The sequence below is a fragment of the Alligator mississippiensis genome, chromosome 10 (assembly GCF_030867095.1).
Source record: "Alligator mississippiensis isolate rAllMis1 chromosome 10, rAllMis1, whole genome shotgun sequence".
NCBI lineage: Eukaryota > Metazoa > Chordata > Crocodylia > Alligatoridae > Alligator > Alligator mississippiensis.
Window position 1 is genome coordinate 14,452,967 of NC_081833.1, and position 121,896 is coordinate 14,574,862.

The 121,896-nt window shown below is 48.2% G+C and overlaps 2 protein-coding genes across 5 annotated transcripts; both read right to left on the bottom strand.

The window, feature by feature from the left end:
• Window positions 1-58,789: 58,789 nt before the first annotated feature.
• Window positions 58,790-59,317, bottom strand: GP1BB (glycoprotein Ib platelet subunit beta). Its single transcript, XM_006270927.4, has one exon. The coding sequence runs from the start codon at window positions 59,315-59,317 to the stop codon at window positions 58,790-58,792; it is 528 nt and encodes a 175-aa protein (XP_006270989.2).
• A 3,697-nt stretch (window positions 59,318-63,014) lies between these two features.
• SEPTIN5 (septin 5) lies at window positions 63,015-121,167 on the bottom strand. 4 transcript variants are annotated; one of them, XM_059713475.1, is made up of 11 exons: window positions 121,070-121,167; window positions 78,018-78,114; window positions 77,019-77,105; window positions 75,325-75,448; window positions 74,755-74,889; window positions 73,856-73,973; window positions 73,086-73,187; window positions 72,662-72,758; window positions 70,185-70,320; window positions 67,795-67,897; window positions 63,015-66,853 (listed from the first exon to the last, which is right to left on the bottom strand). In XM_059713475.1, exons 2-11 carry the CDS (start codon window positions 78,025-78,027, stop codon window positions 66,797-66,799), a joined length of 969 nt encoding a protein of 322 aa, XP_059569458.1. In that variant the 5' UTR covers window positions 78,028-78,114; window positions 121,070-121,167; the 3' UTR covers window positions 63,015-66,796. The 4 variants fall into 4 exon arrangements, with proteins under 4 accessions (XP_059569458.1, XP_059569456.1, XP_059569457.1 ...); XM_059713473.1 differs by lacking the exon at window positions 121,070-121,167 and adding an exon at window positions 85,382-85,620; XM_059713474.1 differs by lacking the exon at window positions 121,070-121,167 and adding an exon at window positions 85,252-85,335.
• Between the last annotated feature and the right edge of the window lie 729 nt (window positions 121,168-121,896).

The window sequence follows — 121,896 nt, forward strand, 5'->3', positions numbered from 1 at the left end:
GCTAGGCTAAATCACTCTGTAACTGCAGAGACATCCCAGACATGCAGTGGCTTAGGCTAGAAGCCAGGGGGTGCTACAGCAGCCTTCCCTTCCCTTCCTCAGGGCTGAGCTGAGTGGGGCATGGCCAGGCCCCAGCAGGATTAGGGAGGGATTCCCCCACTCCTTGATAACAGAGCATTTATCAGCTCTGTTATCAGCATTTATCACCCCATCGGAAAACAAACAGCCTCTCTCATTAGTTCAAGCTCTTCTTAAACAAAGAAGGAACAGAGGGACATTACCAGCTGAGCTATTGATTAGCTCCAAAAAGCCCTAAGCAGATGCTGCTGTCTGCCACAGAGTGGACCATAGCCAGCATGTGGTCTGCTAGCTAATGCTGAGTTGTCTGTGTAAGGCAGAGGGGACAGGGGATCCCTGCTTAGCATGGAGCGGGGAGGGAAGGGGAGGGGGAGAGCAGGAGGAAGCCAGGGAGATGCTGTGCTTGCAAGTCTCTGCCAGAGCTGCAGCCAAGGAGCAGAGGAGAGGGAGCAGAGAGCCCCGTTCAGCCCAAAGAACATGCCGCGATGCTGGGGGAGTTGTATTTAACTTAAACCAGCAAGGGGTCTGGGACAGACATTGCATAAACTGGTTTGACCCAAATCAGTTCAGACTGATACTACATTCAACCAGGTTTATCTCAAACCAGTTTCATCCACTTTCAAACCCATTTATGTGCACTGAACATCTGTTCTGTTACAGGTTTAAACCAGTTTCTGATCACTTAAACTGGTTTATGTGTAGTGTCTATCCCTAAAAGTTTGCAAACTGAAATCTGTCTTGTTAACAAGTGGTTTTCCTTTAATGAATCTATAAGCGGGCTGATTGTTTTAGAGCTGTGTGTTAACGCTCAGTTCAGTGTTTTGTTACTGAGTGCTTGGCTAGCCAGAGAGATGTTTTAAAGTTGGGGGGGGCATGAACTAGATTTTGTTTAGATTGTTCATTCAAAGGACATACAGAGTTACTCAGGCTCTTCTAACCTTAAAGCTACTTTTTACCGTTCTGGCACTTAAAAGGAGCTGTTGACTGTGTGTGAATATAGTACTTGAGGCGTACAAAAGTTCCACCATGCAAATGAGAATCAGGCCCATAAAACCAGAGGGCTTTGAAAATTTGATAGTGCCAGTTAAATCCTTTTCTATGAAGACATCTGGGCTTTGTTCCCATAATATATCACTTTAAAAACTGTTCACCGCCTGTTTTTACAGTTACTGTAAAGTGAGAAAACTTCCAAACTCACCCTTCCCAATGCATTAGTCTTCCACTCCAGAAAAAAAGAGGAAAGCCACAGAGAATCACCCTGCAATTAGTCTGGTTTGTAATGGAAAACAGATGAAAGCAGAAATTAAATCAAATCCTTACCACGTATCTAAAGGTTTTCATGCCATGCATCTCAGGAAGGTTTCTCAAAAATAATAAAGTAAAATTAAAAGCTTAAATATTTCAAGCAGGCCCAACAAATGCAGATTAAGCTTGAATTTAAAGGGGAAGTGAAAAGATTTTTTTCCTTCTCCTCACCTGCCAGGCCTCTGTGTTTCTCTTTCAACACTTGACAGCAGAAACACCTATGGCTGAGTGGAGAGATTTCCTCCTTCATGTTATTCATTATTTGTGAACTGTTGACAAATGCATTCAGCGGTACACAATGAACCCAAACACGCAGTCTGTGCCCCAAAGAGATCCCAGTCTAGGGCCCTGATGCCTTCTAGCTTTTGTGCAAAGATAGATCTGCAGTGACTACAGTGGGGTTCTGCATGGACCCAATCCAGTGCCCATTGCAGGTTTTTCCATTGACTTTAATATTCAGTTTTTTCCTTTGGTTTTACTAGGCGTTGGATCAGTGCCAGTCCTATTAAGATGTATGATTAATTATTGCAGGAGAAAAGCTGAGTCTTGGCATGTCTGCTAAGTGGCAGAGGAAATGATTCTTAACTATTTTGTTTCTAAATGAACGTACATATTTAATGTTTTCACATATAATATGTTTTGAGGATTTCAAAACAGGTCCCTTTCACTTTGCCTTTCAACTGCAGCAGTGCTATGGATCAGCTAGCAAGAGGTGAGCTCTGTTCCAAGGAGGACTACAGACAAAGCTATGGCTGGTGGAAGCTGGTGAATTTTTTTTCTTCCTAGGATTTCACATTAAGTGTTTCACCAGGATATTTCCTATACTCAAAATTTCCACTTTATGTGACATTTGGAAGGCCCAGCATAGTCCCACAAACAGTCTGAGAAGCCTTCATGATATTCAAAGGGCTGCAATTTCTACACCTTGCACTAACTTTCTGTTACTGCCAGTTGTAGCTTGAGGAGAGTTACAGGACACTGTCTGCATTTCAGTACAAGAAAGCCTCACAAGAGATGTGCTTAGGAGACATGGGGACATCAGCATTAGCCAGGGATAGAGTTCCTCTAGTTCCAGTTTCAGACATGGCACAGGCCTGCCTAAGCTAATCAAAGGTGTTTGTAGGCAGCTGCCCAGGGTTCCAGCATGTTGATTGGCCATGGGTGCTCACCCGTTGCAGAGCATTAAAATTAGAGTCCTAATTTTAAACCTGGACAACAGCTAAGCATTGGTATTAAGCCAGAATCTGGGGTATTCAGGGCAAAGGAAGCAAGTTTTGGCCAAGAGCACAATGCCTTTGGTGGTGGTGGTGGTGGTGGTGGTTGGGCAACAGGTAAACCATTCTGCTTCCCACCAGAATCTCAGGCTGTGTTTGAAGTATGCCCGGTTCACACAAACTATGCAGTCTGGCTGTAAGGGAAACAACTTAAATCATGCAATCCCCAGCATTAGCATGTTCAAGCTACATGTAAAAAACACACATATGCACTGGCCTGGCCACAGAGTAGCCAGGACACAGGGAAAAGCATTGTGCAAACCACCTTCTGCATAAGCAAATCCTGTGCCTGGTGACCGAGACATCTTCAAAAGTTCAGGAGTGTGATACTAATTACAACTGGACAGGGTACTGCCGGGCCATGGGTCCTCCCATTCCAGCATGATACCTCTCCCACTTTCAGGACTACCTGGTGCTGTCTTGTGAAGAAGCAGCAGTAGCCTCATGCCCACATCATGCCTATTTGGTAGGTGGTACTATCTCCCTTCTGGGGGACTCAGCGGAGCTGCCAAGAAGTATCCTCTCCTGTTACTCACTCAGTGGTGTTCAATACCAAGGGTGCAAAACCCTCTTGCATGCCCTGCCCTAGAGCCACTTCCTGCTGCTACCACACCCAGTGCTCCTGCCAGGCTCATGCTGCACCGCTTCCTCCAAGAGGGATCCTCAGAATGGCTTCTGTGGCTAAGTACAGACAGTCAAAAAGCCTGAGGCTGAATTGATTCAGTCTTCTCAGGTTAGTCTAAGCTGCAAAGGTTGAACCAGTAAGTAAATGAACAGACATTCACTTTTAATTCAGGAAATGCAGCCACGTGCCTGCAGTGGCTGAAGCCAGGAGTTGGGGGGTGCTAGAGCTCGGCTCTTTGGCACATAGCCAGCATGGGCTGTGTGTTCTTTTCTTCTTCCTGCTGCCTCTGGGAACTCTGGGATTTGCAGTTCACAATCACAACAGCAAGACTCTGCAGGGGTTGCTCATCACTTCCTCTTCCTCCTTCCAGGTGCCTCTGGAGGGGACACCAGCGCTCTGCCTGCCCCCCCCTCCCCGCCCATGACCTAAGCTGAGAGTGCTCGCTCTCGGGGGGGTGCCAGTGCTCTCAGGGGGTGCACGTGCACCCCCTACGCATTGCCTATGTAGCCCAGAGCTGCAAAGCATGCTGGGGGACTCTGATTTAACTTGAACAAGGAAGGGGTCTGGGACAGAAGTTTCATAAACTGGTTTGACCTAAATCAGTTAAGTCTGATTCTACATTCAACCAGATATATCTTAAACCAGTTTCAGCCATTTTGAAACTGGTTTATGTGCACTGGGCTTCTGTTCTGTTACAGGTTTAAACCAGTTTCTGATCACTTAAACCAGTTTACGTGTAACTTCTGTCCGTAGCTTGTGAACGCACTTCAGCCATCCCCAAGGGCAGAACCAATGCTCTGCGACTGGTGAGCACCAGCTATCAATCAACGTGCTAGAACCCCGGCACCTGCCTACGAGCGTTTCTCTGGCCAGTTTTCACCTGTTTTAATCCATTTTGCTGAGAAAAGGCTGTCTGAGTGGGCCTAAAACAAATCAACTGGAAAAAATGATCATCGTTGCCCCCTCTCTCCTGAAACAGAATTTGAGTTTTGGGTGAGGCTGCTGCTCCGTACTACACAATACAGACAAAAATATATACTCTTTTGGCTAAACTAGGTTTATACTATTTAACTGAATCTATGCTAGGTTTGTTTAAGGGAAGGCCCATCCGTTTGTTTTGAACACCGAGGGATTTGCAATGCAACTACTATTGTGAAAGAATGAAATTTGAAATAGTCACGTCAAGGCCTTTTAAAATGACGAATACAGACACGGGTGAACCGGGCAGTCTCCCAGGGCACGGACAGAATAGTAATTTGTTGATTATTATCATCATTATCTCTGGTGCAGGGGGGCACAATACTAAAAGTTTGCCCAGGGCTGCCAGAAGTCTAGGTCCGGTGCTGCTCCAGTCCCAACACTTCCTCAGAAGTTTGAAACTTTTAATGTGTTTCTTCCCTTCTGAACTGTCCTGCATGCATATCGAAACAAGTATGTTCTCAGTAACATAGCTCATAAGTTCCCTTCCTCAAAAAATAAAAAATAAAAAGGATGCTCTGAAGTGTTTGTTTTGTAGAACAATGATATAAATATTTTACAAACACTAGAAAGTGAAAAAGCAGGTCAGATTTATTGTCTGACAAATTTATCAACATACATGCATTTGTGTGGAATGGTTGTCAACCCCTTAAGAGACTTTGCTGCTTTTAAACAGCAACTACTTCTATCTGTTGCTATTGTGTACAAGGTTTATGTAATGCAATAACAGCGATTTCTGTACAGGTGTCTCTACCAGTGCAGACATGGTGCACTGGTGTAAAGCAAGATTTGCAGAAAGATGACTTATCCTTGCTTGAAAAAGAGATAGGTAACCCTGGTACAAGCCCTGCTGTATCCTGATACAGAGCATCTGCATTGGGGGTTGTATTGTTGTAGCTAAGGCAGCATAGAAATCTTCCTTGCAGACGCTATGGCAGGCCCCAGCATCCAAGTTTTGTATCAGGCAAAAGGCTTTACCACCCTGTTCAGTAGTCAGAGGAGTTTGTGATGCTCCACTTCTCTCTCCCAGTCTTAGGGACTCAGTATCTGCACCTCACATGCTAATTTGTTTCCCTCCACAGCAGCTTTGAAAGGCAGGGCAGTTGGAGAGAGGAGACACGGAAAGATGGAGAGACTGGCCCAAGATCACACAGGAGGTCTGCGACAGAGCCGAAAATTGAACCAGGCCTTCTGTGTTAAGACAAACGCCCTAACGGCTAAACCTTCCTTCCTCTCTATTTCAGCTTGTTATTCTGAAAATCAGAACTTTTAAAAAATCCCAGTATCAGTCTTTTCCTGAGAAACCAAAAAAAAAAGGGGGGGGAGAGGGAATGCCAAATCTTTTTCCTCCTGTCTTTCCACCAGCTCTTCTTAAAAACACTTTTAAAAAGAAAAAAAAATCTGTAAACAAATTCTCGTGTGCACAATTGCCTGCAACCAGCTTCCAAAATCAAAAGGCCTAGGTCTCTTCTTGCTCACATTGTATTTAGCAAGTCTAAATGAAAACAGAATCAGACTCTGATTCCTTACTGGTTTAATCTACAGGGAAGATCTCTCTTTCTCCTGACCCTCTCCATGTGCTTGTCTGCTGAACCCGCTTTGAGGTACAAGGCCAAGATCAGACTGGTTATTTGGAACAATGGTAGTCTTAAGCCAGGCACGTCAGTTCGGGCTGGAGCACTCCAAAGCTCACTGGTTTGGGTTCGTCCCATAATAAGTATGAAGGCCTTTTGCAAAATTCAGATCTAGCATGAGATTTTGGACATACCAAAGCTTGTAGAGGCAGGTCCATCTAGATTTCGTGCGTACAATAAAGACAGAGACTGGAAGAACCATGGAGTTGCTACTTTCCTTCATAAGCCCTGAAAACTCCATGGGGAGAAGAGATTTCCAGGGTTGACATTTTTGCCATCTAGAAAAAGTCGCCCCCTTTAGTTTCTTCTCTCTCTTCCCATTCATCCATGCTCCCTATGAGGGTTTCCTCGAGACAAAATTGATTTGAAACCTTGGATTATTCTGCTAAAATTGCAGATTTTGGTTTTGGGACCACAAGCTGGTTTGGGACAATCCCCCTAGGTCCTTTCTCCTGCTAATTTATAGCAACTTTTGTTGAGACAAGGAGTTATGGTCTGTAAAAGGCTTGTTTTTGGCCTCTCATAAAACCCCAGCACCCTGTCAAAAAAGACCAGGGCCTGGGAAGAAAGCTTCAGCAGTGATCAGCTGGTTTCCAGATGGGTGGCCTTCTACACAGTGTCCAATCCCTTGGGTCCAATAAGCCAGTCCTGATTTTGCACTTTAAGAAAACAGTGATTCAAACCCTCCTCTACTCTCTGTTAGAGCTTTATAAACATGCTCCCAGTCTGCGTGTCAAATTTATTAAGGAGAAATTTATTCTGCTTGCTCTCTCTCTGCCTGCATGCATCAGCTCTTTTTGCCCAACCTAGAAAGGCTAGGGAGACTCATATCATGATTTACATCCTGCTGGCTTGTTTTCCCATCAGAAACAAAGAGGGTGGCAAGCCAGTCAGTAAGCTGAGGTATTGGCCCCCAAGGCATAAAACCACCCACACGAGGCAATGTTTGTTCTCAGTCTGGTACAAGCTCTGCTATCGCTCCAATCCCTGGATCCTCCCATACAAAAAGGATACAGAATTAAATAGGAAAGAGGATTACATTGATTAATGCGCATGCTACAACATAGTGCATTTTGCCTCAAACAAGATGTATTGCGATGCTAATAAAAGGATTGCAGGTTTGGGAAAATGCATAGAAATCATAGAAAAGTAGGGCTAGAAGGGACCTCAGGAGGTCATCATTTGGTCCAGGCCCCTGCTCAAGGCAGAATCGTTCCCGTTTGAACCATTTCAGAAAAGCGCTTGTCAAACCTAGCCTTAAAAATTGCCATCAATGGAAATTCTCCAGCCTCTGTAGTAATATATTCCACCCTCATAGTGAGAAAAAGTTCTTTCTAATATTGAACCTAAATTTTCCTGTTGCATTTTTTTTTCTCCTTGTCTTGTCCCCCGCAGTCATAGAAAGTAGTCTAACACCATCTTCTTTAGAACCACTGCTTAGGTATTTGAAGACTTATCAAATCCCCTTCAGTAGTCTCTATTACTGAAATTATTTAATCTGGAAGATAAGAACAGATGAAAAAGTAAAGTACTACATAAAAGAGCCAAGTGCTGTTATTAGTGCCTGTAATTCCTGCCTGTGCCAGCACAGTGTGTTTCTCTACAGCGTGAATCAGAAGCAGTTTATTTAAACCTGCTTTACCTATCTTGGAAATGAGACTTCTCTCCTTTTCCTCTGCATAATTAAATTTGCCTATTGATTTTTTTAGTCATGCCCATTGCTGCGGTAAACGCAATCCAGCATTTTCCTTCCTTCAGCTCAGATTGTCCCTTCTAATTCCATCCCATTACTCTGTATCTATAAAAATTGTTTCAAATTCCATTTCATTTCTAGAATACTGAAGCATTTCATTTCAACTATTTTAACGTTTTGACATTATCAAAACCCAGTATTTTTGTTGTATCAGAATGAAAACTGTTCAAGGTTTCTGGATGTTTTTCCAAGTTTTGCTCCAAGGTGATTTTTGACTTTTTTCCCCAAAATTTGTAACACCTTAATAATAAATAGAGCTAGTTGAAAAATGTGTTAGTTGAACTTTTGCATTTTTTTAAGCTGGTCAAAAAAGACTGAAATAGCCTCCTTTTTTTTTTTTTTTTTTTTTTTAACTAGAAAGGCTTTGACCAGCTGTAATAATAACTGCATCTCAGCTACCAGAACAACAGATGGGGAGAAATGGTCTCTCAAACAAATATCCTCAAGCACTTATTTGTATAAAACATCATAGCACTTTATAGATCACTACTGAGAAGGCAGACAAAAAAAAAATCAAGCTAAATACTGCCCTCTCTAAAAGTCATTATTATACGAGAATTACACCATCATCTGAGCTGTCAATGGGGCATAGATTGCCTCGGCTTGAATTTGCAAACACTTATACACACGCTTAACTTTACAGGTGAGCAATCTCTATGAAGTCAGTGGGGCTCCTCTTGTGTTTATGTGCTTTGCTCAGTCAGGGCCACAGTCCTCAGCATCTTGTTGGACCGAGTCCCTGGCACCGGACAATGAAAATAAATGAATTGTTTTCATGTTCTGATTCTTTTGCACTGGCGGTTCAGCGATGCAATGTCTGGGTTGCCATTGCTGGTTGAGATTGTTGTTTCTATGGATCAGAACAATCAAGTTGTAAAATAAACACTTTTACAACAATGTTAGCATGTAGCTATTTTCACAGTGAAAACTGATCTGTGAAAATATTTACTTGCGAATGGTTTTGAAAAACCATTTATTTTACAACTTGATTGTTGATGTAAACTACCTGACACTATCCCTCTAAAATAGTGTATGGGTCTGCCCAACGTGTTGCGGGGGGAGGATTAGGGAGGAGATTATGCTACTACGTAAAACTTTATTTAACACATTTTGTGCCAGCACATTTTATAGACTATCCTAAGAACTGTCCTGGGAGCTGCACTCTCTTCCTAGTAGACCCATTTTGGTTTCAAGGCATTATTCCACTAGTACTTGTTTGCAGCATCAGGCACCTTTGGGTGTTGTAGTTCTTGTTTAGGCCAAACTCGCTTGGTGTCAATGATATTCTGTTCTCACTCAAGTAAAAGTAAGGCCTTGAGAAGTGGCCATAGATTGCATCTCTGAAATGCATACAGCCAACAAAGAAAAAGCCAGCTGAAAAAAAGGTTTGTAAGACTAAAACTAAAACCAGCCTCAAGTTTTGCCCATCTCTGTTAATACCTCATTCAGTCTTAGCTAAACATTTAGTACAGGGATATATGGCATTCCCATATCATATATATGAACTTCATCTTTTTTAGTAGGTATGTGAAGAATCCCCTGTAGTTAATAAAAATCCAGGCACTTCAGAGTTGCTCAGGGTGAAATCGTCACCACACCAAAGTCAATAGAAAAAACTCCCGTGGACTTCAATGGGGCTGTGATTTCACCCTCAATCTCTAGCCGAAAGGATTTGGATCAATTTTTTGAGAGCTCCACAAAGCTTTCAAAATTACACAATTTTCCATCAACACAATATCCATCAGCATCAGCAGGAACAGCCGCCTTTGGTACAGCGGTGAATTCTCAGTGGACGCCTATTGGAACTTAGCAGTGTAGGATCAGTGTTATTACTACATTTTTTATAGGCATAACAGTCCCTCATTAGATGTGTTGAGAACTAGAGCTCCTTTGCAGAGGATTAATGCTTCACAGCCATCATTAATAAGCTTTCATTGCCTAGGCTCAGAATTGCCACGCCACACCAGTATCAATCTTTCCCATGCAGCCTTGCCCGTCTGCCATATTTGGCACAGACATTAAAGTACAGTAGACTAAAGTTTTCCGGCGTACAGCCATCTCTCCTGTGCTCTCTCAGGAGTGACTATTGGAAGCCAAATGCATTTAAGCAAAGTTAGATAAAATCTACAGGGCCCAGCGTTGTTTCTCTCTGGTTTCCTGCAAGTAAACAGACATGTTTACAAGGGGCTGTACATTCGCATCAATCATAAGGCGATTTTGTTTACAGTAGAGGAATTTCCTGTAGGCGTTTGCTCTCCTGGTTTCTTTCTTTTTGTATTTACTCTTGTTCAAATGCAATTTTTAAAAAAGCCACAGGTATTCCAGACTGAATGCAAAACGCTACACACAGAAATCCGAGACTGGCTATAATTCATTACCAAGTTTATTTGGGCTTTTTTTTTTTTATGAACACACTTTTACCTTCCAAAAAATGCAGCCATCTTGATCAAACCCCTCTACACTAGATAAGAAAGACAGAGAGATTTGTTTCTATGAAATTGTTGTCACTGTCAGATCAACAGATCATCACGAACCCAGGAGCAGCCCGTGGGTTTTAAATGGATGTCTATGAAGGTCTACCTGGAAAAAAAACTGGCAGAGCTTCCGATAAGGACTTCAAGCCAGATCCAAAAAGGAGATGAGGTGCCTGATGTGGGATTTGAGCAGAATTTAGGCTTAAATCCAGAATGATACTCTTGAAAACCCCCATTCAGCCACCAGTTAACTTTGGAGGCTCTTAAACTCCATGGGCACCTTACTTCTTTGACTTTCAAGTTCCCAGCTACCTTGGGTTTTGCCTCCACATGCCCAAACCTGCCCGGTCGCATGCCAAGCTTACATCTAATTCTAGTCTGGATCCACAACCTAGGATTTTCTCCACCTAAATTGCCCAGGTGGTTCAATCCAGTAGATGCGCTCTGAGGACGCTTCACACATGCTCTCACTCCCTGGACTGGGCTCTGTACAAAATGCAGTCAGGCTGTCATTTCTTTTTAAAGCCCAGGCTTGGGTCCTTGTGTAAGAGCCTGTTTCAGTATTTATCCAATGACTGTTTAATATAAAATACAAGGAGAGGCAAGTGCCCTAACTAGGAAGCTGCCGCATCACGCTCCCTCTTCCACCATGAACTCTTTCCAGTCCAGTGGCAGGGCTCCCACATGGACTTGTCTCTAGCCTGGCATTTGGGGCACTCTCCTGGGAGGAAGAAGTTGGTTTGAATCTCCTCCAGCAGAGAAGGAGACTGAACATGACTATGCCAGCTCCCAGGGGTACACCCTAGCCAGGAGGCTTGCATAGAAAAAGGTGCACACCATAACCACCATGTTTTACAGGAAAAAAAGCAAGCCCTGCTCAATTTTTTTAAAGGAAGGGTTGTAGATGCCTTGCTTTAAGAGAGGGCTCAGGGTCTTACGGACGAAATGACTCACTGTTAGCACCGATGTGTTGTGTGACCAGGCATGCTGGTCTGAGTGTTTCTGCTATTTTAGGACCATTTACTTGATCATAAACAGGTGCCAACATTTCCATTAGGTGCAGCTACAGGACCAGGCATTCATTTCCAAACACAGCTTGAGAAAGGAACGATAGTCTCCCATCTCTTAGAAGGGCTAGTACAACGAAGCCGTGATGGGAGAGGCAAATGCATGAAGTGTCTGAAGAGGAAATTAGAGCAATAATCCTGAAGAGGGGAGTCACCATGTGCAGGGGGCTCAGCTGTAGCAAGTCAGAGCGTTGCCAACACAGGCACGGTAGTTTGTCAGGAAGGAGAATAAAAATAGTGAAGCCTTGGAAAATTGAGGAGACCTACTGGGTCAGGCTCCAGGCCAACTTCCGTGCCCAAAACGCAATCCAGCATAAAGTTCAGTCTAGAATTTCTTTGTTGCCAGCATTTGTAGCAAAAATGCCAACTAATCAACACAACACTATTGCCAAGTACCTGCTGGGCTGCAAAAGATGCCGTCTTCACCACTCCTAGGACTCTCATTTCCAAACAGCCTTCCCTTTACCTTGTGTGGAATGGTCACTCATCTTCATGGATCTTACCTGTCTTCATAAATCCGCTCTTCCACAAACCCAGTACATCCGTGCACACACCGCCCACCAAACTCATAGAGCAGAATCTCCCTTCCAGTCATCGTGCTCAGCTAGGTCCGGGTTCAGCACTGCAGGTGCCAAGCTAAGCTTCCGTTCCAGCTTGTTCTTTCTCCACAGACCAGGTTCCCTGCTCCGAGCCAGCGGAAGGAAAAGCTGGGAACTTGGCAACAGAGCAAGAGCAGAACTTCCTGCTTTTTCAGTTTTCGCAAAGAGTCGTCTTGCTCCGCATTCAGGCAGTACAGGTGAATAGAGCCATGAGCCATATCTGTTAGCAGCCCCTTCAATGTGCACACTCCTACATGGATACTTGGCACTTTGGGGAAGCCTTGATATGTTAACAAGTCCAGAGCTGCCTCCTGGCAGGCTCCCAGCCATTTCCTCTGCTTCTGCACTCAGCAGTAGCTGGCCTGCTCCTCTACAGTAATTCCTTCCCTCCCCTGCCACAAGAGCCCTGGCTCCCCCATTCACTGGGGCAATTCCAGTTTCATGCACAGACTGCCAGATAGCAAGCCAGCATTGCTGTCAGCCCAATATTGAACACCAATGCATATTCTACTTGGGGAAAGACTGTGCATAGCCCACTGCCTCCCACATTAGAAGGCCATCAGGAAACCTCTATTCTGTTACTAGCCTTGTCACTGGGTTGGCATGTGATTTTGGGCATGTCATTTTTTTCTTTCTCCATCCTGTCTTGCCTCTTTTCTGTGCAGGCAGTCTGCTGAGGCAGCAGCATGCTCCAGTGGCAAAGGATTCAGGAGATGGTGTGTGATGCTGAGCAAGTCTGTCTCCCTGAGCCTCAGCTCCTCTTGAATAGTCCCTCCTGTCTGCATAGCCTGTTTCCAAAAGCACAGTGCTGTCCTAATTCACTTCCTACTGGAGTCACTCCTATTAGCTGCAACAAGAGCAGAACAAGGACAGTGCTTGAATACTTTCCAAAAAATCTCCTTTCTGACTTGCTGGGGGCGGAGTGGTCTCTTTTCTATGTTTGCAGAGTCCAGCAGCCTTGGCCTAGGTCTCTATTTAGTAATGTGATGCACAGAGTAATTTATTGGCATGAGTGGAGGGACAGAGAAAGCGAGATGAGCACTTGAGCCATAATTCAACCACCCTGACTCCAGACTTGTACAATATGCTCCACAGAATAAGATCAAGCTTGGGTGATATGCTCTGTCCAATATTCTGCCTCAAGGGAATACAGCTAAAGGAAGATTCAGTTAATCCCGTTTCTTTCTCAGCTGAATAAAGCAATGCCCATAACAAAGAGACAGACGTAGCCAGCCAACACATTGCTGCATCCACTCTGGGAACCATCAATATCGACAATATCTTGGAAGAACATAATTAACAGAATGTATTTTATTCTTAATACCATCTTGCCTCAGGACCCATTACTATTTGTCCCAGGACATGTTAAAACAACAACAAGGACACTTTCTCACCAATCTTTCTGCAAAAATGTCTCTTAAGAGCTTTAAAAATTGGCAAAGAGGGTTTTAAAGAATTGGCAAAAAGCCTTGGCCTGTGAAAATGAAATCCCTCCATTCCCCCAAATACCAAGCTGCTTTGAGAAGTACATTTTAAGATTGGGGTGGGGGGGCAGGGGGGAGAAGCCTTACCACATAGGGCTTGATCTCTTTCTCAAGAAAAAGCCATTAACTTCAGTTACAAAATGAGTGCCTCTCAGCAGTGAGAGATCAGAGGTTTCCCCAAATAATTACAAAAGACATATCAAGGTCATTAGAAATAACAAATTTAGTTTGTGCAGCCCCTAGGATACTAGGGATCTGGATCATGACAGAGCTTCTGGGTGCTAACCCAATGCAAATTATCAGACTTCCAAAATGGCTAATTGTTAAGAAGACATCACTAATAAATATTCAAACATCCAGTAACTATCAGGAGTTTCAATAATGTTCATTTGCTTTTTAAACTGGAAGAGCACTTTTCTGGACATTTGCAAATGATAAGATTGAAAAACAGTGGCCTTGCTTCAAATGGAGTTCTTCAGGTGGTTATTTTCTGCTAGGATGGAGACCTTTGGGGACAGGGGGAGGGTGAAGAGGGGAAGCTGTAATCTCTGAGTAAAACTAGCCAACTGGGAGCAAGGGATACAGAGTTTTATTCTTGGCTCTGCCACTGACTAATGGAAAGACCTCAGAAGTTGCCTAGCCCCACATTTTCCAAACTGGGCAGTTGGGTGGTCTGTGTGCTGCTGTCAATCAAATAAAAACTCAGGACTGGCAATGATAACGCTCAGCTACATGACTGTAATGTCACAAAGCTTCATTAAGTCACATTAACAAAGAGCTTTGGGCTGCTCCAATGAATATGTAAAGCAAAAAAAAAAAAGGAAAATCTGAGTTTTATGAGCAAAGACTTGTTCCCTTACCGAGCCTTTTATGGAGCAGTGTCTGCGACCCGAAATAACCCAAGTGGGGTGGGAGGCAAAGAAGGGAAAGTTTCTTGTGTGCAGTGTTCCCTGCCACTCTGTGATGAATCTTTGGGCATGATATGAAATTTTATCATGCTTCAGAAGAAACAAACACGACATTTCTCTTAAGCTAGCACTTCTCCCATCACACAGTGGGAGTGGTCCTATCTCAGGTAAAATGTGGCAACTTTTTACCAATATATAGGACCATGATGCAACAATTCAGGAAAGAATAGATTGAATTTTTCAAAAGGACAGAGAGATGTAAAATTTCTGCCACAACTAGCTTTAACTGATGATCAGGGATCCTGGTTTTCTGTTTCCCATGGAAAAAAAACAGAAAACCATGGATTTCCCCTTTTTATCAGAGAAAACATGGATTTCTCCTTTTAGAAGAGAAACCCACGGATTCCCTGCTTTTGCAAAGAGCTCTGCAGGCTGGTTGAGCTCCAGCCTGCAAAAGCTGTTTGCAAACAGGGTGGGAAACCCCCAGCCCTGCCCAGAGGGGCTTGCAGGGGGCTGGGGACCCCTCTGGCAGGGCTGGGGGGGAGCCAGGAGCCAGCCCCGGCTCTGCCCGAGCAGGCAGCAGCAGCGGGGGAGCTGGCTCCGTGCTGTTTCTGCTGCAGCTACCTGCTGTTGGGGGCAGGGAGCTACAGACTTGGGTCCCTGGCCCCATAGCCCTGGCAGCTGGGGGCCCCCTCCAGCAGTGCTAGGGGGTAGGGGCTGTGGGTGGGGACAAGAGGCATGAGTAGGGTGGGGGGGGGGACTAGCAGAGCTAGAGGGGGCTACAGGAGACTTTTAATTTTAATAATGGATTTTGGGGTTTTTATCAGAGAACTTGCGATTTTTTTTTTTTATCAGAGAAAACCAGGATCCCTGCTGCTGATGAAGAGGAAAGCGTGGTGCTTTAAACAGCACATTAACATTGCCACAGTAAGAACTCCACTGTCATTCCCTACCACAGCAGCATCATCACTGTTTGTTTTACAATAGCATCTAGAGGCTGTAAGTGTAAGGATGGCAAAGAGAAGCACAGAGAAATTAAGCGTCTTGCCTAGGGTCACCCAGCAAGTCAGTGGCATAACACAGCAAGTACAATGTTATAGATCTGAGGGGTGCTACATTCTCTCTCCCTGCCTTTAAAGGGAGCACACTGACTCTTAGGGCTGCCATGCATGCAGACAGAGTGCAGCTGCATGAGTATGTCCAGCATGCACTGCTCTGTGCAGTTTGCCAGTGCAAAGGGGAATAGGAGCAGCTAGCTAGACACAATGTGTAGGAGAGAAAAAGGGCTATCACAGTTCTCCATGCCCCACCCCACCCCCTCACAAGCTTGGGTTACTTGCATCGTGAGAAAAGGCTCTGTCTCGGCCAGGAAGATAAATGATTTACAACTGGGGGAGTTATTCACGTTTAATGCACAGTGGGAAGCAATTCGATAGCAAGAAGATACCGTACATCCTCATTCTTTTCTGCTGTTCAGAATCGTCACCATAACATTGCAAGGAAGGCAGAATCACAAGTGCCTTGGTCTTCTCCATACACTTGGCTTCATTCACAGGTAGTATTTATTTAGTAAATGCTCAGCATCAAGGCCCGATTTATGTAGGGTATGTTTGTGCTTAAGCCTGACCACTTGTGCCAAGGCAGTGCCGGCGCAGAAGCTGTTTGGGCAGATGCTGGAGATGCAACAGTGAGCCCAGCTATTATACCACAAGGGTTTTGGTTAATTCACATTGGTTTACAGTCTTTTAAATGAGTAACAATAACACTTCAAATGCTCACTTCCCCCTTTACTATTAAATTCCTATCATATTATAATGCACTTTGTGGCCATGCATTAGGCAGGTGGATTTATGTTCTGACTTTTTGAACCACTTGCAATGTCATAATAGAGTCCCCATTTGAGCCTCGGTTCAGGTCACCATTTAAAAAAATCATGTGGTGAATTACCACTGAAGTCAATGTTAAAGCAAAAAGGACATACTCTCATGCTGTGCTCAGTAGGGATGGGCTCCAACATCAGGACCTGATGGTCAAGACTTCCATTAACCCTACTAGGCTTTAGATGGGTTCCTCAGCCCCTTTGGCAACGAGCAAAACCTTATTCCCTGCACCCAGGCACAGGGCTCATAGAGGGCACCTTGCAGTGAGGAGTTCCTGATCATCCTTGGAATTCACAGCAAGCTTATTATCTTGATCGACATGGCTAATTTATGCCAGGGCGTGATGAACTGTGTGTTAGCACCACTGGCAGGAAAGAAAATTTTAACTCCTTGGAACGAACACAGTCACTTGTTCCTTCTATAGCTTAAGGCACCTGAAAGTTCATTTCCCTTTTCATTGACTTGTCATCAGTCACTGCATCAACACAACGTAACCTGGTGGTTTTGACTCTAGGAGCGGAGCCAGCAGTGTTGAAAGAGCCCATCCTTCTGAGTGGGGTGAATTGCTCTTAGTGGTTACAACAGCTCTTTAGATAATTTTCAATTGCTAGAGATATGATGGCAATGTAGCTTTGATCTTTCCAAGCAGGGTGTTCAATTAACTTGGTCTGAGCGGTCCCACAACTGTTTCACAGAGGGCTGTGCCCTTTCATAGCAACACTACAGCCATGTGGGAGGTCTGTGTTCATGCCCATGCCCTTCTTAAGGAGAGCCTTAAGCCCCACTGGGCACATAAATACAGCATCCAACAAGACAGTCTCTTTTTGTTATTCTCCATGAACCTACTGAGCTTCCCACCTAGAGTTCAGATCAGCCTGTAACGCTCCATTGCCAAACTCTCACAACCCACCTTCCCTCTCACCTTCTTTAGAAAACCTCAGCACAGCTCTCCTTGGCCTTTTGTCACTCTCCCAGTAAGACACAAACTTCTGGAGTCTTTGCAAGTCTTTGTACCCAGATCAACCTTGTAACCTGCACCTTGCTTCATCATTGCCCTGCTGGCACTGTGGGAAGGGTGACACTGCTCCAGTTGGCAAGTGGTGACTATTTTTTATTTTTTTTTGGAAAGAGCAGTTAACACCATGGCACTGGTGGCTTATAGCCAGTCCATGTGATAAGGCATTTAATGCTTCTGAGATCCACTCGCAAAGCTCCCACTGTCCCTCGAGTCCTAGCCCAGCTTTTCCCAGGAGCTTGAGGTGTGCTGCCTTAAGAGTAAAAAAGCCAAGTGTGAAATTCCAACAGACATTGTTCGGGTGGCAGCACGTTTCAATTCGCTCTGGGCCCAGTGGCATGTCATACACAGCGTATGCATCTGCCGTGATTAATTCTTGAGAATGCAAGCAAGATGTGAAAACAGCCCCCCTGATGCAAAGCAGAGGCCTTTGGAGTTCAAGCTATAACTGTACCAAAGCAAAATTCCCTTTGTGCAAAGCAATGCGCCATTCAAAACCAACCCAACTGAACTTGGTTTTGATCTTTACTAGGAATTATTAACACCCCTCTGAGAGAAAAATCCACCCACTGTATTTTGTTTCCAGTGGGCTCCGATTCACTCCTGTGAGAAGAACCCCACTGGGGCATTAAGAACATTTTGTAAAGGTGGCAATTTAAACCGCAGTAATCCATGACACCAACTATTGATATTAGACTATATTATGAAAAAGTATTTGGGGACAATCCAGACAAAATGTTTAAAACTGGTCTCTGAATTATGCCTGCAACTTGTGCTCAGTCTTATTATGCCCCTCTGACTGTCCAAAGACTTGACTGTGTTGCAAGCTGGGTCACTTATTAAAATTAGATATCTAACTACACACTTTGTTTGTGCAAAATCCACCTGCATAAAGTGGTCGGTGCAAATTTAGGTGCTGGCTTGAACATACCTCAGACCGGACAAAATAAAAATGGAATGCTCTACTATTTCTGACATCCTATTAGAGTAGCCAATTGTGAGAAGCAGCACAATAGAAATGTTAATCCTCTTCTTTTGCCAAGGGAGATCATGGATTCTCTGTCACTTGAGTTCTTAAATTAAGATTGGATTTCTCTAATAGATACAGGTCATCTTGACATTATGGGAATGATGCAGCAATCACTGGGTGAAATCCCTGGGTTATGCAGGAAGTAAGCCAAGATGATCTTCTGGCTTTAAGAACTATAAATCCTTTCCCTAGGGATTTTGAAAAGCCAGCTCTTAAAGACTTCTAGCTGGTAGTAAGAGATGGCCAAACTATCATAGATCATGGATCTTGTCACCTCAAAGGTTTTTTGGGAAATTTAAAATCGGAAGCAGGAACTAAATTTGGCAAACCACACCTGCAATACTATACTAATAATAATTTAGTAAATTAACCTACCAATACCTCAGTACCAACACATTGTTTTACAGCAGTCTTCCAATACATAAAACCCACTTGTAGGAGCTCTTTCAGCACGTGGTATTTTGATTTCTTCACACACTATCATTTTGGATAACCACCTCTCAGACCATCTTGCCCAATAGCAGCCACAATTGGAAAGTCAAAGCCATCAAACATTGCAGTGAACATAATAGCTCTGAACACCATCTGATATTTCACAGAGATCATTATCTGTAAAGGGATCCTTTACAACTTCCAGCTGCAGGCATGCCCAAAACCTTTATGTTTTCAGTGATCTAACAGCATAAATATTCTCTGGCCATTTAGGGGAGGTGTGAAGATGCCTCTGAGATCAGATCCCCAAGATATCCTGGGGACACTGATGCATTCAGGATTGTAATCCAAGTCAAAGCAATCCTAGACCTGAATCCCATGTAGTATCTGAACTGGTGGTAAACAGTGGAGAAAACAAACCCCACCCTGCATATTTAGCAGGGAATTCTGTCTTTACAGAGATCAGCCCTTGACACAGACTCTAACAACAGAGATAACCTGCGATTAGACAAAACACAGTGGAGATTTCTAGAATGGCCTGACATAGGCATCATGTAAGATGAAGCTGACACACTGAATTTCTGAAGAGGAGTAACATGATACCGTGATCTTAATGGAAACATGGGTCTCTTGGGTGCACCTTCATAATTTGTGTCCACATCTACTTTGCATACACAGTGTACATGCAACCATATCCATTTTGACTGGGCAAGAACCTACACTTGCTCTATTTTGGGGCATGGCTGAGAAAGCCAATTGAAAAATCTGTCCCTAGCAAATGAACTTACTGACAATAGAAAGAGCATCATTTGCTACAATATACCACCTCCCAACCACTCACCTTGATTGAAGGGGCTGGTAGAATTTAAATAAGAAAGTCCATTTTTCCTGGGCTAATATTTCCATTGCTTCATTTCCCATTCAGTTGACACAAGTGATCAGGAAACTAAGGAAGGACACACAAATATTTTAAGATTATTTCAGGATGTCTTACCTCTAGAGATTGACCTAGAATGGCAACAATTTCTGAAACTCTTTCTGGATTTCTTCCTCTCTTGCCCTAAATCTATTGTGTTTATACCACCATTTATTTCAACAGATTATTTTTATATTATGTAGTCCAGTTGCCTCAGAGGGTACTAGGCCTCCATTCCTTGCCCCAGAAAACTTTGGAAAATATTAGATCTTAAGTAGTTAATCTCTGAAGTGGACTTAACTAAGTTTAGGGCCCAGTTCCAGTCCTGTTGCATTCAGTGGAAAGCTGATTTCAGCAAGAGTTTAATCCTAGCATTTTGTAACCCAGATCTGGATTAGCAGTTGCTTACCTGCCTTTACTAACTACTGTTACTCAGTGACCACTTTCCAGATTACTCTGAATACTGTCTGACTTGAGCCAGCAAAGTTTTCCCTAGAAATTTTAATTCCCAAATTAAATCTATAGATAAATACCCCACATATCCATTGCATCTGTTTCCTATAGATGAACAACTGACAACTGCTGCAATGCAGTATTGATATTCTCACATATTTATGTCTTTCATACATCAGCAGTAAACAATTAAGCAAAAAAGAGTCCTAACAGCATAAAGACCTCACCAGCTGAACTGTATGTGTGGGACGATCAGCTGCCCATCTGAATCTGCATGGATTTTGTTACCTGTTACCCCTGTGCAACACAGTAATCAATATTAAGGGATTACACTGTAAGAACATGAGTGGGGTTCAGCTTTCTCTAAGTGACCCAAGCACATGCCCAACATGTTTGGACGAGAAGATCAAGTGAAAGATCCATTAGACAGCAAAGCAGCACAGGCCCACGTTCCTGTCGGCTGAAATCAAGGACACATTTTCAAGCTGTGAGTAGGTTAAGGAAACCTGATGCCGTCTGAAATGGCCTTCAGGCTGAGTGTGCCAATGGGAGAGAAAATTGGCATTCTAGTATCCTTCAGACCCACTTTGTGCACTGCTGGGTGTCTGCAATAACTTGTGAACAAAATGCGTACCAGGGGCCACAAAAAGAGACAAGTCAGAGCTTCACGGAGCATATCCAATTATGCTCTAGGTCACATATTTCTTTCATAGGAGCTAACAGAATTGCCATGTAAAGTTTGTCTTTGCTTCTTAAAGAATTTACTTTTGCTGCTCGCCCTCAGCTGAAGTCATTTTAGCCTGCGTCCGTACCCCCTCCCCACCTTTCTAACCTACTGATGACTAGCAAGCATGAGGCCTGACCCAAAGCCAATGAATTCAATACAAGTTTCTCATTCTCTCTGGCCTCACTTGTTTTCAGAACAGGCGCTTTGCCCACAACAAGTTACACTGCCAATAACAGAGCACTGAGTAGGGATAAAAAGCAGCAGAACCAGGTGAACGCTTAAGAAATTAAGACCCTGTTTCAATCCAAGTGCATGTGAGACTGTAACCACCTTGCGCTCCATAGAGGACCTTCTGCCTTAGGGATTCAAAGGGCTTTAAAAATGTGCATGAATGAAGCTGCACCATATTCCAGGGAGCAGGGAAGAAGTCTGTGTCTCGTGTTTTGTATAGCACATAAAGACACAAGGCTTATTCCTGCTTTCTGTGGTGTCAGTGGGAGTCTTCCCATGGACTCCAGTCAAAGCAGGACTGGAAGAAGATCATTCAGAAATCTCTGGCAGAGCCAAGACTAGACCCCAACCCCCCTAGGTCCTTCAACACAAGGCCATCCTTCCTTAGAGAGCCAGGCAGAAAGTACATGGAGAAAAGCCTCAAGAGAGAAATTTTTTGCAAAATAAAACAAAAAAGAAGAATCCTCTGAATACTTATTATTATTATTAAGCTATAATATTTCATGCATGTACACATTAAGGTCAACCCCACATTCAGTATCATAGTCAGGCTCCCCAAAATCATAAGACAGACATAAAATAAGTGTTGCATTGACTCTTCCTTTGGGTTTTTCAGCCTTTAGGGGTCTTGTTTTCCAGCATTTTTTCTGCAGCTGGGAGGGCTACAAACTTTTATTTTATTTTGTTTTCTTTTCTTTTCTTTTATTTTCTAGAAAACTGAGTTTCTCTCAATTACAAACATGATTTTAGGAGAAACACCAGATGGGATCACAACACTTGGCATCGCCATATTGCTTGGTATTCAAAGAATTTTGCAAGCCTCAGCCCACCAGTCCTCCCAACAAGGCAAAAATAAAGTAGTACTGTCTGGGGCAGAACTTTAAATGTAGGCAAGAACCCAGTGCAGGATCTGGGGCTAAGCAAGTTCTCTCAGGACCACAGTGGGAATGAGAACTGAGCATAAAATCCAGGGATTCCTGGTGCCTGGTCTGTACTCCAATCAGACTTTTCTTAGGCTAACCAAAAGAAGGGTGATTTCAATGATCATACATCAAGTTCTATTCTTGCCAGAAGGGGGTTTAAAAGACATAGACTTCCCTGGCCACTAGGGCTGTGCGAAACGGCACCGTTCCATTTTGCCTTGAGTTTCGACGGTTCGACAGAACAGTGTTTGGCCTCGAATTTCATTTTGAGTCGAAACAGCTGTTCCGTTTCATTCTGTCGAAACAGAAAGGCTGTTTCACCACTGTTTCAAGTTTCACTGGGGATGGGGAGTCAGACCAGCTGGGCTGACTTCCTATCTCCAGCACTAGGTCGCCCAGCTGGGCTGCTTTCCCGACCCCCATCCTTCATTGTGCCAGGGGCGGGAGGCAGCCCAACAGCTCCCTCCCGCCCCCGGCAAAATCAAGTGCAGGGGTCGGGGAAGCAGCTCCACTGGGCTGCTTCCTGCCCCGGCACGATGAAGCACAGGGCTCGGGGAAGCAGCCCCGTTGGGCTGCCTCCTGCCCCGTGCCGGATCCTGAGCTGGGGATGGGAAGTCAGGCCAGCTGGCCTGACTTCCCATCCCCAGCCTATGGTCAAAACGTTTCGACTCTTGAAATGTTTCTATCAGCCTCGTTTTGTTTCGAGGCTATTTCGATGGCCTTTGTTTCATTCAGATTTTGCTGTTTCAACCTCGAAATTGGTCAAAACAGTGTCAGAATGAAACGGCTGGTGAAATTTCGTACAGCCCCACTGGCCACATCCCTTAATGTGACAGCTTGCACCTCTCTGCAGGTCCTGGGGAGTAACAGTACAAAGACGGCAGCTCATATTTCCACACCTGATGCCCCCTGGAGAAGAGTTTAACAAAAGTATTTGTTTGGAGAAAGAAAAATTAAAAGCTAATGGATAAGAGATGCACGCTGAGGATTCAGACAGCTCCTGGCATGGGGCTAGGGAAAGGTCTCCTTACACATAGGCATCCCTCTTTCCTTCCACTGCTAAATCCTAGTCTTGGACCGCTCTTCCTCCAAGGCTTTGTAGGGGCTGGAGGTGTTTGGATTGCTTTGAAATGTAAGTCTTCCCTCTGTTTGTTTTTGAAATGGTTAGAAAGGGAGGAGCAGGCAACCTCAGCTACCAAAGCTGAGCTTTCCCAAAACACAAGCTGCTGTTCTTTGTTTGCTTCTGCTTAATTAGCTGTGTAGCTAATTAGCGGTGGGTTCCCTTTGGCTTTCCTGAAACCAAAGCCACCATCTCAGTGGAAGTCCATTAGAGAAGTTATCAGAGCTCCGAATGGATCCCAGCTGGCCAGCTGCCCTTTCCCCCTGCCCTCCCTCCCAATGCAAGCACTAGCAACACTAATGTGGCCATGAAGATGTGTGGATCTCTTGATCTGCATTATACATCTGATTGCTTAGTCCAGACTGGTTCTGTCTTTGGTATGGGAGCACCCTTATTTACTTTAGTGACAGAACTCATGGGTTCTCATCTAACATCAGTCTGACTTCCTGGGAGCATTTCCCATTGGTGGGAAAGTGAGGAAAATGCAAGAGAAAACATCAGCTGGCTGCAGCAAGATTATATCAACTTGGGGCTGCTCCATAGTATGCTGCTGTTGTGGTTTGCTTTTTATCAAGGGTGAGCCAAGCTCATCTTGTTTTCTTGAGAAAGCCCCAGTCTCACACCTTGGGAAGCTGTCACTGTCAAAGGTGTTGCAGCCAAAATTAGGGTCTGGGTCTACATATAAGGATGACGTAAGACCCCTAAAAGAGGTGTCGTGTGAAGATTTTGGGGCTGACGGCAGAGCCACCTAGGTACCGTGTGCACATAGCCTACAAAGGGTGTGTTGGTGGAGCCCGGTGTGTGTGGTTTTGTGTGGGACTGCAGGCGTGTGTCTAAGGGTGTGTCTGTGGGTGGTTGGGTGGCTGTGAGGTTTGGGGTCTGCGTGTCCGAGGGCACGCGTGTGCGAGTAGTGTGGTCCAGGGAATGAAATTGATTGAGGCCCGTGTTGGAAATCGACTGGGGTGCGAGAGCGTAGGGAGAGATGGACTGAAGAAGGAGATCGGCACCCCGTGGAGGCTGTGCTGTGTATACTCCAGAGGCTCAAAGGTCTCCCTGTGGTTGTTCCCCTCCAGATCTACTTCTACACCAGAGTAAATAGAGTCGACTTCCCAGACTTTTCCTCCCTGGGTGTATGCATCTTTGACATAGAGTGGCCCTTTTACTTTATTAGTATCGCCTCAATCCCTCCCTTCCTTCTTCTGTCCTTTTATTCATTAAGCATGCTTGTTAGAAAGGCAGCGAGGTGGGAGGTAAGCTGTACTGGAGGACGGATGGCTGGTGACCGATCAGACGGCGGCGGAGATAAATAAAATTACTCTTGCCCCTCTGCAATATGTTCCACTCCTTCCTCCCTGCTGTAGTTAATTGATTAATGTCCGTTGATTAGTTGTGGTTAGTATTTAAGAGCGTAAACCTGTGATTACCTGCTGATGTTTTTACTTGTTAAATGTTGTTAGTTGTTGTTGTTTATTAATAAACTGTGTTATTGGTTTCATTGCCAATTGAGTGTGTGTGGTAGTTAACGTAACTTCATCTAACTGCCTGGTAAATTGGGTAGTGATAGATATACCCGGGTTACCCAGCTAATTGTCTCAGGGCCAAGAAACACCTCCCTTTATGTGAGTGGACAGTATAAGGTAGAGCCCATTGAGCGACATCATTTAATTAGGCACTTAATTAAGTCCCTGCATAACAAAGGAAGCACTTTAACCCTGCATCCTATGCTGTTCGGCAGTGCTGAGATAGAGGAAGGACGCAGGCTGTGCCGAGCCCAGGGGGCCACTAAGATTGTTTTTCTCCTTTCCTGCTCCTCTCTGCCCTCCTCCCTGACATGTTTCTATCAGCAGGTCCCTAAAGAGAGGGGAGTTTATTTAATTCCCTACTGATGCCAGATCCTGTTGGTGCCAGAATGACTGATGGGCAGAACCTGTGACTGACAGGAGGAGGGATGTTCTTTCCATTAGAGACACAGGGAGACCGAGCCCACACAGCTATCCCGGCTTCCACGGGTTCCTCTGGCTGCAGCTCTCTCTCCTTCCCCTCTCCCCGCCACTCAACCACCGGTCATGGCACATGGTAGGGCAGCACTCTCGTCCAAGGAATGCAGGGCCCCTCATTGGCATCCCAGGATCCCACAGCAATTTGCCATCTGTTATGGCATTGTGAGGGTTTTTGGTGGTGTGAGGCTGGGCAAACAGCTGGAGCCAGGCCAGAAGCTGAGAAAGGCGCTGGAGACAGTTTGACAGGCCTCACCTTCCAGAGCAAGTCCCAAAGTGCCAAACCAAGCCTCTAGGAGCACTGTGACCAGGACATTTCCAAAGGCAAAAGCTCCACCGGGCTCTACATGGATTTCAATCACTGGTACCAAGCCTCATCTTGAAGCTGCACATCCTCCTCTGGTAGAGATGTGAGCAAGCGAGAACCCAGGGCCCCGCTCCCCCAGGACAGGCCCATCTTACACACACTCAGATGCTGTGGCAGAGCCACCAGCTAGCACACCAGTTAAAGCCACGATTATGTTTACCAGCCTTCCCTTCACACCCAGCCGTCAGGCCACTCTTCCTTCTTATCTTGCTCTTTGGGCCTCCTGGGGCCAACCAGAAGCAGAAGTTTCCAAGCATGCCAGCAAGCCTGTTCCTTGCTACAGCACCCTAGAGCAGTGGTCTCCAACCTTTTTAAGTAGGGGATCACCCTTGGCATTTAAAAGCAACCCAAGATCTACCATGCACCACCGCCATCACCACCCCCCCCTCCACTTTCCCCCCGCCCAGCAGGTAAGTCTGTAGGGAGGGAAGCGGGGTACAGATCAAGGCAGAGGGAGAAAAAATTATTTGGGGTGCGCCTCCCCAGCAGGTAAGTCCCACCCAGCCAGGCCCCACTCAACTTAACCCAGCTCCTGCCTCTACGGCATTGTCCCTCACCGCAGGGGCCTCCATCTAGCCTCCACCCCATCCCTCCCCCATGGATTGACCTTCTGGGCTGGAGCACATGCATGCATGCACGCGGGCACTCAGCCCCCACCCCAGCCTCGGATCACCTCCAAGAGGCTCTGAGATCTACCGCAAGAGGCTCCGAGTTCTACCAGTTGATCAAGATCCACTGGTTGATGACCACTGCCCTAGAGGAACCCAAAATGCATCCTCCAGAGACACTGCCAAGGGGTAGACAAACCCCCAAACTGAACCATAACTCCAGACCCTTTGAGCCTCTACCAGAACAGCCAGGGATTTAACATGCAGGGAGAACTGCACTGTCCAAACTTTAAGGGCAGCTCCCTGCACCAGTCCTTTGCTTGGCCCCACAAGCCACACCTTTCTGCCTGTTCCCATTGATCCATGTGTACTACTGACATGCTCTTGCCACACTGCAACCTTCTCCAACAGCCAGACCCCCTCTCTGCCCACAGCTCCTGCCCCAGGTGCAGCTTTGAAACAGGTGCATGTACCTTACACTCGCTCTGTACCTTAGCATCAGTAATTGGAGTCCATGCGGAGAAGCAGACCTGTGGGACCCCGGCAAGTACACCCTGGACAACAGCTTACAACTGTCCCAGGTGATAGCAGCCATCAGCCACAAAGTATCCCAAGCCTAAGATCTTTACCTGCCCCCGAGAGCAGCGTGGACCAAAGGGACAAGTACCACGCCTGCCACACACTCCATTTTCTATGCTTCCCCTCAAGTCTGTCCAGCAGGGAAGCTCAGGGATGTTCAGGCAACTAAACCCATGATACTGAAAGGGAAATTCATACAATTTGGATCAAGGATCTAGGCTCTGAACCTCCCAAAAAGTTTACAGATATTTGAATCCCAGATTTTACTTCAGGCTGATCTGTCCAAAAAGACTTAGGTATGTTCCTTAAATTTTGTTTTAAAAAAAATTATCTGTCCATTAAGGCAAACACCTGGAGATTACAAACAGCTACACCAACACATCTAAAAAGACAGGAATATTTAAAAATGTCTTAGTTTGTGTCTGCATGTGTATGCAAGTTTCAGAAAGAATGAGCATATAACAGGCATGAATGTACATAGCTCTGTTTCCACACAATAAAAAGCCACAGGAAGGAGAAAGTCAAAAAGGTCCTCGGGAAGAATTGTATTAAGAATCACACCATTACATCCAAAACTTCTCTTTTGCCTTGGTCTGTTGAAATACAAAGAAGACAGCACTAGAGCAGAGGATTCACTCCCAGACAAGAGAAAGAAAAGTCCTTACAAAGGTTATGAGCTTCCCCAAACTGAACACCGGATTTCAACTCAGAGGTGCTACTCTCCACTACATTTTACACAAGGAAGAAACATCATATGATGCCCACTAACTTGGGATTTGCTGTTCTTCTTTTCTAGTTTCTGCATACTGTACAACATCCTAATTCTTGCCGTTACTCCCTTTTAGGGAGTTTGCTGACTTTTAGTCACCTGTGAAAGTGGCATAATACTAGGCATTAGAAAGACCTTCCTAACTGCATTCCCTAGGCACTCCTCAAGGCTTGCCAAGTTAAAATGCTAAAACACCCCATGCTTTTGCTACTATAATGAGATCAAGATAACCTTTGGCATCTCAAACGACGGAGGTCAAGTCAAAGTGTCCTTTGACCTCTCTCTATAACCTTGAGTCACACTGTGAGATTACACAGAAAGTAGGGATCATTCGGCTTGAACCTGATGCAGGGGAAGACTCTGAGCTTTAATTACCCTTCAGCTGACATGTTAGGTCTATTCCACTATGGGCGTTCCAAACAGACCGTCTGTGACAGCTCCGTGTCTTGAAGAAGTTTCTCTTCAAGGATACAGCCCCTTGTAGAACAGATCTCCACTTCAGTATCATTAAAGTAAAGCAAGCATATCACCAGACTGACTCATTAACGTTCACATCACTGAATCTTTCTGGGATACAATTAAGGAAATAGTTTCTTGGAACTTTTCCCCTACATAGACTAAGATTTTCCATGAAGAAGAAAAGAGCAGGATCTGAGCACTGACTCCCACCCAGCAAACAAACTACTACACTCCGTAACAGTCCCAGCAAGAGGCCTGATGTTGATGAATAGCAGGTGCCAGCAAGGAAAGGCAGCGCTGAGCTCACCTGCTCTTCTGTCAGCCATACCCAGAGCACAGAACGTAAGCCAAGTCATTAGTAAGCTTTCCACAATGAAGAGGATTCATTTGGAGACTTTTTGTGGAAGCCAAAAGAAATCGAAGTAGCAATAAAGGCTCAATGCTTATCTGGAAAAAGCTGATAAATGGAGAGGTGCATTCAAAGAGGTTTCAGGCACCTTGCAGAAGGTCTGGGATGCTGGAAGCTATAGGGGGAAAGAGGCAGGGAATGGATCAGGCTGGATATGCCCTGCTGGATAACCCCCCTCAACATAAAACAAAATGTTGGAATTAAAAAATAAGCAAGCTGCCGATTAAGCTTGACCTTAGTTTCAGTTATGCTGAGCGAATCTGGAATAATTTTACTACAAATCAGTGGATTTATTCTGGAATCAGGCTGATGAAGTGGAGATTAGGGATGTATTGTCAAGGTCCCATCCCAGTTTATCAAAATTAGGCTCATCAGCCATGGCACAGGAGTTCAGGGCTGCTTTGGCACAAGAATTAAAGTATTTTTTTAGTAGTAGCACATCACTGGTGTGTCTGGTGCTTCACAGAAAAGTAAGATGGCAAGATCCGCTCCCCAATGAGGTTATAATCTAAATTAAAGATCTTACACAACAAGTGGAGAGAACAGGTCAGGACGTGGGAGAAGGTGCAACAAACCAAAAACAAGGGCAAGGAAAGACTCCTCTTTGGATGGCACAAGCTTTCAGAGAAAGTACGTCATGCCATATGTTTAGCTATCTATTTGGGGCCAAAACAGCAGTAAGCAGCACTGAAGAAGAAAGGAGTGGTGGGGAGAAAATCAACTGCTAGAGCTAACATTTGTTGTGCAATTTAAAGGAGGCATGAAGGTGCCAGTAACGTTAGGTAGAAAAAAATATTTAGCTGCTTAGTCCAATTCTGAAAAACTTGGAGGGGATCATGCGGAATAAATTGTTGTACTCTTTACAGACAGAGAGACAAGGTCAGGGACAGTATCGCCTTCTCAATAGCAGCCCTAGTCAGCTACAAGTCAGAGGCACAATGACAGGAATAAGAGGTTCATTGCATTGCCACGCAGATGCCTGCTACAGCTGTAGTAGAGATGCTCGACGGACAGCCAAGATCCAAACTCCTCACACACAGGAGTCAGTGAATGCCCTTCACATCCAGTCATCATAACCTTGCTGGGATTTGAGTGGGTAACCTGGAGATTAAAGATTCAGCTTGGAGAAGATTCATTATCAGGTGTCTCAGATTAGAATGGCTGAGTGCGAGACACTGGCTTTTTTTTTTTTTTCCTTCACCATGAAAACAGCAAAGCAGAGCAAACATGTGTCAGCACACTTTCTTTTTAAGCAAATGGTGCCCTCTCCTGGGCAGCGGAGCGGGGCTAGCCAAGCAAAATTCTGGGAGGTGAGATACATGACCAGGCAGCAAAAATCAGAGATGGGTGAGCTCAGGCTACTCTTCCCAGACTCGGTGTGTATTTGGATCGGATTCATCCAAAGTAGGGTCCAGTGTTCGGGTCCAAACATATGGCGCATCTTTTGAGACAGGAACAGCAGATCCAATAAACCTACTTTGCCATGACAGGAACTCCCCAGGCATTAAGATGGACAGTTCAGTAGAGAACGGGGACGTGTCCCCATTTCATTAAATCCCTCTTTCATCCTCTCTGTCTGAGACATTTCCAAGGTACCTACTACTTTGGACCAGACATAGGTAAGAAGTATCTCTTGACCATCAGATGAAGTGAGCTTCAGCTCACAAAAGCTTGTGATCTATACATGAGGGGAAGAGGGACCAAAGCGTGTGTATACTCTCCCCCTCTCTCGTTACTCTATAAGGTGCACGTCTACGCCGACTTTTACTTGACTTCAAACTAACATGGCTAACTATGTCTCTAAGTAGTATCTAAGCCAACAACGTGGTCCAAACATGCCTAAGTCACTGATTATCAGGACAACATTGAATTTCAGTCCTGAGAAAATAAATACTGAACGACATGCTACACCCCAGGTGAAGGGGAGCGGTGAGGAAGAGTCTTCGGGCAGAAGATCCCTGGCTCCTACACACCCATCTAGTGACAACAAAGGGCACGAGGTAGACAGGGCCCAGCCGGAGGCACCTCACCAACAATCAGCCTCTGTGTATTTGTTTGCAGAGAACAGGCCCCTTCAGCACATGCTGAAGTGTATCAGCCTCTCTTTATTACTGATCTAGGATGGCTTAGAGCCTGAGGGGGAAGCATCACAAGCACGGACCTTTCTATTTGTTCAGAGTGGAAGAGAAGGGATTATCTGATTAGGGGACAAAGCAAGTGTTCCATAAGTTCAAGCCGTGTTCAGGCCCAAAGTGAAAACAAGCCAGGCTACTGGTGCAGTGATGGGGCAAGATAAAGGGAAGGGAGGCTCATTTCAGAAAAGAAATGAAGGGTAAATTGTTCTTTTCTTTCCTGTTCGTGTCAGCCGATGATAAATTAGGAATCCTTATTCCAACTGCACACCGATTGCTGGAAAGCATCTCTCCAACAAGCCCGTATGCTGGATGTTTGGCTCCATCGAGGGCCAGCGGGCTGTCTTACCTAGCAGGAGCTCAATGCAACCCCCGGTTCCTTTTACTTTTAGTTACAGAGGAAGCCAAGAGGGGCGCAGGCCATCAGCTGCCAGATGGGTTGGGAAAGTTCCCCACCACCATCAGGGCAGACAAACTAAAAGAGAAGGAAGAGGCAAGCACTCTTTGCAAGAGATAATTCAGCTTGTAACAAATGGACCTTTCCATGATGGAGGAGCAGAGACCAGCAAAGATTCAATTCTTGCTTACAGCAAGTCCCCTTCACACAATTTTGGGAGTTTAAAGAGGCCTGAGAGTGGCTGGAAAAATAATTTATGACCCCAGTGTAATGGGGCTTTAGTGTAAATGCAGCTAAGACCCTGAAAGCACAAAGCACAAACACAGCATGGCAGATTCAGCAGACAGGGATTCCACCTAAGCAGATGGGACACCCAGGCAGGATGAGGTAAATCAGCCAGCAGCTACTCCTCACGTGGATTAGCAGTGTGATCATGCATCCTATGGACTATCTAACTTCCTATTTATTCTGGTCAACAGGACGTGGGCTCATATAATCCATTGTGAGGGCAGGTCTCGCAAGACTTAAAAGGCCTGGGTACAAAAACTTTCATCGCTGAAAGGAAGTCTCCATTCAACTCACTCACCTCTTTTTACCCTCCATGCCTGGGATGTATTGCTGCCATTTCTGAACTGCACATAGCCCCGCCAGGCTCTAAGCATCCTCAAAGCCCCTCCCATGTTCACTAGGAATAAAGGATAGGCAGTGTTGCATGAAGTCAGGCTCTTCCTTGCCTGCTGATGCCTTTTGGAAAAAGCTGGAGCATATTTTCATTAGGTGTGCCTATCTTGTAGACTGCTTGTGTGTCCTATATTTTCTTGGCTCCTTGTCCAGGGTCTCTCTGTATCCTGTCTACATGGGACGGAGACAGGCAAGACAATGGTTCTGTCTTCCATTCCCTCTCTCTGCCAATGGAGAACTGCTTCCTACAGATGGTGCCAAGCCCTTCATCTACCCAAGGCTGAATTCAGGGAAAAGCATTCTTCAACTCCCCTTGCCAGCCTCCTCCACACTCTAAATTGCCCTGCTATCAAGTCTTTTCTTCATCCCTCATGCTATTCTGCTCTGAACCAGAAAGCAATTCTCCCCACTCAGTGCTCACATGGGTAAGTGTGGGACCAAGAGAGACTTGTACCAGCTACAGAGAACATACAACTCAACATGCATTATATGTTACTGATCCTCTGCAGCAGGACACAGATGCACTAGTTCTTCCCAAAACAGAGTCAAGCAGAGGGCTGAGGTAGGGGGCTGAGGAGGTTGTCTGTGGTGGGCATGTTCTCCTCAGTGCTGCCACGGTCTCTCCACTTTTACTGGCTTGCTTGGAACGCTCAAGGAGCAAATATTCATCTCACCCCCCAGCCATGTATAGGGAAGGCAAAGTGCAGGATCTGGGCTGCTGCCAATACAGCAATGTGCATGGAAGTAAGGAAAAAGGGGAAGGCTTCCTACCTTTCTACCAGCAAAGGAGCTGGTTCCCTGGCTCTGTAACCCTCAGGGAGGCATTTTGCGAAAGCACAACACTAACCCTTAGATATTCAAAGGCCAAGTTATTTCCTCCCTGTTCATTAGAGAGAAGAGCTTCCTGCTGAAAGACCTTTTCTCAAAGCTGGTTGCAGTGATGGCTGGTGAAAGAGGCCTCTTACCCTGAACTAATCCCTGGATGCAAATGAGCATTAGTCCAGTACTTCCCAGGACTCTTGGCAGCTGGGAAATAGGGGAGACATTGGCTTTTGCCTGGCTGATACTCATGCTGAAAGGCGAGTGGTTTCCAGTCTATGGGAGCCATTCTGGCAAGCCTACATTAGAGAGGGTGATGACACTAAGTTATACAGGTGACTAAATTTCACCTGTAAGAAAAGGAGCAGAAGATGTTTTAAAGTTGGGTATGCCAAGGAAAAGCACCTTCTCTTGATTAACCCCTGACCCACACACGGGGACCTATGGCCTTTCCTCTAGGTAGAGTAGCCACCCCATGGTCTCCCTGGCAAGTCACCTAAGCTTTCAATCTGCTGGGTGCTGCTAAGCAGGGCTGTGCATTGTAAGTAATTGACCTTTATACAAGTGCATTTTGAAGATGTGTTTTCCCTCTGGTGGCATTATCAGCACCTCCCCTTCCCAGGTGCCCCCTTCTTGACGAGGCCTCAATTAACTTATGGCCTCAGGCTATAAATCAAGTCAATAAAAGAGTCTGTAAAATAAACACAAACGGGCCTTCCCCTTTCCATTCAGATGTAGCGAAGTGGCAAAGCCCCTTTTTCTAGGCATCGTTTAGAGACCTCGTGCTTCACTGGCCTCACAAGAGGGAATTCAAGGTGCTCAGATATGAATACCAGTGACCAGGTCACTGGGATGCTGGTGGCATGGAGGAGTGTGCCCCATGGCCCAGAGGTCATTCCAAGGTCACTCTTCTGTCTGCGTAGAGAAAGCAGCTCTGATTTACAGTTCACAGGAGATTGCAAAAAACTCCAAAAATGAAGCCGCATACAGGATTTTAGAGATGAGTATTAAATAGGCAATACCATTTTATTATTAACCCCAGCCTTCCAGCCTATGCAAGCATGAATGCAACCCAAGCATCACATTGCATTTTTTCTTAAATGAGAAAAGCAGTTCTCTAGTTAGAGCCCAGTTTTGCTCTCAGGGATGCCTTCCAGGCCAGCCAGGTGTCAGTGATGCTAGAAAGCTTAGTTTCACGCGCACGCGCGCACACACACACACACACACTCACACTCTTGGGAGGAAGAATAAGGTTATAAAAACCCCTCGTTTATTTTAAAATAGTACCTCAAAACACTTGCGGAAATTAGGCAGCCATTATACCAAGCCCCATACAGCCACAGACAGACCCTGCCATGAAAACCTTAGTCTAAACAGGAAAGGCAACTGGCAGAACAGAGGCACAGAGAGATGGAGCAGTTTGTCCGAGAGTAGCGATAAAGACCTGGCTCCAAACCCAGTTGTCCATCCCAGCAAACAATTGTGCCAAACTCCAGTGTCTCCACCCAGCACCTCTGCTCCAAGCAGCCGCTCTGGGGACGCAATGAAGATGGTTTTCCTATTAAGTGGAAATTCTGGCTTGTTTGCTGCACAATACATCTTGAGCAGTACACAATAAAATGTAAGGCTGGTATTAGAGAAGGGGCTTTAGAACTACCTGATGCTCTTGAATGAAGCTGCTGTTATGCGGTCTTTAACTGAAGATGTGTTAAACAAATCTGGAGACCATGAGGATCCGATTCATCTGCAGGTTATACTGGTCTTATGGCCTTGTAATTCTTTTGAGTGGCTTCTAATTTACACACCAGTTTGACAAGAGGAACAGACTTCATGAGACTAACTGGCTGAGTCTATACGTTGCCTCGTGACGACGTAGCAATGCACTACATTGCCGTACAGTGCACTAAGGCGACATAGCAATCACATGTGTCTACATGTGATCACCAGCTATGTCACTGTAGCAACACGCTCCCTAGGTATTGCGTGCCGCTACAGTGATAGCGGTGAAATCTACCTGTGCACCCTGCGCACAGTGCAGTAACCACCTGTACTGCACCATGCAAAAAGAAGTACTAAAGCATGACACCATAGCAATGTCACCATACAGCAATGTGTAGATGCACCCACTGAGTACAAATAAATGACTTCTCTCTCCTAGATGCCACACTAGAGAAGATCAATGTTGCTGTGGTTGCATTGGCCTCATGATTAAGCCAAGATTAAGAGAAGTATTCTCCAAATTCAAACTTGGTACCTGTAGTGCTTTCTCTTAGGTTCTCCTCTGTTTGCCAAGTCTCTTGAACGTCCTTATGTCAAATATTTTCTTACTTAGCAATGACCAGCTAGTTCCCTTCCAGACAGAGATCATGTATCCTGTTAAAATGCCCATTGCAAAGGCAGGCAGGGGTTATTTCAGGTCCCACCTGATGGGAAATACAAAGCACTTCACTGATATAGACAAAGCCATCACAGCAAGACCACCACGAGCAGCAGCCAGCTAGCGAGCTGAGGCAAGAACTATGGACTCCTTTACTCTTCAGCTGTTGCAAGTGGCTATAGGCAACTTCCCCCACATCCCCCACTGCCTTGGTCATGGATCAAGGGGAAAGGACAGAAAACGAAGGAGCACAGTTATCCAGGAATGGACATATTCCCTTATCCCATTCCAAATGGGAAAACAAGATTCCCTGAGGAGCATCCAACAAGTTAAAATGCTCTCTGGCCTCTTGTGCCTGTTTGGAGCATCCCCAAGACCTAGAAATGCCAATAGGCTGGAATCTAAGATCCCAGAATGCTTATGGCCCACAATCTGGCACCCGTTAATGCCAAAATACCTGGCAGTTCTTAGTACTGTAGTAAAACTGCAATTTGTCTGCTCCATCTTTCCCCATCACCTCATTCACCTTTGCGTCCAAGCGCCAGGGATTTGCTGGTTTCTTTCATAACATAGCAACCGCCGTCTGCAACAGTATTACCAAAAAACATTTTCTTCTGTGCCAGTTCTGCCACCTCCCATCATGAGAATCTAATTATTCTCATTTCCCTCCGCACCCCTGCCCTTTTCTGAAACCTTTGTAAATCCTATGTGGGCAATTAATTTGAATCCATAGACTCCGGCACATCTTGCCCCGAAGTTCGTTACTCCCAGGCACACTGTTTGAACGTGCACCCAGGACCACAGCACACTGAGCCAGGTCAGAGCAGCCCCAGCTGGCAGTGGACTCATGGGGTCAGCCTGCCAGCCCAGGGTTGCTCCAACCCAGCTGAACATGCTGCGGAGGGGCTGGCTGGGGCACAAGTGTGCTTTAGTGTGGGGCTAGCCAGCAGGCAGCCCCCATGCTAAAGCACCCTCATGCCCCAGCCAGCCAGGTTGGTGTCTATACATGTGCTGCTGTGAACGAAAAAGCTCTGCAGTAGGGTAACACTTGTATTTACAAGCACTATCTTGCTGCAGAGTTTATTCATTCCCTGCAGTCGAATAGTATGAAGCATGTGTAGATGCCGAGACATTACTGTGGAGCTACTCCACAGTAAATGTCTTGCGTAGACACACCCTGCTTCCAAACTATGTCTTGTGCTTCAGCCCTGTTCCCCTCCTGCCTTACTGCAGATGACTTTCCACTCCTTATCTCCCCCTGGCCCCACCATCTCTCCAGCCGTTCCTTGGAAATTAAGTAAGGAAAAAGTCATGAGGAAGAAAAGGGTCTTCTGAACTTCAAAACTGCAAACAAAGCTCCAGCCCCATGAAAGACCCTCCAGCTGCAACAATTAAATGGCTTCTTTTTTGCTGTCAGGTGAAAAATAGTTATTCTGCTCTCACCAGCCCCTGTTGTTCTCAGTGACTCCAAAAATTCCTCTGTGGTCCCCTTTTCTTTATATTTCTGCCGCATCTATGAACTTATTAATTATAGTGCCACTATTATAAAGATGATAAACAAGTCTGCATACCCTACATTGGTTTGCCTCTATGGCCAATAATTAAGGAACCAGTTTTTTTCCTCTCCATCAACCTTAAATCAATATTTTAAACTGTCCAGGGAGGGGTGTCAGGTCAACTGATCATGCCCAGAATGACTACAGACATGGACTCACCACCTTCATACTCAAAAATCATTGTGGGCCCCTTGTACTTCTAGAAACCAGCGCACAACTCACAGTCTCCACAGACCTTGACATATCCCTCATCGTCCTGGAACAACTGCATCAAGACATTAGTAAAGCCTTACTAGTCTCAACAATGTCCATGTAATAGTTCAGCTTTTAGAAAGATCTATGCAGCTTTCTTTTTAGGGGAGAAAAAACCTATAGATAGCCAACCTGCTTAGAACCAGACCCTCAGGCACTGTAGAGCAGCATAGTCCCATTGAGAAGTTGGGTCTCTTAACTCTCAGGGGACTTGACACGTCAAATATCTATCTATCTATCTATCTATCTATCTATCTATCTATCTATCTATCTATCTATCTATCTATCTATCTATCTATCTATCTAAAATGAGAGGACATCTTAAGATTATTCCTACAGCAAGCATAGGTAGGTAAGGTTGACAGCAGGGCATCTTTTCAGCATGCATCCTTTTGAGACTATCCTTCTGGCATTGCTTGTAGGCTTGGAAGTAAGCAATAAGTTTTGAGGTTCAAGCAAAACATCCTTAGAATTACTAGAGTCTAAAATAAACCCCCCTAAAATAGTCTTTTTCCACTATCGACAGGCATCTGAACTAACCACAAAAGCATTGTTACAGTTAATTATGGAACAATACGAGGCCCAACTGACTGTGATGGATTGTTGATTTACAAGATAGGCTGTGCAATAGCCAAAGAATAGTAATTACATGAGTGCTTCCACACTGCCTATACAGCCAAATGTTTGACTAAGGAAGGGAATCCTTCATATCTGCCTTCCCCCGGCAGATAAGAGCATAATGCCACACAGTCCTGGGTAAACAGCGCAGCTCAGCCTCGCTCCTCTTGAGTGGATGCCAGTCCTTCCCCCACCGCAGTGCAGGGAATCTTCTATGGAGAAGGTACAATGGACTGGATGTAATGGGCTCTTCGCCAATGAGCACCTTTGCTAAACAGAATGAAGATCCAAGGCAGAGATAAGGATCGCTGAAGTGAGGGCCACAGGCCAATTGGACAATGGCAGGGTTTGGGCCACAAAGCCATTCATCATGTGGGAACAAAGCAGTTGTCAGCCTGGACGGCTGCATCCTCCAGGCATGTCAGCTGCCGAGTGAGTTTGATGACAAGCCAGTCAAGGGCTGAGGAGGCCTCAAGGAAGATACATTTTCAAGACGAGAAGAAAGGAGAAGCCATGGCAGACTGAGCCCTGCATTTCTAAAACCACCCCAAAGGAGGGCCGACCTGCTTCTCAAATTCCCCAAGAAGAAGAAACTGAAATGTCTCTTTATATCAGAAGAGGGTTTTTTGCTGGGGGGATCGACACGGGGGGAGGTAGGGCGATTATTTTGTTTTTAAATGATGACTTGCCGCCTCTGCCTAGGAGAGATGCTGAAATTCACCTTGGCCCAAGAGTTTGCCACTGCTCAAATTGCTAATAAAATGCTTTACAGAGCATGACTAAAAATCCAGAGTCAAAATATTTGAGGAAGATCAAAGTTGTATTCACTTCTCTTATTTTTACAAGATGTGAGGCTTTCACCACTCATGGCGGGGAGCATCTGTACAGCAGGCAGCTGTAGGCTACCCCAGCTTTCATGACGCGCACACCAGGCAACTTCAGTCCCCACGAGGCAGCTGGAGAAAGTGAACTAGCCAATCGCTGCGATTCATTCCAGGTACTAACTCCTTCCCAACAGCAGAGCTTGGGGCTGGGACCTGGTTATGGCACAGAAATGATTCAAAGAGGAGAAGGAAATACAGTCGGACACACAAGCCAGAATCTCCCACTTCTCCCACCATCTTGCAAGCCATCTCTTAGGACTTGGCTACACAGGCTGTTACACCAAAATAACTATGTCCAATTGACTCCCTGGGTGAATGCTCTTATTCTGGAATAAAAACACTTTAGTAGCTCAGCTATTCTGATTTAATTTGTACCTTAACTTTAATCCAGGTTAGCATCTCTATAAAGGCTTGCCAACGTATCAGTAGCTTCCCCCCCACCACCAAGTGTAGTCCTACTCCAGTCCATCTGGATGGATCGTCTGGTGGATCTGGCCTCTCCAGGACCAGGATTTCTAAGTCCAATACTGGCCAGAAGCAATCAGCTCTGTAGGTTCTCATGTCAGAAACTCCCAGTGAAGTTTGATTCAGAGGATAAAAACTTCGGGATGAAAGGTGAGTTGTCAGCATGTCCTGTTTGCATTATCAGTTCTTCATTTATTGGGCCTCCTGCCACTGTGGGCATTGGGTGATACTGAGAGAGGGGCTGGAGGGGAAGAATTTAGATCTGGACCAGGGTTGTAGATACCAAGCCCTTCCCAAACCACTGTGGTCTGAGGTTTCTGGCCTATGCTTATGATAAAGCAAGGAATCAGCCACTGAAGGAAGATGGAAGTTCACATCCAGCCTGGTGAGCTCCCAGGAAGTCAGCGAGGTTGGGGTCTGTGGCTTTTCTGGAGCTGATCTCCAGCGGTAAGCTACTCTCTCTTCTTTCTTCTCCCTGTAGCTCCTGGGATGGTTTTTTTTTTTTCCTCCGCGTCATGTTTGGTGACTTTTTGCTTATTTTTCTGCAGTCGGGAGAGATGCCACGAAGCTGGAGCTGGGCCCTTCCACCCATTAATCAAAAGCTACAAGTGCTCTGCAGGGAGACAAAACCTCTGTGTGTTTTCTCTGATATTCCTGGAGCAAGGCATGGAGGGCAGCAGAGGAGGGGGGCCAAAGAACCCCAGTTAGATTAACATTTTATTCAGAGGCCTATTAATCAAAGTCAGAAGTGGCGTGAAGCGGCACCAGGGGAGAAAAAACGGCTGGACAGCCATGGCCATTTTTTTTCAGCTCAGCTTGTCCTGATTTACTGCAACTCAGTCATGGGCACTGGATGACTGAGGCTGCAAACTCTCGCCCTTCCCCCTTCCAACCAACTTTTGACCATCAAGGTAAACTCTGACTTTTATCATGTCAAGCAAACACGAGAGGTGGGAGGTGGAGGGTTGTAAGTCAGAAAATAAAAAGAAAATTGTCTCTATCTGTCCATCTCTCTCTCTCTCCCTCTGCTCTCCCACCCCTCACCCCTCATTTTCATATAAATTCAGATTTTTTTTATTTATTATTTTTGGAACTATTGGTTTCTTCCTTTTTTTTAGCAAGAGATGAGCTCAGTTAACAGTAATGGCCCTGGCCCATGTTTTGCCCAATTAGAGCCTTTCAAGGGGGGAGTGACTTGCCCCCCAGAGGAGATAAATGGTTCTATGCAGAAGAAGAGAAACCCACCTGGCACCAAAAACAAGGCATGGATGCACATGTCTGCCACAGAGCAATTCTGCACTTGTTCCCTCATAGACTGAGGAGCTTCAACCCCCGAGAGCCAACAAAAGTGCCCAGACATGACAAGCACAGGAACTCCTGTTTTGTTCATCTAAGAAGGTGTTGATGCAACATGAAAGATTTTTCATTTGAATGATGCCTGGTGGAAGAACAGGAAGACTCGGTCCATCCTTTGGGCTGAGGCATTTTGGGACAGTCTGAAATCTCAAGTCTAGAAGCTCTGCCTAGGTTATCTGAGTACAAGAGTAGAGCCCCTAGTCTCTTAGTCATTGCCCAGATGGGTTGGGAGGAGCAATTTGTAAGGAGACCTCCAATACCTCAAGGAATGGAAGGGAATTGGGCATCCTGTCAAAGAAGGGCAATGACATTGCTAAAGACCTCATGCAAAACCTCATGCAATCTCACCTGGTGGCCTAGAACATGCCTCATCTTGCAAGACAACTCCCTACAAAACTAAAGGTGGTTGGCAATTCAGAGACCTTGCAAAGACTTTCACCCCCCCAAACTCTGACAGCCTAGATTCCTAGGAAGTCATGCTGCTATAGCATCTTTATCCTCCCAAACAGAGCTCTCCTGTGAAGAGAGATGAGCCACGCCATAAGGAAGTCAGATGGCAGCTAGAGAGATTTCAGCCACAGGTGGTAGTTGCCTTTACTAAAGGGCAGCGAGGCCTCCGCTGCATTGCCCCTAACACTGTCACCATGCAGAATTAGTTACGCATCTTGTTCACACAAACAAGGATAAGCTGATCCAATGACAGTGGGAAGCAACGTGCCTCCAGGTTCGCTCATGCAGGTCCCTGGGAGCACACAGCCAGCAGATCTCTGCAGAAGAGGGTATGTCCTCCCACCGTGAGCTGCCTGTGGTTGGGAAGAGGCGGGGGCACTGGTGGAACTCAATCCTTCCTATCCTCCCCCCCACCGACCCTGGCCCCCTGCCCCTTCTGATCCCATAATACAAATACATGGAGGAAGAGATGGATTTTTCCTGTACAGATATGTGAGACGCCAGAAAAACAAAGTGGCCTGTGGAATGCATGGCCCAATGGATCTGGTTTCCCAGAAAGAACGGCTGAGCCCTAGCAGGAGGTTAATTAACTCTGGCAGCTGAGGGCTGGAAAGGTCTCAGCTTCATGCATTGCAGTCCCTGTCCATGGGTGAGGAGGGGGGCTGGCAGACCACAGGAGCCAAGGTTCATCTGCAAACACATGTGAAAGGCTCGGCTGGCCTTGTGCCCAGGTCCTGAGGGGGGAACGCGAGAATGATTCAGTGGATTGTTCAAGCCGGGGCAGCGCCCCTTGGGAAGGAATGACAGCCTCAGAGCAGCTAGAAAAATGCAGCTGCGCAAGGGAACCTGTTCTTCCCACACTGGACAGCGAGCAAGGAGGTGCTACCGCAGCCAAACAACCTGTCCTCCGCCCTTCCCTTCTCCCAGCACTAGGTGCGCCCTTCTCTCCTGGCTTCCTGTGTGGAGAGCAGAGGCCACAGAGAAAGAAGAGGCACTAGATGAGCAGAGAAGGGCTAAAGGGAAGCAGCGCAGAAAGGAACAAGTGGAGGAATAAAAAAGATACAGCAAGTGTCCAGCACAAAGGAGTCAACAGGATACTGTGGGGTATCTGACAGCAAGGCACTGACACTGCAGAGAGGTTACCCAGGCATCAAAGAGCAGGACCCAGCATCCTTGACGGGGGGCAGCCTCTTCTCTTTTCACTGACCTGAATGAAGCATTTCAGGGCCTGGAAACTTTCCTCTAGTTTTGCACCCCTTTGAGGAGCATGAAACTCTCATATCCTGTATCTTGGGGTAATGCTGCTCCACTCGTAAGGGTGGAGCCCTGTTCCTCGCATGCAGCACACTGAGTACTGAAGCCTCCAGTTCTGGCAAGCAGCAGCCAGAGGAGACTCTCACGTGTTCTGCAAAGAATCCACAATAAATTTCAACCTTCATATGGCAAAAGTTGGGACTGGAGAGGGATTGACCCAGTAGGCAGCTCAGCTCTGTGCCCTGTACTTCAGCCACTGGGAGTATGTGACCTTGTGTTACATGCCCCACATTAACATTCAGCGTACAAGCTTCTGCAAGAACCAACCCACCTGGTAATGTCTGTTGCAAAGATGACAGCCCAAGAGGCTGCAGCCGGACCACTCCTCTGGCACCATGTCACCCTGACAGCAACTCACCTGCATCCAAAACAGCTTTGAAACAGAGTGCCCATGTATACTACATTACGTGGGGCTGAGCACAGATACAGAAGAAGGGCAAGAAAAGCATGCTGAGGGGTGGGAACCAAAGGCACAGCTTCTAGTGAAGCCAAGAGTCCTGGTGAAGCACAGAGCCTGGCATCAACAGCTTACAGAACAGACAAGCAGCAAGCTCTATAAAAGGCAGAGAAGAGAGGGAATATTTTATCCAAACAGCTGAGCACAGGGGTCTCCCAGGATCTTTTCCCCTTTAAGCCACATGGCTTTCATGGAGAAAGTCCTGAACTAGAATCCAGGATGCCAGCACTCAACTTCCAGCTTGGCATGTTGTGACCCTGAGCACCTCATGTTACTGCTCTGTGCCTCAGTTTCCCCATCTCTAATAGGAATCATTTCACTGACCTCCTTGAGCATCTGTAGATGAAGAGCACTCTCTCAGCTAGATATCTGTTATAGGCTATCCTCATGACTCCCCAGAATAATAGATTCATTGCAGGCTACATAAACAGTGCATGACCGCACACCAAGTCAGATCAGCTAAGTGCACATTCCTCAGCGATAAATATTCAGTCCCAGAAACAGGCTATGAAGGTATTCAACAATACCAGAGAGAAATTAGACAAAAATACATCTCTGGGATTGTTAGGTAGTGATAAATAAAGCAGGCAGATGATCTGAATCCGACACAAGACTCCTTTGTGTAATGAGAAGACAAAACAATAATGTAAAAGGATTAGATTTCACCAATTAAGATACATTTTTCAGTGTGCCAAGTATCTGAAGCTATGTCAACATGCTATGGCCAGGGTTTGACCTGAGGAATCTGCAAAAAACAGGGAGGGTGGAAAGCCCAAGGTGCTGGTCCAAGTGTGATATTTGAAAAAGCAGGCCATTTAGTGCAATCAGTTGTCTTTAGGAAAGGCAAGAAACTGCTTTTCAGAAGCAACTCTGTAAGCAGCTGCCATCCCCCACCTTGTTTTTAACTCTCCACACTCCTACAATCATCATCATGCACTGGTCATCACCCCCAGACCTCAAACCACTTTATCCAAACTTAGTGTACCCCAGAGACCATTGTTTTGAGCTCCCCAACCAAAAAGGCCAGTCTTCCAACTCAGCTATCCAATTCTCTTTCACAATTTTAGGACTCCCGTACAGGACCTCCTCTGGCCTAGTCCATGGCTCCCTCTGACTCCAGAACTCCAACATCTCATCATCTCAAAGTATGAATACTAAGTCCCTAAGTATTTTTACTTCACTCTCTGCCTTGCTGCAACTCTGCTTCAGGAGCTAAACTTTCATTTAAAGAGCTATGCTTCAAGTGCCTGGTTGTGATGGTAAGCTTAATAATGTGAACCCACCTTAAACCAGAAGAGCAGTGCCTGCTTGAGTTGGCAAACAGTCTGACAGAGCAGTCCTGAGAAGCCTGAACTGCCTCCATTCATCTCTGTTGGGTTGTCAACACCGAAACCTAGAGACAGCATAAATGTAACATCATCAACTGTTTCTATAAACGGGTGCAGATATAAAGTTGCAAATCCACCCTGCCTTCTGACTGACTTAGACTAATGCAGCTAAATACCTCTCTCTGTATAAACAGGAACATCCAACAAATGGACTCATCTCAATCCTAAACAGACTTCCCTTCCAGCTCTCCTCAACCAAGCTATCTAAACCTTCAGCTAACCACTGGCAAGGTTGTTTTGTACAGTTAAAAAAATCCAATAATCTGGATATAATGTAAAAGAAAGGGAAGTTATTATTGACACCCTGATGCTCTGGAGTTCTTTTTTTTTTTTTTTTACTTAGAACTGAAAAGCAGTATTTGAGTTTAAAATTAAAAATACTGCATATTTCCAACTTGCTGAATCTGATTACAAAATTAGGTTCACTTTTTTTGCTGCTAACCCTAGGGAGCCCAGCTTTATACTCTGTCTCTGAATGGAGCTAGCAACATCCACCTGCAAGCAAGAGACCACAACTGACTCCACACCCTCACCTGGAATAATTACAGCAATTAATTTGCAAGCGAGTCTTTACAACAGCCTTGCAGTCCTATACAAGGAACAGACTTCAGGATGATTCAGCATTGGTAGAGACAAAACTATCCTGGAATTCCTCCTTCCAGGCTGTATCTAAATCCTTTCCTGCAATGTACTTCTTGCTGTTCCTTTCTTTTCTCTAGGAGCTGTTCACTATATAGCAAAAACTTCCACATTGATATAAACTACTTCTGTATTAGTAATGGATCAGCATCAAGATGAACAAATTCATCATCACCGGATAATTTATCCATCAAATAAATTTGCTTTTCTGCTCACCACTGATACTGCTACCTGCAAATTCATCTATCATCCATAAGTGTTTGTTCAATAACTTATGGACACAGACTTTAGCCTACGGGGTGCTTGTGGTTGATTTGGTGATCTGGGACTGAATGCCTGAGTTCCAAGGTATTGTTCCATCTGCCCAGCTAGAAAGCAGAAATTTTCCAAAAATGGTGGCACAACTAATAACTGATGAACAGCAGACAGATAATGCTCTTGTTGATGCCCCCTTGGGTCATTGTACAGCCATCCTGCAAGCACCATTGCCTTGTGAACAGACAAGAACATGATCAAGCCCAGCCAAAGTCCAGACTTCAAACTAATACTTGGTCAGTATTAGTCTTGGTGGACTTTTTTTCTATAGCAGGCCCTCTCCCACCCCTCAACCATGGGAGAAAAAGCTCTCCGGATAGAATAACTAAACACTTGCTCCTGCTTTAGCCTAGATATTTAAATAACTAACCACTATGGTTTCCTGGCCGTTGCACACCTTAAAACACACTCTGCGGTCACTGCCCAAACCCAGCAGCAGTACAATGCAGTAATTTGGAGAATACCCTGGTGCCTCATCCACTAAGGAGGACTCTGATGAATGACTCAGGACTCAGCACAAGTGCAGCCAGCAGGAGAATGGGATGTCAAGACTATGGTGACCACCAAAGCCCCATTTCACAGCCCTCATTTAAAATGGGAAGGCTCACAGATCTCTTGGTAAATTTAACCCCTGAAAACCAAGAGCTGGCTAGTGACAAGGATGAGGGCAATTCATGACAACCACCCGGCTTCAGAGGTCTCTTGGTATGAGCAGTGCTTTGCCCTGTCTGAGTGGATTCCCATTCAAACACCCCAGTAAAGGTGCCAGGGATCTTCCTATCAGCAAAGGAAAACCCATCAGCCACTCAGGACCTCAGCTCTAGATCACATTTGGCTAACATGCTTCAAAAGCTGGGGGTTCAGTGACAATTCACCCTCATCCAACTGGGCACCACCCCACTCCCCACTCTCATGAAGGCATGGAGTACCTGGGCCCCAAACCTGCACCCACCAGGGGCTCTCCTCTTTATCTGACATGTTTGGTCCCTCTGTCTCGGACTGTCCTCCCCACCCTGGGGTGGAGAAAAGGAAGAGATCCTTGCCCACCCACTCAAACCGCAGGGGGAGGAGGAGTGTCTGCCTCCACCTCCATCCCAGAGGGATGCTCCTGTTTGATGTGCACTCAAGCTGTTTCCTGGCGGGGGAGAGGCTCCCTCCATAACTGACATTTCCTTTGAAATGAGAGAGATGCAGCTGGGCATCGGGCACCCAATGTGTCGACATGTGCAACTCAACACCTCCAGGAGTGCCGGGAGTTCTTCCAAGGGAGCTGCTGGATGTCCCTGCGGTAAACAAGCCCCCAGCAGCTGAGTGACAAGATGCCTTTGCCTTCTAGGGGAGCAGCCCAGGTTATCCCTGCTGCTGCATAGCTCTGGCCAGGTGCACTTTTTTCTCCCAAGGAAGAGGGGCTACACTTGCACAACAAAATAAATAGTCCTGACTTAGGCCAAACAGAGAGCTTCCTTGAGGGACTCTCACAGAGACAGCTCCAGATGAGACTACTGTGCACCTCTTCCACATTGCCTACAAACCACCAGGCAGGGATGGTGTCAATGATTTGGGTTGTGTGCAAAAGAAGGATCATTTCAGTGTGCATTTCTCTCTCGTTACATGCAGAAAGTCTCTTCATTTCAGTGTGCTGAGCTGGTAGGAATTTGTCAACAGAATATTTTTGGTGAAAAATGCCCATGTGTCAAAATTAAACTATGGGGGAAAGCTTGTTTAAGGTAATTTTGCCATTTAGAAATTATTTTTGAAAAAAAAAGAAACTTTTAGCATGTCCTACTGATACTGTAAGAATCAAAGAATGGCCATTAGTTGGAGCTTCTTGGGTAGGTAGTTTGTGTTGATTTTGAAATGCAAGTCAATGTATATTTTAAAAAGGTCAAACTGAGACGTTTTGCAGCTATCCATATTGTCTCTGGTTTGTTCAGATGAATTACTTTTGCAATGGACATTTTTGTCCCTGTTTGAGGTGGGAAAAGTTCAAGATCATGAAAACCATCATGGGATGAGAAAACCATGTCTCAACCAGTTTGAGTGGCAGCTGTGTGTGGTGCCTCAAACACCGGGGCCCCGAAGACATCTGACAGGAGTAAATGGAAGTATAACAATACAAGAAATAGGATTTTTTTCAGTGAGGATAATTAACAATTGGATAATCCATGTCATTGTGGATGTGGTGGAATCTCCCAAATTTAATCTTTAAATCTAGAATGGATCACACTGAAACGTGAGTGCTGGTCAGCCAGAAGTCATGGGCTACAAGGCCATCAATCATAAGGACTCCTCTTTCAAGCTTAGCACCTGTCATTTTTCAAGTGTTACTGCCTTACAAATAATAAATGCCAACAAACACAAATAAATGGCATAAAACTTCACTGTATCAGATCCAACTGAAAATAGTCCAAGAATCTCAAGATTCTGGGAGACTCAAACCCAGATCCAATGTCTGGGCCATGAACTTTCATTCAGACCTAACATTATATAATCTGCATTTCCAATGTGATGACATTGGGTAGTTTCAATGCTTATTTTGATGTCCATGGATGGGCTTGGATGTCTCTGGAACACCTCTTAAAATCCAGGCCAGATGGGTGTATGAAGGCAACCGGCTGAAATCGATTCAGTGGTCTCAGTGCAGTCCTTGATGGACAGGCCGAAAAGGCCGATCCTCACCATCAATTAGAACCATTAGTAGTCTCCACAGACTGAAGCAAGCATTAGACAGGCTGGGCGGATACTTATGGTCTCTCCTCTGGTCTCCAAGGAAGTGGGTTTCTTTGGAGTCAGTAAGAACAAAACCTATAGGAAACTTATTTAAAACCCAGGCTCAGATTTCTCAAAGCTGCCAAGGGGGTCCAGCTACATGTTCTAGTGGGATCCAGATGCTTTGGAAACCCTCAACTCATTGTATACAAACACCACTAAGCAACTTAGATACAAGTAACTGCGCGTTCTTGTTGATGTATTCCTAGCCCTTAGCATTGCCCTCACACCTTGGCTCTTGTCTTGTGTTTAGAGTGTAAACTCAGGCGGGCGATTTATCTAAAGGGCCTATCTCCAAAATAAAATCATTTGGACAAAACCCTGGCCCCACAAAAGTCAACAGCACAACTCCCACGGACTCCACAGAAGCAGAATCCATGTCCTTCTATTGCTAGTGCTATCGGGTTGCTCACAGTCTTATGGGTGGCAGGTCTGCACCCTTTGCCCATAGGGTTGCAGGAACATCAAACACTCTGCCCCTCTGTCACAGTGTGGAACACCAGGATGAGCATCCTCTGATGGAGACTTCACCAGGCATTTCAAATCCCACGTGGGGGCCATGATATTGGGATGCAGATCTGAATTTGACCTTTCTTGGAGATGCAGTGTCCCATCCTCACGTGCCCTTTACTTATTCCTCCCCAGATCTTCCATCCTATTAGCGTTATACCACATATAGGGCAAAAAAACAGTGAGTAGCCATCTAGTTTTTGGGTTTTCGTTCAGATCCAAGAGGAAATACATATGCTGCCTATACACCTGCTCAGGGGTGGGGCGAGGGGTGTTTTAATTAGACCAGTCCCTGCAGAGCCACTCTAATTAAAACACCTCAACGCCATGTGTATTAAGCTCCTACATGTTTAAAAATGGCTGAGGGGTGTTTTATCTAAGCCTCATTCACCAAGGTTAAATAAAGTGCCCTGCACCCATTTTAAAATGTGCAGGGGCTTATAAACGTGATGGTGAGGCCACACCAGAGCACTGTAATTAAAACGTGGAGCAGATTTGATTAGTCGAGTCTTCTCTGACATGTTCTAATTAGAACGCGTGCCAGCATGTGTATAGGCTGCCGTAAAGCCCCGTCGGACAGCGCCTCTGCCTGTGAATTACAACATGTTATTGCAGCTACCCTGCAGTTGACAGGAAGCTTCCTCTACATTTAAAGGTGCAGCATACAGCGAGGAGAATGGCACCTCTTACATTTTGGAAAGCTTTATGCTGAAGGGAAAAAGGAAGAGCTCATGAAGGACATGCTTGATAAATGACTGCAAGGGGACAAGGACTTGCCTTCAAAGTGGACTCTGGCAAAAATGCAATGAAGTCAGTGTAGTTGGTTTGGCCAGGGCCTGAACTCAGGAGAAGCCCAGGACTGAATAGCAGGCTATATTTTAATAAGCCTGAGGAAGCACTGGCAGCCCTTGCGGGGGCATGGCTGGAACATGGTGCAAAGCCAGAGGGAGATGACCATAGCAGGGGGCAAGGTGTGAAATGTGCTGGCAAACCAGCACAGAGAAGCCAGGACTGGAACAGCAGGGGTGGTACAGAGCAGGAAAAGCATGTGGAGTAGCACTGGGAAGCTACCTGCTTTATGCCAGGTTTTAATCAAGGCTGTCAGTGTCTGATATTTGGGAGAAGGGGGGAAGGAAGGGAGGTTAGGTGTAGTTTTAATGCCCAGATCCCGAGCGCTGTCCGTTTGTCTCATGCCTCAGTGGAATGTAAAGATTTTGTGATTTGTCTCCTCTCCCTCTCTCCCCTGCAGGAATCCAGACAGCTGATAAAATATAAAGATTATCATGAGAAAGGTACAAAACAGCCTAGGGAAGCGCCTTCATTTCTCTGGCAGGTTCATACAAAGGGATCATGACAGGGCACATAAGGGGGCCATTGTCTTTGGAATAAAATCTCCATTTCAGCTTTCTTCTTTGGCCATGATCAATAGGAGGAAATTAAAGTCTCATCCTGGGAAAAAAATTAGTTTGCTAACATGGTGTTGAAAGATCAGGTAATGGAGAGGCCTCCCTGGTCTCGGGTCACTTGCGCCATCTCTTGGCCATTGTGCAGACATACAAATACAGAGGTTTGGAAACCCTCACCCTCCTGCCAGAGCATGAGACACAGCTTCAGTGGGGCAGCCAGGCCCCAAAATTTACATCTTCACAACTCCTGTCTAGCCCTGCAGGCGGCTGAATTCCCTATGTACGTTCCTGGGGTCCTGCGTGCAAAGGATTGCCAGACTCTCAGCAGCACTATGCATGGAAAATTTCCATATCTGCCAGGGAAGAGGACTATCAATAAGATAAGGTCTTTGGCACGCATATGCCCTCTTCTAGGCAAGCTCAGATTACATTTCAAATAAGGACAAAATACCTTTTGAAATACAAACCTTGAGCAAGCGATCATTAAGACCCCTTTGCAATAAAGAGATTATAATATTCCACATCTAACTGTATGGTGCTCTTCAAAAAGTGCAGCAAAAGCAATGACCAGACACTCTGGATTGGTGACTGAATAAGAGAGGTCAAATTGCTATACAGTTCAAATTATAACAGTTTTAAATGATAGACAGTTCAAATTATTAATTCTCTGCAATGCCATTCTTAATACTGCTGTGTCCTGACACTCCTTTTTAATAAATTACCTGGCAGATTCCATTCGGTGTACTGGCTTGAACCAGGGATATATGTGAGCAAAGCCAAGTCATAAGGAAGAAGTAGTGAACAAAATCTGACTCCATATGTTTGTGCATATTGTTTCTTTTGGCTAAGGCCAGCTTAAAACTTTCATGTCCTCTAGCCAGGCGTGCATCCTGCTTTTGCAGGGAATGCCTATCTTTACCTGTACATATTCACACACACAGTATCTAGGATACACACAAACCATCACCACATGCCAGTTCAATGAAGAACCAGAGGAGGTAATTTAACAGGTTTCTGTAAGTGATTAGGTTAAAGTCTGCTTTCTCTTTCTGAGTCCTGTACGACTGGCCTCACAAACTGATGGGGTCACAGTTTTGCAGGCGCCGGCACAAAATTTGAAGCAGTCAGTTTCAAACCACAGTAAAATATTCCTAAAATAGCCTTCCTATAAAATGGACAAACAAAACACCTTATGGAATGAGATAAAGGCTTTATTTTTCCTGGCACACGTGGGATGCCCTGCACAAGCTAAATCACAGCTATGCAGTTTGTGAGCCATGCAGCATACACAAACTCAAAGTAGACAAAGGCTTTACACCACAGCAGCCTATCGTATGTCTTCATTCAGTTATGTATGTGGCATGTAACTGTAGATCTTGAAAACCTATTTGAATGATCACCAAGCGACCAATATGTACCAAGCTTCCTGCTTCTATTCCACTTTCCTTCTGCAGATCCAAATGTTGTGCAGCATTCAAAGATTAAGCCACAGAAAGCTGCTGCCAGAAAGGAAAATGTTGTTGCCATTTTTCAGATAGGGAAAGAGAAGCAGGGAGCAGTTAAGCACCTCCCTGAGGTCCGCCAGAAAATTCTCAGCACAGAAATAGCATCCCAAACTCCTAGTTCCTTATCCTGAGGGTTGAGCACAAAACCAGCCTCCCCTTATGCTTACATAATGTGTTCGGTTGAGCCTGATCACCACAGTACACTTAATTCAAAGACGAAGTTTTACATATTAAATTAGTTTAGAAGATAGTGATCACGAGGCATCCCACACTCAGCACGGTAGTAAAAGCAGGGGTTGCAGATTGTATCCAGCCACCAGCAGTCCCCGGGTTCAGACTCTCCACATTAGTTAGCCGTTTGTTCCCAAGGGGCTTTCCCCAGCTCAGAGTGACAAAAGACCTACATGTGAATGTAAAAGACATGCCCCTTGCAAGCACAATTTGTCAGCCATAACGGGCTTCACCTGCTCCTTGGTCTCACCTCAGGACAAACTTTGCAAGCTTTAGGAGCCTAAGAGCAGAGCAGAGATTGTTCATCTCCAGATCCCCCTGGATGGAGTCCATGTCCAGAGCTCTCCCTGAGCCAGTCTTACAGGCTGTGGGAATCTCAGCTCCAACAAAGGGAGGAGGACATGGTGGGGGAAGGCACCAGGCCATGAGTTTGACTTCCTGCTCCAGATACCTTCCGTCTTTCTTCCAGAGGGGATGGAGGCTTGGGCCACAATATAGGGATTTGGCATTGGGTGTGGGGCCCAACGAGGCCATTTATTTGGTTCATAAAGCTGGCACTGGCCAAATTTTCAGACATACAGAGCTGCAGCCTAGTACCTACAGCTACAATGGAGTTTGGCTTTGTGGAGTTTCTGAACTTAGACAGCCCACATGATCAGAGGCAAAAATGCTGCTCAGAAGCTTTGACAGCAAAACTCTGGCAGAGGGGCTCCGCCAAGCACATCCAGCTGTCTGGCCCATGCAGATGCTTATTCTTCAACAGCCTTGATAATGGGAACTGGTTTGGAGAGGAGTCTCCATTGCATGCCTTTGTTGCATTTGAGCTGTGCATCTATCTTCATGAGCCCTCAACACCAACACTTCCTCTCTCAGCTCACCACAGAGCCCTGGATAAATTCTCCCACCAGACTGAAGCTCAGTCCTCCTGTCCAGAGCAGCAGCCCCCGACACAGGCCAGCTGAGCTGAAAAGCATCTGTGACATGAGAATTCACAAGCCTGGCGGAGCCAAGCAGCACAGACTCTAGATTTATGGCTCAGGCATGCTGTCATGGCACACATCACCCTGGGCTCAGCATGATTCCTTATCATGTCCCTGTGGCTGCCTGCACTTGTCACAGGAACAAGAGGTGCCAAGTCTCAGCAAAGCAGGACTGGGCCTCTCCTGCCTCCCCGGAAAAGCAAAACCTAGCTCAGCAGTTGTTCCAAGTCTGTCTGGACACACAAAGTACCAAAGCTTTTTTGGCACTCTGGGCCAGTGCTGATAGGAAGGCATCTAAGCAGAGACCAAAGCTATGGGAACAATCCTGCAAAGTCACAGGGGTGCTTCCCAACCAGCCTCTCTCAGCAAGAAACTCCAAGTCTGCTGCCCTGCTGTTGTAGAGTAGAGCACTTCACTGACATGACTTGGGCCCATTGAGGCAGCTGCTTTGGCACCTTGCAGATGTCGGAGATGTTTGTATGAGAATCTCCCCAAAGGATTTCACCACTGTATAAGCTCACTGCTCTGGGATGGCATGCGGAGAGAGCGTTTCCATTTTTACCCTGAATCCCCATTCCAGAAAGAGGCATCAGCAAGGCACCTATCCAGCTCCTGGCTGGGAACAGGACTCTTAAGAAGAGTTGGGATCCTCCTCAACCCCTGGAAAGTGTAATCTTGTCAGCAAAAGGACTCAAAATCCAAATTATTTTCATTTGGAAATGTTGCTCCTGTAACCCATTACAAGTCTGAGGTGGGAGTGCCTCATACCCTCATTCTTCTGTATCAACTGCATGTTTTAGTTGAGCTTAAGCTCCCATGTTATCAGTAAAGAAGATCATGATAGAAAGGGATACAGTGGTGTAATAGGGCATCGCAGGATGGGTTTTATTTTTTTTTACAAAAAAGAAAAGTCCCTTGTAGAAGGCAGGCATGCTTTCTAAAGGAAAATTGTTTATTACAACAGCTTTCTGTTGAAAATACTCACACATTTTGATAGAAATTTAATCTAAATGAAAGCTGGTCAAAAAACCATCGACCTCCACACCTCAGCTTCTCCACCAGTGAGGTACCTTCAACACTTACCCACTTCCAAGCATGAGCTTTGGATACAGCAGGAGCAAGGCTTTGAAAGACTCAGAGCAAGCTAAATTATTCCTTCTTCTCCCTCGCCCAAACTATTCTTCATTATGAATATTGCCCTTTCTACCTGCCACTTGCTACCTAAGCTCAGCTCCAGAGAACATATTCAGTGTGAGCACTCAGATATGTTCATTTAGTTTTCACCCCTGTTTTAATTACTTAGCTTCTCTAGCTTCCTCCTGTAAATTGGTCACTTCAATGATACACTTTTTACATGAATACAGCTGTTAAAAATAAAACAAATGATGAACTTCTCACTTGAATTTGAGACAAACCTCTGTGATAACATAAGAGACAGAGACAAATCTGCAAGCCCTCTACAGCTATTCAAGCACTCTGGATAAGCAAACAAGTAGCCCATATTTTCTAGTGAAGAGAATTTAGACCTGTTCTTCACCAGTCTCTCAGACTGACTATCAGCATTGCCAACACTTGCCTTTCAAGTATTTGACCAGAGCTGAAGCCATTGCTGGGTTAAGCCAAAAAGCTCCAATTGCAGCCCTCCCTGGCATGTAGGGAAAGAAAAAAACCCGCCAATAAGCAAAGAGTAGGCAGCCAACCTCTAGAGAAGTCTATCGGAGCCACTCCTACAGGAAAGCAGCGCTCTCTTCCCCCTTCCTTCTCTTCTCCCAGAGGAAATGGAGGGAGTGGGGAAGGGACACAGAAACAGTGCAGCAGCTCAGGGCTGGGCTATGTGCAAAATTAGTGCAAAATAAAATGGGGTGTGAACTGAACAATATGCAATACCCTTTCCACACTAGCTCGCCCTGCAGACATGTATTTCACACTGAGATACTGTCCTGTGGTTTAGCTTAACCTAGTTTCAAAACAGATTAAAGCAAACCATGCTGGAGCACTCATCACAGAGTGAGATCATCTGCACAGGCAGCTTGAGCAATAGCCATTCAGCGTTATTCCTCTGCATAGACAAGCCCCCAGAGCAGCCCTATTCCCTTCAAGCCTCGCCCTTCCTGTGAACAACTAGACGGCTCCTCTCTGCCTCAAGTGTCCCTCCTCCCTCCCACCCCGGCTCAAGGGGTAGCATGGGGAGCCTGAAGGTCTCAGGAGGTGCAGGATGAAAGGGGCAGGGAAGGTAGCAGGGGTGTGGTGTGTGCTGGGGAAGATGTGGGCTTTAGGGGTAGAATTAGGGGGGATACAGGGACAGGCAGAGGGCTTGAAAGCACCTGTAGCAATCAGAGAGACTTACCTGTTGAGAACACCACTTCCCATGTACCCTGGGGGTGGCAGAGGGAGTGCTACACACACACACACCCTTTAAAAATAAAGCCTTCATGGTGTTGAGAGGATTCCTGCTTTTTTAGCACTTGAGGCTGCCCTCCGGCTTGCCTTAGCCTTTATATGAGTATACGTAAAGAGCTCAAGGTGAAGTGCACTGTATGCAATCGACCCCTTGCTGTGCCATCCCCCGTCCCCTGCAAAAAACCCTGCTCCCTGCCCACCCCATAGCACAGGTTCCCTGCATAGCAGGTGGCTTTCACCATGACCCATGGGTGCAGAGGCCCTTCTGTCCCCAGCTGTCACGTACCGGTAGCTGCTGTCGTGCTCTTGGCCTCTGGAGAGCTCTGTTCAGGGCAGGATTCATGCAGGGCGTGGGCAGCCTAAGCAGTTGGGCATGCTACCTAGAAAGGAGGGGAAAAGCATCCCCCACACCCAGGCCAGGCAGAGTGGAGGGAGAAATCAGATCCCTAGGGGCAGGGGCAGGCTCTGCAGCACCCTACAACAGCCCCTGGGGCACTACGCACCTGGCCCCAACTCCTGTAGGTCTTCAGGGATCAGCAGCCACCTCCAACAGGTTGCAGGACTGAGGTGGCCTTGCCTTCTAGTCAAGATGCAGCTTTCCAGGGTCAGAGCTGCAAAGCAAACGGCATAAACACCAAAGGATGGATGGACAGATGGACAGCCTAGTCCGTGACCAAACCCAGCTCTTCTACTCAGGCTCTTGTACAACAAATCTGAGCTCCATGTCTCAGGCCTGCTGTCCCCTCAAGGAGGCTCTTGCCAGGCGGCAATGTCTCCACACAGACACAAGCCAGGCATCGCGAAGGAACTCAGCTGCCAGCTTGGCTCCTGGAGAGCTCTGGCAGGCCACGGGCTGACCCAGCTCCCTGCTAGCCAGGCTTCAAGTAGGAAACAAGAAAACTCCCCCCTTTCCCAGTTAACCCCAGGTTGACCCGGGGTCTCTCCTTTCAGCGTTACCATTCACCTAGGCAGGTGAAGCAAGGGAGCGCTGATTGAGCCCCACAGGCTCTCATTAACCCCTTCTTATTCAGGATGGGCTTTACACACATTTCCTTTCAGTCACTGGCAGGCAGGACTAAAACCCAAGAGTCCTGAGGGAGGAATCCTGTGCCCTCACCACTCCTGGGCCCTTCCCTTATTGCTCACTGCTATGAGAAGGGGAGCCAATTCATATTCATATTAATCAGCACTCACTGCTCCTCTGCCTGCTTGTTGGCCATGGTGATTCCTGGACATTGCCAAAAGCTGGTCTGGGGACAGCCATGGCTTTGCAGAGCAGTGCAATGTAGCTGCCTCCTAGGTTTCCCATAACCCAGACTGTTCTCTCCTTCACTCACCCATTCCTATTTTTACTGGCTTCCCGGATGAAGCCAGCAAAGCATGAAATACAAAAAGAAATGTCTGGGGCGGTGGGCGTCATCCCGGAGAGAAATCTTCTCCAGCTGCTGTTGATTCTACTGGAGAGATCGTTTCAGTTATCGAGCCATGAAGAGCGGGGTTTGTGCTTCCAGAAGGTGTGGAAGGCGGCCCTGAGCTGGCCGCCAGCTCTCACAAGAGCTGCATTGTGCAGGTTTTATTTTTACACTGGCTGAATCAACTCAAGAGCCAACAGGCCCCTAGCTGTTTGAGGCTGGCAACATAGCACTGCTTGCTAATGTCTGTCGCTAAGGGTTTATTTCCATGGTTAATGCCATTTTTATTCAACCCAAGGGCTTTAGAAAGGGCCTGTCACCTGTGCTCTGCATTGAAATTGGGCTTGACACAGGTTCGACCCAAGACGCCAGTACTCTGACAACGTCCTAGAACCCCCTCCACTTGGCCATTTAAAAATAGCCATTTAAATGCTGCCTGGACAGTGAAGGACAGGGACCGTTTCTGTTTACCCACAGAACAAGGCATGAAGAGCAATAGAGCCAGCTGCCTCTGCCTTGTGCCCACTGCCAACACACCTCAGCTGGTGAGAGACCTGAGTTGGCAGGGTCCTTTCAGCCAAGGCCTTTGGGCCAACGCTGGAATAATGGGGCTACAATTCGTGTATCCATTTACTGCCACTCTGCCAAGCCAACACACACCCCCCAACTCACACATGCACACAGCTACCATCAGTCATCCACTGCTTCCGAACAGAAGTATACCTCGCTCTTCCTAGATCTATTGCTCCCGGCTCCTACATGACCAGTCCTCCCCTAGGTCCTGAGCCAAAGCCCATTGAAATCAGTAGGAATCTTGTCACTAGCTACTCAATGGTACATACTAGGCCCTCCAAAGCCCAAGGAAACAGGTGGTCTTTGAATGTAAACTGCAAGACAGGCTGGAGACTGAATCAACAGGAAAATGTGACGGCCCGCGGGATCATGTCATCAAAGGATAAAATCACTGGGGAGGCCGTAATGCCCTTGGGCTTGCCACAGAACCAACTGTGATTGGAAAACTAGATCCCCCGCTACCCCCATACCAATCTCCTGAGATAGTAAGGGGTTGTTGGGCCTCCTTTTTCATTATAAAATCTCATTCCTTCTCTCCATTTCCCCTCCTGCCTCTCTCCTGCTCCCCTCATAAGTCATGAGGCCTTCAGCCACATGCTATGTTTTAAAAACATGAGAAACAACAAAAAAAATCCTGCATTTAAAAATGGAGTGGAAAGAAAGTCCTTGTTGAGAACAAATTGTGGCAGAGTCAAGAGGTGTATTTTTTCCCAGAGGTTTGAACACATTCCCTAATTCCAAGACATCATTTTAACAGGAACATCCCACCCAATTCCCTTATTGGGAGTTTGTTCTCATACTGGGTGGTGAGAGTTTAAAGTGGATACATTGTTCAGTCTGGAAACAGCCATTTGCATCTTCATTATTATTTCAATTTGGTTTTTTACAACAATTCCAGGGGCATCCAAAATAACTAAAGACATTGTTCTTGCTGCTGCTGGAGGTCCTGACTCAAGTCAGGCCCCCGGTGTGCTAGGTGCTGTACAAACCAGTATAAGAGACAGTCCCTGCCCCAGACAACTTGCACTCTCAGGGGACAGACAAACAAGCAAAGTGCAGTGAGTTAGCAGGGAATGGGGACTTATCAGGGAGCAACAGATGTCGGGCAATTGTCCATCTGCCTGTTCGTACCCCTCCTCAAGTGCAAGCTATACCAGGACAGCTTACCTCTGAATGAAACAGGTTAAATTGCCCTGGGTTAACTTTCACTTGTCTCTGGTTAAGAGCAGACAAAGAAAGAGTCACTGCATGTCAGCTGCTCCACCTTGCCTTTTAACTTGTTACAATTTCAACACCCTTTCATTGTCAGAAGAGATTTTCAGAACTCCCACTACTGTGGCCTGGCTCTGCTTGCCCTGAAGTCATTTAAATGGGAACAGATTTGGAGGACTTTAGAAAATCTCCCCCATCCCAGCTCTGCCCTGATCCCCACAGCCAGGTAACTCCAAGGGTGTCTATTTTAGCCCCAGTTCCAAGATAGGGAAACGGAAGCACAGAGTCATTCATTGATTTCTTCAAGGTCACACTGGAAGCCAGGGCAGAGATGTGGACTTGCACCCATGCACCCTATGTCCAAGCCCAGCGGCTTAGCCTTCCTCTCTGCCACAGCTCTCACCAGACAGAACCGGAGCGCTGTGAGCCACGGCTCTCATTCAGCTCCAATATTCTAGCACAGAAAGGACCCACTGCAGCCGCCCCAAGCAACAAAGGAGTGTGAAGCCCACAGTCGCAACAGTAGCTCAGACTTTCCTAGCTCTTACCAGTTTTCAGTCAGTTCCTTACAGCTCCTGGGGTTTCTCTTCAGCCTCATGAAAGGAACAGACTAGTAACAGTCTCCAATTCAGAAAAGCAACTGTGTTTGCATAAGTTTGGTAAAAGTATAGGGCATGTACAGAAATTTATTTTTTTTTCACCGTTCAAAGTACTTTATTGCTGTGACTTAACAGACGTGCAGGGCTTTACAGCACTTTAAAAATGGACACATAATTTTACATTAACTCTTCTATTAGTACTTTAAATAACTTCTGTAAACTGGTCAAATTTCTGACCAGTGGAGACTGTGGACCACCCCCTGCCTCCTAGCCTGGAAAGTACAGGGAGGCTCAGAGACTGCCCGTCCTCCCCCAAACATTGCATATCTGTCATGTTTAAGAGCGCTGTAACTTTGCAGCGCTATAAAAAGTGCTCTAAATTACAGCGCTGTAAAACATGCATGGAGCACATGTAGCAGGGGTTTAGGTTGTAGCCGTGTTGGTCTAAGGACATAAGCAGACAAGGTTCCTTGGGTGAATTTGATATCTTTTATTAGACCAACCCAAATGGTTGGAGAATAGTTATTAAGCAAGCTTTCGGGTTCAAAAACCCTTCATCAAAAACCCTTCGTCAAAAACTCTTGAGCACACACCAACTACTGAAGCTTCCTTAGCCTGACGAAGGGTTTTTGAACCCGAAAGCTTGCTTAATAACTATTCTACAACCATTTGGGTTGGTCTAATAAAAGATGTCGAATTCACCCAAGGAACCTTGTCTGCCTGGAGCACATGTATGCACCCACATTTCTCTGGTCCTGATCCTGAGTTATCTATTTGGAAAAGTTCAAGATATGAACCATGTGCTGCACTGGAACAAGGCAATGTTCAATATGGTCCCAAGTCCTGCTTTAGACAAGGTCCAGGGCCAGATGCTCAGAAAATGGGTGCCTTTCAGCATCATATGCCAGATGATTTCACTGATGCTTCTCCCCAGATGCATGTGGACTGAAGCCCCTTGTGATGTCAATCAGTGCTCAGGTATTCTAGGAAGAGTGTGCCTATGTGTCTCCATGCTGGTGCATCTCAGTGGCTACCCTTTTGGCTTCTTTGGCAAATTTCCGGAACCTTTGCAGGTAAACTATAACGAGGAGGGCCAGGACAACCTGGATGAGGATGAGGACAAAGAGGCAGAGCTGGAAAACGAAGGCCAAGCTGCAATACCAGTACTGGCAGGTGGTGATGATCTCCTCCTCTGACAGGTATGCAATGATCCTGCCCTGCAGGTGAGCTGGGGATGCACATATCACTTTTCTATAGTGGGCCCGGTTCTGCTGCCACTGAAGCCATGAACGCAGGTAGAGGATGTCGCAGTCGCACTCCCACGGGTTCTGCCACAGGTGGACCACTTTAAGGCTCTTCAGGTTGTCAAAGAGCCCATTGGGAATAAAGGAGAGCCTGTTGTCGTTGAGGAAGATAACACTAGTTGAGGGACTGAAGGAAGTAGGGAGGGATTCCTCAGTCAGTTCCTGTGAGGTGCAGTCAGTGATATTGTATGTGCAACGGCATGGCTTGGGACAGAAGGACATGCCAAGGGGGAGAAAGCCAAGGAGGGAAAGGAAGAGAATCCAGCGGCTCATTTCCAGCTCTGAAACACAAACGCACAGTCACCATGTGGACAGACTTCCACAAGACCTCATGAGCAAACCTTAGCTGCTTGCCACAAGAGAGCAGCAAATGGGCAAGCAGGCTCCTGAAATCTTGTGACCAACCAGAACAAGCCATGGGGTTTTGTTTCCTCTGAGGATTTATATTTAAGCGTGGGGGTGAATTTGATTCCCATGGAGATAAGGAACTGACACCACTGGGGAGGACATCATTTAAAGAGATGCACTGAGCAAGTAGGTGCTCTCTCCCTTCCTTCTCCACCTCCCCCACCCCAAACAACACTAGGCAGGTAATTGTTTTGGCCTTGGGTTTGTGGAGGGACACTAGAAACTAGACTGAAATCGTCTAGGTCTTTTGCATCTACTGCCATGGCTAATATAAGATTCATGATTATTATTTCTCTATTACTGGTATAATATCATGACTAAGGAAAATCATTATAGACAGTCAAGAACTGGTGCGTGGAGTTGTTTTTGCCCAACTCCTAACTCTCACATTCAGACACTGCAAACCACTACAGGGGCAAATAGCTGCAAGAAATTAAAAAAGAACTAGGCATTTGCGCAGCTAAAAGCCTCTCTGGTTTCGACAATAGACTGAAACGAACAGACAAGCAACCCTCATGTGTCGGGGCACATAGCGATTCCCTGCTACGATCAGGCACCAGTGGATGCATCATGGAAAGGGATACACTTTTTCTGAAGTACCTAGCATTGGTCACGGTTGGAGACAGGACACCAGGAGGAAAAAGGCTACTGGACTGTGCCAAAACTGCAGCTACCCTATTCCACTGCAGAAAACTCTAAGAACCATCAATTTCCAGAAACTGTACAGAGATAGGAGAATGCAGTGGCAAGACAATGCTTTCCTGAACAAAAAAGCAATCAAAGGCAAGAAAGAAGGGCACATGGCACTGTGCATCTACTTACTTTTCCAGAACGGTTCCCAGCTGGCCTTGCAGCATGAGAGAAGACCGTTCTAGGCTGCCAGTCAGTCCAGGAGTGTTTGCAACCAAGCAGCTGAGCTACCAGATATTTCCCCACATGCGTGTACAAGATAATGGGACGGCAAACTGCCAGGACACCTCCCACTGATCTCTTCCTGCAAACTCAATCCTCGTCATCGGAAGGGGGAAGGCTCAGTTGAGGAGCTGTTCTGAGAAATGGAAATGGTGCTGGCTGCAGTAACGCTTCAGCAGTGCCAGCACTTAGTGGCCCTGATGTCAGTGATGAAGACTGGCCTAGTGGCAGGGGAGGGAAAGGACATTAGGGAATGAAGGATGCAAGGGTTGTCTTCATTATATTTCTTGCAGGCTTGCCCCATGCTGAGTAATGGAACTGTAATGGAGAGGTGTGGACTGTAAGCAGGGCAAGGCAGAGACTGTTACTAGTGGCACATCTGTGCAGCAGCTACCACTGTGGGGCTCTACCCTCTCAGAAGCTGCCCCCGTGCTACCACAAGAGCAAGGTTTAATAGTAGTGAGCTTCAAAGAGAAAGATGGGCACTAAATGCAAACACACCTCAGCTGGGGAGTATGGGGATAAGCTATTCAGCAGCCTTAGGAAAGCTACTATTTCTTAGGGCCATCCAGTGCTAAGTGGCACCTGTCCTTGCCTCCCATCTGACATGATTGCTATTTCTGTGTCTGTCACTGGTGCAGCTACTTTCCTCTGCTGAGGCTGGAGAAGATTTGGCAATAGCAGCCAACTAGATCTCTCTCCACACAGAGATCAAGCAATGATCATACTAATTAGGCAAGAGGTCTGCAAGAAAGCTGGGGGAGCCTCATGTGGATCAGCAATACCTTCAGTACAGTAACCCAGCACCCTAGTTTGATGATGATGATAATGTCATCCTAGGTCATTCCCATAATCCTCTCTATGACTTTCATCCTGAAGGAATGTAAACCCTGTACCAACTATATGCACACAGCTCCGAGTATCCCTTCCCACCTGCGTATGTTCCAGCAGTGGGACAGGAAGTAAAAGAGGCAAAACAGAAAATCTCATGTGGGGGCAGAAGTACCTGTTTTGTTTTGTTTTTTTCCCCATTTGTTGTCTCCCACCATCTGTTGATTTTGCCATTCCGCCTCCACTTCCCCCCAACCCTTCCCATTTTTATTGGTATTTCTTCATTGAAGGTAAGGTCCTTACTGGTTATGGATAGATCCATCTTTGGGAGAATTGGACTAGCACATGTGGACCACGTAGGTTGGGACAGGAAGTGAAGGAGAATACTGTATCCCACTGCAGGCAAAACTTAAATAGAGAGAAAGTTCTGACTTAAGAAGCAACTAGAAAGTTCAATTTAACACAACTAACATTGTGAAAAGCACCACAAGATTCACGATTACCATTAGCGACCTTGCCTTCACATTTCATCACAAAGCCACTCTCTGGCACTCCAGTAAACCCTAAGATTGTATTGCAACATATGGATAGTATCAGCACCTCCCACAGGACCTCAGGTTTTCTTTGAAGGTCTCTCATCCAAGTACTGACTCCAGTGTAGCCTTGCTTGGCAGGTTGGGAGGTCTAACACAGTGGTCTGGGATTCTAGTGACTTAATTGTAGTGAAAAGCTGAGCAGAGAAGAAATGAGATTTTGCATGGCCTCGCATGACTGAGAGTTACAGTCAAACCTAAGACATTCTGGTAGCTGCACCAAAATGAAGGCGAGATCCAAGGAAAGGAAGAAAACTGCAGGCTGCCTCAGCTGGACAGTGCCTGGAAAGATAATGCTGACAGGGACATCATGATCTGGTGGGCTTTTCTCGATAGTCAGATGACTCAGCAGCCTCAAAGGCATGTGCAATGCACAGTTAGCAAGGGAGGCTTACCACATCCTGTATTTGTGGCAGAGAAGAGATGCTCCAACTGGATCGGCTGGATAAAAATACACTAAGGCCATCTGGATGCTCTCAGGATGCTGAGGTCATATCACCATTGTACCCATTAAAGGCCAAATTCTGCCTTAGGTTTCTCACTATAGTTAGAAGCTGCAGAGCTGGAAGTATCTGGTCCTTTGATTCAGCAGGGCTGTAACCATAGGCAGGATTTGGCCCAAGGGGAAATTAAAGTTTTGTTTCTCTCTTCTAAAACCATTGAGCCTTGAGTTTCCAGTAAGCCAATAAAGACCTCCCCAACCATTACACCAAAGTAGGCAGGTAAGATGGAAAAGGAACGAATAGCTCAGGCCAGAGGTGTAACAAGCGGGTTCTGTGCCCTGGATGGCAGTGGTGGCAGGAGTGGTGGCAACAGGTGTTGTTGCACCTCATTTAAATGATGCCTGGGGCTAGTGCCTCTGTCACCCACCCTTGGTCATGCTACTGGCTCAGGCTCTTGCAAGCATGCTTTTTTTTCGGTTGGGAAGGGCTTAGTGACAACAGTGATGACCCAGATGCATTTTCCCCATAGATTTTAAGGCTGGAAGGAAACCAGAGAAACATCCAGGCCAACTTTTGGCATAACATCGCCCCACAGATCCTGCACTGAGCTGCATCTGATTGCACAAGATATATGGACAGAGAGCACCAAGGTGAATTTTCCAGGCCTCTTCCACCTTATGATGAATGCCATTTTGATAGAGAGAACAATTAAATCAGAAGAAGGCCACTTGGTGTTTTTAATGCATTTATTTCACTGATCAGTTCAGGTAGTAAACATTATTAATAATAATAATAATAATTATAATAACAATAATCATTTTAATAAAATGGATATGTTTTAAAAGGTTCCATTTTCTGTGTTCACAACAAACATTTCAACAAAAATTTACAAAAAAAAAAAGTAATCAAACAGACCAACGAAGTGCCTTGGAAGGGAGCGTGGGGAGGTGGGGTCACATGGTCACGAGTAAGCCAGAGTTACCACATGGCTGTGGCTGGGATGAGTGAGCAGAAAAGCTGTCGCACAGCACAAATGAGTCCCCCCAAAAGGACATGGGGCAAGGACAAGGCATGCAGACAGGGCAGCAAAGTGATCACAAAGCCAGTACCGCACAACAGGTACCTCCTCAGTCAGGCACAAAGTTAAAGGGGTTGTACCGACTGTCCTCTTCCCCAGCTACAGCTACAGAGCAGGACAAGACCCCTGGAGAGAGCTGCTAAGAAGTGCTATCATTGGCAATGTTTGCCTTTGGTTACACACAGGTGCGTGGGCAGGTGGGTGGTGAGGTTAGGTGGATTAGCACCCTACTTACACCCTTTACTTTCTTCTGTCAGTGGGAGCTACAGCCCCCAAGGGCCACACAGACACCCGTGTTTATCCAGGAATGAGATTTTGCTACAGAGCGGGGCCAGTAATAGACACCCATCCTTTGAACATGCAAGTGCCACTTCCACAGACAGACCCTAGTGCGTGCAAGAGGACAGCTCAGTTTCTGGTCCCTTTCCCGGCAGCCATCATACCTCACCTCATGGGGTAGGAAGCTGGCTGGGATTTTTTTTGCTGGTGGGTCTCTGTGGTCCCACTTCACCTCTGCAAAAGTTGCACCTCCAGCTGAGGAGCTGCCATTCTAATCACCTCACTGGCAGGTACTTCTCTGCCTGACCCCAAACTACAACCCACTCTTTTGCCCATGACTGGAATGGATCAGCGATTCATTTCTTGATTTAGCAGCAGTTTGCACTGAGGTGATGGAGACTCCTTCACTAGGACGAGGAGCAGATGTCTTAGTCAGCAATACTTCTGTAGGGGCCTTGAGCTCCCAACTACCTCAAGTCCACAGCAGCACCCTGTCTGAACACCTTGCTCACTGCTGCAGCCATCAGTACAGCTGCATGTTCCACTTTGCCACGTCATCACCTGAGGCTAAAGGGAAGATGATCTCCTTGTCCTCTTAGATCAGAACCTGCTTAAAACAGGGGCACCCTTGGCTGGTCAAGGGATGTTACTGCAGTAGGTCACTCTCTTGTGGGATGCATTGCCCAGAAAATACAGAAACAAGGAACTTTGCAAGCTAAAAAAAAGGGGAGGAGCAGGAGAGTACAGCCATGTCAATGCTTTTGCAGTTACAGTAGTGTCAATAACACTGGTGAGAGTTAGTGTGTTGGCAGCTGATTTCCAATAGAGGCCTGGAAGAATCTGCCCCATAATAATCGCATAAAAAGGAGCACTGCAGGGAGGCTTGGTCCCCCCAAGCATCTGACACTGTGGGGGCAGGGAGCGGGGCAGGATCCAGATTAGATGGATCCCTAGTCTATCCTGGCCTGGCATTGCCCCAATTGCATGTGCTTCACATGAGAAGAGAAAAAGGAGCCACCTAGGTAATAGCCTTGCTCTTCTGCCAGATGGAAGCACATCCCTCATGCTCCTGCACTTCTCTGGGGCAGTAAAATGCATCTTAAACAAGCCAGGCTCAAAGCTCAGAGCTTCAGTCTGGTGCTCACTCATGCCTCCCCTACGCGTTGGGTGAGAGCCCTCTTAGGCACCAAGCCCCTCATCACTGCCTAGATACAAGTGGCTTGGCCTGGTGAACAAGAGCCACCCAACCTACTGACCAAGTGGGGCAAGGGCACTGTGGAGAAAAGCCAGCCTGACATGCTGCCAGGAGCAGCCCTAGGATCTAAAACCAGTATTTAGCATGCCATCTATGCATAGCCAAAACAGTAACAGAGACTGGGGACCACCAGGAAGCCAGGGATGGAGCCCAAAACTGCAGGTACATGTGAACAAAGAGGAATCAGAGCAGAAGCTAGGGGCTGGGCACAATGGCCTCACCCAATGTGCATCAGAGTGAAACCAGCCTGTTGCCTGAGCTCCATGGAGTCAAGGTAGAAAAGAGCCAAATGAGCAGTTCACTTAGAGGTCCCTGCAAGATGCCATTCCCATCAGCCTTCCCAGCACATCCTGTGCTATCAGACACACCACACTTCTGGTGACCTCCTCTCACTGGGCCTGATGGTAAAAATAAAGCAGGAAACAGCAGTGGGACAGAAAGGCTAAAGACAGAGCACTCTTATCTCTGCCTACCAGATCCTGCCTGCCTTCCCAGCACTAGAGCTGGAAAAGACTGCCATGCCTGGGGACAGGAGGAAAAGGGAAGCCTAAAGCTACTGTAAGAAAGGGCAGTGCAGGAAGGGCAAGGCCTGCCAGGCTGCATTTGGTCCCTGGCATAACACCTGCACACCTGTTGTGCTGGCTGAAGACTCTGCAAGCCATTCATCACCCCCCGTTCCCATTGCAGCCTGCCCTCCCAGCTTTGCCCCTCCAGAAAGCTCTCGGCTCTCCCACACGCTCATTAAGCAAGTACAGAGGAAATGGCAGAATGGGCTAATGGGCCAGCAGTGTGTCTGAGGGGCTTCACATGCTTGGAAGGAAAAGAGGGCCCTGCTCTGAGAAGTTGTTCCTTACCCTGTAGCTTCTACCATTCAGCTCTAAACAGTGGGTATGGCTTAAGCCCTTCACACCTCCAACTGAGCACTGGGGTTACACTTGGGTTGGATAGCAAGGGCTGAACCATGGGACCTCCACACCTCCCACCCTAGACAGGGAAGGGAGTGAAGAAAAAGCTACCATGTCGCCTGCTAACTCCTCAGTTTTGCTGGCTGCAGTGGGCTGAGGAGATGCTAGCACCCAGGGGATTGGCCCAGTAGCAATCACCTCTCCAAAGGCTGATGCGGCCTGGCCTTCAATGGCACACCTGCGAAACTAGGAAGGCCTAAATAAGGGCAGTGGAAAGCTGGTATTTACTGACCTAGGGAGCAAGGCTCCTTCCTCTCAGTGCAAATGATCCTGGAACTTCTCAATGGGAAAATCAAGCAGGAATGTTCAGGCACCCTAAGAATATCCCGATGAGCCAGTTTCAGTGAAAAACCCCTGCTGTGCCTTGCAATGAAGCAGTGGCTGGGAAATGCCCAGGCAGAGAGGTACAGCTGGCTTAGTCTAATCCATGAAAGGTCAGAGGTAACATTTGCCTTTTGAGGTACCTGCGCTGGCCCTAAGGGGTGGTGAGGGGGATGGGGTCACCGCACCTTGGCTGGGAGTAAACATTTACGTGCATTTACACAGAGAGTCTTCAAGTTTGGACGCCACAGACACCGTGACTTGAAATCCCAGAACATTCCCAAACGAGCAGTTAGTACACCTGGAAGGGGGGGAGGTTTTAAAAATGCCTCAGACACTTCCCAGACTTTTATATATATATACATATATTAAAAAAAATAGGAAAAGAGGGAAAAAAAGAAAACCCACATCAGTAAACAGTGAAGTGACCAGCCTCCTCCACGATCCGGCTGACTGCAGGGCCAGTGTCGCTGCTAATAAATTAGAGGGTGGAGTGCAGCTCTTGCCCGCAAGTCTCTACGCGATGGGGAACTTCTCTCGAAAACGTCCACGTCTCAAGCTGGGCCCCAGCAAGTCACCAGGGGGGATTCCTTTTGCCCCCCTGTCCTCCTAGCGCTCACTGGTCCTGCATCTGTTGCTGCATCTTCTGCAGCATCTCTTGCATCCTCCGCAACTGTACAAAACAGGGGAAGGGAAGATCAGAGGGTGGGTGGATCCACCACAGGGAGCAGCCAGGTTGCTGCTGAGAGAGGGACTATGCCACCCCACCTTTTGTGCTGGGGCCCAGGTCTGCACAGCTTCTCATTCTGCTGGGTGCCTGGGCTACCTTGGACTGGCTCACAGGATACATGGGACCAGGATACATAGGGCTTGGGAGAGGCCCTGCCCCAAGGGGAAGGTTGCACCTCAACCTAAACATGACTCAGAGCTGTGGGCTGGTTCCAGTAACAGCTGGCCCATGTGGGCCCTGCTGTCCTGGGAAGAAGGGAGCTGAGGGAAGGGTGCCAGGCACTGCTGAGGCAAGGACAGCCACCACTTATCCACAGGATAGAGAGGCAGGACAACCATCCCATGCTGCCCTACAATGTGGCTCACCCTAGTGAAGGCAGCCCCCAGGGCCTGTTCACTCCTTCCCCTCACCCCAGTAATACACCAGAACATCAGGCCCAGCAAGAAGCTGGTGCTACATACTGACACGACAGACACACAGCTCGGCTGTCTAGGGGAACCAGGGGTGGTCTCAGGTTGCATTTCGGCCACTCCTGGCTCTTGCCACCACTTGCTGGACATCAGGGCCCTTCTAATCACAGCGACTGAACAGGGCAGAAGGAGACAGACCTGGCAGAGAGGATGGGGCACTTGCGTTGGGTGGTGCTGGCAGGGTGAAAGAGGGTCTCGGAGAAAACTCTAGTCACCTGAACACAGCAGTTGCTGACAGGGCATTAGTGTCCACTTCTCAGCATGGCATTGCCACTGCCTGAGAAGGACACAGCCTCTGCAGAAGAAAAGGAATGGGGAGGTGGGGAGAGGGACACTGCAGTGGAAAGCTCCAGGAGAAACTCCTGTGATCCTAGCACTTATCCCCATGGACCCTGAAGTGCAGTGGGGACTTACCTCTTCATCCTTCATCTTGATCAGCTTCTCTGTTTCCGTATCAGGTGTTGGAAGGGGCAGGATGGGAATTGGGCTTTCTATCCTGTTGTCCTGAGTCAGCTTGCTAGTAAAAAAGAGAGAGGACAAAATCAGTCCAGTCCACTTCCACCCTGGCTGGATCTGGCGCAGAGGAAAGGAGCACCGTGTGGACATGCACATATCCAGCCACCTACACTCAGCACTGACGCAGGCCCGTGGGGTGCAGCGAGGTGGTGCGGAGCAAGGGCTGGAATCCCCTCACATGCAGGCCAAGATCACTGAGGAGCATCCTGGAGGGAGGCTCTTGTAGGTATGAAAGCCACACACCCAACTGGATGGACAGCCCACTGACAACAAGCCTCAAGTCACTAATCGTGATGGGGCTCAATACAGCAGAGATGCTTACAGGCCAGAGTCTTGCATTCTTACCCTCTGTCTCTATCTGTCTAGGACATGGGGACCTAAGACTGCCAGCAGCCTCCTGGGCTGTTGAATGCAGGCCCCTGTGCTCATAAGCTATTTTTAACAAAAAGGTTCCCAAAATCACTACTTTGAGCCCTCATCTACAAGTGGCAATACCTGACACACCAAGTGCACCCAGCAGCACACTACAGGGGAGATGAGGGTGCTGTCACTGCACTGCAACTACAGGGAAGTAGATCGAACACAGAAAAAGACCCGTGCCCTGTACTACAGAGGAAGGCAAAATCCCCCTCAGCCTGTGCCAGTCTCATCTAAGGGGAAAACTCCTCCCTGATTGGCGAACAGGGTGATTGGTGTGCCCCTGAGCAGAAGAGCAAAAGTTTCTAGCTGAAACCTCTCCATTTTTATCACCAGCAAGAGCAGCATACCCTACACAGAAGCCCATAGCTTTAGCTGTGGCCACCATTGCCTGCTCCCCTCCCCTCCCCTCTCCCCCCACCTTTTTCTATACAGATCAAAACATGAAAGCAACTGAATTGATGCGAGTCCTAACAATAATGCGAGTCACAATCTGCAGGGAGTGAAACATGCTTGGGAAAGAGCAGAAACTGCAGAATGCCAGGGTGCCATTGTATGCTCTCACCACCTGGTGGCAACATTAGCTCATTAGTCAGCCACCTCCCCAGTAGTCTGGGCTATTGCACTACAGAAGGCTTTATATAAACTGACTTTCATCTTAAAAGTTCAGCTGAATATTGGAAACTATTACATCATCACCCCCTGGTTCTCACAGCTTTGCATGAGAATCTGAAATCCTGGAAATGTGTTGGATATAGAAAAAAGATGGCATTTAAAAAGTGCATTTTTTAAACTACTTCCATTAAGGAATTTCTTCTTAGCTATTCCTCAATTTATTTAGTGGTTACTACATTCTGTACATAAACAGTATTTAGGGAAATGCACCATTTCTCTCAGATCTCTATAGTTACTTCTGTTGGGTCTCCGGCATGTCCTTCATTAAAAATAAAAACAGATTGTCTGCCACATAAAGTTAATTATAGGGGTCTGTGCATGAACACAGGCACATTCACAGACATTTACACACACAGCCTACTTATAGATGTTAGATGTTAGGGTCGGAAGGGACCTCAGTAGATCATTGAGTCCGACCCCCATCTTGCGCATCACTGAAATGCAGCCACTTCTGGGGTGGAAAGTGGCAGCACAGAACACTGTACACAGTGCTTTTGAGTAGGAAGTGAAGGTTTTTAACTCACAACAGAGTTTTCAAAGGTAACACTTTCAATAAAATTTCAATTTTTGGACGAGAGAAATGGAGGGTTGTTGGGGTTTGTTTGTTTTTTTCTGCATGAAACTTCTGAGATCATTCTCTCCTACCTTCTGACCTGTTTGAGCCTGCAACAAAAATGCCAGGGAACAAAATGCAATGAGCTATGACAGGGTAACACTCTGGGGACACATGAAAATGCAGTAATTGGCCCCTGCTTGGGCAGAGGCATTGTCAAAGAAATGGCAGCATCTCGAGGGTGATGTTGTCACTGAGACAGGGCCACAGCTGGGGAGGATACAGGCACTGCAACCCACGTGGGGCCTCCCTACCAGACTACGCTTTGGCAACGCAGGCAGATAAGCCTTTAGGGAGATGCTTCACTGGGCCAAGCCTATTTTAACTGACAGGAGTTCCTCCAAGAGGCATATTTCTCTATGGACCTTCCCCCACGGCTGAGGATGGGAGCATGGGGCAGTGGCCTGGGCTCAGAGGAGTCCCTTGGGGTGATTTACACTGTGGATGTGCTATGACTGACCTGTGTCAGCTTCTAATTTTGCCTCTTGTGCACCTGCATGTCGAGCACATGCGTCTCAGGTGCGTTCCAGGGGCTGGACACCTCACTACCACCCCATGACATGCAGCACATCTGGGGCCCTACCTGGTCATCTGCTGGATGCACTGTGCCCGGTAGTTCTCATAGTGAACATCACAGGTGACATCTTTCAGGTCATGCATGTGCGTCCGGATCAACATGTTCCTCAGCTTCACAAAGTCACAGTGTGCTTGGTTCTCCACTAGAGAAATAGCAACAAACAGTACTTGGACGTCACATACAGCAAGCCCCAAAGGGAAGCCATGATCTCTTCCGCCCTTCCCAACATCCAGGTCTTAGCTAATACTCTAGCTCTTGCAAGGTCCCTTCCACTTGACCCATCACTCAGACCTTCCCCTCCCCCTCTTGCTCCTTTGTACCCTCCATGCCAAAGATTTTGGGGCCATAAACCCAAGAGGCTGCTTCCCATTGGTGAGATATTGGGGCACTTGGGCTTCAGCCAACAGTGCCCTGGTGGACGTAGTGTCTGGACATTTAAAAGCAGGGTCCCTTGCCCTACAGCTTGCTTCCTTCCTTGAGTCACAAGAGCCTGAACTCACTGGCCTTCAGGCCGGGCTGCTGAAACCAGGCACTACTGGAGCTTTGTTGAAGAAGGAACTGGATGTATGCAGCCTGTGAGGCAGCCACACTGAGACAAGATGTTGGTTCTGAGGTGTGTGCAGTGCACCCATGATGGGTTTGCTGTCTGCAGCTCACAATGGAGCATGGGAAACAAACTGCCCTGTGGAAGCCCAGTCCATGTGTTTCCCTTTAGCCTGACTTTGGGGCCTGATGCAAAACTCTTGGACACCAATTGTTGTCTTTCCATTGGCTTCCATGGGCTTAGAATCAGCCCCTAGTGTCACTTGCTTCCCCAGAGAGGAAAGGCACTGCAGGGGGGGAAATCCACAGACAGGCAGGGAGGCCAGCGCTGTGCACCATACAGGCACAGTCTCTGCAGGCTGAGCGTGTTCAGAGTCACCACTGACAGTAATCACCACTGAGATCACTTTCACAGCTCCCTTCCGCGCAGCTGGCAGTTTTACTTCTCCTTCATCTGTGATTTTATCATAGATTCATAGATGTTAGGGTCGGAAGGGACCTCAATAGATCATCAAGTCCGACCCCCTGCATAAGCAGGAAAAAGTGCTGGGTCTAGATGACCCCAGCTAGATACTCGTCTAACCTCCTCTTGAAGACCCCCAGGGTAGGGGAGAGCACTACCTCCCTTGGGAGCCCGTTCCAGACCTTGGCCACTCGAACTGTGAAGAAGTTCTTCCTAATGTCCAGTCTAAATCTGGACATTAGTCCAGGTTTTCCAGTGAATTGGTATGCTCCCCTTCTTTGCAATTTAAACCAGTGCTTGCTTTATTTCAAAGGACCAGTCCGAGGGGAGGTTAGGTCTTTACGAGACCCATTGCTTTGCTTTTATCTGTTAGCTGACCTCTCTGCAAAGTCTGGGGGCAGCCAGGCTGTGCCACACCAAGGGTTTTGCAGACCGGATTTCCTTTCACATACAAATGCTTCAATGCTTCTCCCAGCTCATCAGACAGCCAGTGCTGTTCACTAAGTGCTCCTGAGCTGCCATACCACAGCAAGGTAGCTACATATGCAACCTGAAAAAACACCATCATCTGATGGTGACAAAGCAAGTAAACAGGCAGATCTGAGGAGGAACACTGAATCAGGAGCAAAAGCCAGCTCACAGTCACACTGCTCAGGGGCTTTCCACAAGCAGGGGAGAATAGGAAATCGTAGGCAGACTTGCAGTGAGTCAGCACAGCCCTCTCCCTGTTTACTCCCTGGCACTGGAGACATGGCAGAAACGTATCCTTAATGCCTGGGAGCTGCCTTTGCCAGAAATTGGCATTGCAGTTTGAAAAAGTGGTTTCCTCCAATTCAAACCACTAATTTTGTGCACTGGGGATGTATTTTGGCGACACATCAGCTCACAAGCCCTTGCTGCTAGCATCAGCCTTACCTAAAAGCAGAACAGTGGGGAGATAATACGGCAGGTCAACATATAATCACTGCAGCCAGCCTTTGGGGAGGGTTGCAGTCACACATCTCCCATATCCCCTTCCCAGCTTGGTGCTATGTGTTTAGGTCTCACCACATCCATTGCAAAGACAGCAGTAGCAGCAGCAGCGAAGTCCTTTACTGGAGTAGAGTGCTGAAGGGTACAAAGCTTAGCTCCTTTAGCAGCAATGGTGCCTGTGGGCAATGCCTTCCTGAGCAGTGAGCAGCTGCTTCCTCACACACTAACTCCTGAGTCAAGAATCTCTCTCCTTTGCCCAGAGTGTTTCCATGATTGATATCCGTCAGGGAGAGCCATGTGGCATCAGTCCCACCAGTCTCAGTGCCCTCACCCATAAGCTACAGACATACACAGGCCATCAGTGGGCTCCAGAGCTGAACAGTCCATCAATCACAACACAGCACTGAACAGCATCCACCTCACCTGCAAGAGGACAAATTCTGCCCTGGAGCTGGCACTAAGCAAATCCAGCTTCTACTGCAGGGCTACTGGGATCAGAGCATACCTTCCACGATGCCCCAGGGATACAGCCGCCCACGGACTCTCTGGCCTTTGGCCTCCACCACTGTGTTACTGCCAATGACAGCGAAGGGAGCGCTTTCCTGAAACAAGAGACAACAAGGAATTTTGAAGCCTAGAACAGCCCAAATGGGCTTTATAGTTCAGGTTCAGATACAGAGATATACACACTGAGATGGGAGCTGAGAGGACTGGCAAAGCCCCAGGTGCTGCCCCTGGTAGTGTTTCCAGCAGTGGATCAAACAAGCACATTAGCTGATATGGGGCTGTCCTTCCTGGAGGGACCATCTCAGTGGGATGTGGGCTCATGTCTGGTATATTAGGAAATCCCAGCCTTAGTGACTCACTGCACTCAACAGCTGGATGATGTCACTATATTGCTCAATGAACTCATCGTGTGCCTTCCTTACCTTCAGCTCTCTGTCTTGCTGTTTGAATTCCTCATCTTCATCTGAGTCGCACTCTGGAAACTGGTAAACTTTAATCCCAAACTTGTCAATCTCTTCCCGGATCTATTTCCATGCAGGACAATGGCAAAGGAAAGACAGCACCACATGGCTCATCAGCATGACAGAAGAGAACACCCCAGCAGAGTGTATCTACAACTATACAGCTCTTTGGCTTTTATAGGAAAGGGAGGGGGCCTCACAAGGTCAGGAAAACAAGCGAGAAGCACACTGTTGTGGACCCTCTAGAGCATCCTTGGAGGAGCAAGCTCTCTCTCCTGAGATTTCCAGTGTTCCTGGAGGGGCAGGCAGAGGATGGGAAGTGCGGAATAAGGCAGGACATTGTAGAAGCCAAACTCTTTGACTTTTTTGTAAACAGGCCAGCCAGGGTTGGCTCCTAAAATAAGATACTTGTGAATGGATGGGAAAGGGGGATTCCTGGATCATTTTACCCACTGTCCATGGCTGCTTTGGGGCCACTACATTTACAGCCCCAAAACCTCTGGATATGGACCCCTCTGCCCTGACAATGAGGGGGGTGAAGGACTTGTTTGGGCCTGGCTGGCTATTACAGTGAAAAGCCATGGGGAGGGGCTCCATTGGCCTCCTTGGACCCCTTTCCCCTCTGAAGCAGCCCATTCAGCTGGCTGGAGAAGCCACAATGACCCCTCTCCTCTCAATGTGCTACCATTTAAGGATCATCCTACTTCAAGAAGGGATGCAGTGTGCCTCACCCTCTCCTTTAGCTTTCGGATCTCCGAGGGGATCAGGCAGTCCGCTTTGGCGATCAGGGGCACAATGTTGACCTTCTCGTGCAAAGCCTTCATGAATTCGACATCTACTGGCCTCAGCCTGCAGTGGACATGGGGAGTTGCAGCAATCAGCAAGGAGACACAGGAGCTCACTTCCCTCTCTAAGTGAGCTGTTCCAGGTCACTCCTTGGGCTATGTACCCTCACACAAGGAAGCATGGAGCTAGACAAACCCAGCCCAGGATCTAAGGCACTGGAGTCTCAAATTCTATGAGCCACTAGGGCGAGTTCTCAGACGGTTCAGCTACAGCTGTTCTGAACGTGCCATTTTAGAGCCCAGTTACTACAGCAGCTCAGCCTGTTGAGCCAGACAGCGTGCAGTACAATTCACTCCCTACAAAACATATGCTGTGGCCCTGAACCTGGGTCCCACTTCAACTGCCTTTTGTAGCACAAAGATAACAAATCCAGCAATCTGAGTATCCCAGCTATGCAAGTCCTCTGGGCGGGGCTGCTCCAGTTCAAGCCACTGTATAAAAGTAGCATCTGAACAGTGTAGAGGCAATAGTCAGCTACTACTGCCATCACCTAGTCATGTGCTGAGTCTCCTTAGCCAGACTAGGTTTGTGCGCTGCTTTAATCCTCCCTCTCCAGGAAAAGCAGCAACAAGGTATAGGCTTTGGGGCCCTCCAGCATCAGTGCCCTCAACAACAGCCTCCGCCCCTCAGCTACATAGACTGTGGACAGATTCTGCACAAGAAAAAAAAATATCATGGGACGGAGAGTCTGTCCCACCACCAAGTAACATTAGCAGAAGTCTCTGAGATCCCGCACAGGGATGCCCCTGCCCTGTAAAAGGAGGAGAGAGAAGGGCAGCCTCACCCATGCCCAAAGGGCGAAATGAAGTAGAGGCAGCAGTGCACACGGTTGTCCTGGATGTTCTTCCGGTTCAAGCCACTCTCATCACGGAAATACTGTTCAAATTGCTGGTCGATGTAGTCAGTGATGGGCTTCCAGCTGGGGGGGGGGGGGGGGGGGGGGGGGGGGGGGACGACATTGCAAGCACACAATCAACCCATGTTTAACAAGAGTTTCTCAGCTGATGTAGATCAGGAGGGCTCTACTGACTTTAATGGGGCTACATAGACCTGCCTGGTACAAAGATATGGTTCATGCTTTTATTCACTACATTTTTTGCATGCATATCCCAAGTTTGTAGGACCTCTGGGACAGAAGCCTCAAGGATAGGAAAGGCTGGCTCTTCTCCGCTCCCTTCCTCCCTCAGCCTGGCCCCCAAGTCCTGGGCAGTGCTCACAGCTGAATCTGTCCACATCCCTCCAACATGGGAGAGAAGCATTCCTCACCCTTACACTGCTCCCACTGCCCAGAGGAAACCATTAAGACCCAGAAACAGCAGCAGGACCAAAAGCACAGCATCTCAGCCCCTCTCACCACTCTGTGTTGTTAACAGCATCTCCAAAACCCGGAGTGTCAACAATGGTCAGCTTCAGCTTGACTCCCTTCTCCTCGATGTCCACGGTGTGTTTCAAGATCTCCACGGTCTGGTTGATTCGCTCTTGGAACATGAATAGGGGAATTAGGTGCAGAGTTTCGCACTGGGCATCCCCCACACTAATCCTGCACTTGGACCACTCCCCCAGTGCAAGGCCCGGTCCCACAGCACTACACTACCCAAGATGATCTGAGGGGATTTGGCAAAGAGCCCATAAAACCAAAGTGTTTTATCCAGAGTGGCTGCTCCAGTGCTAATGGAAGTTGTACTCTGGGAGCTTCATTCTCCCATTCTCATTGTTGTGCATGGGAGAGGAAATCTGGTTAAGGCTATAAAGGAGAGCAGGGGACACAAGGCACCATAGCAGCATTTCAAAAACATGCATATTTGGGTTTTCCACTTTTCCAGGGAAATGCTATGTACAAAGCAGATGGCTTCCATTAAAATCTGTGCTTAATCAAACCCACTTTCCTGTCAAAAAGCAGCTTCAGTGTAACAAAGTCTGCACAAAGCTCTTGTGCACATTTGCTGGGAATTCCCTGTTGGCTTCATCAACGTGCCCCTGATTCTGAACAGGCCAGAAAGGGGCCTGAGGAAGAGACAACTCTGAACCAGTGAGAAAGATCAGTATCATGCTCATTTTACCACAGCAGTTGGGAGAACGCAGGCATGGAGAGGTTAGGTGGCTTTTCAAGCAAGACTGTGGCATTGTCCTGACTTTGAGTCCTCAGCTCTAACCATCTGCAACGGCACCTCTCAAAACTGTCTAGTGTCCCTCAAAACATGTGCATCCACAGTCCCTGGGTGACCTTATTTATACCACAGGAATTGCTGTGCAATATCATATCATATCAGCCAGCCACAAAGGCCTATCAGCAGGCAATACCTGATGCTTTCAGGAGAAAGCAAACCCCCCCATAATGCACTTTTCTAATGGATCTAAATGGTCAACCTCTGAAAAAGAACCCACAGTGTTCTTTTTCATTAGGAAGCAGGCACTCCTGTGCCCCAGAGACTCTCCACTATGGGGCTTCTGCACAGCGACCCCTGAAAAGCTGTGGGGATGGAGGCCCTTAGAGAAGACGGATGAAAGGCATTGTCTGCTGGCCGACCCATCCCACTTCCTGGCTGACAGAAGTGAAGCAGGCAGATGCCCTCTCCTGTCATCATAGCTGCATCCAGGCCAGGCAGCTTTGCTGGCATGACTATGTCGGCTACAGGGTATAACTTTTTTTCACAGCCCTAGCTAACATACCTATGCCAAAAATACCACTACAGTGTATATAGGTCAGATGCTGTCTCTCTCTCTCACCCCACCCATCCATGAGTGAGACACCAAGCTCAAGAGCTAAACTCAAAGACCCTCGTAGTATGGCAACAGACAACTCTTCAGCCTACTCAGCAACTGTACTTTGTAAGGAAGGAAAACCCTAAAGCTGAACCACAGCCTCAAACTCTTCTTGCCCTAATACTAGAAGCTGTACAGCTGGTCAAGGAAAATGGGTCAGGAAAGCATGGATCAGTCTGCAACCATTGCTGACATAAAGCAGGAGTGTTGGATGTTCAAAGACAGCCAGTTTAGTGCCTGTGGAAGCAGCCAGCCCCGGTGGTCCCTCCCTTGGGCTTCACTTACCCTCAGCATTGAGAAGCTTCCTGTCTTTGTACAAGTCTGTCAAGAACAGGCTATTCACCAGGGTGGACTTGCCCAGGCCCGACTCTCCTATTGGACACATGAAAAAGAAAAAACCATAATGTATAAAGTGGGTTAAAAAAAACACCTTAAGGCATCTCAAAACACTGGATCCTGCACCAAGGGAAGCCAGAGATGGGAACCTGTTGGGGTTGTATGCAGCTGTTACATTTCTCCAGCTGCAGGAGGACCTTCCCAGCGTGATCCCTCTGTCCTTGAACACATGTTATCCCAGCTCCTTCCCATGGTCCCTACCTATCCAGGGCCTGCTGCTCTCAGGGACACTTTCTGGCAGAGAAGGGGCAGTTACATCCCATACTCAAACAGGCTGATTGCAGCCAAAAAAAAGCAGAGCGCTTCCTCTAGGGGAAGCGTCTGACTGGGACACAGGGCAAGGGAGGGAGGGCTGAGGAGTCAGACAGGAGGAAACCAGACAGGAGAAAGGGGTCTTTCGGCAAAGTGGGGAGTGCAAGACAGCAGGTGTGCGCAGAACTCCTCGCCATCCATCTGCTAGCCCGCTCACAGCCGGGGCTCTAGGGCTGAGGAGGCAGCAGGTTTATTCTGGTTAAGCAGAAGGCAAACAGAAGCCAGGGTTAGACACAAGGTGAAATCCTGTCCCCTTTTTAGATCAGTGGCTGAACTTCCCTTGACTGGACAGACCTGAGCCAACAGAACCGTCTCAGTACCTTGGGGGCAGGACACAAGCCTGGGACCTGATTCAGCCCCCCTTGCTGGTGCGGAGCAGTGCCTCCCTTCCCAAGGAGTCTTGCTCCTTTTAATGGGATGCTTGCAGCCCAGGGTGTTCAGCTGTGTGAGCATCAGTGGCAGAGGCAGGTCCCAGGGACACAGAAGATGCTCTCCCAACTCTCAGCCCAGGTGTGACTGGTTCTCCTCTGAGAAGATGGGCTGCTGAGCAAAGGCAGAGTGGCAAGGAAGTCTCACCAGCAACCATCAAGGTGAAGTCAAAGCCCTTCTTCACGGATTTCCGGTGCACCTGGTTGGGCAGGGTGGCGAACCCCACATATTGCTTCTCATGGTCCTGTAGGAAGAGGGCAGAAAGGAACAGGTCATGGAGGTGCAGGAAGCCCAAGGGGTCCTGATCTTGTCCCACACACCAAATCGGGGGAGGGAATCAGGTGCTCTAGCATTTTGGAACTGAATGTGGGAAATCGACCCCCACCATCTGCAGCTACACAGGGAATGGGAAAGTGCTTACTTTAGGGTGGCAGGCTCCTGAGCCCCCAGAGGTCTGAGGTGCCCAAAAGAGGCTTGGGGAATGGTGCTGCATGCCTCACAAACACAGTGTTTTACTGGCTGCTATTTGCCAGGTCCTTGGAAGGGCTGTTACTCCACCTTATTCTGCACTAGACAACCTCTCCTTCCCCAACTGCGAAAACACAGTGGCATCTACCTACCCCAACTTTCCATGAGTTTCCCTGAGTCCCTTTCCTCTTCCCGCTCCTGCCAACAAACCTACATGCCTGGTACAAAGCCCTCATGCACATACAGTCCTTGTCACATATGGCCCCGAGGGCCACCAGGCTGGTACTTTTATGGTATTTTTCCCTACAAAAAGAGGCCAGCATCCTGTGATGGACAAGCCACAGCTCCAATGTATTATGCTCCCCAGGGCTGCCCAGGCTCTGAGGCTGTGTATAAAAGGCCATGACAAAACAGAGATCAATGGTCTCAAATGGCAGCACAGGAAGTTTAGGTTGGATATTAGCAACCTTAGAAGGGTGGTGAAGCACTGGAACAGGTTACCTAGAGAGGTGGTGAAATCTCCATCCCTGGAGATTTTTAAGGCCTGGCTCGACAAAGCCTTGGCTGGAATGATCTAGTTCGGGATGGTCCTGCTTTGAGCAGGGGGTTGGATTAGATGGCCTCTTGAGATCCCTTCCAACCTTAATTTTCTATAATTCTATGATGAATTGGTCTCCATGCCCTTTATCAGGCTTTTATTTCTTGCACTGTCACCTCCACTCCTGACTAAGTAATGGGAAACACCAACCAGCTCTAATAGTTATTTCAAAAGACAATCAAGTATAAAGAGCCCAGAGTGTGACATAAAGTCAGAGAGCCAGAGAACATGTCCAAGACTGTTGGGGCTCCAGATGTTTGATCCAAGAAGAGGCAGATCCAGCTGGACCTCCCAGCTCTTTCCCATCACAGATCCTCAACACGTGTCTGCATCACACATGTATTTTCCAGCAGAGACCTCCCCCATATGGGAATACCAGCATGCAGCATCCATCAGCAGGTATCTCCCCTGGCCAGCAGTAAATGTATATGCCCATGGAGTTTGCAGTTCATAAGCCAGCTGTATGTGTTCAGACTTGCATGTGAAGAGCTGCACACCCAAAAAGCCACTGGCCATGCACAGTAGCATGAAGCTTTATTGGGCCTACAAGCTCAGGAGCAATGCCACACATTCTGAGTGCCACTGGCTGGCACCTTATCTAACTGTGCCTTCTCCTGAGTGCTCTTATCATAGCCTGTGAGCTCTACAGGCATACTGCAAGTGTGTAGCATGCACTGAATGGCTGCATCATGTGTCAGATAAGCCCAGTCCATGTGAAAGGACACTGCCAGTTACTGCACATGGAAAGAGGAAACTTCATAAATTCATACCAGGGTAAAAGCTGCAGGCATGACAGATGCTGCAGGCAAACAGGTACTGTGTGTAGCCTGCCGCCTTTATGAGTCACTTTCAAAGATATTCTGCACGCATGGAAGAGGCCTGTGGCATAAACGTATTTTCAGAATGGGCTAACATCCCAGGCAGATGAAACTCAAGGGTGCACTCGCATCAGCAGATTCATTTCCAGGCCTAGCCCAGCCCTCCTTGGCTAGGAAGAACCACCCACACACTCACTGTTAACATTGGCTTTCAGATGTGGCAGACGTTCCCTGGGGAACAGCAGACTCATTTACCTGCTTGTGCCCCTAAAATTCAAGCTCAGCTCGGCAAAGCCCCATGAATGCAGTATTCATAGCTCTCGCAGTCAGGGAGGAACTGCTGGCTGCGCACAGCTCCGGGTATACAGAGGCATCATTCTCTCAGCCAAGTCTGCTCCATCCTCACTTAGTAACAGTTTCCTACAGCCTGACTGCAAGAACAGCCCAGCGCACAAACTGGGCTACAGTGATTGCTCCAGTGCTATACACATACCCTTCTCCCCTCCTCCAGCCCCAGCCAGAGACTGCGTGAGGACCTTGGCAAAACTCACTCCTTTCTTACATATTTTCCAAGTCCCAACCAAGAGGAAGCAACAATTCACAGAACACCCAAGCTGGAGACATCACAGATTCTGCATTTCAAAACCGCGTCCTGAGAACAAACAAGCAGCAGGGATTCTCGCCACGCAGACAGAATCAGCACAGCCAAGAGCCTCTCGCAGCTCGGTCCCAGCACTGACACAGAGGTTTCTGCTCATACACGATGTTTCCCCCCTTCCTGGCCATCAAGCACAGCTTGCCAGAGAGTCTGACAGGACCCGCATGCAGGAGGTAACTTGGCCTCGCCAGCTCCATCATATCCGATGCGCTGTAAAAGACACAAAGCTGGAACCATGCAGACCTTTGGTCTGTCTCGCTTGCCAGCATCTTGTCCTGTAGCCTGGTATAAATCAGCATAACACCCCTACTTCAAGCAGGTTTACACGCTCTAAGGATCAGTCCTGTTCCTATTTTTTTACTTTCAGCCCAACTATGCGGTGCCTGGGACAACTGCTTGCAACAAAACCAAACCCTGGTGGGGATAGGCCCAATCTTGAGTGCTTTGCAAGCTGGGGGAGTTTATAGGACACGTTGACATGCTGACCACTAAACCCTGACAGAGTGGCTCAGACCTCTCCCTTCATGTGCTCAACACCACCACAGTGAGACCACTGAGTACATTTCAGCCATGGCCTGAAATGCCTCTTTGTCACCACATAGTTAATAGAGACACAAAGGGCTTGTTGACACCGTTCCTGCACAAAGCCCCGGAGTGCCGCCCTATGGGCATTCCCCTCCCACTCCCGCACATGTTGAAAATGAGGCCACGGGGCCACCTTTGAGCAGCCCTGGGAGCATGCTTGGTGCTGCCCTTTGGCCTGCTTAATGATGCATGCTTGGGGTTGCTTGAAAGCAGCCACGCTGTCTCACTTCTGGGATCTGGCACATGTGGGATCAGGTGCAGCCATGATTCATGGACAAAGAGATAGTGAAGACAGGCACCGAGAGGGACCGACAAACAAAATAAGAGAGAAGCCCCAGGCCCCCAGCATTCTTCCCAAACAAGGGTTTCATTAAGAGTGCTAAAAGGCTTTGATACCCCACATTACAGGGGTCGGCAAAACGCGGCCCGCAGGCCAGATGCAGCCCACCAGGTCATTCTATCCGGCCCGCTGGGCCCCTAAAAAAAAATTTAGAAAATTAATATTTATCAGCTCCTGGCTGCCTGTCATGTGGCCCTCAATGGCTTGCCAAAACTCAGTAAGCAGCCCTCCACCCGAAATAATTGCCCACCCCTGCCACATGACAACCCTAGGAACCAGAAGCAACAGAGGAGCAAAGGGAAGGGACATGGAGGAAGGGGGTGTGCAGTGCAGAAAGGAGCAAGGCAGTGGAAGGAGTATGGGAGAAGGAACATGCAGAGTGACAGGGGGCCTGGGAAAAGGATGCATGGAGCAGGTGGAGCATGGGGAAAAGGACACACAAAGCAGGGGGAAACGGGGGGGGGAATGGTTGTGGCTCTGACTCTGGCCCTGACCCCAACCCCAACCCTGACCCTGAATCCAGGCTGAAGCAAGAGCCACCTGCTGCCTGTGCCAGGTGCTCCATGCTCCCAGAAAAGATGGAGCCAGAGCCAGAGTAACTCCAAAGGTAAGTGGACAAGGGCAGGGGTCAAAGGGGATAGGCACCAGTGGAGGACAAGTAGCAGAGTGGGAAAGCATTGGGAGAGGGAGAGGCAGCAGGGAGACGGGCGGGGGGAGGAGTGCAAGTGGCAAAGAGGAAACAAGAGGAGCGGGGCAGGCTGCCTGTCCCTAGCTACTGCTTTCTGTGTGGCAGTGGTGGGAGGATATGAATTTAGGAGGAATCTCCAATAACTAGATTTTAGACATGGAAAGGTAAAACAAATGTATAATTTTCCAAGGATCTCAAATTCAAAGACAGGTAAACATGGTCCCAGGTGATTTCCATTGGACTCCATTGGACTATGAAGGGTGACCACCTATGAATAAATGCTGATGGTGCTCCTACAACGTGTTGCAAAAGTCCAATACAAAGCAGGCGAAGAAAGGCAGGAAACGTGGACATGACAGTGTCAGCTTGCACGAGGGAACTGGCCGACTTGATCAAAAGAATCCCATCTCTTCAACGTCCACAGCACACCAAAGCTGTTCCACTTTGTGGCTGCTTGACTTGCGATTAAAATGTAAGTCAGTAAAAGACGAGTCTTCAGAGAACAAACCACATCCTAACAAATGAGCAGCAGCGTTGGTCAGTAATACACCAATGTTGGGTTCAATATGCAGACATCTCCCTTAAACTCTTCGGAGGTGCTCAAGCTTTGGATGTGTTGCAGGACTGAGGTCTGAGTGGATACCTAACAGTGTCTAGAAAGTGTAATCACCAGCTCCTGCCCCAAGGGACTGTAAGAGTGGGACAATTGCAGTAATAATACTTGGCCAGAAGAGCTGATTCAGTAGATGACTTGATATCAGGCAAATGGATCCCTGGTGTAACTCTGCAAACTACAAGGTATGTAAACTGGTGTGATTCTGGCCCATTTTTATTGTGGCTACTCAGGCCAAGCTGGAGACCGTAGACAAATTACAGCCCTGGTTACATCACTATATCTTAACAGAGACTGGTCCCTTCAGTTCATATGGGGAAAGCCTATCTGGCCCAAGGTGTCATCTTTAATCAGCAGCTCATTCACCTAACAACACATGTTCCCTTCAGCATTTTTCAAGTGAACATGAGGCTGCTCCATCCATAATCAGGATTGAGAACAAGGGGCGATGGGTGAGGAGGAGGGTGAGGTCAGAAGAGCTCTTCTTCCTCCTGCCTGGTGCTGCTCCACTACAAAAAAACATCCTGCCTCCCTGGCTGATGTGGCGAGAGCTCCCCTGCCAGTTTAATTTCACTTCAACCCTTGTCTGTGATAGTTAATGAAAAGGAAACAGGCTGCTTCTGCAAGAAAGACAGCACTTTTCATTGCCAGCTGACTCCTTTAGGAGCATCCCTGGCAGGTTTCAAGAGGCCTTCCTGGGTGTAACACAGCCTTCAGTGTAGTTCTGAACTCACTAGAGGCCAAATATGCCTCGACAGCGACTTTTCCGCCCCATACATGTGCCTTGCAAAAAGAAGTTAAGAAATTCAGCAGAGAAAACCTGTGAGGCCAAGAAGGGGCCTGCGCCCTGAACATACGAGATCAGCATGTCTGATCAATTGTGTGTTCTGTTTTAAGCCATTTTGCCTTCCAGGCTCCTAAGCTGCACTAATACCTGTATTCCTTAACACCTGGTATAAATGGGATCAGGAAGCCACCTGAGGAGAGCACTCATATCCGAGCTGGTGGAGGAAGGCTGGGTGCCTCTGAACTGCAGTAAAGCAGAATCCCTCTGCCCTGCAGACTTAGGCATTGATCCTAGGGCACCTGAAACATTACCAAAACTCCCTGTCACCCAACAGAGCCCAGCATTTACAGGAACCTAAAGCAACCCCATTCACCAGGGAGAAACTAGCAGCAGGAGGAAGGCAGCCCAGCACAGAGCCATGTCAGAGAGGTCCTTCCTGACAGGATCCACTGCCATATCCTTTGCATACACTGTCTGTGCATCTCTTCCACCTCGCACACATACCAAGGCAACCAGACAGAGACCCACCAGCTGCAGCTGATGCCACCAAGAAAACAAGTGGAGGCTTCACAGACCTTCAGGACCCATCTAAAAACACAAGCGTCTCCAGAGCAACAAAACTGTTTGGTCTAATCCCTAGCTCGGTATGTACTGTGCACCTCAATGAAGGTCACAACAATGCGTTCTACCCAGGTGAGATCCTTGTTCTCTTCGTAATGAGCTGTGTCAGCCACGTACAGATGGGACAGGCAGTAAATCAAATGTTCTCTTGGGAATGACCCCCAGGCACTTTGATCCAAGATGTTCAAATTGAATCTGGGTTGCTGGCATTTGAGGACCAGAGCTACCATGAGAGAAATCTCTTTCCCAGCCATGGCACTCAGTCATGCTGCCTCTCTGTATATGTGATAAAATTCAAGGTGTGACTGTGCCCTGCTCCCCTTACCTCTGCAATCTTCCCATCATGTCCCCCAGCCAACGTGTAATAGGACTGCCAAGCTAATGGGCCTAATCCATCCTGGTATGATTCCACGGGCCGGACCACTGGGTTTGGTTAGATCTAACCCTCAGTCGGAGGCCAAATGATGACTGAAGCCTGCATAAGCCCTGCAAAAGGCAGATAACAGGAAAGGAGCTATTTTATGCCCAAAGGTCACAGCAAATGCAGCCCCCTGCATGTTTCCCTGGACTGTGACTAGTGTCAACATGAGCGTGTTCCTGTCACTGCTGGCATCCCCTTTGACCAGTAACATTCACAGGACTGGAAAGCCCCAGCTTCTTGCAGCTGCTTCCACGTGGAAAAGCGGAGCCAGATCTGCCTGGGGATGCAACGACAGACCTTCAGACCACGGTCATTTCCTGCAGCCTAAACAGGCTTGAGACAGAAACAACTGCCTAAATCGGAAACCGCAGGTCCTGCAGCCCCTCCCCATCACAGAGCACAGCATGTAGGGGTTGCTGAAAAGAGGTCACCAACCCAGAGTTCAATACCCCCATGGCAGCAGAGAGAAATGCTAGTTAAAATGCAGTGCAAAACAGGTAGTGTGCATGTACACACACACACACACACACACACACACACACACACACACACACACACAGAGTGCAATGCAGATTAGCTTGTACCCCATGTTCCCCCTTCCCCTGACTTGGACTGAATCAGCAAGGAGTCAGTAGATAAAATATGCCACCAAAGCACTGTCATGTGTCCCCAGCTGTCCCACTTCCCCTCTGGCTTTCCTGTTCCCTTTGCTCCAGTCCCTCTCTAGCCCCCACGAGTGCCCAACCTAATCCTGATTCCACCCCCGGCCAAATCTTCCCCTTACCAGCTTCTTTCCGCTCCTCTGCTCTCCAGAGGTCTCTTCCTCTGCTACACATTCCTCCTCAGGCAGCATTCTCCCCCCTCCTGTCCCTGCTGCTCCCGGGATCACACATTGCTATAAATATGCCCTGTACCTTCAGCTTGGCTGAGTGGCTTCTCTGTGCCCGAGTCCGGGGAGAAAGCAGCTTCTCCACTAATCGCTCCTGAATAATGATTGTATCCATAACCACGGCGGGCGAGACACAGAGCCACCATGGGCCAAAAAATTTAAAAACAAAAAAACACCCAACCCATGTGTTCTCTCCCAGCCTTGACTAATTCCATAAGGCAGCCACCCCCGCCTACGCGCGCGCACACACATACATATACAGAGAGCTCGGCCCTTCTGCAAGGGAGAGAGCTCCCACAACAGCCAGCTGGCTGGAATTTCCTGCGCTGCTGCTGTCTTAGCCTGGCTTGAGGGTGGGGCCTGTGAACAGGAACAGCAAGACAGGGACTAAGTGTAGCTCTGACAATAGCCCAGGCCAATTCCTCTGACGTGAGAATGGCTCCACAGCATGCCTTAAACAAACAGGATGCTGCCCCATCCCAGAAGCTGAAGCCAGTTATCAGTTGGACTCCCGGTTTACTGTACTCCTTAGAAATTCTGACTGATGGAACTGAGTAACATTTTGGTCCCGTGACGCCTGCTCTGTACCCCACCCCAAGCAGCCTCATAGCTTCATAGATGTTAGGCTTGGAAGGAACCTCAGTAAGTCATCGAGTCCAACCCCCTGCCCTGGGCAGGAAAGACTGCTGGGGTTCAAATGACCCCAGGTAAGAGCTTGTCCAGTCTCCTCTTGAAGACCCCCAAGGTAGGGGAGAGCACCATCTCCCTTAGGAGTCCATTCCAGATTCTGGCAACCCTTACTGCGAAGAAGTTCTTCCTGATGTCCATCCTAAATCTGCTATCAGTTTCTGGCCATCGTTCCTAGTTACTCCAGGGGGTGCCCTAGTAAATAGAGCATCTCCTATTCCCTGCTGCCCTCCCTTGATGAATTTATAGGCAGTCACAAGATCACCTCTCATCCGTCTCATGAAGGTGGAGAGATCCAGGTCCCTTAGTCTCTCCTCACAGGGCCTTGCCTGCGGGCCTCTGACCGTATGAGCGGCCTCCTCTGAACCCTCTCAAGATTCTCCGTGTCCCTCTTGAAGTGCGGCACCCAAAACGGGATGCAGTACTACAACTGTGGCCTGACCAGTGCTGCATAGAGGGGAAGCATCACCTCCCTGGACCTGTTTGTCACGCATCTGCTAATGCATGATGAAGTGCGGTTAGCTTTGTCGATTACTTTGTCACATTGACGACTCATGTTCATCTTGGAGTCAACTATGACTCCAAGATCCCTTTCTGCTGCTGTGCTGCCGAGAAGGTCATCCCCCAGCCTGGGACTGTGTTGGTGGTTCTTTTTGCCCAGGTGCAGCACTTTGCACTTGTCTTTGTTGAACTGCATCCTATTTCATTCTGCCCATTTTTCTAACCTTGTGTCTGAAACTGTTAAGGCTCCGCAAAGTTTCCTGAAGACTCAGAAACCCAGATCCAAACCTCTCTGGATCTGGTCATTTGTGCTGTTAACCCATCTCTGCTTTCTACAGTGGTTCTCTTTGATCTTAAGTTAAGGCCCCACCAGTAGGCAACTGACTTTTGCTGACCCTACCTTTTCACCAATCCACTTTTTACCCTCCATGTTTTGAACCTTTGGGGTTCAGTCAAATTCACAGCCTTCCATTTTTGCAACCAAGACAAGTAGAAGTTTCTTTCAGAATCATAGGTTCATCTAACCCATCCCCCTGTATGAACACAGGATGTGCTATTCTGTTTTAATACTATAAGCCAATAAACCCAAGACATCATATGACTCCAGGAGCTGGGGATTTAAGAAATGCACCAGATGTGATGGAGCTTTTGATAAAATTGAAAGAGATGGCAACATCAATGGTTCAGGAGTGGCATGAACCTCTGTCTTTTTATACCTTGGGCAACCCCATGAGCATGGCTCTCCTGAGAATATGCATGAGTCAACCTCCACATCACACCTCATCCTCCCGTTCTGGGTTATACCTCTTCAACTGCTGCAACTCAAGACATCTCTCCTGAAAGGAAAGGCTCATCCTTACTATCTGAGCACCTGAAACCAAGGTCTCATCCATACACAGCTGTTAGTAAGGGAACCTGGGTGCTATGAGTTCTTGTGCACGGAGTTTTTGATGGTCCCCCATGGAGCCAATGGCTTTAAGCCTAGGGAGGGGTTAGAAAACAGTCTTTTTATATGTCCTGTGGGATACAGGAACTCCGGAAGAGGAAGAAAACAAAAGACCCAAACTTAATCAATGCCCACACCCTGTGGCTACAGGGGAGTCACGTCCCCCAGATCTTAGGGGAGGGGCCCCAAAAAAGGCTGGAAGAAAAGGTATGGGCAACTTTGCTCTGTAACTGTCCAAAATGGCATCCACCTACCTACACCACCCTCTGATGAGGTATTATTTCTGCAGAAACAGTCCAAAGCCCTGGTGGTCATATGGTAGCTCAAGCAAACACCTGGTGCAGGGGTGAGGAGGGCGTAGATGCACTCTGCATTTCTTCCCTGGGCCTGCTTTCTGGAGAGCACATCAAGCAAGCAGCTCCCTATCGGCCAGTAATGGTCTGCCAATCCCACCCCACTGCACTTCATAAAGTGCTTTGAGATCTGCAGGGCCTGGGCAGGAGGAAGCACTGACAAAGTTAGGAGGGGCAGGGAGTGACAACTGTTCTGTGGTCCCTGTCTATGTACCCCAAAACAGGGCTGAGGGGCTATGGTTTACAAAAAGCAGCTGATCTGTGCCAAGCCCCTGCTCCCTCTGACTTCACTGTAATGTGTTCATTTATCTGGACACAGCCATCTGAGTGCAAAGGTCCACCAGGTTAACAGGCTGCTGAGTGAGCAGTGGGTATTGTCCCAAACTCAGCAGATGCACATAGCTACAAAATAGCTGCAAGGAGCAGTGGGTCTGTCATTGCCCAGTGCTGAAATCTCATTAGCTCATCAAGCAGGAGAGCTCCGATACTTCAGTTAATATATATATGCTGCCTCTGTCCACTCATCAGCCTCAGACCCACCTCCAAGGCCTCAGAGAGACGGTGACTCAGGGCTGGATTTGCAGTGGGTGAAAAGCAGCCCACTGCGATGCAGCTCTCCAACCGCACACAGCAGGCGCTTATATAACAGCCCTGACGTCCAAGCCAAACAGCGCCAGAGCTGCCACAGGCACACATGGGAAAGGCAGTGAAATTCCAAGGGAGAGCTGAGCACAGGGCTTCAGCTTGGCCTTAGCATACATGCTGGTGCTAGGAAGGACTCCTCTGTGCTGCCTGGTTATCTGGGTGTGCGGGGAAGATGGGAGCTGTATCCAGACAGGAGCAAAGAGAGTCAGGAGGCATGTTAGCCTCGACTCTGAACTTCCTTGTCTTTGCACTGGAAACCCCAGGGTCTCCACAGGAATGTGGGACTGGAAGCAGACCCCTGACTTCACCCCTTGTGTTTGATCCTCGCAGCTCCTTCTGAAGGGCCTGATGTTCTTTGCCAACCAGATGCCTCTATGCTGTGATATTACAAAAACAATCCCACCCGGCCCCCCCAACAGCTCAGACAGAGCGAGCCAGCAAGGAACACATGCACAGGCAGGAGGAAGAGCACAGACTTCAGCATCCTCACTGGGATCATCAGTGAGGCACAGCTAACGTGCCATTGACTGTTATCAGAGCCTCTCCCCTCCTGCTCCCCAATGGCTTCATCTCTCTGGCATGTTTTGCCTTGTGCTGTTTTCATTTCTATCTCCCCTTCCCGGGAATATTTGGCAGTGACTCTCCGCAAGGGAAGTGACTCCACCAGGGGCTCAGAGAGGAAGAAGTCTCTGGTCACCAAATCTTGCTCTCACCCTGTGTTCTGCAGCTGGTTGTAAAGAAAGCCCCTAGGGGTTGGATTAGATGATCTATGGGCATCCCTTCCAGCCTTACTTCTCTGTGATTCTTTCTCCGTCTCCACCCTAACTGGTATTCCCACTCCATCTCCAAACCTAATACCTAGCATCGCTCCTGGGTGCTTTTTCCTTATACAGCACTTTTCATACATGAGCCTTTAAGCGCGAGAATACCATTATGCCCATGTCACAGAGACACTGATTTGAGGAGTGGCTTGTCCAGAGGTCACAGCAGGAGCTCCTGAGGATGGGTCGGTATAAATGGAGAGCTGAAGCTATGCCAACAGCCCCTCTATTGTCTGTGTGCCTGTTACAAGGTGGGGTGTAAGAGGGAGGGATAAGAGGCAGCCAACCACAGCAAAGGGATTTCCCTAACTACCCTGCATTTATTGAGTTAAAAATTGGCTTTATGAAACTGGAGTCATCATAAAACACGTGGAGAGAAGAGAGGGGCCCTGGGAAACATTCCTGGAGCAGGAAACCTCCCTCCCTATGGCAGCTGTCATATCACACATGGCCAGCCCTTCCCTGCTCCTCCCTGCCAGCAGCTTGTTCATTTTATACCTCATGGGTTTCACACCCCATCAGTTCTGGGCTCTGGTAACCACTAGAAAGGCCTAAACCTAGGACAACCTGGATGCAACCACCACAGCTTTGTGGTATGATGGGGGATCAGCATCCCTCAATATCAGACCACAGGTTGTAATTCACTCCCATGAGACTGTCACGCAATACTCCTAAACACCCAGAAGTTAGAGAGCATCAGGCCACCTGCTGGCATCTCCCCTTCTTTGTGGATAGCTGAAGGATGCTCACGTCAGCATGGTTTCCTCCTGAGTGCAGGAGATTTGCCCCTTACCTTCTTGAATGGGTAACTCTCCTGCTACAGCCTGGAGCCCATGTGCGAGTGAAGAAATGTTAGGATACCGGGACTTTCTGGGCAAGAAACCCAGCTAGAGGCAGCAAAGGCAGCTACTCAGACAGTAAGGAGGCACTGCTCTGATGCCTTCCAGTGATTTTTCCCACCATTTCATCCTGTGAGCAACCTCTGCAAGTGAGCAATGACCTCTTTGCCCAAGCTCTCCCCCACACCCTTGTCAAACCCTTATAGCTTGGCAGACCACTTTCTGAAGGCCACCAACCATAGATCCTGGCTTGATGACCACCAAACAAGGTTATTTGTCCTAGTAGGAATGGGCCTTGTATAGATGCACAATGCTGCACCATACCAAAGCATTTCTCCAAGCTGGCTTCAAGGAACAAGTTAATATTGACTGGTTGCTACTTAAACTGCAGCGTTGCCAGTGGCCCAAGGAGAAATGCTGACAGGACAAATACAAAAAAAAAAATTAAAAAAAAAAAGAGATGCTGTATTCTGAAAATCCATTAACTGGCACATGACACCTAACTGCATCCTGAACAGAATCCCAGTGAGACGGACACGCCTTGGGATGCAGAAGAGAAAAGCTGAGGAGAGGAAAATCCAGAAGGACAAGCCCTGGCTACAGAGTATCTGTGAGGGTTGCAGGCTGCTTTATATAGCACTTCAAAGTGCTTTCTGGCCAGTAGCTATGGGTTGAACCCAACCTCATTTGATTATTTTGGATGATGTCATTCTGGGTCCCGATTCAAGCACAGCCACCAAACCATAAATTATGGGGGCAGAGAGAGAGAGAGAGAGAAAGTCACGTTTTGTATCATCCAAGCACATGCCTGCCTGCAGAGCCACAGCCATTAGCTCAGGACATCTTAGCTGCACTGATAGGAATGCACAGGGCTCTGGGTGGAAGCTTTCGGAAGCGCCAAGTCAAGTTCTCACTCTGCTGGTGCCCCCTGCAAACACAGAGCTGGAGATAGCCAGGCTCAACCCCATTCTAGTCCATCAAATCCAGAAACCAAATGCAAACCACTTTGGGAGGGCAGGGGGAAATAATTCATGGTGTCTCTCAAACATGGGTTATCAGCTTTTGCACAGGGGTTTAGCAAGGATTTCCAGTTCTTTATCATTTCAGGATCAAAAAAGCAAAGCTGCCGCCTTGCCTTATAATGGCTTGTTGGCCTTGTCACTCTCCATCCTGTACCCGCACTTCCTTGCCTTGTCTGCATTATTATTTTGCTCTTTGTATACACGGCGTTATGGTCCAGAGCACAACTAGGTCTGTGTTGAACACTGCCTGAACATACAAGAAGGGAAACTCCCTGCCCTGGAACAGGTGAGACAGACAAAGAACAGGAGGGGAAACTAAGGCACAGCAAGGGAGGGGCTGGCCCAAGATCAGGCAGCAGGTCAGTGGCAGAGCTGGGACTAGAACTGAGGTATCCTGGCCACCTTCCAGCTCTGTAACCCTTTGCAATACTGATAGGAAAAGTTTGCAGGCTGGCCTGACACAGTCTGCTCTTTCTGAATTTGCGTGCTCTTCTCATGGCTTACTTGGTAACAAAGGAATCCGTGCAATGTCCAGCCACCCTCCTCCCTCCGCTCAGCCATTCCCCTTTCCTGCCAGCACCGTTCTTGGGGAAGGGGGGCCCTGTGTGTGGGTAATAATGTCTAAGCATGGCCAACAGAGAAAGCAACCTGCTGCACAGGACAGAACAATGGATGTGGTGCAACAAACCCTGTCCATGGCTTCTGTTGCCTTGGGACAAGCCCAGCACAGGCCCCAATCTGATGGAGACAACCTTCTCCTTCATGGTGCATGGGCCAGGGGTGCAGTTTCCTCAGCATTAAGTAGAGGGTCACCTTTCAAAGATGCCCAACCCACCCATGCTGGTGAAAGACCTTTGAGTTTGAGCCTGATGTTCCCAGCAAAGCTTCCACCAACGGCCATACACACACAATTCATAGCGTTGCTCAAACTCACTGGTGACCCGTGGCCTATGACAGGCTGTACCGATGTGCGGAGCTTCTTTAAGCACCAGAAGAGCAGATGTTTTGAAGGCAAGTATCACCCTATGCAGCTTCTCCAGCTAGGCATCTCACCTGAGTCTCAGCTAATGAGATCAAGCCCTCCAGATGTGCCTAATGGAAATGCAGATGCCCGTGTCCTTTTTGAACAGGATGAAGTTCTGATAGCTGTAAACCATGTGCATTCACCCCTGACTTTGGACCTCTCAGCAGCATGGAACAGGGAACAATAAGGGTATGTCTCTACCACCTCAGGAACCACACCAAGGAACCCCACAGTGAAGCGTGCCCTGCAGGCTGCCTCCAGAAACCAATGTAACAGAGCCACTTTAGCCACAGTGAGCTTGCTGGCTCTGAAATTTTCAAATCAATATATTTCCATTGTTTCAAAATGATTCTCCCTCTCTCTCCCTCCCTGCCACCCCACCCCAAGATTTTCCCTGCCCTTGGAAACTGCAGAAATCATATTTTTGGCTCTGGAATGATGGGTGAAAACTTTTCCCCAAATTCCCTGTGGAATGGAAATGCTGGCTTGGAGCCATAGCAAAGAGAAGGCAGCAGGTTCCCATCCAGGTTCCTGGCTGCAGAGAGAAGGCAGCAGGTTCCCAGGAAGACCAGGCACCAGTACTGAGTCCACAAGGACAGGATAAAGGAAGAAACTTGAGATCCAGGAGGAGGAAATGTTTATAACTAGAAATTGGGCAATGGAACAAGGGAGGCTGAGGAAGCCCCATCCCTGCCAATATTCACTGGCACTTTCCCATCAAGAGAGGAGAGCAGCTGGCAACCCACATGACTCAGTTATTTTACTTTCTTCTACATCCTGGGTCCCTGCCACCACTCGCCCAATCTGGTCCCACCATCCTCTCAGGCCTGGACTGTCCTTGGCTCTAGCTGCTGCTGTTACAAATTCTGGACTGTGTGGCATAAACCTCAGCAGAGCTCAAGGGAGACAGGAGGAGAGCACTCAGCTTGCTATGAAAAGCTTGTGCCTTTAGGGCACAGAGCTGAGAGCAGGATTGGTTCTGTGGCCAAGACACAGCACCACAAGGGAATTTCAGCTGAAATCCCAGCTCTGCAATGGTGCACAAGTCACTGGACCCCATTCATAATGGGGGTGATAACATGAGCAGCCTCCCTCTGCTTAAGCATGAGCCAATTTATGGCAGGGATTGCCCCTTCCTTACCAGAGAAATGGAGAGGACCTTGTAGCGCTGGAGCTTCGGAGACTTACCAAGTACAAGTAATAGCAAGGAGCTGCACAGCTACTGGGCACCAAAAAGGAGCAATCAACCAGCGGCCAGGGGCAACTAAGTCAGGGTCAGTTCATTTTAAGTAAAGTTCCTTTTTCCTCCAACCAAAGCAGTCACAGCCGAGTGCTGACTTCCATAGATCATCCTTGGTGCAATGTGATGAACCTCCACACGAGGGGGACACTAGACTGCAGAATGGGTAACAGCCACTTGCTGCACTGACCTCAGCAGGGAGCTAACTCCATGGGTGCTTCTGGTGCTGTGCTCAGCGATGTGAGCAGTGCTCTCTGTGCTAACTATGGCTTCATGTTGTGCTGACTCTGGGTGCAATTGGAGGTAAAAGTGAATGAGAGTATTGGGAGCAAACCTTGAAGCCCTCCTCCTACACAAAGGCAGGAGCAGCAGCCCCAAGGGCAGGGTGGATGCCAAAGGGTGACAAGCGGAGAAGCAGCATGGCCTGCTGCATAAGGCTGTGAGGTAAGTCTTTCTGCCACAGACTCTCCCAGTGACCCCAGGAAAGATGCTTGATCTCTGTGCCTTGGGGCCAACTGCTCTGAGCACTGGCTCTTCTGATGCTAGACCTGCTGTCGAACCAACATCCCCATGTCACCCTGGGGGCCCTGCTGGAACTAGAGCTCCCACTGAAGTCACTCCCTGTGTGAGCACCAGGCCAGGGCACAGGGTGCACAGCAGAGGGAGATGTTCCAGATGCAACTCTATAGACCAGACCATTACAAAGCGCTGGACAGAGAAGGAATTCTTAGCCTCCTCTGCCACAGGTATTGCAGGACAGCAACACTTTCCTTTCATAGAATAATAAAAAATTATGGTTGGAAGAGACTTCAGAAAGTCATCTAGTCCAACCCCCTACTCAAAGCAGGATCATCCCCCAACTACCTCATTTCAGCCAAGGCTTTCTCTAGCTGGGTCTTAAAAACCTCTAAGGATGGAGATTCCACAACCTCTCTGGGTAGCCTGTTCCAGTGCTTTACTACCTTCCTTGAAAGACAGTCTTTCCTAATATCCAACCTAAACCTCCCTTGCTGCAACTTGAAACCATTGCTCCTTGTTCTGTCATCTACCACCACTGAGAACAGTCCAGCTCCATCCTCTTTGGAATCACCCTTCAGGTAGTTGAAGGCTATTATTAAATCTCCTCTAAAGTCTTCTCTTCTCTAAACTAAAGAAGCCTGGCTCCCTCAGCCTCTCATCATAAGTCGTGTGCCCCAGGCCCCTGACCATTTTTGTTACCCTCCACTGGGCTCTCTCCAACTTGTCTACATGCTTCAGCTTTCCCTAAGCACATTCCCATCTGCTCCACACAAGGACCCAGACTCAAACGGATTCTTCTCTACTCTCAGAGCCACAGCTGGGAAAAAGAGTGAAGCAAAGAACATAGCTTGTAGCTGCCAGCTACAAGTAGGAAATTTTGGGAGGGAAAGAGGCACACACCTTTCCTTTCCTTGGCACAAACACATACTGGGCTGGAGCTCATAAGAGAGAGAGAGAGAAATGGTGAGGGCTAAGCTTAAAAATAAAAAAGGAACAGACGCTGCTCCTCCCAAACACTGTGTTCCCCATCCAACCCAGTGGATTCAGCCCAATGATAAGTCAGCACTTGGCACCCAGGTAGGAAACTACTAGGACAGATTAACCTCAATGTAAAGCCCAGTGCTGGGGGCAGGATGCAAAGTGCTCAAGTTGCAGCCCATGGTCCCAATCCTGTGACATGTGCTCCAGAGCAGCCCCACTGAAGTGGAGAAAATTGCTCCAGGGCATGAGGAGTGTAAGTTCAGGCCATACACCATGGACTTTGTTCCACGTTGGAGACAGCACTGCAGCATCTGTATGCTGTAAAATACTCTTGTGTCCCTTTGAATCAGAAGTAATCCACAGGGAATCAGTGGAGCAAAACTGGTGGGAGCTGGGAGGAGAGTCAGGTCCTAGGCTGAGACCCAGGGACAGAAAGGAGGCTCTTGCAACTGATGGGGAAGGTGTTTCTGCCCAGAAAGACAAGCACCCGTCTGGGCCCAGGAGCCCACTGCCCATTTTCCACCTCTCCCACCATCCCCATCCCCACCAGGAGGCTTTTTTCCAGCTGGGCTGAGCAGGACTTCAGCAAACTCCACTGGGAGTAGCAACTTGCTCTGAGGCCAATCCAAACCCCTGCCTGGTACCCACAACTGCAATTAGCATAACTTTGGGAGGATGTTACATCCACAAGAGCAGCAGACAAGCCCACTCTTAGCTCATTGGAAAATCTTGAATTCCAGCAGCATAGAAAAAAAGAGTCATCACATGCTCTGTAAATCACTGGCACTGGCAGCAGCGAGCAGGGAGCCATGGGCACTGTCAAAGGAAGTGTCACCAGGATGCTGAGGGGCCATTTTGGAGGGGATTCTCAGCACCAAGAGCCTGATGCTTCACACAAGGCCACCCCTCCCAGGTAAACAGCAGTAGTTGTCTCCCCCTGGACCCACTGCTCTTCCCTTCAACCCCAGTCCCAGCCACCATGCTCCTGCTGGAAAAAGCTGCAAGAGGCTCCCTGAGTCCATCAGCCATTCCCCTTAAGAGACTAAAAGGAGTCACGGTTGGACCTCTTGGACTGCTGACTAGACATTCCCTGGAGCAAAGCCTCCTGCTGCCATTCACAGCCAAGAGTTTCACATCTACCAGTTCAATCCCTCCCAGCCAAGCCCCACTTGCCTAACCCATGTCGACAGGCCTCACTTGTGCAAGCCATCCACCACCTGCAGTGAGAGCGAATAAAGCAACCCCTATGAGGGCATGGGGGTGTCTGTCCTCCCCTCCTCAGGTCCCAACTAGATTCCCTTTCCATGGGCCGTCCTCTGTGGATGGTTTCTGTGCCTGGCAATGCCCGCGACAGCTCTGTGCACTCCAACTGCATGAGTCAGGACAGGATTTCTGCTCTCCCCATCTCTGGGATGCTGCTCCCAGCCCCGAGTGAGCAGAGGCACATCTGGTTGTGTGGACCACAGGAAATGGCTTCAGCCAAGCAGGACTAAGCAGTCTTAACCCACAAAAAGGCCCCCACAGGGCCTGGAGAGAAGCACACAGAGAGAAGCCCAGGCCTGCTTCTTCCACATCTGGCTGCCTGGGTCTTTGTGGAACAAACCAGCCTGCTTTCGAGTAGCAGCTTCCCAGCACTGGACCCAACAGACCCTGCCACTCCCTTGCTGGGAAGAAAGCTCATGTCAGAGGCTTTTAGATGCCTCCTGTATCTTTTCCTCTGCATTCTCACTATAATGCTTTGCACTCCTCAGTACAGATAGACTGGGTTGAGCCATTTGCCCAGTCTGGCCAGGGCACTGCTGAGGCTGAGCTGCTCTGCAGAGCCCCTGGCATTGCCACAGGTCCCGCACCACTACAAGGTTCTTTGCCAAGAGACTCACAGTAGCTCTGTGTCACCGAGCAGGTTGCGGCTGTTTTCTTCTTGCTACACAAACAACACTGGCTTCCCTGTGGAAAGCAAAGCTGAAAGGACTCTTGAAGCCGAGGGAGGCTGGTGCTGCCTCTCTCCCTGCAGTTCGGTGCCAGAGTGTTGTGCCCACCCTCCTCAGCACTGGACCTAGCAATTGCTACCACACAGCTGTGCCGCTGGCCTGCACACAAACGAGCAGGCTTCACACACTGCAGCTATTAAGAGGCTGGCACAGGGCCCACTGCCCCTTCCAGCACTGAGAGCCTCTGTTTCACCTCTCATAGGAACAGAGGGCCTCGTGCTGCATCACAATAACACTCAGCATCACCAGATGCCCCCTCTGCACCTTCCCACCATGAGGCAACAGCATCACGCAGGGATAATGAGTGGAGACACAAAGGTGGCTGCATTAGGGCAGCACTACAGCATCCACATGTGATTCCTGGTCTGGTGGGACTGGTACAAAGTGTAGCAGGAGGAAAAAAAAAAAAAGGATACACACACAGCAGCAAACAGCACTAATTCCCAGTTGACCACAGAAGACCATCAAATATTTACAGCTTGCTGGCTACATGCCAGGGGCAAGGCAATCACTACCTGACACAGTGACTGAAAAACAGTCCAGGCTCAAAGCTAATGCATCCCCATTGCCAAACAGGAATCCTCAGCCTACATCCTGCACATACCCGTCATCTCCACGCACAGCATGACCATAGATACTGCTGTGTGTGACGACAGAGGATTCAATCCAAATAATCAGAGTTAAACAGGGAACTGCCCAAAGCCTGAGACGTCGTTCAAGTCTTCCCCCCACCTCCCATTAATTTTATTCAACACACAATAAGATGTTTGATGTCTCATGTCCATGAAACTCAACTTCCCTGGCCCTGACAAGAGGCAGCTTTTTTCAAATGGACAAAAGCTTGAAGTCATATCATGTTATCTGTCACGTGTAACTAAGAAGTAAAATCAGACTCTTCCAAGTCTGAGTCCAGCTAGAACCAGCACTTGCTTGTTGCTTCTCACGGCCAAAACAGTTTACTAAAATAACCCATTGATAGGAGGAAGATAAGGCTTTGTAAGCCCCATTTTGTAGATGGTGAAATTGTGGCAGAAAGGCACGAGAGGAATGGAGTCACAGAGGGAATCAGAAGCCACAACTCCCTGCTTGCCAGGGGAGACCACACCTCTCCCCACCAAAATCAGCCACAGGCCATCCAGATCACTAGCAACCACTCGCGTTTTGTTGGAACCCTTACACCGAAGCACAGTAATAATTCTGTGACAATGGGCTGTAGAGGGATTTCTACAGCTCACTGCAACTGGGCCAGACAGCAAGCCCGCCCATGATATCTTGACCAGACCTAGCATCAAGTGAACCTCAGGCCACCGCCAGCTCCGCTGTGGTACAGAAAGGGCAGGGTCTAGGTGTGATGAGGATGGTGTGCAACTTTTTATTGAGGCTGAATGACCTAAACAGGCACTGTTGTCTTTGCTAGCTCCAAGATACCCAGAATAATGCAGGCTTTGCTGCCCAGCGCTTCTGCCAGGTGAGCTCTTAGGGAGACAATCGTGGAACAGAATAAAGCCCCTCACAGCCCAGCCCACAAGAAATGCATTATGTTAACTCACCCTGAGCGCGTCCCTCCCACTCGGCCTGGGGTTGCTTGGCACTGAACAGGTCAAACTAGCTCCTCTTACCACCTGGCTCCATCCCTACAAAGTCCCAGCCCTTCCCCTTCTGAATCACCACTCTGGCAAGACACGGTGCACTCAGCATCACATCAGTGCTTCTGCAAAAGGTCCCCTCAGCTCCTGCCCACACAGTCTTCCATCACCAGGGGCACTAGACACCCCAGATTATGCCTTTTATAGCTGCACTGGCTTCCCTAAACACTTCAGCTATTGGGAACACATGCTGGGTCTACCTGACTCCTTGGCCTGCCAGTCAGCCCAAATCCTTGGTAGCCTCTTGAACCCAAAGGCCATAAAAAGAGAGCACCAGACAGACCTCATCACTAGCTCCATGGCCTTGTGTGCGCCTCTGGTATCATCCCAGCGTTTTCTCCCTCACAATTTCTGACTGTTGCTGATATCAGTTCAGCACTAATATAGACAAGGAGCTGCATGCGCATTGTCTAAACCAGGGCTGCTTCCACCAACGGAGCCGAAACAGTAACAGAAATGGCGGGGAATTTTAGTGGGAAAATCCTCCCACAGCTGGGTGCAAGGATTTCCACAGAAACCACGGCCTGGAGGGTCTATCGACACACTCTAGGGTAGGCAAGCAGCATTTTGGGTCTCTCAGAAGCTGCAAGGGCCTATACCAGGCTGAGAGCACGAAAAGGCCAAGGAGACCGTAATAAAAATGTTTCACAAACTGCAGATATTCAGACTCACTCAGGACTGGATCAAACAAAGCAGAAAGGACTGAAGGCTCCAAAGCAAGTAGCATGGGGCCGAACGGTCCCAACCAGGGAGCTGGAACCACCGACCTCAAGCCCGTAAGCTCCTGGGAACACAAGGGTCCCGGCTCCCAGCAGGGGTTTCTGTGGGAGATGAAGGCGGTGGAAGTGTCTCAGAGCCCTGGCAGAGGAGGAGGAGGAGGAACATGGAAGGGGCAGATTTCACCATCAACAGTGAAGCAACAGCAGCCATTCCTGGGAAAAGGGACAAGTGAACGTGCCCTGTCAGCACAGGGAGCCTCAGCACGTTTCTGTCCAGCCCCCAAATTTACTCAGCGGTTGCAAGGCAGCGAGATTCCAACAAACCACTTCAGAAACGAGCAACGCATCTGATTCCACTTACGTGCTGTCACTGGAGGAGTGCAAAAGGGTGAACCTGGGGGGGGGACTCTGCTCACTCCAAGCCCAGGGGGACTACACACTCCCTCCCCACGAATGAGCAACTGAAGTTGGAGCTCACTCTGCCCGAAGGCTTGGCCAGCCAGCTCCCCACTGACTGGCCAATAGTCCACTGGAAAACAGAACGGGTGCAGAACGTGGTTCTCAGTTTTCTTCAGCTGCAGTGCACTGTGGGGCACACCCACACGTAGCACACTTCCCCCTGGGCGAGTCCGCTGGGTGGGCAGAACCCGTGTTCCCAACAAATGTTGCAACTGCACAGTGCAACGGAGAAGTGAATCAACAGCTTCCTGGCCAAGCTTGATGTCATAGGAGAGGGCTCAACAGCCAGGCTGCATGCTGTGCTAAAAACCCCTTTTCATAGTTTCATAGTAGCTAGGGTCAGGAGGGACCTGAACAGATCATCTAGCCTGACCCCTTGCCACAGGCAGGAATGAACGCTGGGTTCACAAGACCCCAGACAGGTGATCGTACAACCTCCTCTTGAATTTGCCCAAGGTAGGGGCGAGGACCACTTCCCTGGGAAGTTGGTTCCAGATTTTGGCCACCCTAACTGTAAAATATTGCCTTCTGATCTCTAACATAAACCTATTCTCCATCAGCTTATTACCATTGTTCCTTGTCACCCCAGGTGGTGCTTGGGAGAAAAGGGCTCTGCCTATTTGCTGTTGATCTCCCCTGATGTTTGTAAGCAGCCACCAGGTCCCCCCTCAGCCTCCTCTTGCTGAGGCTGAACAGGTTCAGGTCCTTCAGTCTCTCCTCATCTCTCAGGTCCCTCAGTCTCTCCTCCTTTTGCCTCACTGGAGCCAAGAAAAGGAAGCAAGAGCACATCCATCACCTTCTACAAGGCAGCAAGAAACCTTCCCTCCAGGTGCCCACACAGCCTGGTAGCAGCTGCCGTAACACCCACTGCTTTTCCCACCACCAGCCACAATGTGCTTTCAGGGCCGAGTGCCAAGCTAGGGTCTGACTTTGCACAGCCACAACTTTGCACCCAAGTTCTGGGGACAGCTATTTCCAAGCACCCTGAGAGGTGATTCCACACTCAACATGAAGGCACGGCACAGCCACAAATCTGAGCCAGGTAAAGGGCTGGGCTGTTTCTGACCATTAGCGCACAGACAGTAGGAAGGAACCAATGCAAAATGTGCATTTGCAAAGGAAAGGCAAGGGAGAGAATCAGCTGTGCTTGCCAAAACATTTGGGGGTGAGTCCACCTGCCTGCTTCACTGGTTGCACCTGCTTTGGAAGGGAAACCAGTTCTCTTGCTCAACAGCAATTTATACATTGAAACAAGTTGCCCAATCCTCTGCAAGTTGTTTTCATAAACTACCCTTTTTCTGTGGTTGCCAGTTCCTCTTTTAGCAATGCCAGAAAAGACCATTGAAAATGTCTAGGCTGGTTCTCCCGGTCCTTGAACTTCTCTTAGTAGGTCCTGTCCATGGAGGGGATTATTCTTCATGACCAGAGTTCCACAGGGGAAAGGCGCACAGACCAATCCTTCCTCCCTCCACCTGTCGATCTGCTCTTCCATTCAGTCTAACACCATGGGCTATCAGCCTGCAAACTCCAGTGGATGATGAGATGCCTGATAGGCCAAAAAGGTCTACATTAAGGACAAAGATTTAAAAATAGAAAAGCAACTTGGGTTTAGACAAGTGGAAGTTGTTAAGGGCATCTTCTCTCCTGGAGACAAATGCTTTGGAAATTCCCAGTAGCACAGCCAGGAGACTCCAGTTCAAGGAAGTGTCAGGGGCCTTTGAGTAATGCAGGCAGAGAAGTCTCTCAGGAGAGATTCCCCTCATTAAAAATGAGCTTCTGTCTGAACATCATAAAACCGCAAGATGTGCTGGTCCAGGGCAGCTGTGTTGTTACAGCAAAGGGAGACAGAACTGCATGGTGAGTCCCCCAGCAAAAACCTTCCGGGTCTCACTTTGAGCTAGGGCTCACCTGCACTACCCAATTTTCCCACAGAAAGCTGCAGTCAGGGTTAAGAAAGTGAAAAATCTCAGAAGTTGCCACTCCACAGAACTGGGCCAACAGCAGCTGGACACAAAAAGCAATGAAGCCAAAAACATCTGGAGCAACCCACAGACGGCTTAGTGAAGGGGATGGCTTCCACTGCAGACTCTACCCTCACGTCAGCAAGACAGCACACCAGTAGATCCCTCATCCAACACTCTGCCCCAGATGAGTGGGCTCCCTGGCCCAGGGCATCCACCGACTAGCTGTTAAGTACCACGGTTAAGCCAGGTGAGAGCGGATGACATTGTATACAGCAGCACTGCAGCCAGAGACAGACACTACCACGTCTGCTCCCAGGAACCAGTCAGGATTGTTCCCTGAAATATATACTCTGCCACCAGTCTAACATACAGCATTTCCAGCCTTTTCCTCAACAGCCATCTAGTCCAAGCCCCATTCCACAGCCTTGCCCCAGGGGACCATACTGCCATCCAACATTTCTTCAGGAAGTGTCCTAATACGCAGCCCAATATCTTACTCAAATGCTTCCCAGCCTCCCTCGCTAATGCCTCAATAAATCCTCTTTGTCCCCAGTGTCATGCAGATGGTTGCATCCTCCCACTTCGCTGTCACTAGGCCAAGCTACACACATTTCCCTCCTTGGACCTTTCCACTCCTGTCAGGGAAGTTTCAAGTCTCTGTCCCCAGGGAGGTTCCCAGTGCATTTGGCTAGCCAAACATGCAACACATGTGCAGCGTTACCCGGGGCTCAGGACGGATGCCAAGCTGTGTCGCTTCCCTTCTTAGCTTGAGTTTACATTGCAATCCCTCCAGAGTGGAGCTGAGAACTCACACCACATTACCCAGACTGGCTGCACACCAGGGTTCGAGTGACGTGAGAGGTTTCTACTGAACAACACAACCAACTCCAGCAGGAGGAAGTGGAAAAATCATCCTGATCCAATGGGCCAGAAGGGCACCCTGTTCTGGCTCCCTTCCAGAGGCCTGCATCCCATCCAGACAGGTCACAAGCCTCCTGAGGGTGTTGCACACTGGCCGAGGGAACACCTGAGGAGCAATGCCTAAGTGACTGGCGCTCTGTGCTCTAGGACAATGGTGGAGCACTGCTGGCCAGGAAGATGGAGCATCGAGAGCTGGGAAGGCTCCATCAGCCCTAAGAGTAGCCCCGAGCCACATATTGCACACCTTTACTTCAGGAAGCCAGCCACTGACATTGTCACCATCACTTCTGGAGACACATCCAGGATCACAGCCCCCGCAGGCAGCTGAGGTCAGCCTGGAAGGGACATGTCAGGCCTGTTCAAGTCCCCATCCCCCTATCTTGATGTCCATGAAGAAGATGGCTTTGCCCAGTCTCAGCCTTCCCCAAATCACGCTGGGTGCCCCTGTGTGTTCTGGTGAGGATGCTGGGAGGACGCACGCCCGGTACGTACACAGCTCCAAGGATAGACTGGGGCGCATTCATACTCAGCACAGAAGCTGCCACATGTGGTTTGGGAGAAAACCACCTCAAATAACCACTCTTGCCACTGGCCAAATGTATGCTACACGGGTCTGACTCCAAAGCCACAGAAAGCGACAGGAAGATACCACTGCTGCCAACTATCTGTGAATCAGGCCCTGAATCCACTGACCCCAAAGCCCTGCATAAGCCCTTCTCACATCCAGCCTCCAATGTTGACAAACCTCCCACTGGAAGCCCATCCAGATACAAAGGCTCGTTTGTTCTTGACATGTGATCCCAGTCAAGGCGGCAGCCTGGACACATCTCCTTTATTGTGCCGGAGGTACACCAGCGCTACACAGAGCTTTGGGCTCAATGGCTCCTTTCTGAGACCCGGCTGGAGCTGAAGTACACACAGGCACAGATAGCGCAGGATCGCCACGTGCCTGCACCCTGCAAGATTTTGTAAGCAGTCTTGCATTGTGCTCAAACCTCCCATCCCCACACATAGGGTCATGACCTTCCCTCCCCAGTCTTCCCTGAGCCAAACTTCAGCTCACTTGTCCTCTCTAACCCGTCTGATACTTTTGTCCTCAGAGCCTAGTAAGTTTTGGTACAGCTGTGGGGTGGGAGAGAAAAGGGGCTGGGGATGCACTCAAAGTCTGTCAAACCCTGCTCTAGCCATACATCCACAGTCAGGCATAAGGCATCTCCCTCAAACCAGGGAGGCCTTTGTCTCACAGCTGCATCCACTCCGACTCAGAAGCGCGTCAAAGAAGCATAGACTAGTAAAGCCCAAAGGGCCCACCAGGTCATCTAGTCCAATCCCCTGCTCAAAGCAGGATCATCCCTAACTGAACCATCCCAGCCAAGTGTTTGTCTAACCCACTCTTAAAACCTTCCAAGGATGGAGCTTTTACCACTTTCCTCAGCAATGTGCATCAGTGCTTAACCACCTTCTCAGTTAAGAAGCGCTTCCTAATCTCCAATCTAAACTCTCCTTGTCCTGCCTCCTGAAGCCCCAGAGAATAGATCAAACAAGAGAAGAGCTTCCAGCTGAAGCCTAGGAAGGGCTAACTCCATCCCACTACTGCTGGATACGGGGGTGTTTATTTCCAAGAAGGAGAGTGAATGTCAGTCATGATGGGCAGAGATGAAACAGGAAAACCTCCTTCCTCTGCAGAGGCAACTCCCTTGGTACCTGCCTGACCAGCTATTGGGGACATTTCCTCCATTAAGAAATAGCAGAGCAGTTCTTTGGTTGCAAGGCTTTCAGAAAGCCCACAACAGGTCAGAACAGCTTTAACACCACAGATTCTGATTTGAAATCTCTGGGGTTACCTTGGGAATCTGTTTGCACACCTAACATGGTGCTATGGCACCCCAGCTGAGAATTGCTCTTTTAAAAGCAGTGTCCTGCCACGACTTGGTGCCTCTGGAGACTCCGGCCAGGAAGGGCTCAGCTCAGCTGCAGCTACTGGCACTGCTCAGATGGCTCCCAACATGCTCTTTTTATTAAAACGTGGGTTTTGTTTTTTAAACAACAGAGCTGTTTGCAAGTGGCAGCAGATAAATCCAACAGGCAGGGCGGGGCCTGGGCTCTGCTTTGACACCAGCCCACCAGTGAAATACAAGCTCCAACAGAGCCAAAGCAAAATCACAGCAGCTTCTATGGCCTGGACACCAAGAGAGGGGAGGAAGGACCCTTTGCCACACAGTGTACATAAAGGTTGGCTAGAGCTGGGTGTTTAGCATTTGATCAGCCTGTCCAAAAGTCCCCAGCTGAGCAGGGGAGCAGGCTGGTATTGAAACACATTAGCCTGCTGCCTGGCACTGAGATATAACACTCCAGACTGCTTTCCAGCTCCATCCCTCCCACACACTTAAGCAGCCCCATTGTCAGGCTGTGAAAGAGAAGCTGATCAACCTGGAGACCAGTTTGCAAAGGACTGTCCCTAGCCCCCAATCCCTACTATGCTCATTCCAAAGGTTTCCATGTTACGCACCTGTGAAGGAGGCCTAGAAACCTGGTGACAGTGTCTGGTGGCAATGGGAGAGGTGATACTGTAATCACCAGCACAGAGGGAATTGAGAACACATACACACACCTTTGGGAGAAGCAGAAATTACTATTTGCACCCAGTCTCAGGTGAGGAAAACTTTTAAATGCCAGAGTTCAAGGCTAAGGGACAGGCAGCATGTGTGCACTGGGAGCCAGGCCCCTCCAGACTGAGATGGCCAGCACTATTATCCTGGTCCCTAAGGCTGAGGGGCAAGCACCCTGCTGCATGTGGGAGATGCCCAGAACTTGGCAAGATGCTTCACATCATGTAGCACAAGCAAGCGGCACCTGAGCCTGCTGCAGGGAGCTGTGCACGCAGCCTGTGCCGGCCTCGCCTCAAAGAGCAGAGCCAGCAGTGACAGCACATCCAGGCACCGACCCACCTCAGAGCAGGACGCAGCTGAAGTCACTCCCAGTCTGAAGTCATTTCCTTTCCCCAGCTGCTCCTACACCCTGCTCCAGACTAATGAGAAATGGAAAGAAAACCCAGACCCACAGAGCACATGCCCCACAAAATGCTCAATGCTTCATTAATCCCAGCCACCCCTAGGCCAGAACTCCCCATCTGAATGGGATGATAAATTGCCCTTCATGAATAGCAGAGCGAGACTTGGGAGGGAAAGGGGCTTGGAGCAGTGCGGGCCCCACAGGCCCTTCTCACCTGGGCTCTTCAGACACCACTGCACGCAGGCTGAACAACCAACTTTGGGGCAGCAGTGATGCAAACCCCAGTCCCAGGCATGCTGATGAGGCAGACTGGCCCCATGGCCCTGGCCTTTATGCCCAGCAGGCCGTGAAAGCTCCACACAGGGTGCATCTACACATGCACTTTACTGAAGTTGCCTGATTAGGTCTGCAGTACAGCATCGCCATCTACATGTGCGGTGTTATTAGGCTGCAATTTAAATTAACTCCGCTGTTGAACAGTAGTGCCAGACACAAGTACTTTTCTATTGCAGAGTAGTTACGTGCGCTCAAACGCACGTGTAGACAGTGACAAGGCTGGCTGGGGCACATGCCCAAGCCAGCCCCTCTGCAGCATGTTGAGCCACAGTAAAGCAGCTCCAAGCTGGCAGGCTGAGCCCCCAGGCCCTCTGCCAGCCAGGACTGCGCCGCCCTGGCTCAATGTGCTGCGGTCCCAGACACAAGTGAAGATGCTGTACCCAGGAGCAATAAACTCCTGCGTGAACTGTGCTGGAATTTACTCAGCTGGGCTAATTGCACATGTAGATGCACCCACAGTGTTGCTAGTGGCCGTGCTGGAGACAAAAGCCCTCTCTCCCTGCCGCTTGCACTAACTTGCCTTGATGCAACTCCCCATCCCAGCAGAGCTAATGCTCCATTATTGAGATTTCAGTCCTCTCTGTTGCTCTAACAAAGCAGGTCCTGGGATTATGCTCCACTGCAGTCTTCAGATATGATTGCTCCCCATGCAGATACCTCCAACCACTTCCACACCAGACAGGAGCTGGTAGCACAGTCTGCATGATGTCGGCGATACGCGAGCAACCAGCCCATACGGAACTCCCTACAATTGTGCTTGCCCTGTTCCCAGGACCCATTCAAAGCTCACTGTGATAAGCCCAGACAAGCTGCAGCCTCACCAGTGGCATTCAACCGTGCCCCCTGCTCAGCCAGGTCTCAACAGGAGAACGCAGTTCAGCCCACCAGCCCATTCAAGCCCAAGCTCCCTGAGGAAGCAGCTACAGCTGACACAATGGTGGACTGGCAGACCAGGACCTTGTTCAGGATACACTGGTCATGGCAAAATAAGACTCTTGCTAAGCTGCCCATAGGGTCAAACAGGCTACAGTAATGACCAAAAAGCATTAGAGGCTGATGGCTCACTGTTGTTATCACGAGCACTGTGATCCCCGTGAGGGTCCCAGGGACAGGACTACAGCCTGCAATGCTGCAAAGGGTAAAAGCCTCTCTGTGCCAAGCCTACCTGACTGCTTTGCCACTAAAAGCAATCCCACAGAGAACAGGCACTTGGAAACCTTGGTGATAGGCGCCTAGCCAAGGGAAGCCCCTAGAGTAGAACCATGACATGTCCCCATGCCCTCACAATGCAGACACATGGATGAGATGCTCTGCCCAAAATGTGTCGCAGCATTAGAATACAGGGCCTCCCCTGGCATGCAGCCCTGGGCTCATTCCTTCAGCCCACGCAGCTTCTGAAGCACCAAGATTAGTTGTGGGCGGATTGAAAAGACCCTGCGCCCTGCTGCTGCTTCTCTGCAAGAGCAATTTGTTTCCCATCTGCATGGCAGCGATTAGTCCCAGGGGCTGGATGTATGATAGTGTAGGATATTTCTCTGCCAGAGTAGGAATAAGCATAGTATTTAAGGATGTATTTATCACAATATGCATCACATCCTCACATACACTGAAGAGCACAACTAGGAGATTACAGACGCACAGGCCTAGGGCTAGAGCCAAGGGCTGGGAGCCACTTACACTCACTTTTTTAACCTGATGCCCATATTGATTTGGAAAGCTTCTGCCACTGAGTGCTCAATCAGAGCCACGGGGACTAGCATCTCAAAAGGGATGAGTACCCTCAAATAAGCAGGGGAGGCTCAGGTTAGACTCATAAAAAGGTTAATGTCCCATGCCACAGTTGCATCTCCTATGAGACGACTGCAATAATAAAAATAAATTCACCACAAATGCATGCAACCGGGAGGGTTAATTTAGCAAAGGCTGTAAACATAGGAAGCCTGGCATAGAAAATGCTGTATCAAACCAAACTGTTCTGTTCTGCTCCAGTCTCTGTAGCTTGACAGGTCTGAGAAACCAGCAATGGAGAACAAGTTCTGACCCAGGAGACTCTTTTCCTACAGAAACCACAGGACCCCTTTTTGCTTGAAGCAGAAAGATGACCAGACCCTAGATTCATGGGACCTTCCCCCTGTACATTTCTCAGCAGTTCTCCTTTGCACAGAATTCAGCAGCCACTCCGTCCTAGGCAGCATGAAACAAAGGACAGGCCCACACCACTTGCATATGGAGACATTGCTTATGTTCTTTCTTAGAAACATACAGAAGCCTTGTGGCCTACAGAAATGTAACAAGAATCGACCATTCTGTATTATAGGAAGACATGGTAAAGACACAGCACCCCATATTATCCAACGGCAAAGGCAGCAAGGCCCAATCAGTGATGTTGGCTACGTTTTCTGCAGTATTGGGAGGACCTCGGAGAGGGGCTGTGAACCCATGAATGTTCTAAAAGTAACAGAAAAACTCCCTGCAACTCTCTGCCCAGGCTAAAAGGGGCTTGCTTTATGCAAAATAACTGCAAAGCTATGAAGCTACTAGTTCCCTGTCTGACAGCAGTAGGGGCGAGGGGTATGCTATGCTTCCTTCCCAGCACGGGTCAGATTTGACTACTACCCTTATAACAGAGCCTATTTCACCATTTACCCAGATGCCTAGGAGCTGAAAGGTGCATTACAGAAATGCAGGGGAAGCCATGCTGCAAACATCCCCCTCACTGGTACACAGAGCTGCCAAGCCCAAAAGCAGCCGACTTCCCTGCCAAGCATTAAACTTAGCATTTCATTCATACTTCCAGTTCCTTTTGGGTGAGGAACAAGATACACCCACTGTCTGGTTGTCCCTGTCACCAAGGGGGAGGAAGGATGCTGCAGACAGAGGCGCTTGTGCTCAGTTCAGATTCTGCTGGGAGTTCTGATGGCCCCAAGACACTATGTAATGGGATACAGGAGCAGTCAGCAAAGGCTCAAATCCAAAGGCTCAAATGCAGCTGGTGTCAGCAGCAAGCAAAGAGCATTGCCAACTGAGAGCTGGTTTTTAGCGCAGTCTGTGCTGCAGTAGCTCCAAGGGATACATTATACACCAAGGTCCCACTGGGGTCAGTACAGTACAAGCATCAGATGCAGGTATAACCCCTGGTCCAAGGAGCTTACAGTCTCTGTATAAGACAGGGGGCTACAGGCAAACACAAAGTGGGATGTAGCTCCACCATCCTGTTCTGTCTAACTGCCCAGTCACCACTGAGCCTTTGCAGGCCTCACAGGAGAGTTTTATGGAGGGACATGGAGGACAAAGAGGTATTAGTGGGGAGTCTCACAAGTTGCTCCTTCCACACCAAAGGACCTATGTGGAAGGAAGTGCAAACATGTCTGTTTGGGAGGCAACTGGAAACCACCATCATCCCCAAGCCCCAAGTACAGAGGAGCCATCATTGCTGACATCTCTGTCAGTGCAGGGGCTCTCAGCAGAGGCGAGGTGTGTACGAAAAGTCTGGTCTCCAAAGATAGTCCATCCAGCTCAGGGTAACAGCAACTGATGCTTGGTGAGAATGTGGGGAGCCCTCCCAACCCAGCACCTTCCACACCACTGTGCTCACAGATAAGCTTTCAATGTCAAGGGCTGAATTGTATCCTTGGAGCTGCCCTGTGTCTCTGGTTCAACCCAGCTGAGTGCATTCTCCCCCTCCTTCCAAGAGGCACAGCAGGGCTGGAGCTGGCTCCTGGATGATGCTTGCTCACATGTGCTGGCTCCAAAGCAGAAACTTCCTCTGGAAACATTAGCAAGCCTAGAAAAATGGTTCCTGCAAACAGTCTAATGGAGACAGGTGAAATAAATGAGCTTCCCTCCTCCAGCTGAAGGATAGTCCCAGGAGAGCAGGGGCCTTGTGAAGGCAGGTCACAGATTTACGACTCTTATTGACTTTAGCAACCTTGGGATGAAAAGGCCATTCAAAGCCCCTCTGAACCTGCCTCCCACACAATTTTCCTAGCTCAAGCTTTCATCCTCCTACTACTTTCTTAGATCCTGCCCTGCCTAATTCACGGCCCACAGCAGAGCAAAGCCAGCCGCGGTCCTGGCACCAGGTAGACAAACTTGTTAGTGGAGGCTGATCCATGGCACAGGACTGAAGTTTTGCATTGGAGCATTTCCAATTAGCAAGGCAGCAGATAAATTATTCAGGGAGGAGGTGGGGTCTGAGATGGGGAACGTACATTAGTCACTAGAGGCCAGATTTGGAAAGGTTTGTAGGGGTGTAACTCACAGACTTAGAAGCCCAATTACCTTTCAAAATCTAGCACTAAAGCAATACTGCACAAGGAGCCTGTATTAGTGCCAACCCAATAGCCACTCTGAAGTGGGCATTTCCAGATACACTGAATTTTAGCAGGCTGCCTTTAATCTCCAAATCATCAGACAGGACCAAACTGACATGCTGGGGCACTAGGAAGGTTACCAAACTCCTTATTTCTCTCAAATGTCACTTAGGCTGTAAGCTCTTTGCAATGGCCACCATCTTTATTCTCAGGCACCATCTTTACGCTCTGTTTGTTCAGTGCCCAGGACAGTGGTGTCCTCCAGGACCAGGGTTCCCAAATGTAAATAAAGGCAGAATACCACTATAATGCCCTGAGGGCTCCAGGGTGTCTATCTTTAACAATATGAACAGCAGCATGGTTCTTATGTTCTCAGCATAAAATGCAGAGGATTCAAGACCCAGGCTGGTAACTTTGGTAAATGCCACCATTCCAATATGTTAAAAAAAAATGGAATTTATGATCCAAAGTCAGACCGAGGTGACAAAGAGCACCAGCTTGAGGCAGTAATAACCGGCCATCCTACCACAAACAGAGGAGCAGTGCATGGCAAGGGAGAATGGTCAGATTTATGATAATATCTGTTCCCTGCTATCTGTATGACATCAATCTTTTTGCTATTTCAACCTTTATTTCCATTGAATTTAAAGCCAACCCAATCAGAGAGTCCCTGAACTAATCTCCATTTACTCTGTGGTAAAATGATCAACCACGGTGATGATACAGTCCTGCTTCAGAAGAATTGTTAATTGTGACTCCCCATACTTGCACATTCCTTTTTACATTGCTCTTGCATTCACAGTCTCTTTTGGATCAGATCCGAAATAACAATCAGAAGTCGCAAAAGATGCAAAGCATTTGATGCAAAGAGGCCTGTATTGGGACAAGGAAGTTCATGGCCGTGCCACCGCTGAAATGATTTGCAAGGGATTTTTTGGAAGTCAAAAGAAGTTAAACCAGGCTACAAAAGGATATTAGACCTGACAAGATGTCACTGGACTGGAAATGCTCTGACAGTTCGAAGCACAATGCACAGCACTTGGAAAGAAATTTGGATTCAGTGTAGTGGAAACATGCATTCACTAGCTTGTTCTTTCCAAAAAGATGACCCATACGAAATGGAAGTGACGACACAGGGTTGAAAGGACAGGCCTGCGGGACACCCATACAAGAAGGATAATTGAGAACAAGCACCACACAAGAACCAGAGAGTTCAAGTGGCAGCTACAACAGGACACCCGTACAAGAGGTTAAGAGGCCACCACTACAACAACTTCTGAATAACTGGGTACAAAAGCAGATTAAATGCCTATGAATGTCTGTGATACACAGGAAAAGTCAAACACTTGTAAAGAAAACTCTGGCTGATATTTCCAAGCAAATCTCAGGGCTGGGTGGGAGACAGGATGGGCAACAAACAGGGCTTGGGGTTTGCCCTTGGGTATTTAGCACTTACTGGAAAAGATGGAAATCACTTTCTTTCACTGGAATTACAGCAGTCCCAATAGGACCCATCATCACAGATGCTGAACATGCACACAGACATCCCCTACTCCGAAGAGATGACAGGCTTCAAGGACACCCCCTCCCACACACACATACATGGGGGTGGGAGAGGAAACAGGCTCAGATGGGGGAAGCAATCTGGGCAGAGTCACCCAGCAGAGCACCCATGTCGTTGGCTACCAGCCCACGTGCTGCCCTGGGCTGAAATCCTTTCTATATCTGGATGTCTTTTCAAGGCAGAAAAGTTCTTCTAAAAAAGCAATTCCCTGCTATTTTCTATTTTGCCCCCTCTCCTGGCAACCCTGCCAGAGAGCTGGCAACTTCCCACTCAGTTACACCTGAAACAACCCTTCTTCACAGACACAAACCTTGCAGCCAGGGAAGGTTTTTTAATAAGGAGTTCTTACCAAGAATATCAGCTCTGATCCTGAACCAGAGACCAGGGGCGCTGCCGTACGATGCACTCTGTTACCGCGCAGGGACCAAGCAAATTTTACAGCCTAGCACGGGGAGAGACAGGGAGTGTTTATTTCATCTGATTTGTGACACTGATGTTACTGTAAAGCCAGGGTCAGTCCTCCTTGATATCAACTTACACTGCTCCGTTATTGTAGTGCTGGTGGGTAAAGACAGGGCTGTTGGGGGGGGTTGTTTTTTATGGGCGGGGAGAGGGAGAGAAATGATTTGTTTTGAAGGGAAGACACTGAGATCCCAGAGGAGCTGAGTTCAGAGCTGTGAACACGTTTAGATAACTACATATTCCCAGGAGCCACAGCCTCAACCCCCCCCAGACACAACACAGTCCTTCACCCACATACTGTACTTCTTCCACCTAAAAAGCTGGAAGCAGAGGTTCAAAAGGGCATTAACCTTTCTCTGACAGCAGACTTAGAAACAGGGAAGATAGGCATCCTGGCCAAAATGTTCTCCTCATCAGCAATGCATAAAGCCCTCGTGCTCAACTCTAACCCAGAGGCAGGCTGAGTGCAGGGGATAAAGGTTTGTGAAGGGCTCCAATAGGGAAAGTCCCACGTTTAAAATATAGCTGAAAAGTCGCAGGTACTTTGCAAAGCATAAATAAAGCTACTGTGGTTAAGCTGCTGGCCGGCAAGGCTCACAGTACTGCCAGGCCAGGGGTTGCATTCTCTGCTGACACGATATCGGCTCCATACACCTTCCGCACCCCAGGCGCTGCCTCCAACCTACCCGCTCTTGTTTACTGAGAAAACAATCCTGTTATTGACGGACATCTGGCCAGGCCCAGTGACCACGGGGGACCGGAGAGATGCTCAGATGCCATTAGCAATTCAAACGAGGCAGCAAAACGCCTGGCACTGGCCGGAGCTGATGAGCAGCTGCCCAAGGCAGGCCCCACTGTCACGAACAGGAAGGCTTTTCACAAGTGCAAATAAGGAGCTGCTAAAAATAATACCCTCACACAGCAATTAGATGGCAGGCTGCCTTCCTGTCCCAGTGCCAGTGAGAGCAGAGCATGATGGAGGGGCCCTGAGGAAGAAAAACATGGGGACCCTTTCCCAGGACAATGTGTCTACTGAGAAAGTAGAAAATGGGAAGTCCCACCCATGAGCCTGGGTAGCAAACCAACAGAGCATCTACTAGAAAGAAAGGATGCTCCAGTGACTGGAGACTAACCTGGGACTTGAGAGAGAAGGCTGCAATTCCCTGGTCATGTCATATGGTCTCTCTGTACCTCAATTTCCCCATCTGTAAAATGGGGAAGCTCATGGGATGCTGTGAGTTTAAGTGCATTAAAACTGAGAGGTGCTTTGATGAGAGAAAGGCTAGATAAGGAGATTATGCATGTCTGCTGTAGAACGTATCTAAAATAAATCATTATCAAAGGCTGCGGGCTTTCGCTTTCCCTCCAGACCATGCTGGCTGGGTTCTAGCATCAGCCAGTCCCTCCAACAACTCATTGCTGTCACTCTGCTCTCAACTTCCTCCAATTTGTTGAATTTGTCTTGACATAAACATTCCCAGGAACCAGCAGGGTCTTGTAGGGGGGCTTTGGGCAAGAGAAAGCCCCTGATCTCTGCAAAGGGGCATGCAAGGGTGCAGACACATGCATGTAACAGGTAGAACTCAAGGCACTTTGGCCCCAAGAGTGCAGCCCTCCCCACACTGGAGATGACAGTAACAGAGAATGTTCCTTATCCTTCCTATGCACAGCCCCTGCAAGCAAACACAACCCACAAATACACTTGCAGCACACCGTGCTGCCTGCCCCTATTTATTTTTAAGCCACGTACTTGAGGTAGTGCAGCCTTGAAATAACAGTAACTCATGACTAGCCAGGTACGCGTATCTGGGGACTCTATTCTCCGCTACTGACCTTGAGGCATATTTCATGCAGCCTCAGACACTGAGCATCCTCTTCAAGGAAACAAACAATCTCCTTGCAAACAAGAGGCAGTTCAAAGCCTCCCATGTAAAGAGAACATGCTGCAGTAAAGAGGCATTTTCCTATGCTTCAAGGCTAGCCATGCTGCAGACACATGCAGAACTTGACTGGGTGGTTATACTAAGTAAGACATCCCTTGTCAACACACTCTTATCATCTTTTCTAGGAGTGCTGCTCAAATTGCCTCTTGTATTTGATCTGCGAGTATGGAATGATTATCCTCAGTGGTTTTCTTGTACACTCCCAGCTAATCCAAACACCAGGCCCCTTACAGCAACACAGTACAAGACCGTGCCAGTTAAGTCTCCTGCCCCAAGATGCAGGGTTTCTTCTTCTCAAAGGGTTACAGAGAAACCCGAGTTCCTTGGCTAGTGTACACATGCTGGCCACAGGAGAAAGCTGTGTAGCCAACAGAATAGGGCATCCCTGCTGTTCATGGGATCATAGAGTAGAAGGCTTTGAAAGTGCCACAGGTCATCTAGTTTAGGGCCCTGCTCAAGGCAGGACCATCCCTGACTAAACCATCCCAGCCAAGTGTCAGCATAACCGGCTCTCAAAAGTCTCCAAGAATGGATGTTCCACCTCTCTAGCAGTCTATTCCAATGCTTAACCACCCTGATAATGAGAAAGTTCATCTTAATCTCCAATTTAAATTTCCCTTGCTGCAATTTAAAACCATTGCTCCCAGTCCTAGCCTATCATCTATGGCTGCAGAGGACATCTCCACCACCATATACAAGTCCTTCAGATTCACATACTGCAGTTGGAAGTACAGAAGCAAAATGATGAGCTAGGCAGAGTGGACTGACGTGGCTGAGGAACACGCTTGGCTGAGTAGTATCTACAGGAGAAATGACGACTTACCTACAGAAAACATGCAAATATTAAGGATAGAACAGAATTATCCAGGCTCAAGTTCAGCAAACCACTGAGCAGGTAACTTGAATTGAGGCCTCAGCATGGTACAAGGGGGTACAGCTAAGGACAACAAGAGGATGGCAATCAAGTGACAGCCGTGAGCACATTCCCAGGGAAGCGGTCGATGCACCGGATATTTAAAACTAGACAGGGCACAGAAGGGAAACATTCTGCCATGCATAGACCCTCTCTCCCGTATATTTCTATATATTTAAAAAGGCAACAAACAGCACCTAACCAAGATGATGTCTGACAACAAGGAATCCCCAGAAGACACTGAACTACCAGCTCCTCTTCTCTCTGGACCACACTTCCTCAGCGTGGCAGCCCCTTCATTCAAACTAAAAAAAAACAACTTATGACCTCCTTGCGTGTACTGTAAGAGGAAAAGTAAATAATGTGGCAGTGCTAACAGCACCACTTATGTGCACGTTAAGAAGCTGACACAGACTACTTAACCTGGAAAATCAAGGGAATGTGAGGATGAGAGAAAGAGAGAAAGACACACTTTCTACTCTTCAGACTGCAATAAGATCTTCAACGCCTTTTACAATCCCTGGAATGCTGCAATCCACTGGCTGAGCAACGCTGCTCTCCACCATCTGCACACCTAAAACAGGGCTTGATCCTCCCTCATTGACTTCAGCAGGGGGAGAAGCAGTCCCTCAGTGAGCTCAATAGCACCTCCAGCTCTGGTTAATGTTTCTGTAATTCTCCTGCACTAGCATCTGCAAGACCCAGGGATGTGCCCCAAAAGCCACCCAGCAGGCATCCTACAGACGCCCAAGGGGCCAAGAAGCCTGCAAAAACTGAGAGGAGAAAATCCATAGGCAGGAAAATCTTACTTCTCCTTTTTATAAGCTGTAAAATGCTGGGCTGTGTTTATACAAGGCAGTAGGCGCCTGGAGGGGTTCAGCCCCTCCTCTGCCCTTGCTGCCAGCTGTTTCAGCCATCCTACGATAAATAATTGACAAGCTGTAACAAGAACATCAGTGACACACAGGTTCTGTGCCCAGGTTTCTAGCACTTCTGACCGGCAGCCTGTACTCTGACCTCATTATACCACCTTTTCTCCAGAAGCCAAAGCAGAGTCAGATGCTGTGGCAGTACATCCTGCCTGCGCTAGACCTCCTTGGCCCAGTGCAGACCATCTGTCCATGGTTGGGGGCTCCAGCAGTAGGACTGTTTGGACAGATGCGTGACAGAAGGAGATGCAGCTGGGGGCTGAAATTCTTCACCCACTGTAGCCCCACCCAGCTCCCAACACTGCCACGCTAAGCAGGGAGATGTTATCTGCTTTGGAGGGCTCTGCTGTGAGCCGCCTTTTTAGGCTGGCCAAAGAAAATCAACAGAACACACACGGCAGTTTACAGAGAGGTGAAAGGCAAAAAACTTCCACTCCTATGCTACTTCCAGCCAAGATCCACCGTGACAACCGAAAAACAAGCAGAGGTGTGCTGCTCTGACAGTATATCTAGTGCTTACCTCTGGGTTCAGCAATTCATTCACTCTGCTTTTCCAGCAACCTGTTCCTGATAGCCAGCCTGTGGGGCCAAGTTCAAGAATTCGGAGGTCGAACCAGGTGTCAGTGGATCGGGAGTCATAATGAGGCTTGCCTTACCTCAAGGACAGGCAACCAACATGCAGCTGAAAGTCTCTGCAGCTTGGGCAAAAGAAGCCATTCACCAAGTGGCAAAGGTAACTCCACCTTCAGCAGCCCCAACATGTGACATACAGGTGATGAATAAAAAGCCAGTATTGCCAACCCCAAGTGGTTGAAAAGGCATGAACCAGGCCCCATGGAAACATGAGGCTGGGTTTAATCATGAGAGGTTGCTATTTTATTTCTTTTTTTTTGGCAGGGGGGTTAATGAATTTCGGGGGTTATCTCTGGTTTCTGCACCTTTCAGCTTTACTTGGGTCATGTTTTCAAGCATTTCCCCCCAGTTTAGAGGTTAAGAAACATTTGATTTTAAATGAAAGCAGAAAGTTTTGCAAAAAATTAAATTAAAAAAATTGTATGACTCCAAAAGCTGGAGCTTTAGGGAAAAGCATCAAATATCAATGAGATGGAACAACTGGCAAACATGCACAGATTTCAGTTCTGCTCCCACCAGCTGCTCCTCTTGGGTATCAGCGTGACTCGGCACAGGCACAAAGATCTGCCCCATTTAGTTTTATCCCCGGTTTTGCAGATAAGAACACTGGCTTGCCGAACATCACGAAGGTGTAAGTGAAAACATTGTGATATTTGGCGTTTCTTAAAGTCTTTGCTTCAGCGCTCACGTGATGATGTGACAATTTCAGCTTTCCTTCAACAAACAAAAGAAAGCTTCTAGCCCTTCTGGCTGCAGAGAAAAAGCTTGAAAATACGAAAACCTACAGGCTCAGAAACAGCTGCCAATGAAAAAACCCAAAATGAACTTATTTCTTCCTAAATATCATGATTAGCAAGCCAATTTCAGTCCCCCAGAACTTGTAACTCGGCATTTTTAACTGTTTGGGAATCACGCATCCGATTCAGGAGTTTCCAGTGGCCGGACTAGTTTTCAAATTACATATTGCTGCACAGACACCATCTCCTGCCCAGCATCTTCCATACACGCATTACTTCACAAACGCATTTTTAATGATTTATACAGAAGAATTTCCAGAACTTGCCCCAACTCCATGGAAATGGAGACGGTTGACAGAGCTGGCTGAGAAAGCACACACACTGCAGTTTAAAATCCATAAGAGAACTGGATCCACCAGTCCACGTTCGTTCTCACACCCAAAAAACACTCAGCAACTTCACGCTGTCAAAAACAAGAAGAGAAGTTGCAAGCCCATGCTCTAATCCCCTGCACTGAAAAACATACTGCCCCGCTCCATTTACCTTGAACACCACTTCAAAGAGCACAAGGCTACACAGCACCCTTGAGTCAGCATGAACCAACCTCCAGGGACATAACAGTGTCCCACCCCAAAAAACTCACACAGACTTAGCGCACCACGAGACTCCAGTCTAACGAGATGCTCAGTAGTTTCACCTGTACTCCACCCACAGGAAGGCCTCAGGCTTTGGCAGAGTTTCCATCAGGTGCACTTGCCTGCTTGGCTCATACCACATTCTTCCATCAAATTGCTCATTTTTCAGTCCAAGTGTTTTAAGTCAGGGTGTTTAGACCAGAGACACTGCATCCTGCACAGGGGACAACACCATGTCACCGCCTCAACCTCATCTGCTTCACAATGAGAAGGCAATGGGGTAAGGTACACAGCAATGGTTCTCAATCTTCTTAGACTCAAGGCATCCAGAGACAGGCTCAAGGCACCCTTCAGAAAATGCAGGTTCTTAGTTTTCACTCATTGTTTGACTACAGAAAAATAATAAAAACATTCTTCTGTTGTAAAGGAGTAGGGTTGGCAAGCCGATCAATTAACTGCTAAAATATTGTCAAATGCAGTTAACTGACTGCATATTTTTGGACCAGTCAATTTTACAAAAAAACCCTACTTTTTTGTAGTTTTCTTGACAGAAATGATTTTTTATTGCTTTTTGATGCATTTCTTAATGGAAAATTTGTGCTTTTTCTATATACTATTGGCAATTTTTCACAATTTTTTACCAGTATTTGACTGGTCTATTGACCGAACTTTATTTGAGCAGTCAAATACCCAACCTTACAGAGAAAAACCTCCATTGAGAATCACTGGAATAGAGACTAAGATACATCTAAGGTACACCATCTGGGCCACCCTTAGCCCACAACATCCACATCGGCTAAATACAGACATGCAAAAAGGTAGACTCAATCTAAGTCGCATGGTTTTCTCTAACTGGGGTAGTTTATATCGGTAGCTAAAAGAACAAACATTTGCCCTTTGGGAGAGGAGGGCAAATCCTAGACTGGGTTCCACCTTTTTTTAAAATCAGTCTCTGTGCGCCAGACTTGTGTTCTTTTATGGGTATAAACCGGTTTCCGATCACTTATACTGGTAAAAATGTAATGTCTGTACCTGGCCTTAATGTGCAAGTCAAAAACTCAAGCTCACCCACATATATTCTCCAAAGCTTCACACTACAAGATTAAGCCTTCCCTAACCTGCCTCCCCCAATTCCATGTTCTAAACCCACCCCACAAGCGCAGGAAGCCGACCACCAGCCATCCCATCACTCCTGCTCCTGACCTTTGGTGCTTTTGCACCTCACCTCCTATCTCTAGGGCTTGCAATCAGGCTCTACTGCTTGTAATCAGAGCCAGGCACAGTAAGAAAAACAGACAGAGGACATATTAATTGCTAGAAGGGCTCTACTCAAGGACCAAGTAACAGAAAAGGAGGACCCTTTCTAGGAATCAGCCTGCCCACCACTTGTCTCTCCACGTGCTTGGCATGCGGTCACTGCAAGGTAATACAGACACTGGAGGGACGGATCAGATAGCACAGGCTACCTGAGGGTTGAGCATCATTGGTGGTGTAGATGCACCATAGGTGATCTGGTCTGTGAAAAACTGCTATGCAGAGATAGGAGCTGAATGGAAGCCTCTTGATCCCTGTCTAGTATCTTAATCCACCATCTCTTCCTCCTGAATGGCAGAGTCCCCTGTCTTCAGTCATGCACAATTAGGTTCAAATTTAGTAGTTAGCTGAACATTTCCTGGAAAGCACCTATATCTCTTCAAAGACAGACAAGCGGTCTACCATTTCTTATTTGCAGTTTGGTAGCACTTGGGCCGCAGCCACGGACCCCGCGGGGTTCCACGACGCTAGGTGCTGTACAAACCTCAACTACTCCCTGGATTCCTATTGCATGGGAACATGATTTTAAACTAAATGAGGTATACTCTCCAAATGGTTTGATTTCTTGGGGATAAACAATATTGGCTGTGTGGTCTTTGCAACTACAGGCCATTGACATTAAGGCAACACTGGTTTGAACTTTCTACCGAATGCTACCATGTATATAAGAAAGATGGACCACGTATATACTGTGACCTGTTTTTATGGTCTCGGTACAGATAATATTTTGTACGTACGTGTAAGTGGCTAACCCCTAGGCTACATTTGTGGGGCTGATTCAGTGGCACAAGGGTGCAGCCTTGCCACACACTTATTGGTATTTGCTGTCATTTTCGAGCCACCTTGGACAGGGCAGCCCTAAAAGGGAAAACCTGCTCTCCAGGAATTTCACCTTCTTAAATAAGGATATTAACAGACTGCTACGTTTTGAGCTATTTACTCTCATTTCAGCAGACTGCTTTGTATGCACAGCTTGGTCTCACTCCACCACTCATGAGTAATGTGGCTGGCACAAGCTCTTAATTCACCGTCCCCTTCCATGCCGGCTCCATGCAACACGCAGACGTACATGGGAGTATCCACAGACTGACGCGGATGGAGCTTTTCTGCCCCTGGGGAAAAGCCGCTCTCCCCTGCGGAGGGGCGCGCTACATTACGAGACGCGTGTTTCTCCTCCCTTTGCCCATCCTCTCCTGACAGACCGTGACTGCTGGGGACAGGCTAACCCGCTCTGCAATAATACAGCGCAGCAGACACTCCCCTAAGATAACATCAGGCAACGCCAACCCCTGCCTGGCTGCTTCGGGGGCAGATGAGACAAATATTCCCCCTGGAGGTTTAATCCACGCAAGAAGCCACAGCTCTGGTCCAAGCTCGGCCTCCCCCGGGCTTTTGCGGCGCGGGTGTTTCGGGGGCCCCGGAACAAGCTCTGAAATGCAAGGGCGCCAGCAATGGGCCTCGCAACCGCATCCCCCCGAGCCTCCGCCCCTCCCGGCGCCGCGGGGAGCTCGGGGAAGGCAGGAGGCGGCTCTCGGTGCAGGCTGCGGACGGCGCCGCCGCTGCCATCTGCCCGCGGCCCCGCCATGAGCCGGGCAGCGCCCGCCAGACAAAGCCCCGCGCAGCCGCGGGCGGCGCCGCACCTACCTGCTTCTCCTCTGCGGGGCAGCGGGTCCGGGCGGCGGAGCGACGCGCATCGCGGGGCCGGCGGGAGAGGGGGAAAGAGAGAGCAGCCGTGAGCAAGGAGCGATGCGATCGCCCCCTTTCCCTTCCCTCCCCTCCCCTCCCCGGCCCCGCCGCTCACCTGGGTTGCCCAGCTTGCTCTTGTAGCGCAGGCCCGTGCTCATGCTGCTGCTGCCGCTGCCGCCGGCTGCCGCGGAGCTGGGCTGCGCTGGGGGCGCGGCGCTGACAATGGAGCGCTCCGCCCGCCGCCACTGTACCGCCCGCCTGGCCCCGGCGCCGCCCCCGAGCCGCTGCAGCCCGCCCGCCCGCCCGCCCCGGCACTGCGCGGGGCGTCCGGGGGCGGCGCTGCCCGAGCGGGGGGACACACACCCACACGACCCGCACCTCGTCTGGTGTACAACACACACTACCTCTGTCTGCACCTACTGTACACATGCACACACACACACACACACACTTCATCTGATGTACGTATGCTGCATGTGCGCGCGCGTGTGTGTACATATACATGCAGATGAAGCTCATTTAATCTCATGCAAACACACACAGCTCACCTCATGATGCATGCGCACGCACACACACACACACACACACGTGACTGGTGCCTCCTGAATCTGGGGGCGCCCGCAGAAGCCACCGATAGCAGCGGTCCTACCCACAGCATCAGTCAGCAAGGGGGGGCACCTACACCCCTGCCAGTCACCTATGCGCGCGCGCGCGCACACACACACACAGTTCACGTCATCTGATGCACACACACACACACACACACACACACACAGCTTCCTTCA

Bases quoted from the DNA above. Each gene is read 5' to 3' on its own strand.
- GP1BB (XM_006270927.4), bottom strand. From the start codon at position 59,317: ATGTCCTTCTGTCCCAAGCCATGCCGTTGCACATACAATATCACTGAC.
- SEPTIN5 (XM_059713473.1), bottom strand. From the start codon at position 85,471: ATGGATACAATCATTATTCAGGAGCGATTAGTGGAGAAGCTGCTTTCT. The intron at 73,188-73,855 runs GTGAGGCACACT...GCATGGAAATAG, and splicing joins TCCGAAAGCTAAAGGAGAGG to ATCCGGGAAGAGATTGACAA. The intron at 70,321-72,661 runs GTATGCTCTGAT...CTATTTCTCTAG, and splicing joins TCCCTGGGGCATCGTGGAAG to TGGAGAACCAAGCACACTGT.